The sequence below is a fragment of the Portunus trituberculatus genome, chromosome 46, assembly GCF_017591435.1.
Source record: "Portunus trituberculatus isolate SZX2019 chromosome 46, ASM1759143v1, whole genome shotgun sequence".
Classification (NCBI taxonomy): Eukaryota; Metazoa; Arthropoda; class Malacostraca; order Decapoda; family Portunidae; genus Portunus; species Portunus trituberculatus.
In genome coordinates this window covers 24103831-24218830 of record NC_059300.1, presented here as the reverse complement: position 1 = coordinate 24218830, position 115000 = coordinate 24103831, and the positions used below count along the sequence as shown (strand labels likewise).

At 40.1% G+C, this 115000-nt stretch overlaps 5 protein-coding genes across 6 annotated transcripts in view; 3 read left to right on the top strand and 2 right to left on the bottom strand.

The window, feature by feature from the left end:
• LOC123520199 (CAP-Gly domain-containing linker protein 3-like) overlaps window positions 1-17427 on the top strand; it is a 31964-nt gene extending 14537 nt beyond the window's left edge. The window contains 14 exon segments of the mRNA XM_045282258.1: window positions 6500-6762; window positions 7335-7478; window positions 8234-8447; window positions 9100-9216; window positions 11750-11882; window positions 12066-12215; window positions 12565-12799; window positions 13706-13827; window positions 14068-14214; window positions 14217-14255; window positions 14748-15000; window positions 15176-15577; window positions 15779-15957; window positions 16318-17427. Coding sequence (XP_045138193.1) covers window positions 6500-6762; window positions 7335-7478; window positions 8234-8447; window positions 9100-9216; window positions 11750-11882; window positions 12066-12215; window positions 12565-12799; window positions 13706-13827; window positions 14068-14214; window positions 14217-14255; window positions 14748-15000; window positions 15176-15577; window positions 15779-15957; window positions 16318-16538 — 2619 coding nt within the window. The 3' untranslated portion in view covers window positions 16539-17427.
• Window positions 17428-24235: 6808 nt separating this feature from the next.
• LOC123519861 (tubulin alpha-3 chain-like) lies at window positions 24236-28478 on the bottom strand. 2 transcript variants are annotated; one of them, XM_045281451.1, is made up of 4 exons: window positions 28132-28478; window positions 26088-26249; window positions 25625-25847; window positions 24236-25415 (listed from the first exon to the last, which is right to left on the bottom strand). In XM_045281451.1, exons 2-4 carry the CDS (start codon window positions 26088-26090, stop codon window positions 24286-24288), a joined length of 1356 nt encoding a protein of 451 aa, XP_045137386.1. In that variant the 5' UTR covers window positions 26091-26249; window positions 28132-28478; the 3' UTR covers window positions 24236-24285. The 2 variants fall into 2 exon arrangements, with proteins under 2 accessions (XP_045137386.1, XP_045137387.1); XM_045281452.1 differs by lacking the exon at window positions 28132-28478 and adding an exon at window positions 26403-26656.
• LOC123519862 (tubulin alpha-3 chain) lies at window positions 26799-35617 on the top strand. The gene is made up of 4 exons (XM_045281453.1): window positions 26799-27305; window positions 33573-33762; window positions 34003-34225; window positions 34438-35617. Exons 2-4 carry the CDS (start codon window positions 33760-33762, stop codon window positions 35565-35567), a joined length of 1356 nt encoding a protein of 451 aa, XP_045137388.1. The 5' UTR covers window positions 26799-27305; window positions 33573-33759; the 3' UTR covers window positions 35568-35617.
• Window positions 35618-37012: 1395 nt separating this feature from the next.
• On the top strand, window positions 37013-87874 carry LOC123519944 (ATP-dependent RNA helicase DDX54-like). Its single transcript, XM_045281670.1, is given in 18 exon segments — window positions 37013-37177; window positions 46482-46624; window positions 51760-51837; window positions 52374-52541; window positions 52745-52878; window positions 53839-53967; window positions 53969-54058; window positions 54689-54857; window positions 55260-55355; window positions 55682-55796; window positions 66871-66976; window positions 71519-71648; window positions 72595-72801; window positions 77273-77434; window positions 79799-80061; window positions 83227-83365; window positions 86921-87101; window positions 87522-87874. Coding segments are annotated over 17 exon segments (2577 nt in total). The 5' UTR covers window positions 37013-37177; window positions 46482-46492; the 3' UTR covers window positions 87800-87874.
• Window positions 87875-101694: 13820 nt separating this feature from the next.
• The window catches only part of LOC123519775 (glutamate receptor ionotropic, kainate 2-like), a 14474-nt gene continuing 1168 nt past the window's right edge, over window positions 101695-115000 (bottom strand). The window contains exons 2-5 of the mRNA XM_045281281.1: window positions 113965-114146; window positions 113465-113699; window positions 112913-113059; window positions 101695-106221 (exon numbers count right to left, since the gene is read on the bottom strand). Of these exons, the coding sequence (XP_045137216.1) occupies window positions 106057-106221; window positions 112913-113059; window positions 113465-113699; window positions 113965-114146 (729 nt within the window). The 3' untranslated portion in view covers window positions 101695-106056. The remainder of the gene's footprint in view (window positions 106222-112912; window positions 113060-113464; window positions 113700-113964; window positions 114147-115000) is intronic.

Genomic DNA, 115000 nt, shown 5'->3' with positions numbered 1-115000 from the left:
CGCTGGACACACTGGTCACCGTGGCCCACTTTAGCGGTCACTGCAACCCGCGGCTCATGGTGCTGGACGTAACAACTGGATAATTTTTAGCGAGAAGGAACAGCGGGGATGAGAGGCGTGCCTAGTGCTGGCGACGGGTGATCTTTTTGTACCTTTCATTTTTAGTTGCTTTCATTTTTATTAGTTTATAAAACCGTTTTGTTATTTGCATCATCTCTTTCTTTAGTCATGCCACACACATGAATTCCTGCTTATTTTGCAAACTGCATTTCTAGTAGTGTTTCATCTTTCATCCGTCAGTTTTCTTTTTAAGTATTAAGGAAGCCGGCTAAGAGAACAATAATGAGACAAGGAAAGGAAAAGTATTAATTTGCTATTCCGGAAAAAATGCTGTATTTCTCCAATTATCCTCAATTTTTTTCACTCGCACCACTAGAGCTTCGTCACCACCATCTTTCTTGGGGGAATGAAAAAGGGCTGCTGCAGTGTTCGTGGGAAGAAGACTCAAGCGTCACCCAGCAAGCGCTTGGGAAAATTAACTCCGTGAAGTCGCAAGTCCAGGCATGGTTCGCTGGAAAAGTTCGTCTGAGACTGATTGTTAGTTCCGGCAAGTCTTCCCCGACAAGGTCGTCTGAAGGGTTAAAAGTGTCAGGGAAGTGGGGTGACCTTGAAGGACACTCGCTTCCTTCATATGCAATACGAGTCCGTCTCCCCTACAGGCTTAGGGAAAATCTCCTTCACGTTACACTCTATTTCCGATGCAATATACAGAGATATCATAAATTCGGTAGCTGAAAATATTTATACTACTACTACTACTACTACTACTACTACTACTAATACTGCTGCTACTACTACTACTACTACTACTACTACTACTACTACTACTACTACTACTACTACTACTACTACTACTACTACTACTACTACTACTACTAATAATAATAATAATAATAATAATAATAATAATAATACTGCTGCTGCTACACTACCACTATTACTACTACTACTACTACTACTACTACTACTACTACTACTGCTACTACTACCACCACCACTACTACCACTGCTACCACTACTACCACTACTACTACTACTACTACTACTACTACTACTACTACTACTACTACTACTACTACTACTACTACTACTACTAATAATAATAATAATAATAATAATAATAATAATAATACTGCTGCTGCTACGACTACTTCTACTAGTACTACTACTACTACTTACTACTACTACTACTACTACTACTACTACTACTACTACTACTACTACTACCGAATAAATGAGTAACACTTAATTTTTGCACTATAATATAATTTGTACTATAATTCCAATATGAGTACAAACACAAACCTATACGTCGTTAATATAAGATGTTACTTGTATTTTGGATTACTTTGATGTGCATATCCCGCGTCTTGTCCCGTAGAGATGGTGAATAAAGGAAAGACTGCTCGAGTTGTAAAGTTCACCATCCGAGATTTTTTTTTTTTTTTATCATTATTATGACAGAGCATTATTGTTTTGTTCTGTCTGGCCACGGGGTTGTTATCTGGTTGCTATCTGGTTGCTATCTGGTTGCTTTCACGTTCGTAAGTTTCTTGCCTCCCCTCTCCAGTGCATCATCCTCTTTCCCTGAGTCCTCAATCCTCGTCTCACTCCCTGCAACACGTGATTTCACCAGTTTCGTCTTACTCCTCCTTTTCCTCCTCCTCTTCATCTTCTTCCCCCTCATCTTTCTTTTCCTCTTCCTCTTCCTCAGCCTTCTCTCCCTTCTCTTTATCACCATAACCACCCAGTTTCTCCTTTTCTTCCTTGTCATTATCAGTAGCATCATTATAATCGTCATTCCATGCAAAGTAATAGTAGTAGTAGTAGTTGTTGTTGTTGTTGCTACTGCTGCTACTGTTGCTGTTGCTGTTATTTTTGTTATAGTTGTCGTCATCGCTGTTGTTACAATGATAGTAATAACATTCGTAGTGGCAGTCGTAGTATACACTTCTGTTCTTACTGTTGATATTTATAACGTGACTTGCTTTCCTCCCTGCAATCATAGCAAGCAACAGCTGAAAAAAAAGTCTCCCAAAAGGCAACAACAATACAAGGCTTATGACACTGCCAAGAAAACAACAATGACACCACTACAACCTGAGCGAGGAGAACCTAAGAACCGAGTACATAGCAGTGGTGGCAGTGCGCATCATGAGTAGCCACAGGTCAGCGCCCTCTACATGGTGTCGAATCTATACAACGCATCGACCCATAGCCAGAGAGAGAGAGAGAGAGAGAGAGAGAGTGTGTGTGTGTGTGTGTGTTCTAATATTCATCAGTTGTCCGTCACCCCCCAATACCTTTACCTTCCGTTACTTCCGCTACGTGCACACTCCTCCCGCGGGACATGATATGCTATTGTTGTCTTGTATTGCCACCATTCCTTGTTCCTCCCCACGACCCTCACCGCCACGTTGGACTCTTTTTAGCAAGATGTTTGTTACTGCGCCGTATGAACTCGTTGACTGATTCATTGGCTGACTGATTGGTTGGTTATTTGATTGGCTGATTAACTCATTGGTGGTTTACTGACTGACTGACCTAAAGGCGTTGTATCAGTGGTGTTTTTTTATAGCTGTGCAGGACAAAATTTAAAGCTTTCTTGTTGAAAGGTAATCAATTAAACACAATTCCATTTCATCCAGTTGATACAAAATCGTCATTCTCACAAGCATACTTCCTTAAACATTATTCATCAATACATTCCCATCGCACTGTGCTACTACTGACACAGCTGCCTTTGTCTTGTACACGCAGGGGGCAAAGTTCGCCTCATCGTTTCTGCTCTGAACATGAAGTTAAAGAAAGGAGTTTTTCATCTAGATTTCTTGAAGAGTAACAAGGATGACTCAGGCAATGTGTTTATGTGGGTAACAAAGTGGTTCCTACAATCTACCTCAGAATGCTAATAGTAGCGATATACTCTCTGAATTATCACATGTACACATCACCACTACTGTTATTTATACGTAAAGCTCCTACATATATACTACACGTACCAATTGCCTCCTTGCTGTCACTTTCCATCATAACACTATAGAGTTCGATTCAGATTATTCCTTTCACTGGGATATAGAGCACAGCACAACATTAAAAGCACGGAGTCAAATCTTTACCTGCATCTACAAGAAAAGGAATGGATCAAGAGAATAGTTTGATTTGCTTTTCATTATCTGGCCTCTATAACGTCATGGCAAAAAAATGCGCTAATAGTATGAGAGTATACCATCACGTATCCAAGTCAGCTGAAAAGGTCAACACACCAACCTTTTCCTCGCCACCCACTCTCAGTCTGCGAAAAACAACCTTCCCCTATGAGTTGCTGAACACTGACTACTACAATATTCCCTTCCCAGCAAGGTTCATGAGGGAGTAGCGTGCCTGACAGAACTGGCCTTTGTTTCATATTATACCCTCCGTGAATAAGAAACCCAGAAACCATCACCGGTATGTATTTGTAAGGATGTCCATTGCGTCCTGTGTTAGTTGTTTTGTTAGTGGAGAGCAGTGGAAAGGGAGGTGGTGGAAACAGGTAGGGGAGGAGAGGGGCGAGAAATTGTGGTGGGAATGTGGAAGGGAGCGGAGGTGTAGTGTGATGTGGAGTTGTGTGGCGTGGTCAAGAAACGTCGCGTGACACCGTGGGAGAAACGCGGCTCTCTGAGGAGGAGGAGGAGGAGGAGGAGGAGGAGGAGGAGGAAGGAGAAGGAGAAGAAGGAATAAGAGCAAGGAGAGGAGGAGAAGAAAGAAGAGGAGGGGAACAAAATCATTTGATGTGGAAGAACTTAAGGTGATAGGAAGAAAAGAAGGGAAAACAAACTAGATGATAAAGTAAGGAATCTAGGGAGGAGGAGAAAATTCTTTGATGATGATGAGGAGGTACATTATTAAATGAAAGGGAAGTATTGTGAATATTTAGGAGGGAAAATAATAACAGAGGAAGAGGAAGAGAAATAGAGTGGAAATTATACAAGAAAGATTTCAAGATTGAAGGGGAAGATTTTATGATAATGATGATGATAGTGATTAGAAAAGCAATGTGAAAGGAAAGTAGAGAGAGAGAGAGAGAGAGAGAGAGAGAGAGAGAGAGAGAGAGAGAGAGAGAGAGAGAGAGAGAGAGAGAGAACTAAAGATGAAAGGTCAAATATATGCTGGATCATTTGAATGAGGAAAACCATGCAAGGAAACATGGGTATTAACGAAGATGGAGGAAAGAGGAAAGCATGAATGTGGTAAGAAGAAAATGAGGAAGAAAAGGAGGAAGGAAAATAAGAGAAAAATCGATGTGATGTGGAGGAAAAAGAGCAACACGCAGTAAGCTTTGGCGAACCAGACAATAAAGAAAGCCTGGGTGACAGTCTTGATGACTGACGGAATGGAAGACTGCGCTGTATATATGATAGTTGGTGGTGGGGGGGGTGACAATTGTAGCAATGAAGAAAAAAAAGAAGAAAGAGAATAATAAGAATAAGAAAGAAAGAAAGAAAGAAAGAAAAAAGAAATAGAAGAAGAAAAGAGGATAAGAAACCGTAAACTAACACTAATAGTAACAACAGCACCACCACAAACAACAACGACAACAACAACAACAACAACAACAACAACAACAACAACAACAACAATAACATGAGAACAGTAACAATGAGGCTTAATTAATTTGAATAGATAAATAAAAACAGTAAATAAATTGTTGCAATTGATAGTTATGGAAAAAAAAGAATAAGAAAAAGAAGAAAGAAAACAGAAGAAGAAGAAGAAGAAGAAGAAGAAGATCTAAGTGAAACGCACCACCTAGATTCTTAGAAAAATATAATGACGAAAAAAAAGAATCATCAAAACTTTCGTGCCTCGTTAGAGATTTATAGGAGGGTCTCGATCGATTTGCTGCAGTGCGGACCTCAGTGTGTGTGTGTGTGTGTGTGTGTGTGTGTGTGTGTGTGTTTAACTCGGTGTGGGGTTCAAGGCCTGAGCGACATGTGTGTGGTCTTGTTATATATTCATCCATCCTTTTCTCCAATCAATTTTTTATTTTCTTAACCATTTCAAATATCTGTTCACTTTTTTTTCTTTTATGGGGAAGCTTTCTCAACTTGCTCGTGTGTGTGTGTGTGTGTGTGTGTGTGTGTGTGTGTGTGTGTGTGTGTGTGTGTATGCGTGTTTCTGTATTTGACATTATTGCGGTCCCTGTGCGTGAGTAAGGGTAGCACACTTACCGTTCGCCTCATTCCCTCTGTTATCTTCCCACGTGCGTCGCCAAGGTGACCACCACCACCACCACCACCCCTCGGGCAGGAAGTAGCGTCTTCCCCCCTCCCTCCCTTCTGCTCTCGTTATTTATTTTTTTTTCTCTCTCTCCCTCCTCGCCTTCCTCTGTGTCTTTCCAGCACCGTTATCTGAACCCCCATCGGCCCGCACCGCTTGCCCAGACAGCCAGACCCTTGCTAGGAGCCCGAGACAGCAGTAATCTTATTGCTAGGGGCTATTGGGTTCTCGCCTTGCCATTGCACCTGCGCGTGCGTCCTGCCTCATGCACCACCTTCGCCCCTTCTCTCTTCACAGTTTACATGATTTAGAAAGAAATGCTTCGTAGTATTTATAAATAACAAATACCTTTACATTGCAATACTTGCGCATATGTGTTTAGAATTGGCGGCATGTGACTCACCCGTACGTGCTTAAATAAATCCCTGTGATTCTTAGTGAAGCAAATATCCGTGACAGAACACAGCTAATAAAGGTGATGTGGGGAGGTAACGGGAAGAGTCAGAAGGCTCTGTACGAATGTAGCTTTTGGTTATAACCTTTGATGAACTCGGACTGTTTAGAATTTCATCTTGACCTAAGGTGATCTACTAAATCACAACGAATGGCACTGGTCATATCCATAAATTCGTATAGTAGTTCACTTTATAAACGTAAAACAAACAGACAGACGAAAGTGGAGTGTTTAACAGTATCGATGTTATATTAGCTGCGGTTTACAGCCAGTATACCGAAGAAACAAGGGAATGCGGTCATCGAAATTACCTAATTATAACAATAGTCCGGTTGACGAGTCATGTTGTTAGGCTCAGCAAAACTACTCATCAGTTATGTTGTGTGAATGAGTGTTTCAAGCGAGGCTCTCGACGAGTTTCATTGGTTATGAAACTCATGTCACAGAGATGTTATTGTGGGAGAGAGAGAGAGAGAGAGAGAGAGAGAGAGAGAGAGAGAGAGAGAGAGAGAGAGAGAGAGAGATGCAATAAATTTTCACAGCCGCACTAAAACCCCCATAACAACAACAACAACAACAACAACAAAACAACAACCATTCATCCTCCACCTCTCCACCACAAACAGCCTCCTCAGGGGTCAACGCTGGTATAGTGCTCTTCCTTTGCATTCCTTCATGTCTTCCATCTTTAGACTAATTCCCTTAACATTTCTCACCACACAGGGAAAAGAGACGGTGATGGTAGTGGTGAGCGTGGGGGAGTGTGCCCAGGAAGGCGGGGGGAGAGGAAAGAAAGAAGGAGGTAGAGTGAGAGAAGATGGGAAGGGAGGTATGCCAGCCCCTTCACTGGTCCATTACCCAGTTCACAAGTGCCCAGGTAAGGGGGACTACCCGCCAGGCTACGACAGTGACTCCGGGAACAGTGACCACAGCAGCAGCGGGCGTGGTAGCGGAGGCAGTGACCTGGGCAGTGAGCTGGACCACCGGTAAGTCAGGTTGGTCTGTGTGGCAATGAATGATAAATGTAAGTAACGATTGCAGAAAGTATTCGCTTATGACTTGCTAATAAATGAATGCTAAAACCAAATTTGGAATCTGTCTGAGTATTGAATTAGTAAGTGTTTTTTTTCTCTCTCTCTCTCTCTCTCTCTCTCTCTCTCTCTCTCTCTCTCTCTCTCTCTCTCTCTCTCTCTCTCTCTCTCTCTCTCTCTCTCTCTCTCTCTCTCTCTCTCTCTCTTCTTCTTCTTCTTCTTCTTCTTCTTCTTCTTCTTCTTCTTCTTCTTCTTCTTCTTCTTTAATTTTAATTTTTTTGTGTTGTTATGTGGAGAGAGAATGTGAATCAGGAACAACACAATGAATTATCAGTTAACTAATCCCAGTATTTACTTTAAGGACAGAATTAATGTTCCATGGTCAGGAAAATCACTTGACGACACGAATGTACTAGGTTACTTAACTCTCTCTCTCTCTCTCTCTCTCTCTCTCTCTCTCTCTCTCTCTCTCTCTCTCTCTCTCTCTCTCTCTCTCTTTCTGCATATGTTTATGGGCGTGGATGCAGCGATGGTTCCCGCCTGGAAGACAGCGGCAGGTACAGTGCTGACGGAGAGGAGGAGCCCCGCCACCACCACTCCCCACAACCTGCCTCTCACGCTCCCGCCCCGGCTCAGAGCAAAACAGAGGTCGACACCCATCCATCCGACAGGTATGCTGGCTAAGGTGGATGGGTGGATGGAGTGTGTGTGTGTGTGTGTGTGTGTGTGTGTGTGTGTGTGTGAAATCGTATCTTTTGCCGTATGTTTGTAACTTTTTTTATTTATACTTTGCGACGCACTTTGCTGTGGATAGAATATACTGCTCAATCTTATAATTACGTGTATGAGTAAACGAGAAGTGATGATGATGGCGGTGCGGGCGATAAGTTGTTGCGAGGCGTGTTAACTTAATGAACACCTGAAGTAAAACTGATCTTGTGTCGTCTAATCTGTACGGGGTGTGGCTGGTGTGTACACATAGGAAGTACAAGTGTAAGCAGGTGTGGTTCAGTGTACGCATAAAGTAGAGCATATTGATAAAAGCTTTCAGAAATTATCATGGAGACTCACTACCAGAAAATCATGGAATGATAAGCAGGAGATTCAAGACTTTACTTGGCATTGCGCTTGGTAGCCAAACAGCAACATACCTTCCAGCACTTACAAAACCGTTTGGGAAAATATTTCAACGATCTTGTCAAAGAGACAGGTCACTGTCGTAGGAGACTCATCTCAGCACCACTTTCTTGATCCTACGATGGTATGAAAAAACAGTTTGAAGGATTAAAAGTGACATGCAATAAGAGAAAGGAAATTACATTACATTTTAGTAGGAGAGCATTAAGTGAGGCTGTTCAATGTATGGAAAAGGAGGAGCTGAACTCATGTGATCAAAGCCTCCTGAATAAATCTGTTGTTGTTGCAGACCACATCAGCGCAGCGTGCCCGTGACTCATCCACCTGTGGATGCGCCCCTCTGCGGCCACTGCGCCCGCCGGAACCTCTCCTTCTTCGACCCAGATTGCGGTGGCTGTGATGGCCTCCTGCGGCGCCCTTCCATCACGCCCGCCCACCTTTTCGCCATCATGAGGCAGTGGGTCCCACAGGTGCAGCAGAACATCCACCACTTCGTGCGACAGGCGAGTTCAATACAAGTGAATTTGAATATCAAACAGTAACAGATCTTTACGCCATAACGAGGTTGTTTAGGTTAGCTCCACTATTGTACATCGACTAATATAAAAGAAGAAATAGCTACAGTATTATAAAGAAAGAAAATCTCCGGCATCTCTTGCTTGTGGAGAGAGGGCATAAATATTTGTTTGTAAGGTAATGAGTTGCATTAAATATGAATATTAAATAATCATGAATGCTGACAAACAGACAGACAGACAATGTAATAAATGATCACTCATTCAGAGAAAGGTAGGCTGGTACACATAGAAACACACACTCAGATAAGCTGACAACCACTCAGAAGTGTATGTAGCATAGAACAGCAGACAAGGAAATAAACAGTATTATGAAAAAGGCAGATAGACAAATAGATGGGCAGATAAAAAGACATTGAAATGAAAAGAAATACGTATTTTTAGTAGCAGTTGTAATGTAGTAGTAGTAGTAGTAGTAGTAGTAGTAGTAGTAGTAGTAGTAGTAGTAATAGTAGTAGTAGTAGTAGAAGTAGTAACAGCACCAGCAGCAGCAACAGTAATGGTGTAACAAGAGATTAAAAGATGAAAAGAGTAAGGCATTTGCGTTTCTTTAGAAGTCTTACCTGGCGTTCTTCCTTAGGCTCTGGAGCTCGGGTGTCATGTGGACGACCGCGACGCTCTCACAGACATGACGCTGCTCCACTACGCTGTGAAGGCAGGCAGCAATGGTGTGGGGGATCAGGACACCGCCCTGCAGGTACTGTGTGTGTGTGTGTGTGTGTGTGTGTGTGTGTGTGTGTGTGTGTGTGTGTGTTTACCGTTTTACTGATATGTTCGTTGTTTGTGAACACTCAGAACACCGTAAAGAAATTATTATTTTGTTTATGAACACATATAAACAAAAAAGAGACAATGGAAACATATATTTTTTCTAGGAAATTAAGCAATCTAAAGCTATAGTAATGAAAAATAAAGATATAGAAATGTCAAAAAATTGTAGGCGATTATGGGAAATCAGTCTATCAGCGAAAGAATTAAACTACAAGCATCACGAACTGCGGGATTGTGCGCAACACGTGACGCTTGCATGGGAGTGGCTGGTGGTGGCAGGAAGTGTGGAAATGTTGCGTCCACACATGAAACTCCCGTCCCTCCCTGCGGCACTGAATTGAGAGAGAAATCTAAAAATAAAAGAGAGAAATCTAGAGAGAGAGAAAAAAATCCCGAAGTAGCTGAGTGGCGTTATTAGGTTGTGAAAGGAGTGTTGTGGCTGACGCTTGGGTGAGATGAGGTGGAGAAATGATGGCAGTGACGGTGATGATGATGATTTTACGGCACTGAGCGAGGAAAGATGCGATTAAGATGCGGAACACGACTAGTAAAGTTGGTTTCATCAGTTTTTTTTTCTTCTTCTTTTCTCCGCACTTGAATTAAAAAAAAGTAACGAGTGGATTACACAAGCCATGATGTTGCTAAGAATTGACGATTCTTAATTTTTTTCTGTAAATGAACAACGAAGATATACGTTTATTTCATCGATAGAAAGATTGATTATTAATAGGTATATATATGTTGATAAGTAGATAAACAGGTAGATAGATGGGCAGACAGACATACAGACAGACAGACATAGACAAACACGCAGGTGTTTAGGTTGGTAAACAGACAGACATGCAGAAAGATTAATAAATAGATAGATAGACAAACAGACAGATAGACGAACGAGTAGGCAGGCACACAAACAGGCAGGAAGACAGACAGACAGGCAGGTAGATGCAGTTACATAGACGAATAGATAAACGTACAGACAAACAAAGACACGTAGACAGACAAACAGACAGACAAATATAAGAAATGTTCATCAATTCAAATTTTGAATAGTTCAAGCAAACGTTGTGATGCAAAAATTATATAATAACTAGTAGGTACATCCAGAGATATTTCTCTTCTCATAAGTTTAGGAAAACACCAACATATCCGGTCACTTTAAAGCGAGACTGCACAACACCAGCCCCTCCCCTATTATCATGTGTTCATAGCTCCGGGAGGCCATGGATAATCGCAGATGAGACAGGGAAAAGATAGAAAGACTTAATAAGATAGAAGAGAGGTAGAGGCACTTAAAGGGGGAAGAAATAAGATAGAAAAAATATAGAAACACTTGAGGAGGAAGAAATTAGACAGAGAAAAGATAGAAACACTTGTTGGGGGAAGAAATAAGACAAAAAAAAATTAGAGCACTTAATGGAGAAATAATAAGAGAGAAAAATTATAGAAATACTTAATGGGCAGAAGTAAGGCAGAGAAACAATTAATGGGTAGAAATAAGACAGAGAAACACTTTATTGGGGAAAATATGATACAGAAAAAAAAGATAGAAACACTTCAAGAGGGAAATAATGTTTGAGTTTCTTGCCTCATGTGGAATAAGTGACTAACAGAGAGAGAGAGAGAGAGAGAGAGAGAGAGAGAGAGAGAGAGAGAGAGAGAGAGAGAGAGAGAGATAAGAAAGTAGAGTGAAGGTAGACCAGGTAGTAGTTATCCAGGCAGTAATCTGAGGGGATGGGAAGGTGCACTCACGCTCCCCCACGGCTTTCACAACACCTCGGTGCGTGTCTTGAGAAATGCTGCTGGAGTGTAAGAGATCAATTACACCACAGAACGCTTGGATGTTGTTCCCCTCTGCGGTCGTGTTTGTGGCGCGGTGCTGGTGGTATACTGATGCAACACTGGGATGGAGGAGAGACACACACAGGAATAAGAGGAAGAGAAGGAGGAGGAAGAGGAGGATGTTAACGAACACACGGATACACGGCGCAGGCATACACACACACACACACACACACACACACACACACACACACACACACACACAAAAAAAAAAAAAAAAAAAATTATGGTAAAAAAAATTAATAAATAAAACTTTTTAACTTTCTATCGCTCATATTCCATGAAATGATGATGATGATGAAAGACTTCAAGGAGAGAAAGAAAAAATTGTAATAGTATAAAAAAAAAAAATCTGTGTTAATGACAAAACTGAGAGGAAAAAATTGTCATGGTGACAATAGTTGGCATGTCTCGTGAGTGCTTTATTTATTGATTGATTGATTGATTGATTTGTTTATTTACTTATTCATTTATCTGTTATTGTTCCTGCTATCTATTCACTAATACTTCTACTCTGCTTCTACTTGTCTCCTCCGCTATTCTTCTATTTCTCCTCTTCTTCTTCTCTAGTGTACCTCAAATCCTCTTCGCCGTGCCCATAAGCTCTGTGTGTGTCTCAGGTGGTGAAGGAGCTGCTGAGGGCCGGAGCCGACTTGCACCAGCGCTGTCGGTGGACCCACATGACGGCTTTGCACTACGCCGCCTACTTCGACGTGGCACCTGTTTTGCATTTACTGCTGCGTGATCCCATGGGTGAGCTGTCCCTATCCTCTCTCTCTCTCTCTCTCTCTCTCTCTCTCTCTCTTACATAGTTATATGTTTTAGTATACAATTTACATGTTCGGTTACGTCACTCTGCACGGGCCATTATTAGAATGGATAGATAGTTCAGATAATGCAGGCAACTCTCTGTGATCTTGGCGTGACTGGCTGCAGGCGTGTGTGTGAACGACGCCTGCCTGGAGTACTCCGGAGGCACACCGCTGCATATCGCCGCCGCCAATCTGTGTTTAGCTGCCGTGAGGGTGTTGCTGCACCATGGCGCCTTGCCCACCCTCACCGACACCCAGGGTCGCACACCCTTCCGTGAGTCTCTCACCAGTCCCACCCACCCACCCACACACACACACACACACACACACACACGTATATTGTACTCCATACATGCATGCAATGTGAGCAAAGAACATTGATAGATGGCAGACCAATACAGGACAATTGAGCACGGATATAAAAACGGAACAATACAATCTCAACTTGAATTCTGAATACTACAATAATACATCACTAAGTCATGTTATCACATTTAAGTGTCCAAACCTACAGTTTTATGCAAGTTTACTTTTGAAAGGTTAAGAATGTAAGTACATGTAGAACATAGAAAATTTCTCTTCCCTCGACTGCTTAATGATTTCCTGCCCTGTCATCCCCTCAGAGTGCATCCCCACCCCTGAGCAGTACGAGCTGGTGCCTGACGTGCAGGAGGTCATAAGTTGTCTTCGCAGCCTTCTCTCCCCATCGGCTTCCCACGCCCACACGCACGCCTCTCACGCTTACCCCGCCCACAGCAACACAGGCCAGGGCTCCTCTGGCAAGGCGGTGCTGAAGGCCATGGGGCTGAAGCTCGGTGACCGCGTGCTGGTGAGCGGCGTGAAGACTGGTGTGCTGAGGTAAGTGGCTGGTCTGGCGGTGATGAGTGTGTGCCGAGTGATTGTAGTACATATACACTTGAAGGGTGACCTGATGGTGTTCATGAAGGATGGAGGCTGAGGGGTGAGTAGGGTAATGCTTTTGCTCAAGACATTGCGTAAGAGCAGCAAACAGGGGAAGACAACATGCCTACAGGGGTATACGTGGCTGTCTCTATATATGAAACATACTTATCTCCATCACCATCCATGATTTAACATAATCTTCTGTTAAGGCTCCTTATTGACCCGGCACTAATACTGACTGATTACTGAGTCTATTTACGAACCATTGTCTTTCTATCTTTATTTTTTTTCTTCTAACTTCATTAGGCATGAGCACGTTACTTCGAGTCACGGCTCAATTACCAACCTAAAAGAATTTGCTCTTATAATCTTTGTTACAACCCTTATACCACTTCAATACTTATATCGGATCCTCTCTTAAGCTGCACATGACAAGAATTCCATTAATGCACACACCTACAAGATTTATTTTATCAAAGCCACCAGTCATCAGCATGTCATGATATAGTTTTAATTGTGTAGGGTTGATAGGAGTGACTCGCGATATGGAGGATATCACACATATATCAGTTATTGTGACGCTGCTTCATCCAGTCAGCGTCACATTTTCTGTGGCAGCTGCGTAGGGATGTAGTACAGTATACTAATTGTACGTACATGGCAATCACAACATCTAATGACAACTTGTTCCTTAAGGGTTTTACTGAGATACCAAGAGAACTTTAAAACCAATCATTTGATCTATGAAACAGAGATACTGATCGCCTGACATTACTTTCTGACTGCTGCTACTTGCACCATCTCCATTCTCGTCTTCTTTCTCTCTTGAAGCACTTCCTTTATTCGTCCCTTCCCTGCCAGGTTTGTGGGCACCACGGAATTCTCGACGGGACTGTGGGCGGGAGTGGAGTTAGAGACGCCCACTGGACGTCATAACGGCACTGTCAAGGGCGTCATGTACTTCCGCTGTGCCAAGAACTACGGTGTGTGTGTGTGTGTGTGTGTGTGTGTGTGTGTGTGTGTGTGTGTGTGTGTGTGTGTGTGTTTGTGTGTGTGGCTGTGTGTGTGACTCGTTCCTACAGTTACAAACTTTTCATTATCTTGTCCTATTACACTTTTCAATGAATGTTAAATTGCAATAGTATCATTTCCTGACTTGCAGTATAGTACCTACATAGATTGTAATCAATTCAATAATCTACATCAATCAATCTACCACTCAGGAATCTTTGTGCCCATGAACCGCCTGACGAAGATCCCTCATGTGGGCGGGGGACGACAGGGACGGTCCACTTCACAGGCCCACAGGCAACACTCCCGTACAGCCTCGCGCCGCTCCGCCTCGCTGCCACCGGGGCGAGTCAACCATGGCGCGTGGACGTCTCCCAAGTGGCATCTAAGGTGGCACAGGGTGAGTGGGGTGCTGAAGGTCTTGGGAATGAGGGACTGTGAAGCATGGGGCGGTATTGTTATATATGTAGATGTCATACAGATAGAGAGAAAGCCGTGTGAAATCTATACAGTACATATTGAAGATAAAGATACAAAATTGCGTGATGTATGTTTTGGTGATGCATATACTGCTTAATTTTTTTTTTTAAATTATTGCATTTCTAAATTGCCTGATCGTTTAAAATCAGAAGTCATATACATGGAATGGAAACATTTTGAAGTTGTCTTTTTTTTTTTATAGCGTTTCTACACAAGGATAAAAATCAGTAGAATGAATAAATAGATGAATAATTGCACCAATAGATTACACCAGAAGATAGCTAAGCTCCTCATGACACTGAATTTAACCGCTTATTACCTCCACAAGTTATTTTTCTCTAGGTCTGTAATTCATCTTTCATTTAGCCATCCAAATCCCTCACAACGATTCAGTTCTACAACTCTCCGGCAGACATCCGCGACACCACCCGCAAGATCGTGCTGGGTGACCGAGTATTCGTGGACATGGGCCTGGGGAGCGGCTCAGCAAGGGTTGTCACCGGTACTGTCAAATTCACTGGCGCAGTCCACTTCGCCTCTGGATTCTGGGTAGGTGTTGAGCTGGACGTTCCCCGAGGCACCAATGACGGCTCGGTCAACGGCACCAAGTACTTTGTGTGTAGACCACATCACGGTATCTTCGCGGCGCCCTCCAGAATTATCAAGTGAGTATTGGCGTTGCTACTCTCATTGGAGATGTGCTTGGATGTTATTATAGTACCAGTAGTAGTAGTAGTGGTGGTGGTGGTGGTGGCGATGATTATTGTTGTTGTTGTCGTTGTAATATCTTGGAATACCTCGTTTGTAGTGTGTGGCTCTATCTTCTCCCATTTCCTTCAGGACTACCAGTGACAGGACGTCGGGCTGCCCTTCAGAGTTCCTCCAGGACGCCCAGTCTTTCTTAAACCACAGCCGCCACTCCCTCTCTTCCCACCACAGCTCGGCCCACGCCCTCCACCTGGCCGCCAGCGGACCCCTCAGCCTGGGTTACTCTACGACTTTTGCAAGTCATGACATCCAGGGCCCCAGGAGTCTCGGGTGGGGCGGGTCTATAGAGGCGACGTCATCTATAGCTAATCTAGGCCCTGAATGCCACGACTCATGCTGCACCACTTGCTCTACCTCCCAACACCTGCTGGAAACGAGTGGTCCTGCGTCCCTCAAAGTTACACAGACGCTGAAGCCGGCCATCTATCCAGCCAACACCACCATGACCAGCCTGAACAGGTCCTTCTCCGCCAGGTGAGCTGACAGTCACCGTCAACGCCTCGAGCCACATCCATATCGATATCAACAATCCTCACGTTCATATAACTAATTCAGTTCTCTTTTCCTCAAACCATATTTTTTTCTTCACTCATACTCATTCACAAGTAGCCAAAATCAGTCCTGTTAAGGCGAGAAAGTGTTTTCCATCTAACAGTTCATCCCATCTCGTGACAGATATGTCACATCACGTCAGCGTCAAGAGGAACTTGAGCGCATGGCGGAAGAACGGCGTCGGCAACAAGTCTGGTGTGACCCACCTATACTTCAGGCAACTCCAAGAGCCCAACGGAAGAAACGTGAAAACCAGCATTGGCTTGAGGTGGGCCATAACGTCTTCTACAAGAACATCGTCGGTAAGTAATGGTCCAATAATGGGATCAGTGACGGCTCTTTCTTCATTCCTTACTAACGGCGTTATATGTGGTTGTTGTTACAGCATCACGAAATGAGTCAGTCAATCAGTCAGTCAGGTGTTCCTCATTTCTCGTTAACTGAAGTACCACAGGATTCTTGGTCTGTTACTGCAGCCTATTAACCATATGTTGTTTTGTGACTTTTTTTCATTATTTGTTTATTTCCCTGATGTGTCTGTATATAGGACATTGCTGTACTGTAAAATGACTTTAGACAAATCTGGGATTTACATGACGAATTTTGATGGCACAGCACCTCCCGTTCCACAACGCTGTGTTTATTTCCCCTCCACCCCCCAGGCGTCATAAAATACATCGGCAAGGTGGACTTTGAGGAGGGCGTGTGGCTGGGCGTGGAGCTGCGGGCGCCCAAAGGAAAACATGACGGCACCGTAAATGGCCGCCGGTACTTCAGTTGTCGCCCTCGTCACGGCATCATGGTGAGGCCCAACAAGGTGTATGTGAGAGGCATCAACGGCGCCAAGCTGGTGAAGCCCGAGGAGGAGGACGAGGAGCAGTGATGGAGACGTGGACAAGCAGAGAAACTTGGAGGCGTATCATAATAAAACTTACAGCTTATGTGTGAGTCAGTAGGTTTACATGGTAACAGGGTTCCTTCACTCTTGTAATTTCACTGCAAGTATTTCTTACAATTTCTTTACTGATTTATTTTTTAATTATTATTTATTTTATTTATTTTTATTTTATTTTATTCTATTTACTTATTTATTTTATTATTATAATTTTTGTTTCATAAGCTAAGTAGCTAGCCTCTCAGAAGCTGGTGAAGAAACAGTCAATTTGACTCACTATACATGTCACTCACCTGCTTGGCATCATTGTACATAGAGTTTTGGAATTTTAATCAAAATAGTATTCTTGCTTGAAATCAGTTACTCTTGATAAGAAAAATAGTTATTTATGTACGTGTGTTATTTATTCAAGAGATTCTTGTTGTCAATGTGATCATTTATTATGATGTGAACCAGCATGGCAAACGCAACACAGCACAAGGTTTACGAAATGCTTTATAAATAATTTGGTCACTGCACTTTGGGACCCTTGCACAAAGGTAAAGGGCGTAGGAAAATGCGTGAGAAAGAGGTGTAGGGCAGCACAGCTACCGGTCAAGGGGCACAAACGGTTTATCTAGTCGTAGACTGGATTTTGGTGTACAGTTGTTTCAGTTGTTTGTCCATAGCTTCATATTAGCTTTTGTTCAAACAATAATGATTGAGTGCACGAAGCCTCCGGAAGCACACACTGGCCGACTCTGCTGGTCCAGAGGCGCCGGGTGTGACAGGACCAGGAGGGACTGGGCGGGCTCAAGCTCTGCACCGAGTCTTATTTCCATATCCTCGAAGTAAGTTTCAGGTAAACAATGAGCAAATTATATATATATATATATATATATATATATATATATATATATATATATATATATATATATATATATATATATATATATATATATATATATATATATATATATATATATATACACGAGCTGTCACGGCTCACGTATCATTTTATCCCACCTGTAATCCCAGAAACGCGAAGTGCAATATTTTATTACAAGAGTCTAGTTTTAATATCCTTCCAAACTTGTTTCACATAAACATTTTTTTATGCTTTTGACGTGACTACCATGGACTTACAAATGTGAGAATAAACATATTAATCTAGTGTGTGTGTGTGTGTGTGTGTGTGTGTGTGTGTATTTACCTAGTTGTATTGTACAGGGTTCGAGCAGGACTCAGTGTCCTGTCTCCATATCTCCATATCTCATTTTTCTTTAAAGTTATGCACATTATGTGCTGCAACAACTTCATCGTTCAAAGCATTCCACTTTTCCACCGTTCTATGTGGAAAACTGTATTTTCCAATATCCTTCACACATTGGTGGTGGATCAACCAGCAACTAAACACGGGATACTGCATATCATGTTCTGCTGTTGAGAGGTTCAGTGTCTAGCTCGTCTGGCTTTGAAGCTACCTACGGGCCGCTGCTATTCGAGAATCTGACTAAACCCGGGGAAGCCGACCACAACTCACTCTCCACTATTTCCTACTAGATACTACGAATATTTGCACGCAGGTGGACGAATCCTTGAGGAAACAGGTAAACTATGAAACGTGGATGTCACAGTGGCCCTGTGAAATGGGATACGGCCAATCAGACTGAGATGGGGATCGAAGCGAAAACTATAATGGCGTGCGCGACACACGATGTATTTGACATAAAAAAAGACAGTGTGCTATTAGCTATCTGACTGAAAAATAAGTTTTATTTTTCTTCTTACAAGGCTAACTTGGCATACGGCAAACTCATCCTTGTAAATATAAAGTTGATCTTTTTTTTTTTTTGTGTGTGTGTGTATTTGTTGGTATTTGTAATTGCTAAACACAATGTCATGCATTTATAGTTAGCTATGTGTTTATTACATTTTATGCGAAGAAAAGAAAACATAATATTGACGTTTTCAAGACAAGATCTCCGCGAGGGAAGGGTCTGAATGTTCTCCACTTTGGAAGTCGATATTATTATTCATTTCTTCCTCTAGTTAACGGAAGTGGTAAAAATTTACATGAGATGCTTCCATCACCAAATATGGCCGTTTGTCTGTTTACATCTTTTTAAAAAATGCGAAATTCGGTGTATTTTGTTATCCCTAAACAAGTAAACCAAAACAAACTTAATCTAAGCTAACCTAATCCCAAAACTGACTTAACCTAACCTAATTTAACCAAGCCTAAACCTATTATAACTCTTTTTGGCGCGATGTGATTTTCAAAACCATCAATATGAGTCAATAATAGCCGCGCACGAGAACATAATCTCGTAAACGTGAAATACAGTGAGTATACTACCACAACATGCAGTACTAGTCGTGTCATGCGCTACTGACAAGAATTAATAATAGTTAAACATTAACCGCAGAAGCAAGTGAAAGGTATACAGCATTGTTGATCGACTTAATTTGGGATTAAAGCGTAGTCTTAACCAGATGAGCGAAATTTTGGAAGTTCTATATAGAGCATGGGCTCAAGAGCAAGTTAGGTCGTGCACACATGAAATATAATTTTTCAGATTGAAAATAAAGGTAAAGCAGGAGAGAACAAAAAAGTCAGTTGCCTCAGACTTGGGAAAAGTGAAGACAGGGATGAAGTTTGAAACAGGAAATGTGGTGTTCCACAAAATTTATTTTAGATATATGACCGTGAATGTTACAGAAGTTGATGAAAAATTGAGGGTGGTGTCCTATCTATTCTATTTATTTTATTTTATTTATTCATTTATCTATTTGTTACTTCTATTTGGTGCAAAAATGACCCAAAGCTCTTTTATAAGTATGTTAATGGGAAAGTAAAAAAAAAAAAAAAAAAAAAAAAAGAGCAGACGATAGATAGATTAAAAGTTGATAATGTCATATACAAGGATGCAAGATCACAGCCAGAAATAATGAATAGGTGCTTTCAATCGATGTTCATCATAGAAAACAAGTTTGAAGGGACACAAACAGGTCACAGGGTCAAGGAAACGAGAAAGATCCATGCAGAAGTCGGAAAAATCAGGATGATTATGAAAACCTTGAATGTGAATAAGACTCAAGAACCGGATGGGGGTGTCAAATTGGATATTGAGGGAATGTCATTACCAGCTGGCAGAGATATTACATAACATCATAGTATGTTGTTCTAAAGAAGGAAAAGTCTCTCTAGACTGGAAAAGGGCAAATATTGTTCCATTTTTTAAGGAAGGTAACAAAGAAGAACCAATGAACTACAGACCAGTGTCCCTAACAAATGTGGTTGTAAAAAATTGCTGGAAAAAATAGTTAAAGACAGATGGATGCAACAGCTGTATGGAAGAGTCACATACAATAACTGGAAGACAATTTGGCTTCAGAAGTGGAAGATCTTATGTCACAAACTTATTGAGCTTCCACAGTAGAACAATAGATATAATTCAGGAGAGGGACGGATGGGCAGACTGTGTCTACCTGAATCTAAAAGAAAGCTTTTGCTAAAGTACCACATCAAAGATTGCTATGGAAAATTAAAAACATGCATAGGTGGTTTAAAGAAAAAAGGACTGGATTGGATAGCAGACTTCTTAGAGGACAGGGAAGTGAAAACAATGATAAAAGGTGAGGAATCAATATGGGGTTAGAGTTATGAGTGGAGTTCCACAAGAAACGGTTCTGACCCCTATAATGTTCATAGTGTATATCAGTGATATGATTGATGAGGTGGACAGTTATATATAAGCTTCTTTACAGATGACGCAGTTACTGAAACGAGTGGAAAATTACTTGTATTGTGAAACGCTACAGAAAGACTTGAATAAGATACACGATTAGAGCAAGAAATGGAAAATGGAATTTAATGCAAAAAAAAGTGCAAAGTGGTGGGACTAGGGAAAAGCAATAGAAGACAAGAGATCTTACACTTTAGGAGGGGTAGAATTCAGAAAACAAAAGAGGAGAAAGACCTTGGTATTATAATGAATGACATTTTATCACCAGAAAAACATGTAAACAATATAGTTGGGGAAACACTTGAGTTACTGAGAAAAATTAAATGGGCATTTACCTATATAGATGAAGGATGATGAAATTAACAGACTACATGATTCGGCCTAAACTAGAATATGGTGCACTTATATGGTCATCCTGTAATAAGAAAGGTATAAGGAAGATAGAAAGGATTCAAAGAGTTGCAACCAAAAGGGTTCTAAGTTTGAGAGACCTAACGTATGAGGACAGATTAAAGATAGTAAGACTTCCAACATTGCAACAGGAGAGAGAAAGAGATCTAATTCCTATGTACAGAGCATGGAAGGCGATGGACACCGTTGGCAAAGAAAACTTATTTGTTTGGGACAAGAAATACAAGGGGGCACGGCGTGAAACTGAAAAAGACCGCGTATAGAAGAGACATTAAAAAATATAGTTTTCCAAACAGATGCATAGAAATATGAAACAAGTAGGATGAAACAGTAGTTCAAGCAAAAAATATTCATGACTTTAAGGCTAAACTGGATGACTATATTATATAGCCTAATAGGTATGGAAACAGGACAGCACGAACATAGCTCTTTTTCTTAGGTAAATACACACCTCTCTGTGTGTGTGTGTGTGTGTGTGTGTGTGTGTGTGTGTGTGTGTGTGTATATATATATATATATATATATATATATATATATATATATATATATATATATATATATATATATATATATATATATATATATATACGAATTTTCTTTTTTTTTTCCGCTAACAAGCGTGGCAATTACTGCCTTTCCTGACCTGGGGAATGGTGGAGTGATGTTTACGTGCGAGTTCAGTTTTAACCGAGCACACACGCACACACACGCTCGGTAGCTCAGTGGTTAGAGCGCTGGCTTCACATGCCAAAGGACTGGGGTTCGATTCTCCGGCCGGGTGGAGATATTTGGGTGTGTCTCCTTTGACGTGTAGCCCCTGTTCACCTAGCAGTGAGTAGGTACGGGATGTAAATCGAGGAGTTGTGACCTTGTTGTCCCGGTGTGTGGTGTGTGCCTGGTCTCAGACCTATCCGAAGATCGGAAATAATGAGCTCTGAGCTCGTTCCGTAGGGTAACGTCTGGCTGTCTCGTCAGAGACTGCAGCAGATCAGTGAAACACACACACACACGCGCGCGCGCATAGATAAATATAGTTTATTGACCACAGTTTTTTTTATACATTACAATATTTGTCAAAACATAAGGAACAAAGCTTATCAAAACCAACATATATTGAAATTCAGCTAAACCACAGTCCATATATCAAAGAAATTAATTCATAAACACACTTAAAACAAAACAAAAAATAAATACTATCAAGTTTCTCTGTATAAAAGCAAAATTAACTAAAATAATTAGACAAAATTGGAATCTCGAGGTAATAACTCAAACATCAAGCATAAAACTTCAAAGCAATCTAAATTAACCAAAAATACAGTAATCTAAAAACACTCGAGCTATTAACTAATATAAAATGTCAGAACACAAACTTTAAAGAAAAATTCTTACAAGCTAGCAACGCATAAAACTGCAACGCAAACTAAAACACCAAACACACACACACAAACACTTTTAAAATTGTATCTACATCTGACATTTGATGACAAATGGTAAGGTGGGTTTACCAATTGTTAAAAAGAACCACATCACTACATCCAGCAAGAATTAAAAATCCTATGAATGTAACCAGGCGTTGAATAAAAAACAAAAGTATAATAGACTAGAAGACGATTCCCTGGATATTTTTATTTGCAGTCGCATTCTACCAAGGCCAACTTGGGAGCTTGATTTTACCTGCATGTCCTGGCGGGTCTCCACCATCGACCCGCGGCGGTGGTGCAGACTGCGGCACCTGCCTGCGGCGCCACACAGTCTAGGGAATTAACATCGATCAGCGATGATTCTGACTTAACTATATCACAAAAAACACCATGGTTACGATAATGCAACTCACTAATCATTTATCAAACTAACAGTCGAAAGAATAATAAAAAAATTAAAATAGACAAATAAATATAGGGATATAATAGTAACTAATAATGATATTATTAATAATAATAATAATAATTATCATTATTATTACCATTATTACTATTAATGTTATTATATTCTTGAAATATATCATTAACGACTCATCACGATGAAAACGCTAACACAAGATACATCGGAATAAAGGGTCTCAACCATGGGTGTTTCTTAGGACTGAAAACATTTTGGGCTGAACTCAGACCCCTGTAGGGAAGTCTAGGGGATCCTTTCCGAAAAAAAAAAAAAAAAAAAAATCGTTCTGTAGTCTTGTGGTAACTTTAAAATGTCAAAATTAGATTATATTATATTGATAGAAACAAGATGATGCACGTATAGATAACAGGAATATATATATATATATATATATATATATATATATATATATATATATATATATATATATATATATATATATATATATATATATATATATATATATATATATATATATATATATATATATATATATACTGAAATGAAGTCATTCATCCTCTGCAATTTTTAAAGCATGTGAGAGGTAAGATTTCGATTATATATATATATATATATATATATATATATATATATATATATATATATATATATATATATATATATATATATATATATATATATATATATATATATATATACCATGTGAAGTGAAGTGAAGTGAAGTGATGGTGCCCACAGAATATCAGGAGCCATATTTTCCCAAGAAATGCACATCACATGAGTCAGTTTAACTTGAACTTTATTTTTTCTCCCATCACTAGTATGCTGTGTTGCATCTTTGTTGAATTATCCGGAGATAGAGCCCCAGATGCCCAGACTAGGCGACGTTACTGGTCTCAACACTTACGTAGAAAATACATTTCATGCCTGCTTGCTTGTATGTAAACACACACACACACACACACACCAGAGAGAGAGAGAGAGAGAGAGAGAGAATGGACAATTCTCCCACGAAAATCAAAGGTGTTGATAACATCACCGGGGAAGGGGAAAGAGGATGAAGGGAGTGTAAGCTAAAAGCATTAATATGAAGGAACCCTTTGAGGATGATCTGGTGGGGTGGGAGATCAGGGGTGTGGCTGGAGAGAGTGGAGCGGAGCAGTAGAGTGGGGTGCGTCCGGGATGACGTGTCCAGAACTCATCTCTCCCATGATTCATCCTCCTCCTCCCATGTCACGCATTATCTATCTATCTCTATCTATCTCTATCTATCTATCTATATATATATAATATATATATATATATATATATATATATATATAATATATATATATATATATATTATACATATACATACATACACACACACTAGATCATTCTTAGTCAATTTAACATTGTAGTGTCGTTCACATACAAAAGGAATGGTTACTTTAATATTGCAGAGATCAAATTTGAACTTCAGCTACGAACTTCCGACTCCTTGGTTGTCATATTCGTTACATTGACAATTCACGTTTACAAAATAATCCAATAATTGAAACGTGAAGATAAAAATATCGGCAATGATGCGTTAACCAGCCATCCCAACACTTACCTCTAAGCACACCAGTCATTCGTTGTGCCACTTTATATTAAGCGGAATCATGTGCGAAAAGTACACATTATACCTCACCGACATTCATAAAGCATTAAAAATACAACTAATAAATTTCAATATTTATTTGAAGTGAGTTTCAGAAGGTATGTATTCAGAACTAGTATTCCTCTCCCTCCTCCTCGCCTTCAGCGTCAGCAGAGTCAACGCCCACCTCCTCGTAGTCCTTCTCCAGGGCAGCTAGGTCTTCACGAGCTTCTGTGAACTCGCCCTCCTCCATGCCCTCACCAACGTACCAGTGCACGAAGGCGCGCTTGGCGTACATCAGGTCAAACTTGTGGTCAAGGCGTGCCCAAGCCTCGGCGATGGCAGTCGTGTTGGACAGCATGCACACGGCACGGGACACCTTGGCCAGGTCACCACCAGGCACCACAGTTGGTGGCTGGTAGTTGATGCCCACCTTGAACCCAGTAGGGCACCAGTCCACGAATTGGATGGTCCTCTTCGTCTTGATGGTTGCGATGGCGGCGTTCACGTCCTTGGGTACCACGTCACCACGGTACAACAGGCAACATGCCATGTACTTGCCGTGACGCGGATCGCACTTCACCATCTGGTTAGCAGGCTCGAAGCAAGAATTGGTGATCTCAGACACTGACAGCTGCTCATGGTAGGCCTTTTCCGCAGAGATGACAGGAGCGTAAGTCACCAAGGGGAAGTGAATCCTGGGATAGGGCACCAAGTTGGTCTGGAACTCGGTCAGGTCAACGTTCAAGGCACCATCGAAACGCAGAGAAGCTGTGATGGAGGACACGATCTGGCCGATCAGGCGGTTCAGGTTGGTGTAAGTTGGGCGCTCGATGTCAAGATTCCTGCGACAGATATCATATATTGCTTCGTTGTCAACCATGAAGGCACAGTCGGAATGTTCCAGAGTCGTATGGGTGGTCAGAATGGAGTTATAGGGCTCGACAACAGCAGTGGCAACCTGAGGTGCGGGGTAGATGGCGAATTCGAGCTTGCTCTTCTTACCATAATCAACAGACAACCTTTCCATGAGCAGGGAAGTGAAGCCAGAGCCAGTGCCACCACCAAAGGAATGGAAGATAAGGAAACCCTGAAGGCCAGTGCAGTTGTCTGCCAGCTTACGAATACGGTCCAGAACAATATCCACAATCTCTTTCCCAATGGTGTAGTGGCCTCGAGCGTAGTTGTTGGCAGCATCCTCCTTACCAGTAATGAGTTGCTCGGGGTGGAATAGCTGTCTGTATACTCCAGTTCTGATCTCGTCTGGAAAGGAATATCGAAAATTAACTCACTGCTAAAGTTCGCTCCTGGCAATTTCACCTTAAAAAAAATGCAAGTTATGAAATAAATCAGACTGAATTTCTGATGACTAATTTAAATAATAATTAATTTATGTATAACTAGCTATTAAGCACGGGAATTCATTATAAACCAAGCTAATATAATAATCGTAGGTCTAAAATTATACATACCGATAACAGTTGGCTCCAAATCTACGAACACTGCACGGGGAACATGCTTGCCCGACCCAGTCTCGCTGAAGAAAGTGTTGAAAGAATCATCGCCTCCACCGACGGTCTTGTCAGAGGGCATCTGGCCATCAGGCTGGATTCCGTGCTCCAAGCAGTACAGTTCCCAGCAGGCATTGCCCATCTGGGCACCAGCCTGCCCAACGTGGATTGAAATACACTCACGCTGAAAAATGGAAACATATTGTAAAAAAAATAATCAGGCAGAACTTCATCTAACACAACGCACTTTCGTTTCAATAAAACACCGGTTACCGGCATGCCATTATCCACACCCGCCAAGCGCGACGCGACAAAGAGAAAACAGTATTAGTACTTTTACGACGATTACCAAATAGAATACCACCGTTGGTTAACATCCGGAATATCCCTCATACAACAAATACCTATGTAACTGAGCACTTACCATTTTGATAAAGTGAAAGGTTTATTGTCGGTCTCCCGAGGTACTGTAGACGCTGTCCTCGTGATGTCGCGACTGCTCCGCACTTGTCCGAGAATTTGGTATATATATGAAGGCTGACGTCACCAGCTTCTTCTCTGATTGGTCCGTTTAGGAGAAGCAGGACTTCTCATTGGTTCAGTTCGGCGGGAACCCAGTGGAGCCATTTGAAAGTATATTTTGAAATCAATACACTGTAACATGTCTTTTTATCTTGTAATTAAGTATTTTGTCTTTCAATTAATTAGAAATCATGATTTGGCTTTCCTGAATCTATACCGAAAGAAAAATTAAGAAGAATAATTATGTCTTCATGTTGGTGGTGGGATTACAAACAAAGCGCGCAGTGTGGGCGAGGGAGGAGTGAGAAGGCGCCAGACAGGCGAGGCTGGTGACTCAGTCCCACAATGCAACAGAACACCTAGAATGTCCTTCTATCACCACAAAATAATAAAATACTCCATCATCTACTATATCAATAACGCTATTGAACGAAGAAAAATGTTCTATGACGGGATAGCATTGCCTCCACAATCTGTCAAGCAATTTTAACAATGAGTGGGTGAGTTTAGTGATGAACATGAATATAGGGCGTGTCTGGCGGGAACGTTCAAAATTACAAATTTAACCATTATAAAGCAGAGGTGTATTGATTTACCTCCCAAACCGATAACATTTCCGGCATTGCTATAAACCCTATCATATCTTACAGATTTAGTTCTATGGAGAATCATCATTCAGTGAGTCAGTGATGATTCACTCCTGAACAATGCTTTTTATTTCCTTCATTTTAAGCCATCATTATTCTACATGGCCATGGCTGTGTTCATGTTGCGTCAAGGACAGGAAAAACAAAAGGTGGATGGTACTATGGTGGCGTACTATCAAACAAGACGAGTGTGTGTGTGTGTGTGTGTGTGTGTGTACTTATATTATACAATACTTTATTTCAACAAACGTCAAGCTGGTGGCTGTAGCTAGAAGTAGGCTATGGACTGGAGTGGACAGAGAACATTCACGAATAGTAGCTGATGGCAGTGTGCGGCATTTTGTTGTGCTACCACAATATTTGCCGGTTACGGTAGAACGACTTTGTGGTCTTACTGTATTTTGGTGAAATTATTATTCCACGAGACGGTGTAATCCTAAGCTGTACTGCGTAAATGGCATATCACAAATGAAGTATGAATACGCAGGAAGTGTGGTGGATATTATGATAGTAATGATTTTCAGTAGTCTGGCAGGATTGGTGAGTGGGAACCTGGCAGCAGTTTTATGGCAGGCAGGAGACTCTGGAGGCGGGAACGGTGATGGGGAGATACGGATGAAGCTGAATACAGGCTTTAAACACGATATATTTTTCGTTTAGCCTGCATAAGTCTGCTATAATTATTTACATGCTGGAAATTGGAGCACACACGCACCCATTCACACCTCTGGGCCATCTATTGTATATATGCCTGACGCTATGGCGTAATGAATTAATGATCTCTCTCTCTCTCTCTCTCTTAGTAGAGCTGTTTAAATCGTAAGCTAGTAACAATAGTATGTTCTTGAACTGAAACGATTTCCTGGAAATGAAAATACAATACCATGAAAATATATTTATTGTATCCAGGTTAGATAACCGTCAAATTTCGTTACTGATACAGAACACGCCCAGTCTGCATACACAGACATGTTTGATAAAGTTAGAGCGAGTCCAGGTATGGGAAGTCTAAACAACCTAACCTATATAGCTAATTCTTACTGGGAGAAATCAGCCCGCTGTTGTCAGGCGGGAAGGCCGTTACAATCCTCCCCCAGCTGGCTTCCGCCCCGTAACGGTCGCAGCCATGCCCTGCCATATCGATGTGGAGTATGTATGATATTACTTTACGTTTGATTTATTACACAGACTACATTTACATAGGAACGTCTTCGAGTACTTTTATCCCAGAAACTAGTGGGAAGAAAGTGAATTAGCAGTCCTTGAGATCTGCAAATCGGTAACTTGCAACTCACTTACGTTCAACACCAAGTGCCCCTTGAAAAGTGGTCTCCTTTAGAACTTTTCCTGTTATTGATTGATCCCCACCTTGTTCTCATAACCTTGAAAACAACACTGGGTTCCATTCTCTCTCTCTCTCTCTCTCTCTCTCTCTCTCTCTCTCTCTCTCTCTCTCTCTCTCTCTCTCTCTCTCTCTCTCTCTCTCTGTTATATGCCATAGTCTCTATCCAGCAAGATCTTTTCTCTACTTATCCTAAGATTCCAACAAGATCTGTCTTCTTTTTACAAGATTTGACATTGTTGTACTAAAGGTAGTTATCAAATTGCGGTAGAACGAACGGTTCATCTATAGTTCATGGAAAAAAAAAAATCCAGTACAAGTGAATAGCAGGACGCTGTATAATTCCTATTGAAGAAATCATTCATTGATCTTGTAAATAGTATACCTAGAAATGGAGTTGTTAGATACATTAGATCAATTCTTGTATTACGAATTTGATAATGTCAGTAATGTGGCAACACTGTAAAGAATGTCCAGGTTTACCTCTCTCCGTGCCTTTCTCTTCCTCCTTTCCACCTCCGAACTGTCTCTCCTGTCTCCCCCCTGTATTCAATCTTTCTGAATAAGGATGATATTGGTGCTACTAATGATTATGGTAGCGCTGCTGCTCCTGCTTCTGCCTTTGCTGGTGCTGCCAATGATGATCAATGATGATGATGATAACATAATAATAATAATAATAATAATAATATTATTATTATTATTATTATTATTGTTATTATTATTATTATTATCATTATTATTATTGTTATTATTACTATTATTATCATTATTATTATTGTTATTACTATTATCATTATTATTATTATCATCATCATCATCATCATCATCATCATCATCATCATTATTATTATTATTATTATTGTTGTTGTTGTTATTATTATTATTATTATTATTATTATTATCATTATTATTATTATTATTATTTTTATTATTTTTCTATTATTAATATTGTAATATATTATTATTAATAATAATATTATTATTATTAACATTAATAATGACAACAACAATAATATATTAGTAATAACAATAATTAATAATAATAATAATAATAATAATAATAATAATATTATTATTATTATTATTATTATTATTATTATTAACAATAAAAAGTAGTAGTAGTAGTAGTAGTAGTAGTGGTTGTAGTAATAGTAGTGGTGGTGGTAGAAAGTAGTAGTAGTAGTAGTAGTAGTAGTAGTAGTAGTAGTAGTAGTATACATAACATAATGCTGGTATGTTATTGACATGTACACATCACGTATATCGTGAGAGATTGAGTAGTTTTTCAGCCGTTATATTGTTGTCCATTTCAGACGGATTACTCCGGCATACGCAATGGAAGGAGGATAATTTAGGATGAGAGGAGATAACTGGATAAGCGCAGCAAGAAAAACTGAACAACACTCCTTGATTTCGTATTCGCACTTTAAATTTGCAGGAATAAAAAAAGAAAAAAAAAAAGTTGATTGTCTTCAGTGGTGTCATTATGACCGCTATGTTGTACTTTAAATATTTCTTTATGATTTTTATTAAATCTATTTTATCTATCTTTTCTTTACTAGAAATCAATCATCTTCAACTACGGCAGTGACTGTGGGTTGTTGAATTCAGCTATTCGTCTAACATTAATTTATCTGGCATGGAAGGTCCTTTAGCCCAGTGTTCTTCAACCTTTTCTAAGATCATGCACCCTTCCGGGAGCTCTTGAAAAATTCATGTACCCTAGCGCCGTCGACAAAAAAAAAAAAAAAAAAAAAAAAAATCACATTGTTTTTTATTTTTAAGACAGAAAATATATAAATAAAAGTATTAGGTCTCTATTTTAAATATAAAAAATAGCTACTTGGTCCTAAACAATTATATAGGTGGTAACTGTATAATAAAACAATATAATTATATGTGTATACCTTTTGTATTTCTATTTTTAAATGTACAAATAATGTGATTTTTCAAATGGTTTGAAAAAAAAATACAAATGGAATATCACATTGTATACACACAAGTTATAAAACAGCAAATTAAAAAGGTTTTATATTCAGTGGCTGGGTTGCTGCTGCATTGTTCCAACAATCTTTTCAAAGCGAGGTTTTATTTCACTTTCCAGTGCCCCCCTCATCAGAGAATCCACATCTTGTAACTGGTTTCGCTTTTTTGTTTTAATATCCACCAGATTAGAGAAGAAATTAATTTCTTACATTACACTTACAATTTTCTTCCTAAAACACCTTTTCGTAGTGTGCATTCTTGTACACACTAGCCTTGTCATGTACCCCTCCATGTACCCCATTATTTCCATGTACCCTTTGAAAAAAATCATGCACCCTGGGGTGCACCATGCACCCAGGTTGACTATCACTGCTTTAGCCTGTTGGTATCGACTCTTGTGGTAGACACAACCTGCTGTCAGGCACTACGGGGGACTAGTCTGTTACGTCAGACAGACTCAGACCGCCTCCTTCTCTCTCTCTCTCTCTCTCTCTCTCTGTTTCGGTTCATTGTTTTAACCTCCAGTTCCGCTTTTATTTTCATCGTTGTTATTTGGCTGTTTAGCTCCATTTGCAATAGTGTAAAATTATTCCTAGACACCCAACATTCTTGATCTTTTCCTTACCTCTATTCCTTCTACTTGTGTTATTACCCATCTTCTCCGTTACACTCCTCTGATCACAATCTCATATCTGTATTTTGTCCTATTTCTCTAATCCCTCCTTAGAATCCCCAGAACGAAGGTGCCTCTGGCGTTTTCCTCTGCCAGTTATCTAATCGAGGTGCTAAACTGATTTTCCATGGAATGATTACCGTTTCCGTGTCAGAGACCTATTTCTATGCGCTCAGCCCATAGCACGGGGTGATAGTGTTTGGCATGAAGGCATACATTCTTCTCTGTTTTTCTATTCTCAACTTAAACCTTCTAAACCTAACACAGCCCGTTCTTGTGCTATTCATGATAGGGAGGTTGCCCACAAAATCACTTTTTGTTCCATGTTTAGGGGGTGGTCGGCATGACCGGACCTTCTTCCTTGTTGTATACACTGCTACAACAATAAAGTTACCAATCAATCAATCATTGTATCCAGCCGCTAGCAGCATTGTTTACATTGTGACGTCACGGAAGGTTTGAACATGTGGGTGTCCAGAGGCAGGGAGGAAGATGTTAGAGGCAGTGAGGAACAAATATCATGTCTGGGACCCGAAAAATGAGTAGTACAACAAAAACACCCCATGTACTGTACAACTACATTCGATGAGATATCTGCCACTCTACGATGACTGCCTCTTTGCAGGGTATTGTTGGAGATGAGGACTGAATGCTTGTGATCTAATTTGATCGCGATTATGCTTAGTCTTTCGCTGAGCCTGAGATGAAAACTTTTCTTATAAGAAATGTAGGCCAACCAGCCGATACTTCCCTGTCGCTTTGTGTGTACGTTTTCCGTCAAGCAGGCGTCTGTCGATACTTTTATAAGCGGCCAGCATTTCCAGAAGCATATTGACACGTGTGAATCCATCTTAACTCTTTCGGACTTGCAAGGGGACTGGCAATTAAGTTTTTTTTTTTTTTTTCTTGGCCAGCCTTCTCCTCTTACATAAAAAAAAAAAAATCCTCCTTGCCTTCCATTTCGCTGACGTCCACGCATCCAGTCGAAACCACCTGCAGAATGATATTACTCGTCTTACTTTCTATTTTGCTCACGGCTTCTACACTGTATAATGTATGATTGTGTAGACTTATGATGCTAGCACAGAACTGGAGTTAGCTTATTCTCTGCGACAAAGCCAAGGTGACAGCTGTGGAAATGAACACGTTCCGCGTGATCCCTTGCCTTCCCCCTCACTCTCTCTCTCTCTCTCTCTCATCGTCAAGTCGTCAACGTCCGCATTTCCATCTTCATTTCTCTATTGTTGATATAAAATCTACTACAAGTTTAATTTTACTGAAAAAAATCTAACGACAAATTATGAATGTTTCATGGATGAAGTCAGAGAGCATGTCTTGAAGCTAAAATGCACCTTCCTTAAGTCACGACAGAGGATTCGGACATCAACAGCTGCGTGTTGATGAACTCTCCCAGCCCCGATAATTAAAACACTCCACTGTCAAATTAACGTCTGCAAGCAGGAAATAGACATGTCTCTACTGCTGCTCTTTTCTCAATCAACCAAATAGCGACTAGACAAGATAGCACCTGGTTAAATGACGAAAACAGAGGAAAGGCTAGAGGCCTGAGGAGAGGAACAGGGAGGCACCAGCCAGCATGTAACCGCGTTTGTTTTTGAAGGAGAAACAAGCCGTCTGTTCTACATACATACGGAATTCCTTTATTCTTAAGGGCGGGTTTACACGCGTCAATTTGCGATTGAAATTGCAAATCGGTAGAGTTTCCGACCGAATATCGGTGCCTAGCGACTGAAAAAAAAAAAAAAAAAGTCGCAAAGCAAGACCAACATGTTGGTGTTGTTCAGTCAATATGCAACTTTGTTTACGTTGTGACGTCACGGAGAAAGGTTTGAAAATGTGGAGTCGATGTAGAAAAGAAGATTTTGGAGATGGTGAGGGAAAAAGAGCACATCTGGGACCCCTAAAAGTGAATTCTACAGAAAAAAAAAAAAAAAATTACGCAAATCGGCGATCGATGAGATAGCTGCCACTCTCCGTTGACTGCTTCCCTCTATGCTGGGTGGTGTTGGAGGTGAGGACTGATTACCTGTGATGATTCAATTTGATCGCAATCGTCATCGTCTCCAGAGGAAGACATCTTGTTGGGTAGCTGTTTGTTTACATTCACTTCCCGCCAACCAGCCGATACTTCCCAGTCTCTATATATGCTTCGACTAGAAGGACTAGTTTGATACAATGAAATATTACAAGAATGTAGGAGGTTGTACGGTTTTCTCTCATTTTCAGCTTTTACTGCCAGCAGTCTCGGTGGCAGGAAAGGCAAGTCAAGAGGGCAAAAGCTAAGAGGCTAAAGGTGAAAGGATGTTGGAGAAACAAGGAAAGACAGGAAATGCAATCTATCATAAAAAAAAAAAAACATTCAGGTTAACTTAGTCCTCAAGCAGAAACTCATTTTTGCAATCTCCATAATGCGCATCAGATATTGATTTCCCTAATATCTGCAAAAACCACCGCCACCATTCTAACCCAATCAAAATTCCTGCCCTCTCAAAGTGGAGAACTCATGAGTCATGACGTCATGAAACCGCCCGCCACTCCTGCCACCTTAGCACTATGAAAACAAAGGTATTCTTCTTACTGTTTCTTTTTGTATGGACTCACGCGAGTTAATTCAAGGTTCTTGACAAATACAATCACAGTATGTATCTTATCTATGAGCTAAAAAGACATGTTACAGTGTATTGATTTCAATATACTTTCAAATGGCTCCGCTAGGCTCCCGCTGAACTGAACCAATGAGAAGTCCTGCTTCTCCTAAACGGACCAATCAGAGAAGAAGCTGGTGACGTCAGCCTTCATATATATACCATATTCTCGGACAAGTGCGGAGCAGTCGCGACATCACGAGGACAGCGTCTACAGTACCTCGGGAGACCGACAATAAACCTTTCACTTTATCAAAATGGTAAGTGCTCAGTTACATAGGTATTTGTTGTATGAGGGATATTCCGGATGTTAACCAACGGCGGTATTCTATTTGGTAATCGTCGTAAAAGTACTAATACTGTTTTCTCTTTGTCGCGTCGCGCCTGGCGGGTGTGGATAATGGCATGCCGGTAACCGGTGTTTTATTGAAACGAAAGTGCGTTGTGTTAGATGAAGTTCTGCCTGATTATTTTTTACAATATGTTTCTCCATTTTTCAGCGTGAGTGTATTTCAATCCACGTTGGGCAGGCTGGTGCCCAGATGGGCAATGCCTGCTGGGAACTGTACTGCTTGGAGCACGGAATCCAGCCTGATGGCCAGATGCCCTCTGACAAGACCATCGGTGGAAATGATGATTCTTTCAACACTTTCTTCAGCGAGACTGGATCGGGCAAGCATGTTCCCCGTGCAGTGTTCGTAGATTTGGAGCCAACTGTTATCGGTATGTATCATTTTAGACCTACAATTATTATATTAGCTTGGTTTATAATAGATTCCCGTGCTTAATAGCTAGTTATACATATATTAATTATGATTTGAATTAGTCATCAGAAATTCAGTCTGATTTATTTCATAACTATTGCATTTTTTTTTAAGGTAAAATTGCCAGGAGCGAACTTTAGCAGTGAGTTAATTTTCGATATTCCTTTCTAGACGAGATCAGAACTGGAGTATACAGACAGCTATTCCACCCCGAGCAACTCATTACTGGTAAGGAGGATGCTGCCAACAACTACGCTCGTGGCCACTACACCATTGGGAAAGAGATTGTGGATATTGTTCTGGACCGTATTCGTAAGCTGGCAGACAACTGCACTGGCCTTCAGGGTTTCCTTATCTTCCATTCCTTTGGTGGTGGCACTGGCTCTGGCTTCACTTCCCTGCTCATGGAAAGGTTGTCTGTTGATTATGGTAAGAAGAGCAAGCTCGAATTCGCCATCTACCCCGCACCTCAGGTTGCCACTGCTGTTGTCGAGCCCTATAACTCCATTCTGACCACCCATACGACTCTGGAACATTCCGACTGTGCCTTCATGGTTGACAACGAAGCAATATATGATATCTGTCGCAGGAATCTTGACATCGAGCGCCCAACTTACACCAACCTGAACCGCCTGATCGGCCAGATCGTGTCCTCCATCACAGCTTCTCTGCGTTTCGATGGTGCCTTGAACGTTGACCTGACCGAGTTCCAGACCAACTTGGTGCCCTATCCCAGGATTCACTTCCCCTTGGTGACTTACGCTCCTGTCATCTCTGCGGAAAAGGCCTACCATGAGCAGCTGTCAGTGTCTGAGATCACCAATGCTTGCTTCGAGCCTGCTAACCAGATGGTGAAGTGCGATCCGCGTCACGGCAAGTACATGGCATGTTGCCTGTTGTACCGTGGTGACGTGGTACCCAAGGACGTGAACGCCGCCATCGCAACCATCAAGACGAAGAGGAGCATCCAATTCGTGGACTGGTGTCCTACTGGGTTCAAGGTGGGCATCAACTACCAGCCACCAACTGTGGTGCCTGGTGGTGACCTGGCCAAGGTGTCCCGTGCCGTGTGCATGCTGTCCAACACGACTGCCATCGCCGAGGCTTGGGCACGCCTTGACCACAAGTTTGACCTGATGTACGCCAAGCGCGCCTTCGTGCACTGGTACGTTGGTGAGGGTATGGAGGAGGGCGAGTTCACAGAAGCTCGTGAAGACCTTGCTGCCCTGGAGAAGGACTACGAGGAGGTGGGCGTTGACTCTGCTGACGCTGAAGGCGAGGAGGAGGGAGAAGAGTACTAATTCTTAATACATTTCTTCTGAGACTGTCCCTGAATAAACTTTAATTACCATGTATGTTTTGGTTTATCCTTAAATTAAATAAGTGTGAAGTAGGTAGGTTTAAAAGGTATGCTGAGAGCAATGGGACACCAATCACTTTTATTCTATTAGTGGCAGTGGACTTGGAAAGGGACCATTTGGGTTTAAAAGACTAGTTAGGGGTAATAAAGTGGAATTCGACGTAAGAGATCCATTAGCTAATCAGGTATGGTTATAATACGAAGTAAAAAAAAAAAAAAAAAATGGCAACCAGAAGATCTAAACGTGGAAAGATTCAGAATGGAATACCTATGGGCACTTGCACACTTAGACTAGAACATCTGCAGATAAATATCTATAAAATGAAAATTGACGTTTCTAGTTTTAGAAAAGAAAAAAAAAAAAAGGGTGCACAAGATGATAAAGCAATATCTTAAGACAACGTTAGAAAGCAAAGTTTTTGTCAGAGAATAATGTATTTATTACCTGAGTAGGTAGAACAACCTACTAGAAGCGTCAGTGCATCCGTCAGTCGTAAGTTTTCATTTTTTTTAAAGAGGCTGGAAAAATCAAGAGCCAAAATACATTTTTGAAGCACATTTAAAAGGTAAATGCCACACAAATAATACAAATATAGATAAGAATTGGTGATACATCAGGCCTGCTACCAAAAGTTATCAAAAGGTATCTTTCTTTACCTTAGAGGAGGGAAATAGGACTAGAAATCATGGCAGGAAGATTAGAAAGCAAGGCTGCAGGTTAGATATAAGAAAATATTTCTTTAGTCATAGACTTCTGGAATGCATTGCCAGAGACGGTTGTAAATAACACTAGTTTGACAATGTTTAAAAACAGATTAGATAAGCACTTAAATTTATTAGATTTATAATTATGTATAGCACTGCATGATAGTTTTTATAAGAAATTTACTATAGTTAAATAAGACATGATCCCCATGTATGGGGATCACAGATTGTAGAGGATTTCGCTGCAGGACTTAGTCCTGTTAATGGGCCAAATATTTAGAATTAGTATATAATGTATTGTGTACTTGTAAGTGTATCTTTAAGTACTGATGACGAGGTCGCTGTGCGACTGATACAGGATAACCTAGATGGGCCCTGGTGGCCCTTTGTTATCCTATTATTTATGTTATGTTATGTTATGTTAAACATCTGAAAGTATGATTGACTGCGCTGATGATGAATTGCGCAAATTACATACTGGGTTAGGTGTAAACACAGCCACTGCAGTGTGGTTAGTTTAGTACTTCGTACGGTTTTATAGATAAAAAGAAATTGTGGCTAGAATATGTATGAAAACTTCATGAATAGTTATTGATTTTGTAAAACATGATTTCTAACAATATTCTAGTATGAAAATTGGAATTTCTGGATATCTTTTAAGTTAGACTAATACCGAGATTGTACGTTGCCTACAAGTCTCGCATGTCGGCACGTGTGTCGTGTGTCCTGACGGTGACTGGCTGACGGTTCAGAATCCTTGGCGTATTGAGGGCTGTGTGTCCTTTTGGTGTATTCTGAGGACAGTGGTGAAAAACATCATACACTTTTCTGATTGTGAAGGAAAAGGTAAGAGAAAGACTGAAATGCACAAATGCTGTGAAGTAGTGTCATAAGATCTCTGTTAGACATCGTGATCCTAATGGAATACCATTTCAAAGATAAGACTTCATATTTACATTGATTAGACATTAGGGATATAGATGAAGAGGGTATTCGATAGAGGGTTGTAATTGTCATAACAGATGGATTAATGCTTGCTATTGGTCTGTCAGAATAACCCAGGACACGACTTCATGTTGGGTTAGTATTCTCGCTGTACTTTATGTAAAAGGTAAATTTTTACTTTTTCACCACACTCTCACTTCCGAACATAAGATTTTTTTTTTCTGATATTTTTTGACACGTTTTGAATAAATCTGTATTTTGTTTTCGTCGCAAATTATACCTTGTTTTTATTCCCCCTCTCCCTTTCCATCAAATTGCATGGTCTATCCCTTCAGTAAGTACTTATTTTTTTTAGGGAAACGAGAAAAAGGTTAGGTAAAAATGCATAAGAAGTCCCCTCTCCCTTTCTCCACCCCCTTCCCCCCAACACCAACAAGCTTGGGGTTTTTGGGTGGGGGGGAGCCAAAAGAGGTGATTTATGGGGGTCGGAAACAATCTAAGGACAAAAACCGCCGTTTTCAAGAAAAAAAAAAGAATAATTTTCACTGAAATTATCCCTTCCCAGTCCTAGCAAGTTTGGGGGCCTGTGGGAAATCGGGGGTTTTAGGGGAGGAGCTATATTTATTTGAGTGATATATGAACTTTGAAAAATCTAAGGACATTTCCCCAAATGTTTGAAAATATCCCTAAATACAGGGAAGTTTTACATAACCCTCCCCCTACAACACTAACCTAACTCTAACATAAACCTAACCTAAGGTAACCTAACCTAACCGGGGGGCTGCGCCCCCCCGGAACCCCCCTACAACACTAACCTAACCCTAAAATAAACCTAACCTAACGTAACCTAACCTAACCTTCCCCCTACAACACTAACCTAACCCTAACATAAACCTAACCTAACCTAACGTAACCCAACCTAACTAACCCCCTATAATACTAACCTAACCCTAACATAAACCTAACCTAACCGGGGAGGCTGTGCCCCCCGGACCCCACCCTACAACACTAACCTAACCCTAACATAAACCTAACCTAACGTATCCTTGCTTTGGGGCAGCTTCCGTCCCCCCACACCGGTTCTCTTATAGCTCCACACAGTATGCCCTACCTCTACCAATACCCCTCCTCACAATACCTTAATGAAAGGATGAAGGTCCTGGCTGGCCCTTGTTCTCGATTGTACACTGACTTGCATCGCAGGAGCAATGATTTCCCAGCAATCAAATTCGCAACCTTTCCGCTGTACTTGACAGCAAACTCCAGCAAGCCGAGATCACAGACTTCACAGCGTGTCATGGCGGGTGCAGGGTAAGGACTGGGCACATGTACACGTGTTACCCTCATCCTTCATCGCGGATTGATACCTGCGCTGATATCTGCGCTCAGGAACCAATGACGAGCGTTCATGTTTGAAAATTAATAGAAGTACATGAATGTAAGTGTGAATTGAGGAAAAAGACGAGAAAGGTGGTGCATTATGTACATTTTTGTCTCATAACACATATGTTGATGACATTTTGTCAATTCACATGTAATAGGAACTTGTTCCTGTCAGGGCAGAGGTACGTGACTGAGGTGTTGCGAGGCTCAGTTTCACCTGCGTACCACAATGAACGGGTCTGTTACGGTCTTAGATTCTGGCGGAGATGGGTGATTCTCAAGAAAGCAGTGTGACCTACGTAAGGTCGACCGCCTTCCGAAATCTTTATACATCACAAGTATACTATTATAACTTCTTCATAATGACTACTTTGAAGAGATTGGTAAGGGAGAGCTCTTCTGCACATTAACCAAAGGTTAATATAAAAAAAACGAAGTGTATCAATTTCGTCATCACAAAGTACCACAAGAGTATCTAAAGAATTTGGACTGGACTGGGCTAAGCCAACCTAGTTTATGTAGTAAGTAGTAACCTAGTTAGGCAACACAAACCACTGAGACATAATAAATTAACTTGATCTAACTCAGTTAAACTGGTTTGTCCATAGCAAACTAGCCTAACCTGTCACTACCTTATTTCTTTCATAAAATCTGGCGATGGAATGGAAATAGCCACAGACAGAGATCTTCCATGGAATGATTCAAATATTTGAAATGGAGTCTCTTCTTTTTCCACAAACTTTAGTGATTGGCAAGATTTATTTAATTTTATTTTATTTTATTGGTGAGTTACTGCATGCTCAAACAAAAAAACCCATCACCATAAATTATTTTGTCTTTGCACAAAAGATGTGACATGTACAAACATGAACAAACACACCTACCTAACAAGGTAGAAGAGAATAAGGAGACCTAATAACAATGTACAAGATAGTCAATGGCATTGAAAAGATAGACAAGGAAGACCTGGTGCTGGTGACAGAAGAAGATTTTTTTTTTTTTCTTTTTTTACGGTAAGGCCTATAGCGCCTGTAGGCACACTTGAAGAGTGTATGGGAAGCGCTGTTCAGCTTCCGCCCATTAGTGGCGCAGGCAATTTTATTTATAGTGGTAGCCATATTAGGGCCCATATCACCGCCCAAGCTCATCTTGAGTGTAACCACCTAGAACCTGGGTATCATGGTGATATGTAGGTAACTTTAAACCACTTGACAAATGACAAAGTGTTTTAAGGCTGTACGTGGTGGGATTTGAACCTACGCGTGGACGTCTGCCCGATCCCATGCTCACCACCTTATCCACTATGCCACCGCCTCCCCGATAGGATAAGAGGTCATGTACAGAATATCAGGATGAGGCAGTGTGTGAAGGATATTGGAAAATACAGTTTTCCACACAGAACGGTGAGAAGTGGAATGCATTGAATAATGAAATTGTTACATCACATAATGTGCATAACTTTAAGGAAAAATTGGATAAATGGAGATATGGAGACAGGACACTGAGCCCCGCTCGAACCCTGTACAATATAACTAAAGTCCGTTCATCCAAAGAATCCAGGCCGAAAATGCTAGTTCGGTTGGCAGCCCTGCCAACCCCCGCCACTAAACCTTCCCGACACTTAAATTTTCTTCAAGTACATTTATTTTTCGTCACTTAACTCAATAGATATACAAGTTTATAGCTTGAAGAAAAATAAATGTACTTGAAGAAAATTTAAATGTCGGGAAGGTTTAGTGGCGTATATATATATATATATATATATATATATATATATATATATATATATATATATATATATATATATATATATATATATATACATACATACATACATACATACATACAGTAAAAGTCCTGAAATCCGGAAGTCATGGGGGTTCAGACACTGCAGATTCTAGGATTTTCCGGATTGTAAGATAGTAAGGCTGAAAGTAAGATTAAAATCTTGAGGGTACAGTGCTTACTCCACTTTTGCGGGTTCAAATTTTGCGATACACCAATTTTGCGACCAAGGACCAAAAATTGCCATTTTAAAAATTTCCCCATCTTGCTCCTTTCTCCCAGTATTGCGAGTGGTGGCGGGAAAGAGAGCGTTCCCGCAAATTATATATTACTGTATTATATAGGAAATATTTTATTAATTTATACATATTTATCATATTATACTATATTATTATCATATTTATATTATATTTATCATAGTTGGGTGGTTTTTGGCTAGTTTTCATAAAAATCTGGTGGTAATTCAATGAAGCTCATCTGGCAACACTGCCCCGCTCCCTCCCGCCTTCCATTGGTTTATGTACACCTCCACGGAGTTCTCTCTGCAAATTTGGAGGAATCCTTGTGCTCGACTTTGTGCGACATGGCGCCACCAACCAAGAAAAACATTAGGCTAACTTTGGAGCAGAAGATGAAGATAAGATGAAAAGAGATGGAAAAAGGAACTGAGATATTTCCAGAGAGTTTGGTGTGGGAGAATCAACTGTGGGAATGGTGTTTAAAAACAGTGAGAAAATTGAAAAAGCTGTAAAAACCTATGGTGGACAGATTTTTGATTCTCGTAACCATTGTACAAACACTGTGATCATTTATATGGAAAGATACCTGGCTCAATATATATGTGATATGAATATGGGCAAAATATTAGGAAAATATTGAAAAATTAGGCGACCATGGACGAGGGATCCACCATATTCAATTTTTCCCATGGGATTATACTTCCAATTTTGCTATTTCCAAATTTGTGACTCACAATGCTGCCCCATTTCTTGCAAAATTGGAGTAAGCACTGTACTATGTAAACCTCACTAAACTAACCCCAACTTGCTATATCTCTTTGTAGTACTGTCATAACATCTTACAGGGATTGCTACTACCACCAGTCCACTGTGTACTTCCTCACCACACCACACAAGATTTATGTAGGGTTTTATTTTTTTTCTTGAAGATTTGCCAGACTATGGGGGGAGTGGCATGGGCCTTTCCATCCATTATGGCAGCCCATATGTGATGATTGCTCTTTTCCTACTTGTCAACTTGTATTTGTGTAGGTGATTTCACTATTTTATGTAGGCTACTCCACCATCCACATATACTGTGAAGTTTGAGTGATTGTACTGTACTGTACCCCACATAATATGTATACAGTCCACAATACTTATGTCACACTTTATAAAATAATTTTAAGTATAATACAAAACATTTCATAACGTAAAACATTTACTGATGTCTGATAAAGGAAAACAAAAAGAAAGGAAGGCCTCCAACATCATACGCTAGCCAATCACATCACCGGTGTTGAGCGTACACCAACTGGACCACCCATGCAGATAACAGGACTCCGCAACACACACACACACACGCACGCACGCACGCATGCACGCACGCACATCACCTACAGAAACATGAAACACCACTTATAATACCTCCAAATATTTTTCTCTTACGAGTTTGTGTTAAACTCAATGTCGGTGATGACATGTTCGGTTTCGGCTATTATTATTATATATTTATTACTATTATTTCTTACTTTTTACATATTTAACTCAGCCTTTCAAATTTTCCGGATTATAAGGTTCCGGATTTAAGGACTTTTACTGTATATATATATATATATATATATATATATATATATATATATATATATATATATATATATATATATAGGTAACCCCCGCTTAACGAATCTGCTCGTTTAACGAACACCAAACTTGCTTTAACGAAGTTTTATCCATGTAATTTTTTCCAAGTTTGAAAGCACCGCTGTATCATGCAAGCCGACAGGCTTTTGAATACACCAGTGCCTCTCGTGGACAACACGCGCATCACTCACTCCCCCTGTTCAAAACAATAACAGTGTCAGCAACACCGTGACAGGACCATTATAACTCATGTTCAGTGTTCCATTTTTCCAGTGACTTTTTTTCTGTGATTACATTATTTTTTTATGTGTTTCTGTGGTGTTGTGACTTTGATGTGTTTTTTTTCTGTGACTTGCTCTGCGTGTGGTTTAAATTTACCTTTGTGCGATCAAGTGGCTCCCTCTGGGTTAAAAGTGCTTCGTGACTTTCATTGGTATCGCATAGCAGTGGTAGAGCAGGAAACCAGGTAGAAAGGCGTGTTCACCGATAGCACTTATCTCTATTTTTTGCACATAGGCAGGTGTGTAATAAGTGTTATCCAAGTGTTGGGATCATCATATGTTCATGCGAACCCTCAATCCCCTCACTTCGTGGATAATTTTTCTCGCTAGTTAGAATCGGCCATTTTAACTAGTCTCTCAGACTAATCTGCCTCCTTATCAATAACAAGTCCCAGTACAATTCGCTCCTCACTCTCAAGTCTCGTAACTAGAGTAATCCGGATCCCTCTTAATGCCGTAATTCTCTAGTTTACCCCTCATTAGTGATTGTACTCATAAGTGTTTACTTAAGTATAATCTAGGTAATTTCAAGGTTGCCTTTATTATCACTCTGCCAAGTTCCTCACTTAAGTAATTCGCTTATCATTTTTTTTTTTGTGGTTTAACATCTATTTAATATGGCTTCCGCTCAGTTTAACGTTGAAGATTTTGTGCCGACCCTTCTCTGGAACAACTTAAAGATGCTAATATAAAGAAGGACCAATGGAAGACCATCGCTAAACATTTTGATGTTCCCATCATGTCTCAGATGACTAAAGAAGTCGTTAAGAATGTAGTTGTTGAACATCTAGTGCAAGAAGGTCAGTTGCTAGGAAATGCCATAGAAGAGTTAACTCCCATGTCAGCCTCCACGAGGACTATAATACACAGTCCCCAGGAAGAACAGGATAAGAGTAGGATAAGTCATTAGGAAATTGAGAAGCTTAGACTAAAATACTGGATGCATGAAAAACAAATGCAACTACAGGCAGAAAAAGAAACAAAAGAAATGCAACTACAGGCAGAAAAAGAAGCGAAAGAGATGCAGCTGCAGGCAGAAAGAGAAGATAGAGAGAGAGAGAAAGACAAATGCAACTACAGGAAAAACAAATGCAACTACAGGCAGAAAAGGAAGAGAGAGAATTTCAGTTACAACTTAAAAGGCAGGAGAAAGAGTTAGAAATTCAGGAGTTAGCCCTACGAAATGACGCTAAGTTTAGAGGGAAGAAATAGATATAAAGAAACAGTTAGCAAGCTTTAATCCTGCTACAGCTGCTCCGCTAGTTCCCCTTTTGATGAATCTGATGTTGACGGGTCATTTTGCGCTTTTGATAGGAATAAATGGCCCAAGGATCAGTGGGTGTCTCTCCTTGTCCCCAAGCTAGTAGGAAAAGCTTATAGGGTATACAACGGCCTTAGTGATGAGGTAGAATATGAAGAGATCAAAGGTAACATTCTAGACGCCTACTCTATCACTTCTGACGGATACAGACAACAGTTCCGAAAGTATGTGAAACCAGACTCTTACACCTATGTTGAATTTGCTAGTGAGAAACTAAGACAATTTAAGAAATGGTTAGCCGCCCTTAACATTACCACCTTTTCGGAGTTGCTCAATCTAATGGTCCTGGAAGAATGGAAGAACAAGTTACCCTTTAATATTCTGAGGCATGTGGAAGAACGGGGAGAGAGTGATCTTATGTCTGCCGCTAAAGTGGCTGATGTGTTTGCTTTGTTGATGGGATCCCTGGGTAGTTGAGGTCAAGGCCTCAACCAGTGAACACAACGCCTCTTGGACTACCGTGGGATCTACCTCACCCAGCACTTCACCACTGCGACACCTCATAAGTATCACTTCCCCTCGTCCCATTTTTTCCACATTGCCTCTATATAGGATTAGTATTATTGTTAGGTATTAAGTTGGGTTCTTTATTGTTGTATTTATTTCTGTGTTTTATATATATATATATATATATATATATATATATATATATATATATATATATATATATATATATATATATATATATATATATATATATATATATATATATATATATATATATATATATATATATATATATATATATATATATGTGTGTGTGTGTGTATGTCAGTTTCATGTTTCATGTTATATCTATATGTGTATGTCAGTTTCATTGTTATTGGGTTATTAAATAGCTTCTCAAGTGCCCCCCTTTGCATTTCCTCACCAGCTGAACCTGCTGTTTTTTTTTTTATTGTTATTGTTCACCGGCTCCCCGATGCCTATCTTACCCATTTAACCGGTGAACGTAACGTGTCTTCCCTCGGTCAACTTACGACCAAAATGCCCTGCAATGTCGCCTAGTGTTGCTAAGAAGACCAGGAAGTCTTTTACTCTCAAAGTGAAGCTGGATATTATTCACAGACACAATAGAGGCGAGAAAACTAATAGCATTGCTCGCCACCATCTTGACTCCATCTACTGTCTCTACTATTTTCAAGTCAGCAGACTCTATTAAGAAGAAACCGTATCTTCCTTGTAAGCTAAAAGAACCACCTGATCTTGTGACTACAATGGATAAAATGGAAAGCCTTGTGGAAATGTGGTACATAAGTTTTGTATGTGATACAATGATGTGACCTTTGTTTACATTCCACAGGTTGCCGGTTAGTGTTTTTCCCGTTTCACTCTCCCTCCCTTCATAAATTTAAGATCATCAACATTATAAAGTTACGTACATACATACATACTTTTGTGTACATTATAATGACCTAAATTAAACTGCCTAAATGTTTAACTTCATAATTTTTACTTTCATTAAACCTTTCACTGTATTATGATGCACTCTCATTTTGTTTACTCTCAATGGAAGTTCAAGTCAGGGGTTAAACTTGTTATAATTGGTTCGCTTAACGAAGTTTCGCTTAACGAAGTTTTTTTTTAGGAACGTAACCCCTTCGTTAAGTGGGGGTTGCCTGTATATGTATATATATATGGATGGGTGATGTAGAAAAACCCAGGAAGCACAGGAGCACTTTATTTTTCAAACGTTTTGCCTACAAGGCTGTTGTCTGATCAGTATATATAGGTGGATCATGCTGTGGTGTGCTGGGAAATGGAGCTCACTGATTGGTCCGTTTCAGGAGGTCTCCCAGTTGTGATGGCAAGCTGGGCAGCTGCATGAGAAAGACACACGAATCCTTCCTTTGATTAGTTTTCTCTACCGTGGTGATATATGCTACCTCTGTTTTCCTTCTCCTTTTTTTCTAATCTTGTGTGCAGAATCTTAACTTTTTTCCAGTCTGGTTTGTCCCTGGCATGTACTACTAGTGAATTCGAGGTCCTATCATTCTTGTGTTCGTATATTCTTTTTTCTATCTCACGTGATGTTTCACTAATATATGCAGCTGAGTACCCACTGCAGGAAATTTTGCATATGATGCTGTTTTTGTTTCTTGTTTGCTGCTGGCTGCTCGTGACGACGTCTTTCATCCTCATCCCCTGCACAGTGAATCACTCTTAAGCCGACCCCTGTTAGAAGACTGGTTATCGGTGCCATCTTCCCCAAGTACAGCACAACCAGGAAATTGTTTTCTTTCCTCACTGAGTCCCACATCCTTCTCCAAATCTCTTCTACTTTTCTTTTCAGCTTCAGAAGCATGCCTGGTGGATACATATGTTGGCTGAATGCATCTGTGATGTACGCACACTCATTGTGTAAAAACTCCTCACTGCAATCATGTTATTTTTAGATTGCATAACCTAAACATGCATAAATCGAGAAATATCTTTGTTTGATAAAAAAAATTATAATTGCAGAAATCTGCATTCACTAGAGGATGCACTGTTTACATTTTCCAAATGAATTTTGCTTGTTCTGTTTTGTCATAAATTTTTTTGGAAAACCTCTTAGTCAGTACTATTTGCAGACTGAAGGACCATGGGTGAAGATTTGGAGGGATGGGAGGCAACAGATGCTCCCCTTGACGGCTATGCCTCAGAGGGGGAGGTGGACACTCGGAAACTTATGGCTAAGAAAAACCGGAAAAACAAGAAGTCTGGAGGCTTTCAGGTAAATCTCTAATACTGTGATGTCCTAACAGTGTGATTCCAAGATTTGTGACTTTTTGCTTTGAAAATAACATCGTACATACTAGACCTTTCCCCTCTAAATGTGGGATATTTCTACCATCTGCTCAGCATGAATGGTGTATTGATGTTCCTTATGTTAGCTATTATCCTAAGTTTGATTTTTCTTTACGATATGTTATCTATGAAATACATTTTCTCCTTTTTATAGAGGAAATATATGTGTGTGTTTGTATGTGTATTTTTTTTCTTTTGGATTGCCAAGGATTTTCATGCTTGGATATATGAAATGCATGTATTTATTAATTAATAAGAATGAGATTTTTCCAGGATTTTCTGCATGTAAATACAGGTTTCCCTCATTTTACAATTGGGTTATGTTCCTAAAAAAACAATGCATAATGAACGATGGAATAACAAAATTAAGGTTCAATAGGATTTAATTTAATGGAGAGAGTAAATTAGGCCTAACTTGTATTGAAGGATAGAGAACACTGCTGCAGCACCTAAGGAGGTGTTATAGGCTCAGTATTTATTTATTTTGTTATACAGTGGTTTTGCTTATAAGCTGATATCCATTGGCAAGAGGGGATAAATGAGCTTCATTTAAATTAGCAGGTGCCACTCAGCAGCAAGTCTGATCATCAATTCACAGCCTTTAAGAGTCTTTCCATTTCCTCCATTATTGGCTCCCTCTTCCTCAATAGTGTCTTTGCTATTAATGTAGAAGCTGTCTTACCTACTTTCTTCACACTTGCTACTTGCTTTATTTATGATGGTAGAGAAAGTGGATTGGTGCAACTGCAGGGTTCTTGCAATGAAGCTGGCTCCTTCAGCTACCTCATGGTACTTAACAATTTCAAACTTTTTCTTTAGAGATAAGTTTTTCCTTGATCTGTTGTCCTTCAACTCACCAGCACTAGGTGTTGCAGGCTGCTTGGAAGACATCATGCTTGTATCACAATGAATGTGAATTTTAGCGAAACAAACACTGGTGAGAAGGCTTGGGTTTGAGTCCTGGGCATGGTAAGGCAAATGGGTGAGCTTCTTAATGTGTATAGCCCCTTTTCACTTAGCAGTAAAATAGATATGGGATGTAATTTGAAGGGTTGTGGCCTTGCTTTCTTGGTGTGTGGAGTATGGTGTGAACTTATTCCTTCCGGAAGATAGGTCTTTGAGCTCTGAGTTCATTCCGTAATGGGGAAGGCTGGCTGGGTGACCAGCAGGCGACCATGAATGCAAATGCAGTACTTGTCAAAAGTTTGTGACCACACCCTTCCATCCCACTCCCCTGTCAAGATAAGAGAAAAACATCAACTAAATGTGTTTATTTTCTTGACTAATTGATTGAGACACCCTTATTCTTGATAACACTGCAGAGACTACTGGGAAGAGAAAGAGCAAGATTCCCAGATAGTTGCCTCCTGCTGCGGAATGAAGCTGATGTCTTTGCCTTGTAAATCTTTCTTAACCCCTTCGCTACCGACTCCATCACTCCCGTGCTGCACAACCCCCACACCCCCTCACCGTGTTTTGTTGGGGTTGCTTTATAGTTTTCTTTACACCCACATTTAGTGATTTTTTTTCTTTTTCTCAAACACGTTCTCACAGATTTTGTTCATGAGATGTATACAAAAAGTTATTTGTTATTTCCTATCAAGGAATATACAGAGAGGAATTTGTGGTGTGGGTTAAAGTTTGGAGGACAGCGATGGTGCTGCCATCTGTTAGAAGCGAGTACTTTCATAGAAAACATTTTCAGGAGTAACTTAAGGTTTCTCCCATGCTACCTTCCCACCTCTTATTTTTCTCCTGCATTCTCTCGTGGTTATGAACTTATAAGGCAAATAAAACATGTTTGTGTATATATATATATATATATATATATATATATATATATATATATATATATATATATATATATATATATCTGTGCTTTCTGCCCGCCTCTGCCTGGGCCACACCATACTCCTCACTTGCACCGCCTATGTCTGTCTCGTGACCCCTTCTGCCCTTGGTGTAGGACTACCCCTGATGCCATGGAGCATTTCCTGCTTCAATGCCCACGCTTCCACTCTCAACATACTGCATTATGCTCTCGGCTCTCTGCCCTGGCCATCATAACACTAGACATGCCCACCCACCCTCCTGACGGTCTCAAGCGTCCACCCCTCCTGGCAACCTGCTTGTCCTTCACCTTACTTGTGCCTTCTTGAGGAAGACCGGCCAACTACACGCCTGTGATACCCACACAGGACTACCCCAGGGCTCATAAGAATCCATAGATCTTCATGGCCTCTTTTGGATCTTATGAGTCCTGGGATAGTCCTGTGTGGTTATCACAGGTAGCTAGCTGGCCTTGCTTAAGAAGGCACAAGTAAGGCGAAGGACAGCAGGTTGCCAGGAGGAGTGGACGCCTGAGGCCGCCAGGAGGGTGTGCAGGTCCATTGTTGTGATGGCCAGGGCAGAGAGCCGGGAGCGTAGTGCAGTATGTTGAGTGGAAGCGTGGGCACTGAAGCAGGAAATGTTCCATGGCCTCAGGGGTAGTCCTACACCAAGGACAGAAGGGGTCACGAGACAGACGTAGGCGGTGCAAATGAGCACTGAGTGTGGTGTGGCCCAGGCAGAGGCGGGCGATGGCTGATGTGCCTTGCGCTCCTTCCCGTGACTGACTGACTGTTTGAATCTTGTAATGGCGCTCATCCTCCCCCTGCTGATGGACCCCCCCATCCCTCACCCCCTTACTACCTGCAACCCGTGCACCATCTATTAGAAGCTAAGCTCCCTAATCAATTCCTCCAGCTCACTCATTGAACCCATATATCCTTATACTGTAGAATCCTTGTTTCCTATGCAGAAAAGCAAACACAAGATGGTAAGTGTTTCAATACAATTATGGATATAAAGAAATAAAAAATGAAAAAGAACATTCTGTTTACTTTATAGTCTGTCAGAGATCCATTGGTGTTATGTTGGTACTTAGTAGATCCAAATTTGGAGAAAGGATGAGAGTGTGTGCTTTACTGGGAGAGAGAGAAAATGTGGAGAGAAGCATGTAGTGCAGGGCTGCGTGGCCGCTTGTCATCTTTGCCGCTTCCATCACTTTCTTCCTCATAGCTACTGGTCTCACTGTCATTTTCTGGCAAATATTCCTCATCTGAGTCACTAATGAGGCCTTCTGATTTGAGTTTCATTGTCATCAGAATTCTGTAATTCATCTAATAGATTCAGGTCACCCTCAGAATCACTCAAGGATGACAGTGACGATGCTATTAAGCGACACTGGTCAGTAACACACTGCCCGCCAGCCACCACCCCTCCCCTCAGGTCTCACGATCCCCTCTTCCCCAAGCCAACATACCCAATGTCCTTGAAAACAAAAGGTGCCAGTTAGTCGTTTTGTCACTGATTCATAAAAAAACACAAACTGAGTAGATGAAGCTGTATTGGAGTAATGGTATCCACATTTACTTAATCAGTTCGGTAGCCAAAATTTCATATGATGTACTATGGTATGTCATCGGTAGCGAAGGGGTTAACGATAGCCCAGAGGTTTTCAGTAGGGTTTATTTCCAGGCCAATCTTCAATGAAGGGTATCTGACAATCCTGCAGTCACTGGACAACAGCCCTAGCATTGTTAGGTGTTTCGCTGTCCTGTTGAAAGACTCTGGCCGAACACAGCTCAAAACACACTAGTAAATGGTCATTCAACAGTTCGTAATAGACATTTGCATCAAACCTTATGTTTTTGGGAAGCACTACCAACTCGCCAAGGCCATGATCAGAAAAACAGCCCCATACCATTAAATAATCAGGGTGCTTTACTGTTGTTTCAAAGTATCATCGGTTGAATGGATCACTACCGAGGCATCGATAAACTCAGGAATTTCTTTTGCACATCACATTAAATGTTGCCTCTTCTGACCATAACAGACCTAACCTGTCATTTGCAGTCCACTGAGCATAATTGCGAGCAAAGTTAACACATTCACTTTCTGGGTCTTATGGAGAAAAGGTTTCCTTGTGCACTTTTAGTTGGTATAACCCAGCTCATGGAGATGCTGTGACACAGTTTGCACAAAAAACACCCTGGAAGGCACCACTGTTCTCCTTTATTTTTCTAGCGGTGATCGATCCAGTATTCTCTACTATACATTTGAGTATGGGTGTCGCCCTTTTGGAATCTTCTTTGGCTTCCCAGAGTGATGTTTGGTAAGTGGGAACTCTTCACTGCCTCTCTCCCTGAATCAGCGCACAAACTTTTTTGCACGCGTTGGTCCAGCACCTGTTATCTCACAAATTTCCTTAAATGTGTGACCAGCAACCTTTAAACTAATTATATGAGCGACTGTTTTACATGCTAAATCCTTCGGTTTTTGCATAATGAGGGCTAAAAACACATATAGGCACTCGTCAAAAAAAGGGGATCTTCTGGAGTGGAGTGTCACAAACAACCTCTCACTTGGAGTGCTCACAGCATACTGAGGGATTGCCGTGGGCTCTTGAATGTCCTTGAGGCATCCCGTGATAGCTGTATGTGGTCACAAAGATCTGACAAAACATGGTTGACCCCAAAAAACGCTATTCTTTTTTCGTCAAAAGTTTGTGACCACTCAGGGCTGTGGTTGCAAACTTTTGACAAGTACTGTACTACAAATGTAAGACTGATCTTGATCTTATGCTACAGGTGCTTGAGATAATTCCAAAGTCTGGCCTTTGTTTCGGCAGCTCCTGTAGAGAACAAACAAAAAACAAGCAGAAAAAAAAGCTTAATATCCTGTTCACTAATTATCCCTACTTCTAGCGGTAATGAGTTTTGATGGGCGGTGGCTGCAGCATGGGTGGCAATGAGATTGTGGTGCATTTGTTTACATGCTGGTGATTGGTTGATGATCAGATACACAAGGCCGGACAACAGAAAATGAGCGAGTGGACATAATTCATAATGATTGGAAAATCAAAATGTCAAATAATGAGGTATTGAATAGCTAAGGAAACCTGTATGGATTTTATCCTGTAGTTTTTATGGATCTAAACTTCACTTTAATGATATTACTGTTTCCATTTTATGACCTTTGAAAGTGAGCATCAATTTTTGTTTGATCTTACTCTTGCAGTCCATGGGTCTGAGTGGGCCTGTGTTACAAGGGGTTTTGAAAAAAGGCTACAAGGTTCCCACTCCAATCCAGCGTAAGGTGAGTAGCCTACATTAAGTATCATATTCCCTTTAGATGTTCACCTGGTGGTTTGATTGTTGTTTATTTTGTTACCTCAGTTACATAATGTTTGATTAATTAGTAATTTTATTGAAGTTCAAATCAAAGAAGTATAAAAACATGAGAAAATGTGAGAAGCTGCAGGAGGCCATCAGGGCTGCATGGGCCTGGCCTAGTATGAACACACCTAACTATTACCACTTATCATCCCCATCCATATATCTGTCTTAGCCTTATAAAGCTTCCTATTGACTTAGCACTAACAACCTGATTACTGAATCCATTCCATTCATCAACCACTCTATTAGAGAACCATTTTCTTCCCATCTTTTTCTTAAACCAAAATTTTTTAACTTAAAACATTACTCCTGGTTCCATCCTGGCTAATGTTCTTAAAAACTTTACTTATATCCCCTTTGTCATGTCCCCTATACCACATGAAAATTTCTATCAAGTCCCCTCTTAACTTTTCTGTGTAACGAATGCAAATTTAATGAGATTGCTTTACTCCTCAGACAGTACCATTAATCTTGGAGGGAAAAGATGTGGTGGCTATGGCAAGAACAGGAAGTGGAAAAACTGCTTGCTTCCTCATTCCTCTGTTTGAAAGACTGCAAACCCATTCAGCCAAGACTGGAGCACGTGCCCTTATACTTTCACCAACAAGGGAACTTGCTCTCCAGGTATGTTACGACAAGTCAGTGGTTATAATGTGAGAATGATTCTGGATGTGTGTTCATAGAATTACAGGATGTATTTATTTATTTATTTATTTATTTATTTATTTAGAGAGAGAGAGAGAGAGAGAGAGAGATGGTGTTAAAATGCAATAATTAATATTAGCATATATTAGAGGCTTAAGATAACTCACTCTTCTTATTGGCAGACTTTGAGATTTACAAAGGAGATGGGGCGGTTTACTGGTCTGAGGGCGGCAGTGGTGCTTGGTGGGGACAGTCTGGAGGGACAGTTTGCTGCCATGCACGACAATCCAGACATCATCATTGCTACTCCTGGACGGTATACTTTATCCACCTAGAGTTGCAGATTACCTTGCTTGTATATTTGAATTATTTTACTAATTTTTTGGTTTTCATGTTAGATTTTATTGTTTTGCTTTGCTTATACCAACAAAATACAGAGGAGTTTCTAGCCCTCTCACTCCATCCCTTTTACGACATGCAGGGAATGCAGTGGCAATATTCTCAGGTTCTGCTTCAGGGATGTAGTAAGGTGGTCTATGAAATTGTCCCTTCTCACCAGGGGCTGGCAGAGCTAAAAGTGTGAATGATGTGTGTATCAGTGTGTGATGCTCTTTCTGGGCCACCCTTTATGGACTTGCTGGCTTGGTATACAGAGTTGTTCATTTTATCATATCTTGACTATTTACATGGTTAATGTGGTATATATTTTTGGCTGCCAGCTGCTTGAATACACATATGAGTAGCATATATATATTATATTAAAGAAATTTTGTCTTTCAGCTCCATATTACTTTTACATGTTTCTTTGTGTTTATTTGATACAATATCAATATGTTTATGAAGTTTGTTCTATTGACATTATTTATTCTATATGCTTCTTGCAACCATTCTCTATTATTATGTGTAGTATGTGTATTTTGATTATCTTTTGTAGGTGTCTGTAGGTGCTGCCTTTCATCCTCTATTTACTACAACCATGTATTGTTTTTGCAATTTTGCTATTCAATACAACCTTATGTTATTTTTACTGTATTTATCTTTGAAATTATCCTATACATGTCCCTCCTGTTTTGTTACTGTGGTATCATTACTGTTTGTATAACTGGTGTAAGTTAAACATGAACTTGAATGCAATAATGCATTGATTGCTTGATCTAAATCAATATGTAACAAAGGAGAGCTATGGGTGATAATCATTCAAGAAGTTTTCACTATATTCTTAGTGTTAAGATGATTGTACCTTATCATTCATTAACAAGACAGGTTGTATCTCCAGATTGATGCATGTGTGTGTAGAAATGAACCTCAAGCTCTCAAGTGTGGAGTATGTGGTGTATGATGAAGCTGACCGGCTCTTTGAGATGGGCTTTGAGGAACAACTTACAGAGATCCAGAAGCGACTGCCTGAAACACGAAACTCTTCTGTTCTCGGCAACACTTCCAAAGATGCTAGTGGAGTTTGCTCGAGCTGGCTTGACTGATCCTGTCCTCATAAGGTTAGCAAAGGATTAATTTAACAGTTTTATTTGTTTTCTGTATGTGTTCATCTAAAGATTGACATGATTAAGCTTTTAGTGTTATTTCTTTTCTTTGTGTTTGTTGATCTAAAATAGTGGTTCCCAAATGGGATCAGGGTCACTGTGGGTGGGGCCAAGTAACAGAATGTAGGGGCCATAATCAATGGATATGTATATATTAAACCAAAGAAGTTTAGTGGGTAGGAACAAATAATTCAGTACAAATGGCTAGACTGTATAGACAACAAAGTTTGCTGTATAAAGATACCCACTGATGTGCTAGGCCCATATGAAGATGAAAGCATCAGCCAAAGCCAGAGAATAAGTGTTTTGAAACCTCTCTTGATTGAATTTGAGTCATAGGAAGTATGTGTTTGTCATGTTCCTTTTGTGGGAGAATAAATGTTTTCAACTTTTATGTCTTGTCTCATCATAGGAAAACATTGGAGAGAGAGAGAGAGAGAGAGAGAGAGAGAGAGAGAGAGAGAGAGAGAGAGAGAGAGAGAGAGAGAGAGAGTGAGTTACTTCTTTTGAATTTCCCATAACATGTAGGAAAGAACAGTTATGAATCTTGATAATAAAATAAGTGACTTTGTCTATATTTTTCAGGCTTGACACTGAGCATGTACTGTCAGAAAACCTCAAGATGGGTTTCTTCAAGTGTAACACAGAAGATAAGCTAGGTCTCCTATACCATCTTCTACAACATATTATCAGTGACCAGGAGCAGACAGTGATCTTTGCTGCAACCAAACACCATGTAGAGTACTTGCATTTGGTAAGCTTCTTCCAATAGAAGCTGGTATTGATCACCAGAAACTGATGACTGTGTGCCTGTTATCTCTTGTATTTTCTATTTGTGATCTGTTTTGAGTTTCAGTGCTTTAGTGTAGACATGACTGTACAACAGAATATTGCTATACTACTACTGTCAGTGGAAGCAAATGTGAATACAAGTGAAGTGTTTATACAAGATTTTGTAATATATTCCAGTTTATTTCATATAGTATGAATAAATTATATGATGAAGACTGTTTACCTATATTAAACTGTTAAGCAAGGGAAGCAAAAATTTTATATGTTTAGAGGGATAAATTGTAAATTGGCAAAAATAATAAGTGCATCAGAAGTTTGAGTTGTGATGAGGGGTGAATAAATAATGTGGCAATTTTTGGAACAGGCCCTGGACCTGGCCCACATTCCCAACACATACTGCTACTCATCTCTGGACCCAACTGCAAGGAAGATCAACATTGCCAAATTTCAGACAAAAAAGGTATGCTTAATTTTATCATTACTTTCTTGTTATAAGTGTAATCTGAATTTATCTTTGGCATTTCTTTCAAGTCTCTTACACCCTAAAAAATTTGTTGAGTATGTACTGTAGTACTTTAAGATTAAAATTATCATAATATTGTGTATACAGAATATATTTTCCTATACTTTATGGTGCAGTACAACAAACTGAAATTGAAGAAACCTGAGCACATATCACATTATTATTGATACTGAGTTTTATGTAGGCTGATGAAACTTTGTTGAATTTCTCATCAGATCACAGTCACAGAAAACATGCAAGTGATGTCCTCCTTTGTGTTTTAGGTGCGCTGTTTCCTGGTGACAGATGTTGCTGCTAGAGGGATTGACATTCCCATGCTGGATAATGTGATTAATTTTAACTTCCCTGCTAAGCCAAAACTCTTTGTGCACAGAGTTGGTAAGTTATGAAGTATTAGCATAGGAATACCTCTTTCTGAATAATTTCTGTAATGTTAATTTTGTGATATACAATGGTACCTTGGAGTACGAACGCTTTTGAGTACGAACAACTTGGATTACGAACAAAAATTTTTTAAATTTTTTTTTGCATTGGAGGATGAACTTTGCTTTGGAGTGCGAACAATAACAACCGCGGTCAACAGATTGCGCGCAGCACTGTGCTGACTGCATGCTGGGGCACCACGCTGCCTTAGTGCCTCAGGAGTGTTGTTTGCAGTTGTTTGGTTGTTGTTTTGTAGTGCCTGGGATAATAATATTAAGTGTTTTTAGTTACTAAGATCATTGCCTAGTGTAGCAGCACACATGGTCACAAGACATACAGACAGACATATGGAAGACTCTAGAAGATCCGAGGGGAAGAGAGAGTATCCAGCTGATGAATTAAAAGCCTTTACCCCTATAGCCCATCAGGCACGATTGTGGCTCTTACGATAGAGCATTTCAGGCATGATCTTGATGCTTTTCAGAAGCCGAGCTCCTTTATGCTGCACAGTTTGTTTATACTTGAGGCTATCTGTCATATATCGAGGCCTGTCATTGGTCGATTGTTTTCAAGATGGTGGACACTTAGCCAATCATGTATCAGCTCTTACAAGGATATGTTTGTGTAGGTGTGAGGGCGCCAAGTGTGAGGATGGTGAGAACACTTGTCAGTATGCTGTATTTTATCATTTTTTATGTATTTCTTGGTGAGATATAAGATATACATGTATTTTCATGGATAAGTAAGCAGTTCAGAAACATATTATGATGCATGACAATATTGGAATTGTTATTGGTTTAGATAAGAGTGCGTAGTGCTGGCTTGATGGAGTCAGCTGAGGAGGATGTGTTGAGGTTCATGGTCAAGACGGCCCCTGACCACGACGGCCCCTCCTGACGGCCCCATGTTTACCACGGCGGTCTCAGTTTCTTTTTTTCCCGTAAGATGGTTTCAAATTATACCTTTTAATAGAGCATCTTATACTAAGACAGATTGTATTAATAAATCAGTCGCTCCCCACTCCCCCATCCCTCCCCATCCTTCCTCACCCAGTGATAGGTACTATACCACGTAGTACTGTACATGAGTGCTTTTAACCCTTTCAGGGCGTAAATAGGTTTTTGGGTCATGTCTGTGAGATGCAAATTTGGCCGAAAAATCAAGGTTTGTAAAAATGGAAAAAATCAATATTCTCATGCATAATAGAGTGTTACGCATCTACTGTAAAAAATTTAGGTCTCTACTCACCCTGGAAAGTGGTGCAATAATGATGGGAAGTTGGCTTTCTGGTGGTACGTTGTGCGCTGCTCCAGAATGTGCTAGGGTAATTATTTTTCACACCTGTGCATACATTATTCTCACACAAATAATATAAAATACGTTTTCAGAGTGTTTTCTTGATGTACATACTTTTATTATCAAATTCAACATAAAATACTGGCTTTCTTCACAATAGAACACAACAAAATGAGTTTTTTTTTGGAGAACAAGAAATGAAATGACTGCAGTTTTCACTAAATGTACCCAAACCAACATAAATACTTGCTTTCTTTGCAATAAAACAACAAAAAGTTTTTGAGAACAAGAAATAAAGTAACTTCATCACTGCTGAATTTCAGTGTAGTATCTTCAGCACAGGTAAAAAGTACTACAGTGTCTTGCCTGTCTACCAACTAATAGACAGAGAGGGAGTGGTAATCCCTCATGCATCCACCTACACACAGTGGTACGTCACATTCGGCACACTTCCACTTTGTACGCACTCTTGCCTTGCGATGACGCTTTGTGTTAGTGCATACAAAGCACTGCAGGATACCTTTCTTTCCTGTGGCAGTCATAGGTATCTCGATCAAGTAATGCCTGGACATATACTCCCTACACTCCAGACGATCTGGTCTGTGTCCAAGACCAGAAGCTGGGCGTCCATGGTAGGCTGACGTAGATGCCCCATATTTTTCCAGCATTCATGCACAAAATCTTTCAGGGGCATCTTTTCACCAGTTTTCATCAGGTAGAAGTTGTAGGCATTCAGCACTGAGATGTCAATCAAGTGAAAGAAGAGTTTTTATACCACTTGACATTTTTCCTTAGACATTCCACATTTCCTTCTGTTTTTTTGGCATGCACAAGTACCTCGGGCAATGTCGGGAAATTCTGGCATCCCCTTCCTTTTTGGGCCCACTGTGCCACAAGAACCAGTCCCATTGTCATGAAGAAACTTGCAAAGGATGGGACTGGTGTACCATCTGTCAGTGTAAAGCAGGTGGTTCTTGTTCAGATAATTATCCAGGAGCGCCTTCACTACTGCACCTGACATTCCCAGGGGGTCGTTTGGGGGTATATTGTCTGTGGTTGCTCCTGTGTAGACCAGAATTTTCATCACAACATCCGTCTCTCAATCACACAGCACAAATAGTTTTATCCCAAAACGGTGAGCCTTACTTTTTATGTACTGTCTTAATGAAAGCCAGCCTCTAAAAAGTACCAGGCTCTCACCAATCACAAGTCGCTGAAATATTTGGTGAAGTTCACATTCATCATTGTGAAGAGCTCTCAAATTTTGCAGAGTGAATCATTCTTGTCCAGGGTGGTGTTGTCAGCAAAATGAATGAACTGCAGTAACAGCTTTTTTTTTTTTTTTTTTTTTTTCTTTTCTTTTCTTTTATCTTTTTTTTTTACGTAGGGAAGAGGGCCAGCCAAGGGCAAAAAAAAGAAAGTTAGAAAAAAGCCCACTTGAGCGCTGATACCTATCCCGTGACATATATCTTGGAAAGACAGGAAAGAAGGTCATGCTGTCTTTCTTCCATTAGTCATGAATAGCATGCTTTTTCACAAGAGGCATCATCAGTGTGAGAGCCAGAAATATGTGCAATTCTTGGGATGTTGTGTCTCTCCACCTCCTAGCTCTTGAGAAGGGTGACAAGTTTGTGAAACCACCACAATATGCAAAATACTTATTAGTTTCATGAACAATCAGATCTATGACAGCATCGTCCACAAACAGCTTGAACAAATCTAGGATATTGGAGTCATCTGTGATGCCACTAGCGTCAGAAATTCCACTCGATGCATTATCAAAATCATACACATTTGGAATAAAATCATCACCATCTGTCCACGTGAATGCAGGCTGTTGTGGTCGCGTGTGGCGGAGGGCAGGCAAGAGGCGTCGTCTAGCACGCTGGGCATCACACGTGGGAGGAGGAGGAGGAGGAGGAGGAGGACAGTGGTGGTGGGCTGGGAGGCTGAGAAGAAATGTCAGATGACTCCTTGTCTGGCTCAGAATATGAGTCTTCACTTTCAGTACTGGACGCATCAAGTGCTACCTCATCAATGTCTTCCTCCTCATCAGAATATTCATCTCCAGATGCTGTAACCATGACAATAGCATCTGGTGTGGTCACAACTGTGGGCCTTCTACAATCTACGCCGCACTGCGGGTGTAGCAGGCAGCTGGCAAGGTGGGGGCCACGAGAGGTGGGGGTCGAGAACTATCCATCACTCTTGACAAACATGGACTGAGGGTCCTCTACAATCCTCCTCCTTTGTTTCAGGACGCTAACCATATAAGGTTATGTAAACAATAGCGAGAGGAAGTCATGAGCGAGGATACGCATGCCCACATATGGTAATATATGAAATATGCAATATACTACCAATAAACGAATAATATCTGATATATCTGCTCTCTAACAACAAGATTTGATCATTACTCTTGTTATTTCTGTAAATAAATGCACAAATAGCCACTAGTGATGTCGTAAAATAATAATGATTGTGAAAAAAGGGGCATCTGATATTCTACTGTGTGGATGCCATTGTGACTATATTTTTCTTAACATGCAACTGATGGCGCATCCCATGAGTCGAGGAGGATGAGAGAATGTCATCTGGCCACTAGCAGCAGCCAGGAGGCACGCGGTTTAATTCTAAGACTCGTCAAATATGGGACCACGATCGTGGACAGGAGGCATTTCCCTCAAAGCCATGATCATGGTCCGGAGCACTGAAAGGGTTAATCACCGCAATAATGTTATCGTGTAATGTTTATCAGTAAGTTGCATACTTGTTGATACAATCTGTCTTAAATGTAAGATTGCAAAACATAATATTAACACATTCGGTATGTAGCCAAGTGGCACCTCTGGCTGCTGAAGCAAGCCAGCAACAGTCGTCGTCACCTCATAAACAACACAATGGAGTATTGCGCGCCTCTCAGAAATTTTAAAATCATATTACGGGTAAACAAAACCTTAAAATGCATTTGTGTATATAACATTTTCTGCTTAGAAATGCATGTTCTCTTACCTCTTTTAACATTTACAGAAAGTTGTGTTACACCCTGGATACATATACCGTATTTTACGGCTTACAAGAAGCACTTTTTTCATAAAAAATACCCTGAAAAATACTAGTGCATCTTCCAAGATGAATATTGTATTGTAAGGCAGCATCCAACCTCAAGTGAGCTTGGACACTTGACAGATAGCGACCTGGATTTGTATGTTGAGTCATTACATTATGATGTTATCTTAAGTACCATTTAATTTAGCCTTTTATATTATGTAAACTCAGTACTTAGATGTTACAAGTATTTACAATACCATAATCCTTCCTGCAGTTACTAGCGTGTGGAGAAAACGGGCCGCTCCCTCGTCTCATTGCAACACACACATACATGCACATGAACGCACACACATCATGCCAGGTGCCTTTATACCTTTATTAATAGAACATCCAAGTGGCTTACTCATTCAAGCAAGAGTCAAAACTCCACATGTGAATTGTATTCAAAATGAAATAAATACAAACTGCAGCACTGACGTGTTCGGTTTCAGCGATCGGACAAGTGATTCCGTAATGTAAACAACAGATCCAAAACATGCCATCGCCCGCCACTAAAACAAGAAGAGATGGACTGTTTCACTGTGTATATGTATTTACCTATGGTGTTTTTATTTACATAGTTTTAAATTTGTGGTGAGTGCTCCAGCAAATTTCTAATGAGTGGTGAAACAATAGTGTCTTGCAGACTCCTTGCCTCTGATTGTTTTTTGTGTTCAGTGGTCGGGTATATGGTGAATGTGTTCTTGTATGAGAATGACTTTTTTTTCTCAGAAATTTCTTTCAAATATTAGGGTGCGTCTTCCAAGATGCAGTGTCTTGCAAGCCATAAAATACGGTATGCACTATATGCGCAAGGTACAGTACACCGGTGTACCAATACGTTATTGTTTTTAACGCTCCATACTACAAAACACTATCTCAGGAACGCTGAGTTGCCATCTGCGGTTAACATGTTAACGTAATGAAAGAAATAAGAGGACAATAACCTAAAATTTGGTACTGGGTCGTCATGGTAAACACGAGGCTGTCGGGGAGGGCCATCGTGGTCAGGGGCCGTCTTGACCAGGAAACGTTGACGCTTGTGTCTGACCGCGAAGAAGTTGAATTTTCATATTACAATTTGCTTACTTCCCTGATTAATTTTCCATAATGAATGCAGTATATCAAAGGAAAAAAAACTTATTGGCTTATATAAGAATGTGCGTTGCTGGCTTGATGGAGTCACATGGGGATGTGGTGACGCGTGTTTCTGACCACAAGAAGTTGAATTTTCATTATATTACGTTTTGTTTACTTTCCTGCTTTATTTTCCTATCTTTTACAGTTATAGCATAATAGTAGTAGTGAATATAGTAATAGTATTAAAAAAGTAAGAAATTAGGTGGAAAATAGAATTTTTTTTGTCTTGGGAGGTGGTTTGGAATGAATTATAATTACTTCCATAAGAATACATGTATTTTGATACTTTGGAGTAAGAAAAAAATTTTGAACGGATTAAGTTTGTATTCCAAGGCACCACTGTATAGTTTACTACTCATAATGTGAAACCTTTTAATGGACTAAGGTTGTCAAATAATATGAGGCATCTCGTTACTTTGAAATATTGGTCAGTATGGATAGTGGGAGTGCAGGATACACAAAGTGTTGAGCCCCATTGCTGCCTACCACCAATGTACTACCACTACCCTTGCCAGCCATACCCAGTGATGACCTAATTGTCCCCACACAATTAAATCTTAATGACTTTCTGTTGGATTTAGTGAACTTATGCTGCTCATAATGGTCTAGATTTTGCTAAATGAGGTTTGTTTGACAAATCTAAAATGCCATATTGAGGAATGAAGTAATATTTGTGATGGGTATGTCATGCTCAGGATGCTTTTAGTTTTTTCTGCTCTTTTTTCTACCTTGGATAATTATAACAATACATTATTGCTCCATTGGTCTGGAATTCAGCAAGGTGTCATTTTTTAAGATATAAAACATCTTTCAATTGTTTCTGTTTGGTATTACAATGCATGTATCTTGTCATCCTACGTTTGATGAGTCCCCAGGATGTGAGGGATAAAAATGTAAAGCCAAAGGTAGATGTGCATTGTGCTTTATAGTCAGCACCAAATGGAATACAAACTCCTGGTCCTCCTTGTGCCACTTAGTAGAAAATAGTAGTCTATTTGTTTCAGTTTGAAAAATGAATATATGACAACTTAGCTCACACCCTCACACATTGACAGCTGATTTGACGGATCTAGTGTTTGATTTGACATCAGATAACAAAGTGATTTACTGAGTGATGATCAAGGATTTATGGCTGCCCGTAATGTTGTATGTACTTGAAAGATTTTGTTGTTCCTCATTGTTGCATAATGTGTGGCAGACATGTGAGCCCATTTGATATACAATCACTATTCGATTTACGACGTACGCGAGATACGACCACCTGTACTTACGACCACATCCAGCAGATCAGCAGATGCCTATTATGAGTTTGCTGTATTGTGCGTTTGGCAACGCAGCATGCATAAGATAGGTGTGGCAGCGCCCAGCATCGCGTACGACAGTTACGGCAGCACAGCATCTCACAGACTCACACTCACAGCATCCTACCACTTCACTTGTTGACTAGATACCGTTGCGGATATAGTAGTATCATCCTAAATTAAAGGTCAGGGTGGGGTCAGGTACCTGACCGCACCTGTTTACAGCGTTGCCATGTTTCCCCCAGAGGTTGCTATGACTCCTCCAACTCCTCCCTTTTTTTCCTCCTCCCCCATCTGTCTCTCACTGCCTCCATCCCCTCCTCTCTCTCTCTCTCTCTCTCTCTCTCTCTCTCTCTCTCTCTCTCTCTCTCTCTCTCTCTCTCTCTCTCTCTCTCTCTCTCTCTCTCTCTCTCTCTCTCTCTCTCTCTCTCTCTCTCTCTCTCTCTCTCTCTCTCTCTCTCTCTCCTTCCTGGATGTTGCTTTTCACGGTAGAGTCTGCCAATACAGTAATCGCCCGCGTATCCGGATCGCCACTATCTGGAATAGCATCTTTATAAGTAGATGTAAATATATTTGTGTGTGTGTGTATATATATATATATATATATATATATATATATATATATATATATATATATATATATATATATATACAGGCAACCCCCCTTTATGAAGGGGTTACATTCCTGAAAACCCCTTCGTTAAGCGAATTTTCGTTAAGCGAACCAATTATAACAAGTTTAGCCCCTGACTTGAGCTTCCATTGAGAGTAAACAAAGTGAGAGTGCATCATAGTACAGTAAAAGGTTTAATGTAAGTAAAAATTATGAAGTTAAACATTTAAGCAGTTTAATTTAAGATTAACTCATTATAATGTACACTAATGTATGTATGTAAGTAACTTTATAAGGTTGATGATCTTAAATTTATGAAGGGAGGGAGAGTGGAGCGTGAAATACGCTAGCTGGCAACCTGTGGAATGTAAACAAAGGGCACATCATTGTACCGCATACAAAACTTATGTACCGCATTTCCACTTTATCCATTGCAGAGTCACGAGTTCAGGTGGTTCTTTTAGCTTGCAAGGAAGATATGATCTTACCAGCCTTCTTAATAGAGTCTGCTGACTTGAAAATGGTAGACTGTAGATGGAGTCAAGCCATGGTGGGAAGCAATGCTATTAGTTTTCTCGCCTCTCTCATGTCTGTGAATAATATCCAGCTTCACTTCGAGAGTAAGAGACTTCCTGGTCTTCTTAGGAATGCTAGGCGACATTGCAGGGCGTTTTGGTGGCATGTAGAGTGAGGGAAGACAAGCTGCTGCTGACACTGTTATTGTTTTGAACATGGGGAGTGAGTGGTGCGCGTTTTGTCCACGAGAGACGCTGGTGTGTTCAAAAGCCTGTTGGCTTGCGTGATACGGCAGGGCTTTCAAACTTGGAAAAAATTACCTGGATAAAATTTCGTTAAAGCGAGTTTGGTGTTTGTTAAACGAGCAGATGGTAGTAAAATTAAACCTTCGTTGTAGCAAAACTTCGTTGTGTGAACCTTCGTTAAGCAGGGGTTGCCTGTATATTGTTCCAGCCTAGCAGTGAAAAGTGGTTGAGTTGTTTGTTTACATTTCTCTGTGAGATGCTCTAAGGCAGAATTTTCAAGTATCAAATGGCCAAGATGAGCTGCTCTGTCGTTTATGAGTTTATTTTTTTGATAATTAAATAACCTTTCCATCAGGAAGCCATTTTTAGATGTCTTGTGTGATTGTGTCATAGCCTGACTCATGCCCTACACAGTACTTGATCACGAGTCAAGTAGGGAGGTGTGTCATTGAGCTCTCTAATTTTTACCTGACAGGTATAAGTTGACGAGAATTAGAATGAGAAACATCAAGAAGAGAAGACAACTAGAAACAAACAAACAAATGTATCGTTGTGAGACCGCTGGACTTTCTTTTCTATTCTGGCCTCCCCTCTCCCCTCTGTCATGTGTGTTATCTCCCCCTCCAAGACACTCATCTCACCCCATGCCTCACTGCCAGGCTTCTCCACCATCTCTCTATATCATAAGACTGTTATAATCTCTTTCAAACACTTTTTTTTTTTTCTTAGTGCCTTCATCATCACAACTTTACATGACATAGCTCTCACAATAACAGTTACAAAAAATTATGTTGAGACAGAGGTAGAAAGCTGTACCAGACAAACAATAAATACATCACTATCATTATCTCACTTCAACACACTAATAATGACTCAGGTAGTGTCCAGTTCAGCAGTGAAACAGCAGATTGCCATGACGCTGCTGATGGCACCTTCCCAACCCTCACATTTTCTAGAAAAGCAGGCATCTAATATGTTATCATTTTATCATTCTCCAGGAAGTAATTATTGTATACTACAATCATTTAATGTGCTTTCATTCATTGTTTTCTTACCCATTTGGGTTATGTACATGTTTTTTCTCAATTTATAAGGGGTTGGGAGAGGAAATTCCGCGTGTCCGGATATTTTGTGTATCCGTCATGGCCTTGGCTGCTATAATCCGGATACACGAGTGATTACTGTATTAAAATTTAGACTTTATTTCCACACCACCCAATGGCGTAAAAGTCTTTTCTTTCTTTAATCTACCATATTGATATATTATCAACTAAGCAACTGAAAACAATGCTGTGTAGAAAGATAAATGTTATTGTACCTATACAGTAGCTCACACTTAAAATGGATGAGAAATATAGATCTTAAAATAAACATACATATATTTTGAGTGCATACGTATATCCGATTTATGACCGTTTTGACTTATGCCCGGATGGTTGTAACCGATCTAGGTCGTAACTCGGATGGTGTCTGTAGTTCAAGTTGCTTAAGATTGGGAAAACAAATCATAAAATTGGCCATGCTACAGGCATACCTGAAAAAAGAGTGAATGTGTTGGTGAAAAAATGGCATAGTGGGGGATGCAAGAGTGTTCCTCTCCACAAACATAGAGGTGGACCAGCAAAAAAAAAAAAAAGTGTCTGACAATACTTTAAATGTCATAAAGTGGGAGTTGAACAAAAATCATTCCATTACAGCAAAACAATTAAAGGAACAGAACCCTCTCCTACTAAGAAATGTATCAGTTTGTATTAGTCAGAGAAATATGCAGAAAAAATTAGACTACCGAAAACTGATGGCTGGTAAAAACCTTTTGTAGGTGAAAAATAAAGCAAGGTGAGATGTGTTTTTGCTAGGAGCCATAAAGACTAGGACCTTGTGGAGTGGAGAAAGGTGGTCTGGACTGATGAAGCTACTTTCTCCATTAGTGATAATGAAGGAACCTGCACTTTACCGTAAAGAACATTATGCACCCTTCCTGCCTCATGGTGTGGAGAGTGTTTGCTTTTGGCTGCTTGGCTGACCTTGTCAACAGAACCGTTTATTTGAACATCCTTAACGATAATTTAGCAGACTTTCTTAGTTACTGGTGCTAAGATCTTGCAGCAAGACAAAGAGCTGTGTCACACTGCTAAAATTGTGAAGGAATGGCTCTGTAGCTGTTGACATATATTTCAGACTGGCATGCTCAGAGTCCTGATATATCACTAATAGAAAACCTCATGGGAATAGTGAAAGTAAAACTACAACAGGAAGACACCTCTACCATCCCAAAACTTGAGGTAGCCTTTTCGTAAGGTGTAGTCAGAGATTGCCCAGTCTACTGCAGAAAACTTAGCAGATTTCATCCTTTATAGGCTCAGATCAATTCTGAAGATGAAGGAATTCCCCATCAACAAATAAAAGAAACCATGATGAGTTCTGTATATCATCTTCCTGTTTCACTATTATCCAGGTTGTGAGCAAACCATACAACTTCAGCTAACTACCATTATTTACATGTAGTTCGTGTTTTGATTGACACTGACTGTACTTATTGATTACACTTTCTTTATGTAGATATATTAATGAGGAAATCTCATAAAAATTTGCATACTCTTGGACATGTTTTTTTGGAAGCATTACTCTCAATAATATGTATTTACTGCTCACAAGGATGACTGAAAATATTATCTATCTCTATATCATACTGATGTGAATTAATAGTGATTTAATGATTTTGGGATACTTTTCTGCTCTATATTATTTGAAAATGGCATCAATGAATGTGAATTGTGTTGAATTTGTGTGGTATAGTTTGCAAGTGTTGATTTGATTGTGATTTACAGGTAGAGTGGCCCGAGCTGGCAGAAGTGGTGTTGCTTACTCCTTTGTGGCCCCTGATGAAGCTGCATACCTGATGGACCTACACTTGTTTCTCTCTAAAGATCTGAGGTGAGATTTCCTTTAGAATTTTGAATACATGCACAGTGGTACCTTGAGATATGAGTTTAATTTGTTCCATGATGGGGCTTGTATCTCAAAATTTTTTTTCCCATTGAAATGCATTGAAATGCCATTGATTCATTCCAGTCTCCCCAAAAGAACATCTCAATTTTTTTTACTTGTTTTTAAGTAGGAACAGGTATTTACAAATAATAATTAGCTATTGTATAGAAACATAATTAAACATAACAGAAGAGAATAGATAAAGTATTCTTATAAAGTATAATTATTTTGGAGGGGTGCATTCCATGGGACATTACTGCATCCCCACCCTCACTTGTGTCTGTCAATCAGCTGGAGTGTACAAATATAGCCACCCACAGAAGACTGGCTACTCTAATAAACACAAGAGCTCATTGATGACCCTGTAATCATTATCATAGAATAAATAAAGTTTTAAGTAGGAAAGAGAGAGAGAGAGAGAGAGAGAGAGAGAGAGAGAGAGAGAGAGAGAGAGAGAGAGAGAGAGGGATGGGGATAGAGGCCTCACTGCCGCAGCCATAGAGGTTTGTTTACATTGTTCGCCATCTCCTTGATAAGCTTCGGTGGAGTAGGTTGGCAGAGATGGGAGAAATTTGTTTCGCCTTTTCAGTTACATACACATGCATACTTTATCAATGCATAAAAATATATAAAATAAAAGAAAAAGTTTATTTTGTGTTTTTACCTTGGAGACACATTTTTAGCTAATGATGGTGAATGGCAGAGGAGGAAAAAAGGGATGCAGGTACCATTCACACGTAAACATTAAACATAAATTAAAACTGCACTTTCTTTAATCCTTAAAATCCGGGGAGCTGACTTACTTTCCATCTGCTACAGCGAGGAAAAATCACATCTGTTGAAAATGCTTAAAGACTTTTTTCTTATAAAAGCATGTTTCTCTTTGTTATTCTGAGTACAAAGATGTAGTTTTCAACATGTTATGACCTCTGAGAGCAAAGTTATTGCATATCAAAAACTTCTCCCCAAACCCGTGGCAGAACCCTCTGCTGAGAAATACCGCCCCCCAAGCTCCGATAACACAGCACGCGTGCTCTCTCTCTCTCTCTCTCTCTCTCTCTCTCTCTCTCTCTCTCTCTCTCTCTCTCTCTCTCTCTCTCTCTCTCTCTCTCTCTCTCTCTCTCTCTCTCTCTCTCTCTCTCTCTCTTTTTTTTATTGATACAGTTTGTTACAAGTTAGGGAGTTTTTTACAGGTTAAAGGGAGTATGGTGAGTACTCCCTATCTTAAAACCTAACCCTAGAAATATTTGTAACATTGAAATAAACTCTAAAATACAAGAACACTTACACACTAAGGACAAAGAAGACAAAAAAGAAATAATGAGGTTCACATGTAGCGTGTCACTGTCACTGTCTCTTCACTGAGCCACTGATGCACCAACACCTTAAATTTCTGGACACTCCACTCAGCAACACAAGGGTCGTCCGGGCACATGTCCGAGGCCAGAAACCTATTCCACCACCGCATGTACGTCTGCACGAATTGCCTTTGGTGGTGGGATGTGTTGGAACGTGGCACAGCTAGAGCCACGGGTGCGACCGTCACCGCTCTGGTTGACAGCTCAGGACGTCTGTATTGCTGTCGGAGCGGCAAGAGGTGTGGGACGCACTCCTGTGCTTTATAGAGCACCGTGAGGTCTGCCACGTTGCGGCGGTGTTGAAGAGAGTGCAGACTGGGCACCTGCTCCTGCTGATCGTCCCAGATTATTCGCTCCGCTCTCCGCTGTACCTTGTCGAGGAGTGCCAGGTGTGAGGAGGCTGCCCCGCCCCAAGCAAGGCAGGAGTATTCCAGCGAAGAGCGGACCTGGCTCTTGTACAGGAGCTCACGTCCCCTGGCGTCTAGGAGCCAGGAGATTCTCCTGAGGGAGGCCAACTTCCTTGCTGCTGTTCTGGCAAGCTGCATGATGTGTGCCCTGAAGGTCAGCTTACTGTCATAAGAGACTCCCAGGATCTTCATCTCTTCTTGTGGCGCCAGCGTCGTCCCCCAAACAGGAGACGAATCTCACTGCTTCCTCTGGTCACCACAAGCAGCTGTGTCTTTTCAGCAGCGAATTTCACCTGCCATCTGTTCCCCCACTCCTCGATGCGGTGAAGGATGGTGTTGAGGATGTGGTGACGGCTTCCTCCCCAGGGTTGAAGGCCAATGACATGGTGATGTCATCAGCATACGCCCTGGCGGCTGGGGACGAGGTTCCAGGTCATTTATATATACATTCCACAGCAACGGCCCCAACACGCTGCCTTGTGGTACTCCTGCTGTTACGTGGTGTGGGGATGATTGTTGCCCGTTGTGCACCACCTGCATATGCCGCCCCTGCAGGTAGTCGCGCAGTAGCTGGAGCAGAGCACCGTCCACACCAACTGCGTGTAGCCTCTCCAGCAGGGCAGGATGATACACGCAGTCAAAAGCACCGGCAATATCCAGCGCCAGAACAGCCGTTGGTTTCCCTTGATCCAGGGCGTTGCTCCACTCGCTGGTCAGGAGCAAGTTGAGGTCTGCGGCTCTCTCTCTCTCTCTCTCTCTCTCTCTCTCTCTCTCTCTCTCTCTCTCTCTCTCTCTCTCTCTCTCTCTCTCTCTCTCTCTCTCTCTCTCTCTCTCTCTCTCTCTCTCTCTCTCTTTCGGCATTTGAATTTGACATAAAAGTAGGAACTTTTGCACTTTCATGTCTTGAAAATGCAAACTCAGATATATGAAATGATGTGCAAAACAGAAAAAAAAGGAACCACATATTACAAGTATTGTAGATTTCTATAATAATTGGAATCAGGCAACTCTTATTAGCAATAGGAGTCACATGACTCGACCGACAAGCACAGTCCTGTAGAGGCAACCATGGGTGACACACACCAGCTCATTCCTCGAGGGGAGTATGTGAGGTTTATGAACGTCGCTGTGAGGGTTGGTCTCTGTCTCCCAAATCACTATCAGAATCACTATTGGAGTTTTCACTTACTTCTGTCTCAATAGAAAAATCACTGTCTTCATTTTCATCACTATCCTCAATGTCACTACCGAGTAACACTGACTTAACATCACTCGGAGTACCGTTTCCTCCGTCCGGGTCATGGGGGTTGCGAGATGTCGCCTCAAAATGGGAAAAGATGACCTATTGTGTGGGAACATATGTCTCAAGGCTCGAGGAGGCAAGTGAGAAAAGTAATAACATTACTCGCCACCATCTTGATTCCATCTACTGTCTCTACTATTTTCAAGTCAGTAGACTCTATTAAGAAGGCTGGTGAGACTGTATCTTCCTTGCAAGCTAAAAGAACCACCTGAACTCATGACTCTCCAATGGATAAAATGGAAAGCCTTGTGGAAATGTGGTACATAAGTTTTGTATGTGATACAATGATGTGCCCTTTGTTTACATTTCACAGGTTGCCGGTTAGTGTCTTTCCCGTTTCACTCTCCCTCCCTTCATAAATTTAAGATCATTAACATTATAAAGTTACATACATACATACATTAGTGTACATTATAATGACTTAAATTAAACTGCCTAAATGTTTAACTTCATAATTTTTACTTTCATTAAACCTTTCACTGTACTATGATGCACTCTCCCTTTGTTTACTTTCAATGGAAGTTCAAGTCAGGGCTTAAACTTGTTATAAGCGGTTTGCTTTACGAAGTTTCGCTTAATGAAGGTTTTTTTTAGGAACGTAACCCCTTTGTTAAGCGGGGATTGCCTGTACCTCCACTTGCCCCAGGACCAGTAGTGAGGGGGATAGATTCAAACGTTTAGCGCAGTAAAATCATGATTCCCTGAACGATCCCTGCCTCTCCGCACGCGACGCTACAATCTTCCCAAAATGATCATCATACTTTAAGGGTTAAACAAACAAAGGAAAGTAAATAGTGTGAAAATGATGAAAGAACAATTATAGTGCACGAGATTTAAGAGAAACACGATGATACTAACTCAGCTAAGGCTGAATCGATGCGCCGAGCTGCTGACTTGTGGCAACATCCCCAAGTATGACTTTTAACTCAAAATTTTCTTTGTATCTCAGAACAAAAAATGGACCAAATCATAGCGTGTATCTCAAAAAAACTTGTATCTCAGGTAGCTTGTATCTCAAGGTACAACTGTAGTCTTTCTCTGAGAATGTTAAATTATATCAGAGTGAGAGAGAGAGAGAGAGAGAGAGAGAGAGAGAGAGAGAGAGAGAGAGAGAGAGAGAGATGACGGGGTAGGTAGGAGGGAGTGAGGATGAAGTACGTAATGATGTTTTACAGGAACAGCAAACATGTATGACAAATATTTTGTCCTTAGATTGCACATACAAGGTCTCCAAAGCTTCCATGCTGTAAAATGTAATTACATGCACACACACAGCATCATAGTTTTTGAAGGGAACAGGTATATTTGCCCAAAAAAGAACGGCTTGTTATTTGCAAATGTTTTGAGTAAGTGAAGCCTATCCTTTGCTTTGATGTTTGAATGAGGATCCATAAAATAATTATGTATTGTTTGATTTCAGAATAGCACCCCACCCTCCTGACTTGAATAAAAAGGAGGACTGGAACTACATGTATGGCAGTATCCCTCAAACTATCCTTGATGATGAACTGGAAGAGATAATGCATTTGCACAACACATCATTAGAACTGGTGAGAGCACATCAGAGTTATTGTTTGCTATTTCACTTGAATACCAAACTGGGCTTTAAACCTTTTATTGACATATTCTAATGATGAAGGAGATTTAGAATAGATTTCAGATGATGGAAGATTCGGATAACTTTTCAGTAAAGTATAGCTAGAAAACAAGTTCAATTAAACTAAGGTTTTGAAAGTTTAAAATTAGAGAAAGTGAGGAATGTATGCCTCCAGGCATGACACTATAAAATCTGTTAGCACTCAGCACACAGTATAGTTATTCCAAAGAAAATCAGAGTGATAACATATCAGGTCCTTCCAGTTAGCACAAACAAAATACACTTTTGGGAACTCTGAGGAAGCATTACGAGTAGAATGATATGACAAGATACAGATATGAAGTTGTGATCAGAGGAACCCAACAGAGAAGATAGAGTGACAGCAAAAGTGAATTCCTTGTCACAGAAAAATTTTTAAGCTGGAGATGTGGAACAGCTCTTGGCAGAGGGAGTGTTTCTCATAAGCTGCTAGAATGGGGTGGATGGATGTTTAGGAACAGATTAATCCATTTTACATTGATTCCCTTGGAGAAAATAATTTACATTTCAAAACATTTAGGATTTTGAATGGCATTAAGGAAGGAATTAAGTTGGAGAATCAAGGTTCCACTGCATTAGGTAAATCTTTAAAAATAATGTATCAATTCAGCCACTACCTAATGTAATATCATATTTTCCTCTAGATTGAAGTGATGCCAGTTTGATGACACATGATCATACAATGGCTTCCCCAATAGTGTAATTATAATCTCTTTATGCATCATCCAAGAAAAAAAATGTTACAATATTCTTAGATTATAACTGTGCAAAGAGCTGTATGAGAATCATTGGCTTGCATAACAAAAAGAACCTAAAACTTTTTACTCTATGAATAATTTTTATTTGTTTTTTTCTTATAGAGAAAGCTAAAAGACAGTATTGCTGGGGCATACAAGCAATACACAAAATGCCGTCCAGCACCAAGTAGTGAGAGTGTGAAGCGTATGAAGGAGAATGAACGACTGTGTGTGATCGGCTATCATCCCTTGCTGGTGGATGCAGCTTCTGATACGGAGGAGCAACGGCTGGCCATGCTCCATTCCCTTAAAAATCTTCAGCCCAAAGGAGTAAGTAATTGACATTTTATAATTAATTTTAAAGATATTATATAGGTATAGCATGGATTAATATTTTCTTATAGCATATTATATTTGATTACACCTCATATTTTATTGTTGTTATCAATGAATTGAGAAATGGAGAGGAAATGTGTTCTTTAATTCTTTCATTCAAATTTAGATATATATATTGGAGGTTGTCATGGACGCAGATGGGCAGATGGCTCGTTGGGCTGAGTACTTTGAGCAGCTGTTCACAGTGGATCCTTCAAGTGGACAGCTCCAAACTGCAGGGTTACAGATGCTGGATGCTGATCCACCCATTGATGATGGCAAAGTTGAGGGATGGAAAGGCAGCTGGCATCTGTAACATCAATGTGGAGCTGTTCAAAGGGGGGTGAGGCCATGATCCATGGATTGCATGCTATCTTGACTGCTGTATGGCATTCAGGTACCATTCCCTCTGACAGGAAAAAGGGGTTGGTCATCCCTATCTGGAAGGGGAAAGGGGACAGTCAGGACTGCAACAACTACCATGTTATAACACTGCTCAGGTGCTTGCCCATTTGCTGTTGATTTGTATCTGCAGTCACTTGCTGAAACACCAGAGACCTGAACAGTCTAGGTTCACACCTGGTAAGTCAACAACTGACCAGATCCTAATGCTTCATGTACTGTTGGAGCGCTGACGTGAGTTTCAACAAGGGATGCTTGCAGCCTATGTCAATCTCAAGAAGGCATTTGATTCAGTGCATTGAGAGACACTTTGGGATCTTCTGCATCTCTGTGGGATTCCTGCAAGGATTATTGGTCTATTAACTGGTCTGTACTCCAGGACTGTGAGTGGTGTGAAGTGTGGAGGGGGCATGTCCAGCTTCTTTTCTGTGAATATGGGAGTGAGGCAGGGATGCATGCTTGCTCCATCACTTTCCAACACTTGCATGGACTGGGTACTAGGCAGAGTTATAGATCAAAGTCATTGTGGAGCATCTGTCAGCAATACTGAGATTAGAGATTTTGTTTTTGCCAGTGATGCAGTAATCTTTGCTGAGTCACTGGAGTTTCTAGTAATGGCTCTGGAGGCACTGCACAAGGAGGTTAAGCCCTTGGGACTCCAAGTTTCCTGGCCCAAGACCAAGGTTCAGGTATTTAAAGGCTTACTGGATGAAATGGTACAGTCCGTCCATGTGTGTGGCGAGGACATTGAGGTCTCGGAAAACTTCACATGCCTTGGTAATATAGTGCGTAGCGACGGTGGGTAGAGCCAGGAAGTTGTATGGTAGATTGGCCTGGCCCATGGTGTTATGGACTTGCTCTACACAAGTATTTGGTGTTGTCGGTACTTGTGCAGATGGACGAAGATTCGGATCTTCAAGTTGCAGATGATCCCTGTCTTACTCTACGATTGTGAGACATGGAGGCTGAACAACGATCTGAAGAGGCAAATTCATATCTTTGGTACTAGAAGCCTTCACAGGATCATGGGGTACCGCTGGTATGACTGTGTCAAATCAGCGATTGCTCCGTGAGACTGATTCGAGGGTAATTGGCAGCATAATCCGTGAATGCCAATTGCGACCATATGGGCATGTGGCACACTACCCGGAAACTGATCTTGCATATCAGGTTGTCTCGTAAAGGGATAACCAAGCATGGAGGAGGCCAAGGGGATGTCCACAGAACTCATGGCTGTGGCAAGTCGATGCCTCCTAAAAAATAGTTCGTTGTGTGAATTTTCGTTAAGTGAACCAATTATAACAAGTTTGATCCCTGACTTGAACTTCTGTTGAGAATAAACAAAGCAAGATTTCATCATAGTACAGTAAAAGGTTTAATGAAAGTAAAAATTATGAAGTTAAACATTTAAGCAGTTTAATTTAAGACTAAGTCATTATAATGTACACTAATGTATGTATGTAGGTAACTTTATAATGTTGATGATCTTAAATTAATGAAGGGAGGGAGAGTGGAGTGGGAAAAACGCTAACCGGCAACCTGTGAAATGTAAACAAATGGCACACCATTGTACTGCACACAAAACTTATGTACCACTTTTCCACAAGGCTTTCCATTTCATTCATTGCAGAGTCACGAGTTTGGGTGGTTCTTTTAGCTTGCAAGGAAGATACAGTCTCACCAGCCTTCTTGATAGAGTCTGCTGACTTGAAAATAGTAGAGACACTAGATGGAGTCAAGCCATGGTGGTGAGCAATGCTATTAGTTTTCTCGCCTCTCTCGTGTCTGTGAATAATATCCAGCTTCACTTTGTGAGTAAGAGACTTCCTGGTCTTCTTAGCAATGCTAGGCAACATTGCAGGGCTGGTTGTAGGCCATTTTGGTGGCATGTTGAGCGAGGGAAGATGAGCTGCTGCTTGACGCTGTTATTGTTTTGAACTAAGAGTGGGGAAGGGTATGGGAGTGAGTGGTACGTGTTTTGTCCACGAGAGGCTCTGGTGTATTCAAAAGCCTGTCGGCTTGCGTGATACAGTGGGACTTTTAAACTTAGAAAAAATTACTTGGATAAAATTTCGTTAAAGCGAGTTTGGTGTTTGTTATTCTGGAGTGATGAGGCAGCTTTCACTATTACTGGGGCACAGTCATCACGAGTTTACTGCAAGCCAGGCAGTGATCCCTTGGATCCTAAGTACACCTCCAAGTTGGTGAAGCATTCAGCATCACTTATGGTTTGGGGCTGCTTTTCATACTATAGTGTTGGTAATTTAGTTATTCTTCCTGATAATGTTAAAGTGAACCAGCACAACTATATAGAGCTTTTGATTGGTGTCTTGTTCAATCCCTTTGAAAAAACACAAGCCAAGCATTCTGCTCCTTCACATGCTGCTAAATCTGTTAAGCAGCGGCTGACTGACTGCGAGGTTCCCTTCATTGGTGATTGCTGTGGCAATAGCCCAGATATCAGAACTATAGTAAACTAATTGATGTACATGAAGAGACAGGTGCATGGTATAGACACGTCATCACTGCTGAAACTTGAGACTGCAATCAAGCAATTGTGGGCCAGTTTTCCACAAACTTGCCTGCAAAATCTTGCATCCAGTGTCCCCAAATGCCTTCAGGCTATTGTAAAGATGAAAGAGAATGCAACTAAATACTAATTGGTTCAGTGTATGTTTTTGTTGATCTACCATTCTCTCAGCAAACTACAAACAATGTGTTTTATTCAGGCGATGTCAGGACTTTCCTCTCATACTGTGTGTGTGTGTGTATATATATATATATATATATATATATATATATATATATATATATATATATATATATATATATATATATATATATATATATATATATATATATATATATATATATATATATATATATATATATATATATATATATATATATATAGGCAACCCCCGTTTAATGAAGGTTCACACAATGAAATTTCGCTACAATGAAGGTTTCATTTTACTACCATCTGCTCGTTTAACGAACACCAAACTCGCTTTAACGAAGTTTTATCCAGGTAATTTTTTCCAAGTTTGAAAGGCCTGCTGTATCATGCAAGCTGACAGGCTTTTGAATACACCAGAAGCTGCCGATACTAAGGCCTGCCTCAGGAGAAATCCTGGGACACCTGTAGAATCATGATCAAGATCAAGATCAAGCCTCTCGTGGACAACACGCGCACCACTCACTCCCATGTTCAAAACATAACAGCGTCAGCAGCATCTTGTCTTCCCTTGCTCAACTTACCACCAAAACGCCCTGCAATGTGGCCTAACGTTCCTAAGAAGAAAAGGAAGTCTCTTACTCTCGAAGTGAAGCTGGATATTATTCACAGACACGAGAGAGGCGAGAAAACTAATAGCATTGCTCGCCACCATCTTGACTCCATCTAGTGTCTCTACTATTTTCAAGTCAGCAGACTCTATTAAGAAGGTTGGTGAGACCGTATCTTCCTTGCAAGCTAAAAGAACCACCTGAACTTGTGACTCTGCAATGGATAAAATGGAAAGCCTTGTGGAAATGTGGTACATAAATTTTGTATGCGGTACAATGATGCGCCCTTTGTTTACATTCCACAGGTTGCTGGTTAGTGTCTTTCCCATTTCACTCTCCCTCCCTTCATAAATTTAAGATCATCAACATTATAAAGTTATATACTTACATACATTAGTGTACATTATAATGACTTAAATTAAACTGTCTAAATGTTTAACTTCATAATTTTTACTTTCATTAAACCTTTGACTGTACTATGATGCACTCTCGCTTTGCTTACTCTCAATGGAATTTCAAGTCAGGGTTTAAACTTGTTACAATCGGTTCACTTAACGAAGTTTCGCTTAACGAAGTTTTTTTGTTTTAGGAACGTAACCCCTTCGTTAAGCAGGGTTTGCCTGTATATATATATATATATATATATATATATATATATATATATATATATATATATATATATATATATATATATATATATATATATATACACTTACTAGTGATTATTGTATTCCAGACTGTGTTTGAAATGATAAAAAACCGCAAGGAGTCTAATGTCATATCCATAACAAGCATGAAGGAAAAACGTGACTTTGATGGAAGGAGAATTGAAGCTTTCCATAAGAACCTTAAGATGCAACAGGAAGCCAGGCAGGAGAAGGAGATTAAAGCAAAACAGGTATGGCTTAGTTTTTAATTAGTCATGTTATACACCACTTCCTCTCTGTTAGATTGGATCACATTCTGTAAAATGTAATCGTAATGCAAATGATGGTATAGTGAGTCTCGTATAACATTGGACCTCCTGTGGTCTTACTGAGAAAGTTTTTTTGATATCCTGGTTATCATGAAATGGCATGACGTTTCTTACCACTGCCAGTCATCATTAACCTTGTGCTTCTGTCATGGTTAATACAAGGTTTAATGCAAGTTTATGCAGATATTGCTGGAGGGAAAAGTACAGGTTGTTATAAGTGGAAAATGTATTTTGCACAAATGTATTTTGAGGCACTGTTTATGTGTGGCAGGAAATTTAAATATGGTCAGGTGACAGATACAACGGCAAGACGAGGCAGGTATTCATGGTGGAGATATAATATTTTGAATAATTCAGTCATGATTTCTACAGGTTTTAGAGTTTAACAGTATTCCATGATGAGGCAAGTGACAATAATGTACTGATATTGATTACCAAGAAACATTATACAATGATAATATGGATGTAATGAACAATAAATTAAATAACACACAATGATAATATAGATGTAATGAACAAATGAAATAATAGGCTGTGTAGCATCATATGTGCCTGGGCAGGGAGTGGGAATGAGTGAGGCTAGCAGCAAATCAGCTGGTTGTTAATCAGTTCACACAGTTCCTTCCAGGACATGCAGATCTTATTGCATAACTTAAAGCAATGTGGAGTGTGTAGAAGTGGTGTTTCTCTCTTGTGCTTACTAACACAGCTCTGCCTTTGTATCTGTCATCTGGCCATACTTGAATTTCATGGGCTGTAAAATGCTATGTGCATAGAACATTTTCAATATACAAATACACTTTCAGCTTTTGGCAATGTCTGCCAAAAATTGTTATACCCTTTGTAATCAAAAGATTGGAAAATTTTGTAAAAAAAAATGTATTGGAATAGTACAACCAAATAGTGGTTAGCAGGTTAAGGGTTGAATGTAACAACATGGTGCCTCTCCAGTATGGTGCTGTCTGGCATGGATAGCTGCTAAAAATGGTATTTGGCAGGGAGCGCATGACAAATTTGAACCTGTGGAGGAGTGACAAACATTAGGACTTGCAGGAATTCTTATTTTTAACTTAGAATATTCATAATTTGGAACTTCATAAGTTGGGCAATGGCTTTATTAGTTTACTGTCTTTCATTCTTTCCACATGTTTAAACTTTGTGAACATGCTGATCTGCTCGTCCAATCAACTCTCATGAAACACCAGTTCTTACCTCTTTATTTCTTCTATTTTTCCATGTTACTCCATACATACTCCCCAAGTTGTTAGTTTCCTTTACAATTAACCATTTTGTATCCATTACTTCCATATTCAATGTTTCAGTATTATACAGCAGTGAGCACCTCTATAACATCATATAACTTTCTCTTTACATTTATACCCAGTGCTCTATATTACAAGATTTTTCAGTCCACCAAGTACATATCCTTGTTTCTTTCACCGTGTACTTCATCTCTATCTCTCAGCTCTTCCAGCCACTGTAACTATTAATTCTAAATACCTGAAACAATCTACTTCTTCCAGCTGTTCCCCATTTAATTATGTATCTGTCCATCACATAATATATTCTCTCTCTCTCTCTCTCTCTCTCTCTCTCTCTCTCTCTCTCTCTCTCTCTCTCTCTCTCTCTCTCTCTCTCTCTCTCTCTCTCTCTCTCTCTCTCACACACACACACAAGAACATTGCATTATTTTACTTTTACCGAGAATCACTTTCAGCTTCCTCCTACAAACTCACCCAGACTCTTCCACCAGTTTTCTCAACTTCCTCCCTGAGCCAACCACCTGAGCTTAATATCGTCAGTAAATAGTAGCTGGCTTGGATCCATTACCCTTTCCTCCTTACTGATCAAACTCAGGTCAGGCGTCTACCTGTCACCCTTGTATTGACTTCCTTTACTACTCCATTTATGAACACCCATTGAACATTATGCAGCCCTTATGCAAACCTACTCTGATTGGGAAGAATTCACTCACTTCATCACCAATTCTCACATGCCTTGCTATTTTTATAGAAACTATCTTTTTGCTTTCAGCAAGTTCATGAATAGTAAAAAGAATTAATTCAATTTCCCCCAAAACTTCATGCTACTATGTTGGTACAAAAATCTGGTCTTTTCCTTCTAAAACCACTCTGAATCTCTTTATCATCATCCTGCCACACATCTTTTCTACTATGCTCAACAAACTGATGCACCTGTAATTGGAGCATTCCTTCATATACATCCCCTTTTCTTTATATAAGGGAATTACTCGTGCATCTTGTAGTAATTTTATAAAATTTTCAGGCACAAGAGCAAGTGAGAAGATTGGAGCAAAGCACAGAAGATGAAGTAAAGAACACCTTTTCCTCTATTGTTGGACAAAAGAAAAAGACAGAAAGAGGAAATGATTCTGTTAGTAACGGTTTGGAGGGTTTGAAAAGAAAAGTAAATGAAGATGGTAGTAGCCAGACACCCAGTAAAGCTAAAAAGGCCAAGAAAACTCAAGACTTTAGGGATAAGGATTTCTACATCCCCTATACCAAGGAAAACTTGTTTGCTGAGGATGGGTAAGACGAGGTTTAGACTTTAGAGTTTCATTTCCTTCTAATCTTGTTTAATCAGGATAAAACTGTTATATAAGTTATTTGATTTTTTTCTTATACAGTAAGACCCCGCACTTGGCAAATTAATTAGTCTGGCGAAACTACCGCCAAGTGCAAATTTTGCCAAGCATGAGTTCTTTATACAATATAAATTGCCTAAAAAATGCCTCAATCAGTCTTTGGTCATTGCCAAAGTCCCTCTTTTGACCCCTAAAATACCATCTTTCGAGCTGAAATAAAATCTTTTGCCTACACATATTAGAACACATGTACAAAACAGACCAATAAACAATAAATAAAGCTAATAAGGCATGATATAAAGGCTGCAGCTCCCGTTTTTCCACCCGTTTCCCTTGCCCACTTTCATCCTTGCTGCCACCACCATTGTCCTTACTCCCACCACTATCACCTGTTGTGCTGGTAGAGGCCATGTTGGCGGTAAATCGCCAGAATTTGTTCCCACGCTAGCGGAACAGAGTGAAACACAAACAAAATGGCTGATGCATTCTGATAGGTTTAGAGAGAAGTCTGATGTCACCAGGGAGCAGCGTGATTTGCTGTGCAGCCACCAGGGGCCTGCCAAGTTTGAATTCAAATCACCAAGCGTGCACTTGGTGGTCCGTGGCCACCCTACCACCAAAAGTGAATTTCGCCAAGCTGAGATTCGCCAAGTGTGGGGGCTTACTGTATTTAAGACTTTTTATTATTATCTGGTGCTCTCATGCTCTAGGGACTCATTCCAGGAAAGATGAAGTGATATCAAATTCTTCTGCTCAGTCTTTTACATCTACGTACTTTCTACAATGTTTGAGCTGTGGATGTCATGTACTATACGTGATAGCAGCCAGTTGTTATGTAGCTTTTTTTTTTTTTTTTTATGTAGCCTATAGCGTCTGTAGGTTTACTTGAAAAGTATGGGAAGTGCTGTTCAGCTTATACTCATTAGTGGCGCAGGCAATTTTGTTTATAGTGGTACCCATATTAGGACTCATATCACCACCCAAGTGCATCTTTGGTGTAGCCACCTAGAACCTTGGTATCTTAGTGACATGTAGGTAACTTTAAACCATTCGACAAATGGCAAAGTATCGAGGTGGTATGTGGTGGAATTCAAATCTACGCGTGGATGTCTGCCCGATCCCACGCTCACCACCTTATCCACTAGGCCACCACCTATCCATGTCACATAAATATTCTGGCCAAGGCAAGCATAGTTTGAAGTGTACTAAGGTTCTTTAAAAATTCTGTTGCTAATCAAATACTGCACCCATCAGTGATATTGAGATTGAAGAATGAAACTATCATCCATGAGGCTTGCATTTTATTAGTATTTTGTGACTCCACCCTTTACTTTTACTATTGTTACAAGTCAGTTACCGTCCTGTTACAGCTGTCGTTCCAAGTGACAAATCTCTGATGATATCAACTCCTACCAAGGTTTATTTTGAATAACCTCAAGAGGTTCCTTTGGCCAGGTGGCCATGGGGTGCCCTTATTTCACAACTGTAACCTTATAACCTTGTTAAGATCGAAGAAGTTGATAATGTTCAGGAGTTCATGAGGATTACGAGGAGGAACTGTTGGAATGGACCCTGCTCTCTTAAGTACTATTTACTCAACTGCCAAGACAGCATTTCGTAGTGAGAACCAAGTTTACTACACTGAATACAATTAACGCCATTACAATCCCTTTCTCCCCTTTCCCTGGTATTAAAGACAGGTATTCAACCAGGAAGCATAGTGGCATAGTGGATAAGGTGGTGAGCGTGGGATCGGGCAGACGTCCACGCGTAGGTTCAAATCCCACCATGTACAGCCTTAAAATACTTTGCCATATGTCGAGTGGTTTAAAGTTACCTACATATCACCATGATACCCAGGTTCTAGGTGGTTACACCCAAGATGACCTTGGGTGGTGATATGGGCCCTAATATGGGGTACCACTATAAATAAAATTGCCTGCGCCACTAATGGGCGGAAGCTGAACAGTGCTTCCCATACACTCTTCAAGTGTGCCTACAGGCGCTATAGGCCTTACCGTAAAAAAAAAAAAAAAACACACAAGCACACTATTTATATCAGTGAGGTGAAATACACCTCAAACCAAAAAAACCCATCACCAAGAAAGAATAAAGAAGACCAATACCCCAAATTCCATTAGACAGCAGGAAGTCCTATGTCAAAGGCAGTCTTCTGCATTTAGGAAAACTAGGCAAGAGCCAGCATGGCATGAACTTCCCTCATATAACAATACAGTCTGTATAACCACAGGACACACCTAGTCTGCCACTATCATAACACTATGCCAGATATAATGCCAAACCCACAAAATTCTCCAATAATTCCTCAAAGAGAGAGAGAGAGCTAAGCAAATGTGTTGTTTTTACAGGCTTGCAAAAGTGACTGGGCCAGCTTCTTGGTGTCACCAGCAAAGACCCAAATTATTTTACACCTCCCTACTAGTACAGCTCATTGCCGTGCTGCTTGGTGATCCCATCTCTCTCTCTCTCTCTCTCTCTCTCTCTCTCTCTCTCTCTCTCTCTCTCTCTCTCTCTCTCTCTCTCTCTCTCTCTCTCTCTCTCTCTCTCTCTCTCTCTCTCTCTCTCTCTCTCTCTCTCTCTCGTCTCTCACTATACACTCGACCCTTGAAACAACAGACCTCCCATCAACGGATTTCGGAAACTACGGACAAATTCTGGAGTCCAGTTTAATCTATGGACGAATATTAAAATGTGCGCGATTGTCTGTTCCTGGCAAATTATTGTCCGGTAAACTTCGTTTTCTGTATTGTTTATTAATATTTATTAAACTGACCATGCTCATGTCATCTATTTCAGGTTATATGTTGTACTTAATGCTTTGTAATACTGCTTGAATGATTTCTTAATGATTACACAGTATTTTACATACATTTTTACAGTTTTTTATGTACTTTTGCAAAGAACGGACTTTTGCAATCTACAGACAGGGTCGTGCATGCATTTGTCCGTTGTTTTGAGGGTCGAGTGTAATGAGTAGCATTTAGCGTAGAGCAATTAGTGTATGAAAATAATTGCAGAACACTATTTATTTATACTGTTTTTAATATTAAGGTATTAGTAATGAAACTGACTTTTATATGTGGAACAGATTCTCCTTGGGTAGCAGCTTCCAAAAAGAGGCAGAGGCTTCCCAGATGGACTTGGTGCAGGATGATGAGTCATTGCAGAGAAAGACGTCTGCCCTCCATAAATGGGACCGTCAGAAGAAAAAATTTGTTGGCACACAGGTTGGTTGTCTTTACTCTGATGTATTTAGTATACATATTTACACTAAGAAATTACTTGAATTGTAAATTTTTCTGTTCTATTTTTCAAGTAGCTGGTCTTTAGAAATGAGTAAAAATTTTGGTTCTTTAACCCTTGTGCGGCGGTGGTTGTTCATGAACGATCGCATCGGTACGTTTCGTGCAGCTGTGATCGTTCATGTAATCATGATTTTTCGCACCACTTCTTTAAACTCTGTTTTCTTACTCAACTTGGAGGGTGAGTGTATATATCAGGCAACACTGTCCACGAGCTGAGTTGCCAGTTTTGCTATTTCATCTCGGTCTAGGCTCACATCTTTCCATCTTGGAGGAGACATCTGGCAACCCCCATGACACTGCAGGTGGAACGTACCCTCCGCATGAGGGGAGATATCACAACAACGAGATGGATAGTGATATATACATGTCATTTGGGAATGATGTGGATTTTAGTGAAAGTGAAGACAAGAATGAATGAAAGAATGAAAGAAAGAATGAGAGAGAGAGAGAGAGAGAGAGAGAGAGAGAGAGAGAGAGAGAGAGAGAGAGGCCTAGAGTCAAAACAAGCTGACACCTCTCTCTCTCTCTCTCTCTCTCTCTCTCTCTCTCTCTCTCTCTCTCTCTCTCTCTCGTTAGGAGGGTAGCTATCTCTCTCTCTCATTGGAAGTACAATTTCTTCACCGAAAAGATATGCTCAGAGAGAGAGAGAGAGAGAGAGAGAGAGAGAGAGAGAGAGAGAGAGAGAGAGAGAGCGAGCGAGTGAGAGAGAATTGGCGCACTGGTATCACACTGAGGGTTGTTTCTCCACAGCGGGTTACATTGTGGCTATCAGGAGGAATATTTGATAAGCAATAACTTTGCTGTCAGAGATCGTAGCAAGCTGCAAAGTACATCAATGTATTCAGAATTTCAAAGAGAAACATATTTTCATGAGTAAAACTATCTCCTGTGATTTTTTAAAGTTTACCATTTTACCCACAGATGGGAATGATTAATTTATAATTACCCTGTTACACAAGGGTTAAAGCTGTATATATACAGTCATAGCGGAAAGTCTGGGTGCAAAATTACAGGCCGCCTGAACTTTTCTCTATTTTTTTATGGTATGGTTTGTACCACTATTTAGCAGAGACAATATGCATGACTTGGCAACTTTGTTGAGTCACTCCCAGGCCCACGTGGTGTCAATGTGCAAGCATATATCACACGCATTGCACGTTTTGTTTTTGCGTCTTTGTGTTTTTGCCTCAATATCTCTGAAATGGGTAGTGGTAAAGAACTGGGAAAAGACAATTGTTGCTATTATAACCCTCTATAAGGAGGGCCATAATTGTAAAGATATAGCCACTCGTGTGGGAATAGGAATGTGGCAAGCTCAAAAGTGGACCAAGAAATTTTGAGAATGGGGAGGTGACGCCATTCCTACCCCCCAACCTCGCTCTAGTCAGCCAAGGAAGATATCACTTCATACTTCTAAGGTCATTAAAGAGTAGATTGATAAAAATGCACCACTAACGGCTAGAAAACTGCTTCAGTATGTGTCTGTAACATGTACAGGCAAACCCCGCTTAACGAAGGGGTTACGTTCCTAAAAAAACCTTCGTTAAGCGAAACTTTGTTAAGCAAACCGATTATAACAAGTTTAACCCCTGACTTGAACTTCTATTGAGAATAAACAAAGCAAGAGTGCATCATAGTACAGTGAAAGGTTTAATGAAAGTAAAAATTACGAAGTTAAACATTTAGGCCGTTTAAATTAAGTCCTTATAATGTACACTAATGTACACAGCAGGCAGAGGAGGAATCCTTGATAAGGCAATAATTAAACTTTCAGAGGTCACATCGAGCTAGAAAGTACATCATTGTATTCAGAATAACAAAGAGAAAATAATTATTAGTATTCAAACAGTCTTCTGACAATTTCTAGGTTTACCATTTTTACCCGTCATGGGATATTGGAAAATAGTTTAATCATTGGAACATAAGGGTTAATAAGCTACTCCAGTATTGATTGTAGTAAATTTAGGGTAACAGGAAAATTTTTTAGGAAAATATTTGGGTTGAGGCACCAATTTATTTATTTCTTATTTATTCTTCACTTCTGTTATCGCATTTTCTGCTATCGCGCGGTTTTCTAGGCATCAGTTTTGCATGATAACGGAGGGTTAGGTGTATATGCAATGGAGACTCAATACTCGAACTTAATTTGTTCCAAATGGCTGTTTGAGTATCTAAAAGTTCAACTATCTCTACCTGTAAATCAGGTAATTCATTCTATTCTTAGCAAAACCTCAAGTTTATAAGAATTTGAATGTATTCTTTTTATAATTTTGATTTGTACATACCATAAGTGAAGGCTGGTGATGAGTGACTTAGAAGAGGAGGGGAGAAGGATAAGGAGGAGGAGGAAGGTTTTTGGAGGACGAGTCACCATCCATGTAAATGTCTTCGTAACTTTTCTCCTGGTGTAATTCCTGTGAATCCACTATTGGAGGGTTATGGCTAACTAATACTTACACTTTCACTAGATTCCTTATTTTCACAACTAAAAAGCCTCTTTAGTGCCATTATAAATTTCTAAATGAAAAGCTACCGACGGAACGCAGAAGAATGTTGTTTTTATCAAGACTACGGCAGGACTAGTGATGTGCACCGGTATCCGGTATACCAGTATTTACTTCGGTATTACCTGTAATACCAATACTGTATCATTATGGGACAATGACGGTAGCTGGGAGGGAGAGGCTAGAGCTTTGTTTACAACCATATGTGTGGCTGTTCAGTTATCAGATATTTTCACCACTAATAAGCCTTTGATGTTAATGTAAGTTTATAAATGAAAAACTACAGACAGAACACACAAGAATGTTATTCTAACAACTGCAGCAGCACAACTGGCAGAGGGGGGGAGGGAGAGGCCAGGGAGCTTATGCTTATAACCATGTGTGTGGACGTTCAACTATCAGGTAGTTTTTTAGTATTGAATTGAACTTTTGTATTCAAGTATTGAAAAGTTTGACTATTAAGACATTCAAGTATTGAGTCTCCACTGTATTTATTTTGTTAATTCAGCATTGCTGATTTTATAAAGAGACTCACTAGTCCAATCTTTTCTATGTGTATGTAGTGTATGTAGTGTTAGTTATCAGTTTCTCCACTTTTTTCCTTTGGTCTTCATCTCTTGCCTTATCCTTGTTTTGAATTAATTCTGTTTCTTGAACCAACCTTGTCTGGGGATGTGTATATGGCTGCTGGGGTGAAAGGGAGGCCCAGGGTAGCAAATTTTTTGTAATAAGTCTCAAAATAATTGGATTTTCACCTAACTTTTTTTCTTTTTATTATTTATTACATGTTGACACATTTTCTTGTTTCTGTGTATCTGTATCTATATTTACAAAATGATTTTTAGTTGTAATCATGATAGAAATTATTCTACTCATTATAGTTTGGTCACACTCATAACATAGTTAAAGCAATTTAATTCATTAGTTGTAATGAGTTAGTGAAATATGTACCTTGCATGAATCTCATTCACAGATCCAACAGAAGAGGATTAAAACAGAATCTGGTGTGTGGATTGCAGCTTCATATAAGACCAATAGATACAAGAAGTGGATTGAGAAAGGAAAGAGGAACATAGTAGACGAGAACAGTGATGAAGAGGAGGGAGAGGGAAATCAAGGAAAGTTATCCAATAAAAGTGGATCGACTTTTAAGGGTAAGTATTTTGTGTTTTTCTGAAAATGTTACTCTTTACAAGGATCCTAAAGTTGCAGATTTGAAACTGGATCAAATTCAGATTATTGCTTCTTTCTGCAGCCATAATTTATTTGTTAATCTTTAGTTTTTTTTTTAACAACTGATCCATTTTCATACCTTTGCTTCAACATAGTGTGAGCTAAATCCCATTTGCTCGTACATATTTCACTCACATTGCCTAGAAAATTTTATTTTCCATATGGCTCTGCATTCTCACATTTGTACAGTAATTTTTCATGCAAGTAACATGACCTGTTGAAATAATAAAGGCAAACTTTTTTACACGTGTTTTTAAGGAAATGTTATTTTCATCATTGATAATGATATTGCTTGGTTTTATATCACCAATTTATCATACAATGCCTTTTCTTTGATGCAGCCATGAGGCCAAGATCTTACAACAAAGCTCATCCTCTGCTAAGAAACCAAAAGGGCCCCAAGAGAGGTTACAAGAGGGAGCTGAAGACCAAGGATGAGATGATAAAAGAGACAAAGAGACTAGAAACTGAACGTCAGAAGCACATTGAGGGAAGGATAAAAAATCTAATGAAGAGAAAAAAGGCACAAGGAAGTAAGGGCAAAAAACATAATATTAACAAACCAAGAGGTAAAGGCAACAATCAGCAAAGAGGAAAAAAAAGTAAAGGTCAAAACTAGTTGTTTGCAATGAGTACTTGTCGTTATTTGTCATATGTTGACTTGTTTTATGAAGAAATATATCATGCTCATTAATTTCTTTGATATTTATTTTATTCATCTCACACATTACATTCTAGAAGACATGTAGTGACTTTTATGTTTCACATGTTAGTGGTGATGAGTTGTATTGTACTTTATTTTACTTTTCATTTTTCTAGTATATAATTTACTCTGGTCTTTAGCAGGAATCTTGATTGTGTAGATGATGAGGATGATGATGACAACTAATAGTAATAATATGATGGTAATAGTACAAATTTATATATTTGTGTACCACTTGGGCAATCCCATATGGGGAGGCTTAGATCAAGAACTCCACACACCTGCACACATAATTCACACTCTTAGTTCTATCTGCTCTTGGTGGAAAGGGATAGTCTTGTGGATCACCCTTCCATACTCAAGGAGATTAAGTATACCACATCTGGCCACATAGTTGCAGAGCAAGTCCTGACAGCATAAATAGGTTTACTCCTACCAACCCATAAGGAGACTGTGCACTATCCAACACCTACTGCAATCCTTAGACCACAGCTTGTGTAGGGTACTTCCTACATATTATCCAACACTGTATAGTGTCTACACACTAATGGGCCCCACCAGATGCACAAATGAGACCATGTTATTTTCATATATTCACTACTCTTACTTTCTTTTCATCTTTATCGTGACTATAATTGTTCTTGCTTGCTGCATTCTTTTCTCATCCAGTGCTCCCAAGTGTGGGCCTCTTAATGATATTAATATAACAATAATAATAATGATGATAATAATAATAATAATAATGATAATAATAATAATAATAATAATAATGATAATAATAACAAGAATGTTCAGACATTCAGACAAGTTGGAGGAGGAGGTGAAGAGAAACACAAGTGTAGGGAGGTGAGTTTATTCCCGAGTAGTTTTGTTGAAGCTTCATCTGTGGAATTCCCCTGAAGAAGCATCAGCAAAACTACTCGGGAATAAACTCTCTCCCTACACCTGTGTTTCTCTTCACCTCCTCCTCCAATAATAATAAAAGTAATGATAATAATAATGATGAAAATAATAATACTAGATGATAATAATGATAATAATAATAATAATAATAATAATAACACACATACATATACTAAAGCAGTCAGTAGATAGCCATGAGAAGGCACTCAACTTTTGCATTCATATTCATTCACTGAACTCTCATAGCCCATTAGTCCCCAGTGGAGAAGAGAAAGTAAACTTGTCCTCACTTTATGGGAATCAGATGTACATTTAGTTTGAATAATTTGCATTGAAACAAGGCTGCTTCAAAGCATTTACCAGTCAATTTGCAGTTTCATCTAACCACATCTCTGATGTGACTCAAGTTTTTCTGGTGAGAAATGTAGTGAACTGATTGATGGTACTGTTGACCCTCGCTAACTTGGACTAATAGGGGAAAGGTTGGTCAGACAAATGTGAATGTCCGACTTATACGAATTCCTTCCCCAAAAAAAAAAAAAAAAAAAAAAAAAATATTGCAGGATTTAATTTTTTGGGATTTAAAATTTTGGTATTACATTTATCTTTCTGAAACCTTCAGACACCTAAATTACGAGATGGTGTAGTTTAGTTTTTGCATATGAGATACCCTTCCCACCAGGAAGCTATTTTTAAATGTCTCGTGCAGTTGTGTCATAGCCTGAATCATGGCCTACACAGTACCTGGCCAGGCATCAGAAATAACGTCCTTACAGGCATAATTTGACGAGGATTAGAATCAGAAACTTCAAGAAGAGAAGATAACAAGAAACAAACATGTATCATTGTGAAACAGCTGGACCTTGAATCCTTGCCTTCCCTCTTCCCTCCATCATGCGTGTTATCTCCCCTTCCAAGACGCTCGCCTCACTCCACGCCTCACTGCCACCCTTCACCATTCCTCTGCATCATAAGACTGCTATTATCTTTTCAAACACTGTTTTTTTCTCATTACTATCATCATCACACCTATACATCACATAATTTTCACAATAACAATATCACAAAAGATTATGTTGAGACAGAGGTATAAAGCTGGACCAGAAGAGTAATAAATACTTCACTGTATCATTATATCATCTCAACACTAATAATGACTAAGAGAGTGTCCAGTTCAGTAGTAAAACAGCAGATTGCCGTGACACTGTTGATGGCGCCTTCACGTATGAGTATAACCCTCACGTATGAGTGAATAATATTACAGTATCTAGAGAAGCAGGGATCTGATGCGTTATCATCTTATCATGCTTCAGGCAGTCAATGTTGTATACACAGTCATGTTTGAAAATTTCATGTCAATCAGATGAATACAAATGACAAAACAAGGGCAAAATTTTGTGAAATTTTTAGGAGTGAATATCTCAAAAAGTTTTTTACACCAAAAATTTTCACAAAATTGGAATAAATTCTGATCCACTTTTGTTTGGTATCATTTCAAACTACAACAAAAGTGCAATTTTTAGTTAGAATTAGATTTTTGATAATGTCAATAAAAAAGAAAAAAAGGAAAAAAATTTGGAAAAAAAAAAAAACTTGGCAGGCAGTTCAGTTCAGACTTTAGCCTCTGGGGTGGCCAGAGTCTGACTTATCATGAAATCTGAGTTATTGGGGTCTGAGTTATCAAGGTTCAACACTATATATATATATATATATATATATATATATATATATATATATATATATATATATATATATATATATATATATATATATATATATATATATATATATATATATATATATATATATATATATATATATATATATATATATATATATATATATATATATATATATATATATATATATATATATATATATATATATATATATATATATATATATATATATATATATATATATATATATATATATATATATATATATATATATATATATATATATATATATATATATATATATATATATATATATATATATATATATATATATATATATATATATATATATATATATATATATATATATATATATATATGCAACCCCACTTAATGAAGGGGTTAAGTTCCTAAAAAACCTTTCGTTAAGCGAATTTTCGTTTAGCAAACCAATTATAACAAGTTTAACCCCCTGACTTGAGCTTCCATTGAGAGTAAACAAAGCGAGAGTGCATCATAGTACAGTAAAAGGTTTAATGAAAGTAAAAATTATGAAGTTAAACATTTAAGCAGTTTAATTTAAGGCTAAGTCATTATAATGTACACTAATATAAGTAACTTTATAATGTTGATGATCTTATATTTATGAATGGAGGGAGAGTGGAGCTTGAAATACGCTAGCTGGCAACCTGTGGAATGTAAACAAAGGGCGCATCATTGTACCACATACAAAACTTATGTACCACATTTCCATTGCAGAGTCACAAGTTCAGGTGGTTCTTTTAGCTTGCAAGGAAGATATGATCTCACCAGCCTTCTTAGTAGAGTCTGCTGACTTGAAAATAGTAGACAGTAGATGGAGTCAAGCTATGGTGGGAAGCAATGCTATTAGTTTTCTTGCCTCTTCCGTGTCTGTGAATAATATCCAGCTTCACTTCGAGAGTAAGAGACTTCCTGGTCTTTTTAGCAATGCTAGGCAACATTGCAGGACGTTTTGGTGGCATGTAAAGCGAGGGAAGAAGAGCTGCTGCTGACGCTGTTATTGTTTTGAACTTGGGGAGTGAGTGGTGCGTGTTTTGTCCACGAGAGGCGCTGGTGTATTCAAAAGCCTGTTGGCTTGCGTGATACGGCAGGGCTTTCAAACTTGGAAAAAATTACCTGGATAAAATTTCGTTAAAGCGAGTTTGGTGTTCATTAAACGAGCAGATGGTAGTAAAAGGAAACCTTCGTTGTAGCAAAATTTCGTTGTGTGAACCTTCGTTAAGCGGGGGTTGCCTGTGTGTATATATATATATATATATATATATATATATATATATATATATATATATATATATATATATATATATATATATATATATATATATATATATATATATATATATATATATATATATATATATATATATATATATATAGAGATAACCGATATGGTTTTTCAGGGCTGATACCGATACCGATTATTAGTAGTCAAGGAGGCCAATAACCGATATTTGTAGCCGATATTCATTTTCTGTGTGTGTGTATATATATATATATATATATATATATATATATATATATATATATATATATATATATATATATATATATATATATATATATATATATATATATATATATATATATATATAGAGAGAGAGAGAGAGAGAGAGAGAGAGAGAGAGAGAGAGAGAGAGAGAGAGATGGATAGATAGGTAATATAAACATGTTTTATTTGCCTTAAAAGTTTATTAACACGAGAGAATAATAGAGGGAAAGAATAGGAGGGGGAGGAGCATGGGAGAAATCTTCATAAGTTACTCCTGAAAACCTTTCTATGAAATTGCTCACTACCAATAGTTGGCACCACCGCTGCTGTCCTCCAAACTTTAACCCATACCACAACTTGTTCTCCACTGTGTGTGTAAGCACTGTGCATGCCCAGCTTTCACTGCTGATTGGCTGTTACCGTGGCTCTACTTGTAACCAATCAAATGCTAACAACAGACAGAGAGGTGCGGCTGCATCAGAGCTAAAATAACCCAGTTTAAAATTTTTCAATTATTGGCCGTCAAATTTAAGAAAAAGGCCGATGCCGATAAGCGTCAAAATGCTTGATATCGGCGCCGATAATTGGTCCGGCCGATAATCGGTCGATCCCTAATATATATATATATATATATAATTTCTGTTGCAAATTGTTATTTTTCAAATTATGACTTTTTTTTAACTCCAACTTATGCATATCTTGTGGGATCTGTGGGAAATTGGGGTTTTTGGGTGGGGAAGCACTGAATCAAGTAATGTGCATTGCAAAAGAAATTTGCAAATCAACAAAATCGCAGCAAAAACCTCTGAAAATACTTTGATGGTGGTGGCGTTAGTGGCTGGATGTGGCAGCGACAAGTGTTGCTTTGTGTATGTTGATCAGTATTGCCAATGTTACATTTCCAGCTGTATTTGCTACACCACAACCCTCAAGGGTTACTAATCAAACACAACATAATAACCTCCTAGCTGACTCGAAGGTTATGATGGACTATTCCCCCTCTTCCCTCAATAAAATTATTATGTTGAGGTTGGTTAGTAACCCTTGGAGGGAGCATGTGAGAAGGTTATAAGATTGGGTTTGTTTGGCATCTTTTGGGGGATGTGGTGAAGCAGATACAGCCAGAAGTGCAGCACTGGCATGCTGCTCAACATAAACAAAGCAACACTGCTTTCACCTGCTGCTGCCACCATAAAAGTATTTTGAAATTCTTTTTTGTGATTTTGTTAATTTCTGATCTCTTTTGCAATGCACATTACTTGATTTAATGCCCCTCCCCCCCAATAAAAAACCCTGATATCCCACAAGTCTCCCTAGATCATTGGGAATCAGAGGTAAGCTTAAGTTGGAGTTAAAAGAACTGTCATAACTCAAAAATATTAATTTGTGATGAAATGATATATAGCGTTAATCAATTCACTACATTTCTCAACAGAAAAGAAACTTAAGGCACATCCCACATCATAGATTCCATGGTTAGGTGAAACTGCAAATTGACCTATTTGCCTTCTATTACCACAACCAACTCCTCTACACCTGTGTGATTCTATCAGAAGTTGTAGTGCTGTTTCATTATGCATGCTCTCGCAGTTGTTCTTCATTCACTTTCTGGGCTTGATTGAAAGTTCCTTTAAGTTTCCATTAAATTCTCTTGACAGCATGAAATAACCCAGACCAAGTTTTACTGGTGAGGCTTAACACATCTCTGTAGGCTCTGATGAGATTAAAGGCCTGCTATAGTTAGGCAACATGATTTTTGTTTCTGCTTCTTATTGTATACAATAGCAAAGTAATAACTTAATCAACAAATTACCAAACAAATAACACAACTATTTTTTTTAATGAAAATTTTCTTTCATATGCCAAACAAAGCAGCAACATACGCATTTGACCAGGGAACTTTGTTATTCATAATTAAGTTGCGTACACATACGCAACAAGAATATTGGTCTTGTAACAAAAATGCCAGTTTGGATGGTACCTCGTAAGGTCACAGTGTAAGATTTGAGCAAACACTTGGGTAACAAATTAGGGTTCGCTCCATCAGATCCATCACAGAAATCAGTTTTTCATAGAAAAAAATTAGCAGTTCCAATATTTAATTTCTTTCTGCCATGATTAAAAAACCCACTACACCTGGCAGTACGATGCCCTGGTGCTGCTGAGGGTATCAGCTGTGCGCTGCCCCAGTGAATTCTCAGTACGCATCATGGCTTCATCCGCGTTTTGCCTGCCTTTTGTTTCTGATGCTTCTTCTTACTCCTCCTTCCTTTGTCATGGAGGAGGACTCCCACAACCCCTAGGTTGAACTTCCTGCCTCTGTTCAGGAGGATGTTTTGCTGCTTCACGAGGATTCACCTGTCTCCCAGGCTTCCATGAAATCTTCCAGAAGGATTTGCTTAAGACTGGCATGCACACAGGTCTTGGATAGTTTTCTCCATGACCTTCATTCAGTTTGTGTTAGATGTAGGGATATCTGTAGGCCAGGAAAGAGGTGTGGTAAGTGTGCTACCTGGAACAGTGAGAAAGTGCTTGCTGCATATAAGTATTAGTGTAGTTTGGATCATAAGAGGGTTACCAAGTCCAAGTATAGGCGCAAGTCTGCTGACCTGCTGCTATAGCTGCCGACTGTGGTACTTCTCCATGTTCTAGAGGCTGGGGATTCACGATCTCTGGCCCCCTCTGGTCATCTTGACACCCTGGGGGCTCAGACGCTTTGGCTGCGGATGGTAGGTAGTGTCTTGTTCCAGGATGGGCTCACAGCTGACGATTCTGCCTCACAGCAGGGCTCTAAGCCTCCAGTTGCTCTTGATCTTTCTTTGTTTTTAAAATCTTGGCAGGAGGAAATACTTGCTTCTGTTAATGATCTTGTTGCTTCTCCATTAGGAGGTTTATGTAATTATGTGCCATCTGCTACTGACCCTCCTCTTCCAGCCCTGCCTTCGTCCTTGGACCCAGACCTGATGCAGTTCAGTGTCCTGTCCCTGTAGAATCCTGACACAAAAAGATGTGTGCCTCTTAAAGTGTTCATGCCTTCGAAAGAATGACACCAGGAGGTCGGTAGTGACCGGTGACCAGGCCCATTTCTGGGAGGGGTTGGTGGGGGGTGACAAGAGGGAGGTGGATCAGAGCAGGAAGCTTGGCCCCTTTACTGGGACCTTGGGTGAAAGTCTGGCCGGTGGTGACGAGCGGCCACTTGTCTCACACCCCAGCCCACAGGATGGCATTTTTACGCCCCCCGCCCCATGAGCTGCCACCTCAGTCCTTTCAGCCAACGAGGGCCTAGTGTCATGCAACCCCCCCTCCCCCATGGCCCTGCAAACCCACTGTCTCCTGCCTGAGAGTGGACAGGCCTACTCTCGCTCCAGGCATCACGGCTCCGCTCCAGCAGTGACTTCCATGGACCACCCAATGCACTGACAGCCATCTCCTCGGAGGTGCTCTTCTCCTCTCCGATAGGGATGATTGCCAGGCCTTGTTTGAGTCTCCCCACCCTTGTTGTTCTGGGTGGCGAGGCTTAGGGGCGCCCTTGTCACCAGAGCCTGACTCTGCACTTCTAGGCTCAGAGGCACAGGACTGGCCACCACAGGAACTGGAAGGTGGTAAAGGGTATGAGTCCTTACCCTACTCCACTTTCATGTACCATTGCATGAAGTTCTACATTGCTTCAGTGTTGAGGATGTGGTAGGCCAGAGGATTGACTTGGGTCCTGTCGCACTGGGTACTGATGCCTCACCTGCACAGTCCAGTTTTTTTTTATGAAGCAAGCTAACAGGGCTTACTTGAAGGCCAATGAGAAGAACCCCTCTTTGGTTGGCTATCTTTCAGACAGGTTTGCCAAGATCTACAGTGTAGTAGGTAAGGAGGTGTTTGAGAAAGCTGCCCTGGTTAACCTTAACCTCCACAATGCCTTATATCCTGGTGTCCGAGAGCCATGCATGAACACCTGGAGGTGGCCCGGATGGAGGGGGTGATCGTCAGATCTAGGGATGTTCTCAACTACTCCTTCTGGTGCTTTAGAGCCCTCCACCTGCTTGCTGCATGCAGCCTTCCCTCCTCCTCTCTTAGACCTGGAGGAACAGCTCTTTAAAGCCATTCATATGGCCATAAATGATGGCTGGGGACTCCATCTATGTTATTGCCAACCTGGGGGCCTGGAGGAGGGAGGCCTACCTGAACTGCCTCAGGCCCACCTTCTCACAGATGGAGAAAGGCACCCTTTGGCGGTCCCCTATCTTCTCCCCCTTCCTATTTTATGAGGACAAACTTCAGGGGGACTCTTCATTCCTCTAAGAGCAACACTGATATGGCTCTTCATGAGGCTGTGATCAGGGCTTTAGCACAACCACATCCTGCTCCCGGCACGGCCTTCTTCTGCTTCTTCCACACGGTCCAATACCTCAACCACCCGAAGACCAGCCCCGTCTTCTCTCCCAAAGGATTTCTGGGATGAGTCTTCTGGGTCCATTTCCTCTTGTCCCAGGGGGGCCAGTAGGCAGGCGGAGGGGCAAGCCCTTTTGCAAGTCGCAACCTTTCCCACCAGGGAACGGTTGTGGTCGGTATAGTCCAAAGATGAGAGGAGTGGTTCCTGATAGGGGAAGAGAAGTGGATCCTCGACGTCCTAAGGGAAGGCTAAAGAATCCCCTTCTCTACACCTCTACTCCTTACTTACTACTGAACCTTGGCCTCATAGGATGCAGGGTCATTTTCTGAGACGTTTTTTGAGAAAAAGGTGCATTTTATGATCCATCAAATACAGTAAGTAAAACAGTGGAACTGCTATTTTTTTGTATGAAAAACAGGTAAATGAAGAAATTAATTTTAGTTCTAAAAATTTAATTTGTTGGTTTTTGTATTTTGCATCAAATTGTATTACAGTCTTATAGGATAATCTTATATAATAAGTGGACGGGACATTCTCATGTATTCAATGCACTTTGACTAGCTAGTGGCTAGTGGCTGCAGAGGCAGCGTTCCAGATTTCTGTGGCGAAATTATCGTAGACACTTGTCAAAAATTGTCGTATTTTGAGCTGGATTATCGTACACCAACATTCATGTGTCTACTTTGTGTCAGTTCTACAGAACATTGTGCCTCCACTATCTATGGCACTGCATTTTATATGGCATTCTCTTTGCTGTGAAGTGTGGCACGTACATTAAACAACAGTCGCTCGTCCAAAGCTTCCTATGAAGAATAGTCAATCACTTTAGGCTTCCCTCGCCATGCTATTCATCTAACAATACAGGAATTGATCATGTAGAGTGTTTCCCCTCACTCCCTCCCTCCTCCATACACTTGCCAATCCTCCATCTTTCTCTCTTTCTCTCTCTCTCTCTTTATATATATATATATATATATATATATATATATATATATATATATATATATATATATATATATATATATATATATATATATATATATATATATATATATATATATATATATAAGAAGTCACGTCGTAGGAAGTTGGAAATATAGAAGAAGGTAGGGAGTTCGAGTTTACCAGAAAAAGGTAAGAATAATTAAGAATACTGGCTAACTATTGTATAAGAGAGTTGGACAGAATACGTATGAGAGGAAGAAGAAAGCCTTATGTAGTGAAGCCACAGGAGGCAGGGAGGCATGCAGCTAGCAAGATCAGTATAGCAGTTAGCATGAAAATAGCGATAAAATATAGAAAGAGATGCAACAATTCGACGGTGAGAAAGAGGCTGAAGACTGTCAGTCAGGGGAGGGAAAGTTGATGATATGAAAAGCTTTTGATTCCATCCTATCTAATAAAACTGTGAGTGGAATCCCCCCCCAAACATGCAAAAAGTACTCCATACAAGGAAGGATAAAGCCCTTGTACAGAGTTACCAGTTGTAGGGGGTGGGGGACGAGAAAAACGTGCGGAGATGCCTCAGAACGCCTAACTTCATAGGAGCTGTTATAACTAGAGATGAGATGTGAAGTTTCCAGTTAAGATTATGAGTAAAGGACAGACCGAGGATATTCAGTGTAGAAGAGGGAGACAGTTGAGTGTCATTGAAGAGGGGACAGTTGTCTGGAAGATTGTGTCGAGTTGATAAATGAAGGAATAGTGTTTTGAGGCATTGAACACTACTAAGTTTTCTCTGCCCTAATGAGAAATCTTAGAAAGATCAGAAGTCAGGTGTTCTGTGGCATTCCTGCGTGATCTATTGACTTCCTGAAGGGTTGGTCGTCTCTGAAAGGACGTGGAAAGATCTTCTTCTTTGGACCTGTGCCGCTTAGAATCGCTTCTTAGGTCTCTCTCCTTCTTTCACCGTCTGCAAAGTTGGTTCCTTATTGACCAGCTTTCGACTAAAAATATTTTCATGTGGCTCACTATTCTACAATCATTGACTTTGTTTCCTGTCAGTCCTAGAATTGTTCTGATCCCTCTGTCTTCCCCTCTTTTCTCTCCTCCCATTCTTCCCTACCTATGATATTTGCTACTTGAGTATCCAGAGCTTTTCTTTGCTTTCTGTACTTGTCACACTCTACTATAAAATGTTCCACGCTTTCTTTTTCCTCTCCGCACATACCACATTGCTGCTCATCAGGGTTTCTATTTCTACCATTTACCTCTAAAGTACCACTTCTTGCCTTGGATAGTAATTTTCCTGTCCAGTCACCCTGGTACCACTCTTCCCTACCTATCTTCTCCTTGTTTCTGTACCACCTCAGTGTACTCTTTATTTCCATACCAATTCTCCATTCCTGATGTCCTTCTTCTATTCTGCTTTTGATTTCCTTAATTCTTATTTGTGGCCAGTCATTTTCTATTCTTACTTTTCTTATCCATCTTTCTACTTCTTTATACCATTTGGACTTTTCTTTACATGCATTATATGTTTGCTTGGCCCATCTCTCATCACTCATAATTTCAATTTTCTTTGCAAAACATAGTTTCCCTTTACCTACTATCCTTTCCTTGAAAGAGCTCCATCCCATATCCCCACGTATAGCTTCTGTGGCGGTACTCTTCCGGGCTCCTAGACACCATCTTCCTTTTGAATTCTGGACCGTTTCCAGTTTCGTTATGTCTTCTGCATTGTAATTTGTAATTTCTGTGCCATATAGACAATGTGGCACTGCCATACTTTTTCATAATGTTCTTCCATGGTCATATTTGTTAATTTCTCTGCTTCTCGCATTCATTATCATACCCATCATTCTTCTTGCTTTTGATTCATTAGTTTTCCTCTGTGCACTGCCTCCAATTCCTTCCTCTCTTATTTCAATTTCAAGATAATTGTAACTATCCACCACTTCCAATACATTATTTCCTATCACCCATTGTCCCTCTTCTGTCGTGTTGAACTCCATAACTTTACATTTATTGCGGCTGAATTTCATTTCCCACTCTTTTCCATATTCTTCTGCAATGTGGAGTAACCTGTTCATGTCCTCTCTGGTTTCTGTAATGATCACTATGTCATCTGCATATCCTAGGCAGCCTAATTTTCTGTCTCCTATTTTGGCTCCAATTTCAGCTTTTCTAATTCTTGTGAACAATTCTTCTATATATATATATATATGTTAAATAATGTTGGGGACATCATGCAGCCTTGCCTAACTCCTGTGTTGTTTTTTATCCAGTCTGTTTCTATCTTGCCTAACCTGAATTGCATTTCATTATCTGTGTACATTTCTTTTATGATGTTCCTAATTTTCTGGTTTAGGTTGATGTGCTCTAAGAGTTTCATTAATTTGTTTCTATTAATTGAATCATATGCTTTCTCTAAGTCCAAAATCCAAGCTACAATTCTCTCCGTTCTCTCTTGCTTCTGTCTATCAACTCCTTCAAAATGTAAATGCTTTCTAATTCATTTCTCCCTTTACTAAATCCACTTTGTTCCTCTCCAATTACTCCTTCTTGTTCTATCCATCTTTGCAATTTTCCATTTATTATTGTGCCAAATAGTTTGTTCATTGTGTTTATTATACTTATCGGTCTGTAGTTTCCTATTTCTGTTTTTCCCTTTTCTCCTCCTTTATGTATTAGTTGTACTCGACTCTTGCGCCAATCCTCTGGAATTGGGCCTGTTTCAAATGTAGGGTTGTATCATCAGCGTTGGAGTGGATAGGGCAAGAAGTTTGGTTAAGAAGATCATTAATGAATAATAGAAAGAGAGTGGGTGATAGGATAGAACCCTGAAGAACACCACTATTAATAGATGTAGGAGAAGAACAGTGGCTGTCTACCATGGCTGTAATGGAATGGTCGGAAAAGGAAACTTGAGATAAAGTTGCAGAAAGAAGGATAGAAACCGTAGGAGGGCAGTTTTGAAATCAAAGCTTTGTGCCAGACTCTATCAAAAGCTTTTGATATGTCTAACGCGACAGCAAAAGTTTCACCGAAATCTCTAAAAGAGGATGACCAAGACTCAGTAAGGAATGCCAGAAGATCACCAGTAGAGCGACCTTGATGGAAGCCATACTGGCGATCAGATAGAAGATTGTGAAGTGACAGATGTTTGAGAATCTTCCTATTCAGGATAGATTAAAAAACTTTAGACAAGCAAGAGATTAAAGCTATAGGACGGTAGTTTGAGGGTTAGAACGGTCACCCTTTTTAGGAACAGGCTGAATGTAGGCAAACTTCCAGCAAGAAGGAAAGGTAGAAGTCGATAGACAAAGTTGAAAGAGTTTGGCCAGGCAAGGTGCAAGCACAAAGCACAGTTTTTGAGAACAATAGGAGGAACCCCATCAGGTCCATAAGCCTCCCAAGGGTTTAGGCCAGTGAGGGCATGGAAAACATCATTACGAAGAATTTTGATTGTAGACATGAAATAGTCAGAGGGAGGAGGAGAGGAGGACAAACCCAGAATCATCCAAGGTGTAATTGTTAGCAAAGATTTGAGAAGAATTCAGCTTTAGTACCAGAAGAGATGGCAGTGGTGCCATCAGGATGAAATAAAGGAGGGAAAGATGAAAGTAAAGTTATTAGAGATGTTTTTGGCCATATGCAAGAAGTCATGAGGGAGTTAGAATTTGAAAGATTTTGACATTTCTATTTAAGAAGGAATGTGTGGCAAGTTGAAGAATGGACTTGTCATGATTTCAGACAGAAATATAAAGTGCATGAAATTCAGGAGATGAAAGGCTCAAGTACCTTTTTTGGGCAACCTTTCTATCATGTATAGCAAGAGAACAGGCTGTGTTAAACCAAGGTTTAAAAGGTTTAGGTTGAGAAAAAGAATGAGGAATGTACGCCTCCATGCCAGACACTATTACCGCCGTTATGCGTTCAGCACACAAAGATGAGTCTCTGACACTGAAACAATAATCATTACAAGGAAAATCAGCATAATACCTTCTCAGGTCCCCCAACTGGCAGAGGCAAAATGCCAGAGGCACCTCTGCTTTGGGGATCCTGTGGAGGATTGGAGAAATAGGACAAGATACAGAAATGAGATTGTGATCGGAGGAGCCCAACGGAGATGAAAGGGTGACAGCATAAGCAGAAGGATTAGAGGTGAGGAAGAGATCAAGAATGTTGGGCGTGTCTCCAAGACGGTCAGGAATACGAGTAGGGTGTTGCACCAGTTGCTCTAGGTCATGGAGGATAGCAAAGTTGAAGGCTAGTTCACCAGGATGGTCAGTGAAGGAGAGGAAAGCGAAAGCTAGTGATGAACATCGAAATCTCCAAGAATGGAAATCTCTGCAAAAGGGTAGAGGGACAGAATGTGCTCCACTTTGGAAGTTAAATAGTCAAAGAATTTACTATAGTCAGAGGAGTTAGGGGAGTGATAGACAACACAGATAAATTTAGTTATGGAGTGACTAATGAGTCCAAGCCAGATGGTGGAAAACTCGGAAGATTCAAGGGCGTAGGCAGGAGAGCTAGTGAAGTCGCTGCGCACTAGACACATCTAGCTTTAGAACGAAAATGAGGATAGAGAAAGTAGGAGGGAACAGAGAAAGGGCTACTGTCAGTTGCCTCAGACAGCTGTGGTTTGGTGAGGAAAAGATGAGGTTTAGTAGAGGAGAGGTGGTGTTCAACAGATTGAAAATTTGATCTTAGACCACGAATGTTGTAGAAGTTAATGAAGAAAAAGTCGCGGGAGGTGTCAAGACATTTTGGGTGGCCATCAAGAGAGCAGTTCGATCTGGGGACATTTCTTGGGATGAGGATTAGAATCACAAACTTCAAGAAGAGAGGACAACAAGAAACAAACAAGCAAACGTATCACTGGGAGACAGCTAGACCTTGAATCCTCGCATCCCTCTCCCCTCTGTCACGATTGTTATCTCCCCCTCTAAGACACTTGCCTCTCTGCCACGCTTCTCCACGAACTCTCTTTATCATAAGACTGCTATTATCTTTTCAAACTCTGTTTTTCTTATTACCTTCGTCATCACAACTATACATCAATTAACTCTCACAATAACACTATTACAAAAGGTTATGTTGAGACAGAGGTATAAAGCTGGACCAGAAGAGTATTAACTACTTCACGGTATCATTATCTCGAAACATGTCTGAGATCCAAAAGAAATATGGAAAAATCAAGACTTTAATGCAATGGGGCAACACTGCTTGTTGGCGAGGAAATTGTGTGTCTGTTGTGTCTTTGTCTCTAAAATAGACTGAAGACCTTTGTGGAGAAAATGTGGTGTACCAAAAATAGGATGTAGTGAATAGTGAGTAGAACTAGGATAGGTAGTGTAGCAATAATGCATTGTGTTTTCGTTTGTTTATAACTGCCTGAGTCCAAGTACAGTAAAATCAAGATCTAGAGCATGGACAAGAAAGGAAACGAATAAAAGCTTCTAGGTAGTCGTTAAATTTATTATTGTACACGATATCTGCATTATGCGTATGAAAGAAATAAGTATTAGAAAGCGTATGAAGCTACATAGAAAACAGAAGAAAAGAGTGAAGACAGGCAGTGTTGTGACGTTGCCAGCTGGTGAAGTCACAACACTCAGCTCGCTCTCTGATTGGCTCTAATTTCTCCTGTTTTATACCCCTCCACACTTAGGGAATATGCTAGCGATCATGAGGAGAGAAAAAGACAAGATGAAGAGTAATGGAACAGGCAAAAGTAAACAGGTCACTAATCTGTAATGTAATGACATAGATGCTGGCCATTAGCAGTACGTCCTCTGAATGTAGGCTGCCTGACAGACTGAGCGAGGTGGGATGCATGGAAGTTCTCGACATGATGAGGTTCGGTTATGGAACATTTCCCTTGTTTTATATCATGTACTGTGTACCCGGCTTAAGACAAACACTAGACTATAGCTCTTATCAGTCTGGAACTAGATGCCATTGAATACTAACAGGACTAAATACTTTTTTATTAAAATTTTTGGGATAATTACTGTGCCCTGACATAAGTTAATTTCATTCTAAAAGCAGATGGACATATTTCAGTAATACAATTTAATAAAGAATAATCTTTTTCAAATACATTCATTCTTTATTCATATTCCCTATATTCATGTCATAATTAATGAAAAATAACAAACAAAATAGATAAGTAAATAAGGTAGAATAGATTTATACAAATAACAGTAAAAAGTAAGGTCGTGTGAGACACGCTTTTTCACCATGACATTCATAACATACTGGTTGATTAATGGTAGGCTTTATTGTTACTGGAGCAGCGTTTTGGAGTGAGGAACTTAATGCCTAGTAACATTATGATTTAGATAACTTTTTCTTATTTAACTTATTCAATAGATTTATAAATCTGATTTTCCTACTTTTCAGAATTCTAATATTTCAAGGCATGTTCACACATGTCAATATGGCAATGCTACACATTAGAACAGTGATTCCCAACCAGTGGTACATGAAAGCCTTCCAGGTGGTGCACTAGGACTTTTGAGATCATAGGCGACATTTAATATAATTAAATTAATTCATTTCTCAGGAAAATTATTACTGCCTAGCTTACAGAAGATAATCTAGCATAGTTCATCTGGTGGAGAAAAAACAAATGCATTCCTCGTATTAAACTGAGTTGTGTTCTTTGTTGTTAGTTCATTTGTGTGTTCTACTTGTGAACTTGTGCCGAAATTTAAGTTTCTCTGGAACCAGGTGGTATGTGGGGACTGTACAGGACCTCCAAGTGGTACTAGCTCAGGAAAGGTTTGGGAACCACTGCGTTAGAAGTATTAACAGAGCCCTCCTAGCTGGAGAGTGTTCACACACAGTGGCAGTGAAGTATTGGCTGGTTGGCGGGAAATGAATGTAAACAAACAGGTACCCAATTAAATGTCTTCTTAAAAAGATCTATGCACAATTGCAATGAAATGACAATGGAGACAATACTCGAACTTAATGCGTTCCAAATGGCCGTTCAAGTATCTAAAAATTTGACTACTACTACCTGTAAATCAGGTAATTCATTATGAGCTTAGCAAAACCTTAAGTTTACAAAAATTGCAATGTAAATTTTTTTTTACAATTTTGATTTGTACTTACCGTAAGTAAGTAGAGGAGAAAGAAGGAGAGGAAATGGAAGGGGGAAGGGTTGGGAGGAGGAGGGAGGTTATTCGTCGGAGGACGCACGGTCCAGATATATAAGGTCTTCCATCCGCACACAACCACACTTACTAGCATTCTCTCACTCAAACTTACTAACACACTGTACACATGAAACCTTCTAGGTTGGGTAACAATCCACAGTCACGTGTCTATGATTCATGTGGGCCCCGAGTCGGTGTGATGCAGGGGCCCAGCTAGCCAGTAGCCAGTCAGACCCTGACCTCTGCGCCTGTCACACGCACCCAAGCAACCATGCGCCAAGCCATAATCTGACCTCGCCATGTTGAGACCAATTTTTATTTTCTCTTTATAATGCCCAATAGTTGTGCTGTGCGTTGCTGCCATAATACAAAAAGAAAGACAAAACGATATCTACATTGCACTTTTCCATACACTCATCTAACTCATCCAGAATTAGCTCAAAGTAGTTATTTTGGTTCATACGAACATTCTTAGGCAAAAACACTAATTTTCCAAGACCATAGTAAGAAAACAACTCCACACCATCAAAGAATCTGGGTGTTTTACTGTGTGTGTTGTGTAGCATGGATCGTAGCGGTTACTACCGGGTCTTTGGCAATTTCTTGATTTGACTTATTCTCCTCACAAAGGCACAAATAACTGAGATTTGGGCCTTACTAATTAGTTTTCTAGGCCCCATAATATGAAGTAACAGGGCAGAATGGTAAGCTCACGCATCCACAAAAAGGGCTGTGAGTGGGGAGGTGAAAAAAAAAATCAAATTCAAGCACACGAGCCACAGCGAACGTTGACTGGGGGCTTACGTGACGTATATGTACGGCCGAGACCAAAGTAAGCCAACCGGATGGAAGACCTTGTATATCTGAATTGTGGGAGGATGAGTCACCCTCCATGAAAACGTGTGATTCCTGTGAACCCACTAGTGGAGGGCTATTGCTCACTAACACTTGTACTCTCACTAGATTCCTTATTTTCACCACTAATAAGCCTCTTTGGTGCCATTGTAAGTTTCTAAATGAAACGCTGCAGACAGAACACAAGAGAATGTTCTCACGACCGCAGCGGGACAACTGGTGGACGTTCGACTATCGGGTATTTTTTCCAGTATTACGTTGAACTTTTGCGGTGAGTATTTATTGAAAAGGTTAACTATTAAGACGTTCGAGTATTGAATCTCCACTGTAAATCATCACCTCCAACAAGACACTGCAGACGGAAACAGTCCTCAGTGCTAGAGTGGCAGAAATCTCATCAACAGACTTCTACGCAAGCTTTTTTTTTTGCTGTATAACTCATGTCTTGGGTCCTAGACATGTGTTTGTCCCTCACTAACTTCAGCATCTTCTCTGCCTTTGGATACCACATCTCCAAATCCTCCTCCGTGACTTCACAATGTAAACAAAACCACTAACGGCTGGACAAAACCAATGTGCTGGTCTTGTATTGCTGGTAGCAGCTCCATCTGCAAGGCACCAAAATCTACCCAATACCTCTAGTGGGTAGCATTGCTACCTGCATATTGACATGTGTAAACCCATCTTTATAGAGGCAACACCAAGGTGAATCAATAGGGAAACACTGTAAGTGCTGCTAGTTTATCTGTGCTCTGTATTTTTTTGTTACATATGTATTCTATCATGAATGTTGTAAAAGACAAGGCCAAACCCAACAAGAGGAGTAGGAAGGCGCCCTGCAGCTGGTCCACGCTCAGCCTCGGGGTCTGGGTTCTCTGGAATAGGAAATACAAATGTTAATAGTTATAGAACGTGAAATCGTAAGCTACATTACGTAATCATTGAATTGTGTGACTTATAAATGACCCTGTTCAATGAATCCTATTAGGAATGCTGTCTCGTGTACTACAAAGCATTATAATCAATAATAGCTGCCAGCTTGAGGCAAGTTTCACAATATTGCAGTTTATATTAGTTGATACAAGTCATTCATATGAGGCGATTTTACATAGTGTTACGACCACAAGGGCAATGGAGGTTTCCATGCGCAGTTGATTGAATCAAGATCAGAGCTGGATGCGACTTGAATTTTTTTCTGGTACAACTTTAACTTTGCGACTATATTTGTAGTTCCCCCAGTGTGATGCGATTTTGAGACTTTGTGACACTGGGTTTTTTCCTGGTATGATTCCGCTAAATTACAAAGAAAACTTTAACGCGATAACAGGAACATACTTTAATAAGGCAGAGAAACACATATTTATTATTATTATTATTATTATTATTATTATTATTATTACTATTATTATTATTATTATTATTACTACTATTATAATTGGAGGGAAGTGGAGAGAACACAGTTGCGAGGAGTTGAGTTTATTTCCCAATTCGTTTTACCTATGGCTTCTTCAGGGGAACTGTCTTCTTGTAGGTAAGGGGGGGGGGGGAAGAGAAATAAGAGTTTGGCCAGTAAGAAATAAAGGTAGTGAAAGTACAGAAAGTAGTAGGAGAGTAAAAGGTGGTGGGCTTACCAGCTTGCTATTTTTTTTTTAGTTATGCAGTTGCCTTCGCCTTGGTGGTCCTGACGTAGTGCCGCTTGTACGCTTCGGTAGACAGAGTTTTAGGTTGCCGCTTGCAGATTACGCAAAATGTTCTTATAATTTCTTCATATTCTTCTGGGGTTTCATCTGGATGGTGAGGATAGTAGATTGGTTCATTTGCTGCTTGCTGGACAGGTCGTTTGCTGGGGCGGTAGACAAATTCTTCCTGGGGAGTCTTGGTGGAGATTTTTTCATTTCTCCTTTTCTTTCTCTTAATGGTCCAGCCTTGGTCTTCGGCTGGTGAAGGGAAGAGTGGCGTTGATAGGCTTGCACACGCCTCAGAGTTGTCTATGTGGCTGTGCTGCGGTGAGTCTTCTCCGTTGCCTTCAATGTCCACAATTTCATCCTCCAGATCTTCTTCACTTCACTTGTCCTCATCAACAGTGCCGTTGGTGGTGTTCTCTTCTTCTTCTTTCGCCTCCTGTTCTCTGAGACAAGGTTGATCATTTACCTACTTCTCTAAGTGCTCGTTTGCTTGTTTGTGGCGACATAGTGGATGAAGTGACTTCTTGAGGCGAGGAGCAGAGATAGCCGTTGTCGATATTTGAATGGTTGGGAGACCGTTGTGTTGAAGGAGTAGTGGTATTAGCCCTTGCAGGGGTTGGTGGTAATATTCTGCAAGAGCTTTGGCAGCATATATACAGACCAGAACTTTATCCTCCCCACGTACCAGGGCCTGAGCAAATTCAGTAAACACACACACACACACACACACACACACACACACACACACACACACACACACACACACACACACACACACACACACACACACACAAAAAAAAAAAAAAAAACACAGAAAGAGCAACGATGTATTGATATAGGCACTACCATGGCTAGAACTCACTTAACCCGAAATAACGAGGAAACGCCTGCCTCTTGCTGATCAACGTCACGAAGGCTGAGTAAATTGGTACATCAAAGTAGGCTAAGGCTTCATCTTGGACCTGCAGACAGGGACAGACGTCTTTGTGCACGTCTCTGCCAGCTGGATTCTTCTGATCCTTTAAGAACTCTTTTCCATGAGAAGGAGACAACGTATTCCTTACAATTGAACAGGGAGAGAAAAGACCAGAAGCGAGGAAAGTGGTGAGAAACTGCAAGCACTCTTCACCAACAAACGCAAGCAGCCCATCAAAACAGCCCTAGAACCCTTTTCATTAGGGGGCCGCCTTGGTACAGTGGAACCATGCGTGCTTTGGGGTCTGAGGGGTCTCCAAGCGCACGGGTTCGAATCCTATCCATGGTCCGAGTGTAGGTCGGGCTTCCTCACTGGGGGCAACGGTTTCCTAACAAGTGGGCCTTGAGATAGGAGGTACCCCCCAAAAAAAGTATCCCCTTAAGCCCATAAATTCCCGTGAAAAGCCCACATGGTATATAAAAAAAAGAAGAAAAAAAAAAAAAAACAGAAGAGGGGGTACAGATGAAGATTTTTGCTTGCGTTCACACTGCTAAAGCTATAGCAAAAAAACAATTGGCATCTCATAAACATTATTCCCCTCATTCTTCAACATAAGAATATCCCTGCCATCTATGTCCCTCTGACAGCCCTCGTTAGTCGCCACTTCTCAGCGCTGCTAGATAGGCACCACCACCACCGTGGCATCTCCACGCAATGCAGAGAAGAGTGATGCATAGAAAAACAAGCACCCTCACCACGAGACTGTTGCAGAGGAAGAACACACCGAGATAGAGTTGGAATACGAAGATGAAAAAATAGAGGAAGATGAAGATGAAGAAGAAGAATAAGAACATGACGAAGAAGACAACAAAGAAGAAGAGCGGGATATGAGTCTTTACAGCTACGCTCAGACCTTCCCCAGAGATACCAGTACACACACCAAGCAAATACAGCCACAGCAAGATATCAAGTGTTGTATGCAGTTCTACGCCAAACTCGACTCTATACTAAACCAGTGTCCCTGTCGTGATGCATTTATTGTCTTGGGGGACCTTAATACTGTCACTGGCACTTAGAGAGCCAGCTACGAGTTATGTGTAGGTCCCCATGGCTCTGGTACCAGGAACGACAACTGCTCTTTCTTTCTGATTCTTGCAAGATCCAGAGGGTTGAGAATTGCAGTTGTTTGGTATCAGAGACCAACACTGTATTGCTGGACTTGGTATAGCAATGCCGGAGGGGTAGCGAAGGAGATCGACCATATCCTTATTAGTACTCGTTGGATGATCCTCCAGAATTGCAGGGTTTTTCAGAGTGCCGAGTTCTTTGCGACTGATCACAGGCTTGTTCTTGGTACACTCAAGTTGCATGTCATGTCCAGAAAGCCTCCAATATGTGACCACACTGTGTTTCATCTTGAGAAACTGAAGGACTTGACATGTGCCCAGGAGTATGCAGTGACAGTTTCCAATCGATTTGGAGTGTTCGACACCATCGAGGACTCGGTAGAGCTATGGGATACCTTCAAACGTGAGACTCTTGAGGCTACCAAGGAATGTGTTGTGGAGCGCCCAAGGTCATGGAGTGGCTTCGCCTCGGTAGAGATAATGGACAGTATTGAGGAGAGTTGCACTGCCAGACTTGCTGGGAACCGCAACCAGTACAGGGTTCTGTCACGTAGGACTAGAGCTCTCCTGAGGAGAGACAAGGAGAGTTATTTCAGGGGTCTTGCTGAGGATGCAGAGTGTCATTTAAATGTTAATGACCTCCGACCTGCCTATTGAGCCCTGAAAGAAACTCTGCTCCAAGTCTACATCTCAGATGAGTGTTATATGAACAGCAGATGGTCGCCTCGTATCAGATGCAAATGGGTAGATGGCTCGTTGGGCTGAGTACTTTGAGCAGCTGTTCACAGTGGATCCTCTAACTAAGCAGACAGCTCCAAAGTGAAAGGTTACAGATGTTGGATGCTGATCCACCCATTGGCAAAACTGCACCCTCCATTGATGATGTCAAAGAGGTTGTGGCAAAGTTGAGGGGTGAAAAGGCAGCTGGCATCTGTAACATCAGTGCAGAGCTACTCAAAGTGGGTGGTGAGGCCATGACCCGTGGGTTGCATGCTGTCTTGACTGCTGTATGACATTCAGGTACCATTCCCCCTGACTGGAAAAAGGAGTTGGTTATCCCTATCTGGAAGGGGAAAGGGGACTGTCAGGACTGCAACAATTACCGCGATATAACACTGCTCAGCATATCAGGCAAGGTGCTTACCCATTTGCTGTTGATGCGTATCCGCAGTCACCTGATGAAACACCAGAGACCTGAACAGTCTTGGTTCACGCCCGGTAAATCAACAACTGATCGAATCATAGCGCTTTGCGTACTGGTGGAGAACCGACGTGAGTTTCAACAAGGAATGCTTGCAGCCTACGTCGATCTAAAGAAGGCGTTTGTTTCAGTGCATTGAGAGACACTCTGGAATCTTTTCCGTCTCCGCGGGATTCCTGCAAGGATTATTGGTCTATTAACTGGCCTGAGTGGTGTGAAGTGTGGAGGGTGCATGTCCAGTTTCTTTCCTGTGAATACAGGAGTGAGGCAGGGATGCGTGCTTGCTCTATCACTTTTCAACACTTGCATGGACTGGGTATTAGGCAGAATTGTAGACCAAAGTCATTGTGGAGCATCTGTCGGCAATACTGAGATTACAGAGCTTGCTTTTGCTTATGATATAGTAATCTTTTCTGAGTCACTGGAGTTTCTGGTAATGGCTCTAGAGGCGCTACACAAGGAGGTGAAGCCCTTGGGACTCCAGGTTTCCTGGCCCAAGACCAAGGTTCAGGTGCTTGGAGACTTACTGGATGAAACAGTACAGTCCATCCATGCGTGTGGAGAGGACATTGAGATCTCTAAAAATTTCACATACCTTAGTAGTGCAGTGTGTAACGACGGTGGGTAGAACCAGGAAGTTGTACTGCGGATTGGTCAGGCCCATGGTGTTATGGACTCGCTCAACACAAGTATTTGGCGTTGTCGGTACTTGTGCAGACGGATGAAGATTCGGATCTTCAAGTTGCTGGTGATCCCTGTCTTACTCTAAGATTGTGAGACATGGACGCTCAACACTGATCTAAAGAGGCGAATTGATGTCTTTGGTACTAGATGCCTTCGCAGGATCATCGGGTACTGCTGGTATGACTTTGTTTCAAATCAGCAATTGCTCCGTGAGACTGATTCGAGTCCGATTACCAGCATAGTCTGTCAACACCAACTGCTACTGTTTTACATATTTTTGCTCTTGCGCCATCTACTATCCAAACTCTTTTTTTTTTTTCCTCCATTTCTTGTAAAAAAACAACAAAAAACAAACGCAGTTCCCCCGAAGAAGCCGTAGGCGAAACCGGTCGGGAAATAAACTCATCTTCTTACAAGGCATACTTACACTGTGTTTCCCTCCACCTCCCTCCCCCAACTTGTCTGAATCTGAATGTCTGTACATTATTATTATTATTATTTTTATTATTATTATTATTATTATTATTATTATTATTATTATTATTAATAATGATAATAATAATAATAATAATAATAATAATAATAATAATAATAATAATAATAATAATGATAATGATAATGTTATTATTATCATTATCATTATTTATATTACTATCATTATCATTTAGTTAAAACAAAGCTTAAACTAATATCTACAGGTCAGTCTCTTCCTCCTCCTTTATGTCCTCCTCGCCCATCTTTTCCTGAAAGGAAAAAAAAAAAGAAAAGAAAAGTTATCTATTCCTGTTCAAAGTCGCGGCAAAAGTCGCGGAAAATCGGCAATGCGAATTTACTTAGTCCGACTTTTTCAAAACGTTTGCGACTTTCGATCTTGCGATTTTGAAGTCCATGGTGCGACAAGTCGCAAAGTCGGAACTCGGTGTCGCATCGTCCAGCTCTGCTCAAGATATATTGTTTCAATGACAACGCACACACAACAGGAATAACCGCGATTTGAAGGTAACTTGGTGCTCCCAACATCTCCCCATCCCAAGATTCTCCTCTCTCTCTCTCTCTCTCTCTTAACATTAGAGGTGAAATCAGCTGTTTTTACCTGTTTTTACGTGTGTGTGTGATTCACTGTTTGATCTGCTGCAGTCTCTGACGAGACAGCCAGACGTTACCCTACGGAACGAGCTCAGAGCTCATTATTTCCGATCTTCGGATAGGCCTGAGACCAGGCACACACCACACACCAGGACAACAAGGTCACAACTCCTCGATTTACATCCCGTACCTACTCACTGCTAGGTGAACAGGGGCTACACGTGAAAGGAGACACACCCAAATATCTCCACCCGGCCGGGGAATCGAATCCCGGTCCTATGGCTTGTGAAGCCAGCGCTCTAACCACTGAGCTACCGAGCGTGTGTGTGTGTGTGTGTGTGTGTGTGAAGGAAGTGCACTACTCGGTCCACCCAGTTGTTTTGTCACAGTCGCATAACTTTGTGCGCTGGCTGCACCAGTATTCCGCATTAATGTCACGTTTAAACTGAATACGCACATGACGATCTTTCTCTTTTTCTTTTATTTTTCATCCTTTTGTTTTAATCTATTCAAAACTGTAATGTTTCATATACGCATGCATGGCTTATTGGAACGGCGCTGCATATCTTCCACTACACTTGGCATCCGTTATAGGCCGTGCGGCGTTGCCTTCCCATTGTCCTTGACACGTGAATCTCTCAAGCCGCTCCCTGCTGCACATGGTTAGAGATCACTCCAGAGATGAGGGTGCGAACGGCGCGAAAGGATAAAGCTAACTCCCAAAGTACTGTACTACTGTACCAAGTTAGCTCTGGTTGACTATAATGTTCCTCAAAGATAAGGTGATTGTTGCAGTTTCACTTAATCTTACTCTATTTTTTCATTGACATTTTTGTGCGCGTTTGCGTAGATTAACCTAAAACTTACTTTATTTTGATCGTCACTTGGAGGGAAGTGGTATATAAAAAATTTGTAAAGGATTCCAGTCTCCCGCAGTCTGGTGAGGAGATGCGACAACTTTGTCGTGTATGGCGTGTTCTTAGGCAGAAACCATGCACTGTGGCCTGAATAAATCTGAAACAGAGAATAGTAATTATATTAGTACCATTAAAAATTGTTGCCGTCTGATATTTTTCACCCAAAATTCTATACGTTGAAATAATGAAATAAGCGTAGTACAAAAACTATATAATGCAAACACTTAGATCAATGATTGTCTGATTAGGACTATGAAGTCTTTAAACTTACTTTAAGTTCATCGTAAGTAGCAACGTATATTTCTATATAAATTTGAATAAGAATTACAATATGATAAACTGAGATTATTATGTGTCACTTCTATTTTTCATTTGATTATTTTGACTTCATTATCTGTTTTTTTTATTTTTCACACGAGATAAACGACCATTGGTAATAACCGCAATGTATTCATGAGTGTGACAGAGTGTGAGGTGAAGGTAGTGAAGCAGTGAAGGTTACCTGTTCCTTCATGAGGTAGGAATAACGTGTGGCGTTGTACTGCATCTGAAGGTTACTCAGGTAAGAGTAAGTTTCGATCAAGACTTGTTCATGATTGCGGATGCCTCTGAACCCTGGGTCATACTCCAGCTCATACGTAAACAAATCAAGCTTGTTTCCCAAAGCAGCAAGACTCTGGTCCGAGGATTCCTTGAGGGCAGCGGGCACGAAGTTACCGTAGTCCTGCATTGTTAGCCTGGGGATGTTCATAGCCCACTCACTCACTACGGAAATACTACTATTACTACTACTTTTTGAAGATTCATCGTGCATTTGATTTCCTCTCTATCAGTTGAAATATTGCATTATTAAGTACTAAATTAAAATAAAAGAAAAAATAACTGATAGTCATTACTGAGATGCACGGTGTCATTAATGAATCTCTGGAACACAGACTGTACACCGCTAATGTTGTGCTATGTCAACTTGTGTTCTGTAATCACACGTAGTGCTGTTACAACCTGAGATGAGACTGAGCCAGCTCTGCCACGGTCTCCATTCGTGTTGGATACACAGGCACAGTGAGGAAGGCGACCAGGTTGGTGGTGTAGGCGGTTGTGATGATGATGCACGATAACCACCACGCCGCCAGCCATTCCACGCCTCGTAGCTGTACCGCTTGTCGCAGGATCCCGCCATACACCTCATAATAATGAGAGAGAGAGAGAGAGAGAGAGAGAGAGAGAGAGAGAGAGAGAGAGATATATATAGAGATATATATATATATATATATATATATATATATATATATATATATATATATATATATATATATATATATATATATATATATATATATATATATATATATATATATATATATCAGACCTGGGCACTTCCGTACCTCGGTCCGCATTTCCTCTCCTCCGTACCTGTGGACCACAAAACGAGGTGCGGAGGTCAGAAGTGCGGAAAAATTTTCATAAGTGCGGAAGTAACAGGTACGGAAAGGCAAAATTTTAAGTCCGTACTTTCACACCTGACATTTTTCAAGGGTAAAAAAAAAAAATAAAAAAAAAAAAAAAAATAAATAAATAAAATAAAATAAAATAAATAAATAAGAAAATAAGATAAATAAATAAAAATAAATAAATAACAATAAAAAATAAGTAACTAAAAAGAAAATAAATAAATACATAAAGATGATAAACAGTCCACACTTCGTACCTTTACTTCAGGCCGTTTTGGGCGGTCTGTGCTACCAGTATATACCAGTATATATAGTATATATATATATATATATATATATATATATATATATATATATATATATATATATATATATATATATATATATATATATATATATATATATATATATATATATATATATATATATATATACTCGTATATATGGAGCTCCGATATATTGTATTTTGTTTTATTTTTTGAGGTGCGGACTAGATTTTTCAGGGCCGCTTTAATAGTTTTGAGTACGGTACCGGAGGTGCAGAGGTGCGTACCGGATCGAGGGAAAAAATCACAGAAGCGCAGAAG

Bases quoted from the DNA above. Each gene is read 5' to 3' on its own strand.
- LOC123519861 (XM_045281451.1), bottom strand. The intron at 25,416-25,624 runs GTATGTATAATT...ATTCCTTTCCAG, and splicing joins TTTGGAGCCAACTGTTATCG to ACGAGATCAGAACTGGAGTA.
- LOC123519862 (XM_045281453.1), top strand. The intron at 34,226-34,437 runs GTATGTATCATT...ATTCCTTTCTAG, and splicing joins TTTGGAGCCAACTGTTATCG to ACGAGATCAGAACTGGAGTA.